The sequence below is a fragment of the Centroberyx affinis genome, unplaced genomic scaffold (genome assembly GCF_046629955.1).
Source record: "Centroberyx affinis isolate AG114_WGS23_722 - 3 ecotype Tasmania unplaced genomic scaffold, CSIRO-AGI_Caff_v1 ptg002581l_1, whole genome shotgun sequence".
Taxonomy (NCBI): Eukaryota; Metazoa; Chordata; class Actinopteri; order Beryciformes; family Berycidae; genus Centroberyx; species Centroberyx affinis.
This window is the reverse complement of record NW_027280787.1, coordinates 37,071-181,249: the sequence shown is the minus strand read 5'-3', so window position 1 is coordinate 181,249 and position 144,179 is coordinate 37,071. Positions and strand designations below refer to the sequence as shown.

The 144,179-nt window shown below is 42.9% G+C and overlaps 5 protein-coding genes and 1 long non-coding RNA gene across 6 annotated transcripts in view; 3 read left to right on the top strand and 3 right to left on the bottom strand.

The window, feature by feature from the left end:
- Nucleotides 1-5,853, bottom strand: part of LOC139656929 (ornithine decarboxylase-like) — a gene marked incomplete at its 3' end in the record, with an annotated part of 6,022 nt that extends 169 nt beyond the window's left edge. The window contains exons 1-4 of the mRNA XM_071534568.1: nt 5,752-5,853; nt 5,451-5,624; nt 5,087-5,259; nt 4,766-4,982 (exon numbers count right to left, since the gene is read on the bottom strand). Of these exons, the coding sequence (XP_071390669.1) occupies nt 4,766-4,982; nt 5,087-5,259; nt 5,451-5,624; nt 5,752-5,853 (666 nt within the window). The remainder of the gene's footprint in view (nt 1-4,765; nt 4,983-5,086; nt 5,260-5,450; nt 5,625-5,751) is intronic.
- Nucleotides 5,854-26,885: 21,032 nt separating this feature from the next.
- Nucleotides 26,886-79,868, top strand: abcc12 (ATP-binding cassette, sub-family C (CFTR/MRP), member 12). Its single transcript, XM_071534567.1, has 29 exons — nt 26,886-26,938; nt 30,628-30,774; nt 32,386-32,533; nt 33,241-33,477; nt 35,904-36,077; nt 38,305-38,452; nt 41,061-41,209; nt 41,417-41,524; nt 42,089-42,256; nt 42,374-42,445; nt 43,162-43,286; nt 45,110-45,182; nt 45,612-45,815; nt 47,596-47,730; nt 64,419-64,509; nt 65,231-65,281; nt 66,252-66,350; nt 66,487-66,590; nt 67,217-67,390; nt 67,703-67,929; nt 68,705-68,842; nt 69,727-69,916; nt 70,060-70,149; nt 74,590-74,779; nt 75,684-75,843; nt 76,613-76,691; nt 78,658-78,771; nt 79,018-79,182; nt 79,269-79,868. The coding sequence occupies exons 1-29, from the start codon at nt 26,886-26,888 to the stop codon at nt 79,359-79,361; spliced, it is 3,906 nt and encodes a 1,301-aa protein (XP_071390668.1). The 3' UTR covers nt 79,362-79,868.
- A 2,488-nt stretch (nt 79,869-82,356) lies between these two features.
- LOC139656927 (WD repeat-containing protein 88-like) lies at nt 82,357-96,658 on the bottom strand. Its single transcript, XM_071534565.1, has 11 exons — nt 96,512-96,658; nt 94,719-94,829; nt 92,765-92,853; nt 91,039-91,102; nt 90,639-90,777; nt 90,186-90,315; nt 87,633-87,817; nt 86,937-87,019; nt 85,355-85,423; nt 84,453-84,551; nt 82,357-82,488 (listed from the first exon to the last, which is right to left on the bottom strand). The coding sequence occupies exons 1-11, from the start codon at nt 96,656-96,658 to the stop codon at nt 82,357-82,359; spliced, it is 1,248 nt and encodes a 415-aa protein (XP_071390666.1).
- A 7,465-nt stretch (nt 96,659-104,123) lies between these two features.
- Nucleotides 104,124-104,933, top strand: LOC139656924 (uncharacterized). Its single transcript, XR_011696163.1, has 3 exons — nt 104,124-104,168; nt 104,603-104,705; nt 104,819-104,933. It is a non-coding gene; the product is annotated as an uncharacterized lncRNA (long non-coding RNA).
- A 394-nt stretch (nt 104,934-105,327) lies between these two features.
- On the top strand, nt 105,328-117,279 carry LOC139656925 (NACHT, LRR and PYD domains-containing protein 12-like). The gene is made up of 13 exons (XM_071534563.1): nt 105,328-105,440; nt 105,726-105,804; nt 105,943-106,168; nt 107,419-109,222; nt 109,339-109,512; nt 109,747-109,920; nt 110,268-110,441; nt 112,580-112,753; nt 113,569-113,739; nt 114,598-114,771; nt 115,232-115,405; nt 115,607-115,653; nt 115,909-117,279. The coding sequence occupies exons 1-13, from the start codon at nt 105,328-105,330 to the stop codon at nt 116,448-116,450; spliced, it is 4,026 nt and encodes a 1,341-aa protein (XP_071390664.1). The 3' UTR covers nt 116,451-117,279.
- An 836-nt stretch (nt 117,280-118,115) lies between these two features.
- gpatch1 (G patch domain containing 1) lies at nt 118,116-140,584 on the bottom strand. The gene is given in 21 exon segments (XM_071534564.1): nt 118,116-118,449; nt 119,091-119,233; nt 119,321-119,433; nt 120,575-120,688; nt 121,538-121,811; nt 123,909-124,117; nt 124,982-125,070; nt 126,068-126,195; nt 127,766-127,944; nt 129,627-129,902; nt 130,173-130,386; nt 130,907-130,986; nt 132,867-133,014; nt 133,625-133,750; nt 133,752-133,871; nt 134,960-135,018; nt 135,602-135,699; nt 136,875-137,035; nt 138,837-138,922; nt 139,580-139,714; nt 140,514-140,584. Coding segments are annotated over 21 exon segments (2,856 nt in total). The 5' UTR covers nt 140,584; the 3' UTR covers nt 118,116-118,415.
- Nucleotides 140,585-144,179: the final 3,595 nt, after the last annotated feature.

Below are 144,179 nucleotides of genomic sequence, written 5' to 3'. Positions count from 1 at the left end.
CATGTCTGCTCTTTATTTTCCTCTGACCTCATATAAAAGAAATGTCATAATTCTAGGGTCTTGTTTAAGAGAATACATTCAGTTATCAAGGCCACCCCTAGTTAGTCTTTTGCGCGATCAAATCCATTTACAGTGTCGGCTTCACGAGGGGGCACCGGGGGGCAGTGGCCCCCCCCACTTCATTCACTGTGCCCTCACTTGTATAAAAGCATGTCAATGTTTTCTCCCATCAGTGTAAGTCTACTGATGACTGAAATCCATTGCAAATGACTGAAAATCTGAAATCCATGGTAAAGCTTTAGCTTTTACAACGCTGTGACCTAACGTTTTACATTTTTACGTTGTCGTTTTACGTTTTAAGTTGAGCAGGAATTCAAGTTTTGAAAACTAAAAGTTTGTCATCGCCGGGGGTAGGCTAAGGTTTAAGTTAGCTAGCTGAATATTTTCATCGCAGCCATGGATTTGAGAAAGTGGTTGACCGGCTCAACAGCAATAAGTTCACAGCCAAGGGTTGACAATGATGTCACTTTTTTTGAGTCGGCGTTATGCGGGAGCTAGCGAGACAAAAGCCAGGTGTGGCAGCTGGATTTCTTTCAGCTGCCACAGAAGCTTTCAGAATCTTAGAACCTGTAGTTTTTAGCTGTATGTGTTAATTTCCACCATTTAAAAAACCCAGTCGAAATATTGAAAAAAACAACATTTTACCTTGTATTTCAGTCAATATTCATCCGTTTAAGATGTAACATGCTGTATGTATCAGCCATAGGTTTCATGGAATTTTGACTTTGCGTCCACTAACACCCTACCAAGTATTTCATGGTTATTTAAACAGACAGCAACAAGTTCAAGTGACGGCAACAAGTGATTTTTTAAGCTAGCAATGGACTCTGCAGCACCCCCAGCAATTGTAACTAATTGTAACTAACCCTAACCCTGTCCCCCAGTTAAAGGGGGGGTGGTGGTGGGGTTCAGACAGTTCACAAAACTTAGTTTAGTTTAAAAAAAAAAGAGAGAGAGAGAGATGAAAAGTACAGTATGAGGATGTGGAAATATATTTCATAATTAATTATATGCCAATATTAAACCAATTTGATGCTTTGCAGGCACAAAAATTGCATTGCCAATGAATATTAGGTTAGAAAATACAACATTTGCCCGATTTAACATGACTTCCTGTATAAACCACGCCCACTTCCGGTCTTCTATCCGAATACAGATACAGAGACAGATAATTTTGTTGGTTGAACAGATACAGATACAGATACAGATAATGACGTCTCTGTACACCTCTACCAAATACTACTACTGATAGAAAGCTTCTCTCCTTTCTCTGCAGACACTGTCGGCACAGCTCCCCCTGGTGTCCTATTCACGACACTGTTGATTCTGCCTGTACTGTAGTATCGTGTTTATGGCGCCAGGGGGAGCCCCACAGACACTGTCAGTCTACTACTACTACTAGTACTACTACTGCTGCTGCTGCTGCTACTGCTACTACCACTAGTGGTACTTATGTTTCTAATACTGATAGTCCAAATACTACTAATACTGCTAATTGTATTACATCTCCTCTGGATATTACAACTACTGCTTTCACTACAACCCACAATACTACAACCTTTAAAGACATTATTAGGCCTACCTATCCTTTCATGTATTGATAACGACAGGACTTTTGGCTTTCAGATAAATTGCATAAGATCCAAATACTCAAAATTTAAAGACATTTAAACTCTTTGTAATGAATTAAACTGTCTTCAACCTTCTTTGCTGAAGCAAGCACACAAATTTTCTTCAGAAAATTTTACCTTTTCTAGTTTTCTCTTGCTGTCTTCTTTTTTTTTATCTAACCTTGTTTCTGTGTCTTGTTTGTCTAGATTGTGAAGCACTTTTGTAAAACAAATCCGGTCTTTCAATAACTTGCACTTGTGCATCCAATATTTAGTGTATCATGATGCACTAACTCGTACACTACACTAACTCTAACGTACACTAACTCTTTTGACATAATGCTAAGCTAGCTGGTACCATACACTAAGAGCCAGGTTTCACATTTTGTGAATTTCTTGAAATTAACACGATATCACAAAAAATATTTTGCTACCAGGAAAGGATTACTTGAAGAGGCACGACTAGAAAAAGGTAGTGGTCTGACATTGTGCCGTGCAAAAGTAATGGTGGTGTGGACAGAGTGGTGTATGGGAGGAGACATTTACCCTCAAGTCCGATGACCCAGGTTCAATTCCCAAGTCTGTATGTTTTCTGCTAAGAGTAAAGTTTTAATTTTTAACGAAAGTGTTTCTTATTTAACCATGATCAAAACCCTAACCTTGAAGCTGTTGTAGGCAGCTTTGGAGAAATTAGTAAGAATTTCAAAGTATACAACTACAACTTCTGCCATTAGTTTTCTCTCTGCAGTCTGCAGGGTGGTCAACAGTGGCGTCACCAGGGTCTTTCTTTACTTAATATTTTGAGATTAGCCCCAGATATTTTGATCAGTTACTATGTAGTCATAGTTAAGTTTTACATTGTTCAAGATTTCTGTCGCCTCTCACCATCCACGCTTCATTGTGAGCCTGTCTACAGAGATCTGCCCGCACAGAGTGTGGGGTAAATTCGAGTTAGTAGTCAGAGTGGGTCGGTTATTTTACATGAGCCAGCTTTGAAGCCCCGCTTTGGGTGCATCGGGGTACATGCCGGGACACAAATCGAACTCACCTGTCGCTGCTTGCTGTGTGTATCTGTTTGCTAGGGGGCTCTGCCAACCTGTCATCGTGTAGTTTGAGTCAAACTAAAGGAATAGGCTACGTTATGGATGATTTTAATCGGTCAGTCCTAGTCTAGGTCAGAGAAGGCAAGGTGGGCTACAGCCAGGAAACACAATGTCAGGAAAAGACAACACAGGTTATATGGATCTTCTTCATGTTTTCAAAAGAGGAAGAAAGGTAAGATATGTTATAGGTTAGTTTAATCAAGTGATTGATGTTCCATATCTGGAAAGACAGCAAAAATCAGCAGCTGTGTGGTGGCGAGTTGACTAACAGGCGGGCAGATGGACACTGGAGTGTTAGCTTGGACTGACACTTGGTTGATAGCTTCATGGTTAGATGCCTACAAGCAGTACTACAGCAGTTTTTTGTTTTTTTTTTAGCTCAACATCTTCAATATAATATTGTATCACTGTAAACAAAATGTTACTATTTCTCTCCAGTCAGCTGGTTAGTCAGTTAGTTACTGAATCCTGCCATTCAGGTCTACTTATGTGGGCTGCAAACATTAAATGCAAAAACTAATTCTCTTCACATGAAACATCTATATTATTTCCAACTTAAGACATTGTTTCCCTTAAATTTGAGAAAATGTTTAAACATGTAATTTTTAAGTTGTGCCTCTGTATATTTTACTATGCTGGTAGACTCCTCCAGCCATTCAGAATGGATTAGGCTTTTCATGGTGATCTTTGATGTGGCATTGAAAATATCAGCTTCCTAACAGAAGGACATCACAGGTTAAATAATTTACTTCTTAAAATGAGTTATGCTTAAAGTTAAGTTTCCATACGTAACAAACAAACCAAAGTATCTGTAAAGAGACAGATGAGGAGTGAGGAGCACATACTGTATATCATATGTATTTAAAGTTTTATATATTCATTGATAACTGTCCCTCTGTTCATTGTTTGCAAAACCGAAATGAACAAGAGAGAGGAGGAGACAGAGACAAAGAGAGATGAGGGGAGGAGACAAATAAGTGTCAAGAGAATAATTCAGGAGGCAGGCCTGAGGAGAGAGACAGACAGACTATATACTGTATCACTGTTGGCCTGTACAGACTGCTGCTCAAACCGTTTGCTATGCTGCTTCATTTACACGCATGTATGTTCATGTCAAATTACACCAGATTGATGCATTTTGCTGTTTAAATTTTAAAAATTTTCTCCCGGGGGAGGATGCCCCTGGACCCCCCTACTACGGTTCTGTGACTTCCTCTGGGCTGAGCCCCGGATGTTCTGAAATCCTAACAACGCCCCTGGTGGTCTACACTGAGCTATGTGTGTGCATGATTGACAGGCAGTAGGGACGCCTCCTCACAAAGAGCTTGCCTGATTGGTTGAGGCCTACCGAGAAAGGTGAGATTTTGGAGACCCTGAAAACAGAGACAAGGACTATCACAGAGGCCTGATCTTCTCTCAGAACATCTGAATTACTGATAGCTGAAAAGGTGCTATGAAATCTTGCCAAATAATACAAAAATAAAGTTGCCTACCCCAGCTTTAACCAAATTGTTTTAGTTGCCTAACCAAACAAAGTTTTAGCTGCTAACCTTAACCCTAATCACAGTTGTTTTAGTCACCTAACCCTTAAACCTAACCCTAAACCTAGGTTATGTTTTTGTTTTACTTGCCTAAACCTTTTAAAGGGACATTTTGTGCTATTGTCACATAATCCAATTTGTGTGGAGAAACAAAATATTCACATAATTTGTGTCCACAACACGTAATCTGCATTTCAGAGTTTGTGCTCATTTCACAAAACTTTATGAGACTGTTGTACACTAAACATACACCATGTGCTAACCTGTCAGCATGTATCATCATAAAAAATACTATAGCATAATAAATACTGGACATGCAAAGGCACTGCTAACTTTTTTGTTACATGACAATAAATTGATTAAAGAACATACTTCTCAAACAGCCTATTTTTTGTAATGTTGATTAATGTATGATTGATTAATGTCAATATTGCTGTCGTGAGACACTTACTGCTATGTCAAAGACACGTCGGGCATCTGCTATGGCCTGCCTGTAAGCCGAGCTGTCGGTGCACTCGCAGCCTACATGGAAGCTGACCCCAACGACCTCCAAGCCCAGCTCTCCAGCTCGCTCCAGCAGCTTACCAACTGTCGCCAAATCGGCCCCAAACTTTGAACTGAGTCTTCTCAGTGATTTGGAGTCATCCACTGCAATGCGAAGCACTAGTCTGGACAGTCATCAGAAGTCTCATATTTAGTTCATGAATGCAGTAGGAAGAACGTACAGTATGATCAGGCTTTGAAGTAAAATGATCAGGATTTGGTCACTTACTTAGCGTTGGCATGACAATGAGCAATTTTTGACAGTTCGTCCTGGTTATCAAAAGTCATCATCCGAACTCCATGAGTGGCGGCATATTTGATATGGTACTCTGGTTTGCATGTATGTGCGTAAATGATTTCATCTGGTGTCACTCCAAGGGACAGGGCCAGCTGAATCTCTGCCTGTATTTGAGCAAAAAGTGTTTCAAATGATTAAATAAACATACTCCCAAAGGAAATGGAGGAAGGGTGCCACACATCTTGGAACTTTTCTTTTTTTCAATGAGAGAGAGAAACACAGAAGGAGAAAGAGGGTGAAAAAGACAAAAGGAGAGTGATCATGATAGATTTCCTTCAAAATACATCATCAGTACCTGGCTGGCACAGTCAAACCCCGTCCCCAGAGCACTCAGCATCCTGATAACTGCTGGAGTGCTGTTGCACTTCACTGCATAGAAAGGCTTGACTCGAGGCAAGTTATTAAGCCAACAGAGGTGCTTCTTCAACAGGATACCTAGATTGGCCACATGGAAAGGTTCTTTGCAGTCCTGATTGAATTAAGCAGAATAACGATTTGTTTTGAAAATGCAGATCTCAAGACTCTTTTTATTATTTCACATACTGCGACACAATTAGGGGGGATAACAGTATTGTGATGATGACTGTGATACTTACCACTAAACTGCGCTCTTTTATTTTACTGTCTATGAAATCACGGATGGTTCTTCCATTTTCTAAAATATCCATGTCATATTGCTCAGGGGAAAAAGCAGCCATGACTGATGATATGTAGAATCTGCTGTTGTTAGTGTGGTGGATCAAAGGATGGCAAGTGGGAAAAAGACATAAGCATAAAATTAGCAATCACTACTAAACTACTGTACCAGTGTAAATTGTGTAATTATCATAATCTTCAAGCTTTACTAAAATGTGTCGATATACAGCTTGAAGATTATGATAATTACACAATTTACACTGGTACAGTAGTACCAAAAACTCAAAAACAGAATATATACAATATATTCTTCTATTCCTCTGAGTTTTTGAATGAGACTGCTGTAATATCTTACATGTAATCAATCACTCTGCAGCCATGAATATTTGGAATATTTTCATATCAGTACAATAATCTCAAACAGCATTTGCGTCAGCACAACTGTAGATAAGTCATTATGTACTCACACAAGTCTAGCAGCTTCACTTCAGTCTTGAAGGCAAAATAAGACAAAGACTGCTATTCTCTGTCATGTCAAACTGTTTTTGTTGGTTCACTCATCTTTTGGCCACACCCACCAAGATTACATATAATAGAGACAATATAATCATAAAGGTGGAGTTTGCATGTTATCCCCGTGTTTGTGTGGGTTTCCGCTGGGTGCTCCGGTTTCCTCCCACCATCAAAGACATGTATGGGTTAATACTGCTGTCAGTGCCCCTGACCAAAAGAACTGGAGTTGGTCCCCGGGTGCTGTACTGCGACTGCCCACTGCTCCTAGAGTGTGTATAGGATGGGTCAAATGCAGAGGACAAATTTCCCCACAGGGATAATAAAGTATACAAATACAAATACAAATGATTTAAATATATACAGTAAGTAGCAGACAATTGTAACTGCTACAAAACATTGAAGAGAGAAAAGGCAAAATATTATTTCCAGTTCTGTTAACGTGCTCTCTGCTAAGTAAAAGTAGAGTGACCTAACCCCTTTCAAAACATGTGCATAAACTTGATCCATGCAATTTTTAATAAATACAAAAAATGCTACTCTCCATATAGCTGTAATTTACTGGTATTTTTTGTCTCTTTATAGTGTTGCAAGTATGTGTTTTGTACTAACAACTACATTAAATAAATCATTAGACAGATATGTCATGAGTAAACAGACAATTATTTTATCACCCTTGACTCATCTTTCATCATTACCTTGCTGACACACCCTTCTAACAAACATGTTTCCCTGATTACTTCTCATCAGACTTATATAAATATTTGCTTTCATGTGACAGTACAGAGAGCGTTTCAAGTTCCAGACACACCCCTTAGTCACAGAAGGTGACTTGTGACCTTAAAGGACTTGTTCACACAAACATGAAAATTTTGTCATCTACTCACCCTCATATGGCAGGATAATAACCCCATACCCCCTCCTGTCAGTTCATACACTGGTGAAGTTTGTATGTTCTATTTCGTATAAGCTTCGCCCTCTAAGAGCTGACGCTATTGGGTTTATCCCTGCGCGCATGCGCAGTCGTGAAGATTTTCTTTCCCGCCACTGTACACTGTACAGTTGCCTCTCTCAGGTCGTCATCTACAGTATATAACACTGTCAGGACCTGAGCTCTGCTCCCAAATTTTCTTCAGTGTCAAGCAGTCAACAAGTGAAGAACAGAAGAGAAGATGAAGAAGTCTCACTGCTCTGAAGCTGTCCGCTTGTGCCCCGCCTGTCAAACCGGCTACATCCTGCCGTCAGATCTTCACCCCCGCTGCGAGGGTTGCCTCGGTGCTGAGCACGCCGAGCTAGCGCGAACTCCGCAGGCCGCCTGTCAGTTCTGTGCACGCCTGCCTGCGGAGGAGCTGCAGCGGCAGGCGGACGCCTTCACGGCGCTCCGGGTGGAGGAAGGCGGTGACGGAAGCTGGGCTGACTGTGGTGGTGTCTCTCCGGAGGACGAGATGGACCAGTTGATCTTCAGCGGCGACTTCCCAGAAATCCCGGAGGAAGACCCCGACGGCGGGCACGAGTCAGATGGCACGGCTCCCTCCATCTCAGGCTCTCCTCCCGATTCTCCCGTCTCCCCGTTGGGAGACCTAGAGCTTGATTACGAGGGTGGGACTCCGCATCTGCAGCTCTCCCCGTCCCCACCGTGGCGAGGAGCTCCGCTGCAGCGGCTCTCTCCTTCTCCGCGTCGGTCTGCCAGCCATATGCCGGCCGCCAAAGGACTTTTCCAGGACTTGCCGGGCATCATCAGGAAGGCAGCAGATCTGAGGGGCATCGCGATGCCGCAATGGCGGAAAACCTGCACCTGCTCATGGCCTCTTAGGTGGGGACGTTTACGACCAGGAGCCGCCGGCCAAACATCCCCCGCTGTGGCCTCGCTTCACGGAGCTCCAGCCCTTCATGGAGGCAGCGTTTTCCGATCCCGGAAAATTGAGAGCGCCAGTGTCCAGGTACAAGCCTTTCACCAGAGTCCACAGGGATACGGAAAAAGGGTTTCCCGCCGCTAAAGCAGAGCCTAGCTTCCATCCTTCTTCCAAAGGCAACCTTCTTCGGCAAGTGCAAGCCATCGCCGCCGACTCCTCGGGATTAAGTTTACGCTCGCCTCTCTGACCGTTCGCACCAGTGTGCCGCTCAGATTGCTGCAGCTCAAAACAACATAGTGCTGCTGTCCTCAGCTGTCTCCGCTATGACCACTAAGCCCGGGGCTTTTAGTTTTAGAGTTAGCCACAGACATCGGGAAGGCTATGACAGCTGTCCTGACTCTCGTCACGGCGACAACGGTGGCTTCATTCAGAATTATGGCATGGCAGACTATGATGCAGAGAAATATCTGGCTGCACATGTCTCAGCTTCCCCCTCTCATCAGACGGGAGCTGCTGGATGGTCCCATATCCCCCGATGGGCTGTTTGGACCACTCCTCCAAAGTGCCACAGCTCACCTGCATGAAGCAGCCGAGGAAGCGGAAAGGGTGAGGAGGCACACTTTCTGGGGCAAAGCTGCACCTCAGCCTCATCAGAAGCGCCGAGAATCTCGCTCCAAAAAGAAGTGCCCGGCAGCCGCTGCTGCGCCTCAGCATGCACCCGCTGCGGCCCCACCACCTCCTCCCCCGCCGAGGTATCCTCCTCCGGCGGCCGCGGCTCAGCAGGCCCCGCGCCGCCCCGGCAAGAACCGGTGGCCAGCGTGCACTTGGTCCAACCCGACCGTCGAGCCACCTCGCAAACAACAGCGTCAGTGGCAATGACGGGGCATGGGGATCGTGTGTCTCAATGCAGCTGAACCAAGGAAACACAACGGCCCTCTTCAGGGCCAACCACTTTTCTCTAAAGTGCAGTTTCCTCTCAGCCAGTCTGCCTATGCTCCCACTGAGCATTTTGCGGCTTCTTTCACACAGACACACGCTCCCCACACAAAACAGAGACTCGCCGCCGCACACACAAATCACAGTGCTGCAGGCGCAGCCCGGTCACTTCTTCACATTTTCATGAGTAATAAATCCTCACTTAAAATGTGCATTACTGACCGTAAAGAATTATCAACCACCTCCCACCCATCGGGGCGAGTTAGTGGTGATATCTCAGCACAGCCTGTTTCAGACTCAGGGTTTGAACACACGGAGCTGAACGCTGACGCTGTCATTCGTTTCCAACACCACGGCCAGCGCCAGCCCTTTTCATTCTGCCCTCCCATGGGCTGTGATGGACGAGCTCTTGTTTCACACAGCAGCAGAGAGGGCTATGAGTTGGCTGCAAACTATGTCAACAGACGCTCCACAGACATGAGCGTCTCTGCCCGCTTACAGAGCACCGCTCAGCGTGGCAAAGTCTGCTACCCATGAATACATGGATGTCAAGGCTAATTTCAAGAGGCTACACGCTCCAGTTCGCCAGTCTAGTTCGATTTTGGACCTGTTTCTGTTCAACAGGTACATTATGAAGCGGCCTTTTCATGTTGACAATCAGACGTGTGTTGGAATGCGTGCGTCCCAGCGATTGGTTCACATCCATCAACCTGAGAGATGCATATTTCCACATCCCTGTCATTCCCAGGCACAGAAAATTCCTGCGCTTCTCCTTCCAAGGAGTACAATACCAGTACAACCGGTTACCATTCGGCTATTCTCTGGCTCTGCGCACTTTCTCCAAGTGTATGGAAACGGCGCTGGAGCCATTAGGCAGGAAAGGGATCAGGGTTTTGTTCTACTTAGACGACCTAATCCTTATGGCCCCCTCCCAGGCGAAAGCTGCACTCCACACAGTGGAAGTCGTACAGCATCTGCAAACACTGGGTTTCGCCATAAACTGGCAAAAGAGCTCTCCGCTCCCCACCCACTCGTTAATTTACCTGGGTGTGGACATGAACTCCGCCACCATGAGAGCAAAACTGTCCCCAGTTAGGCTGGATGCGCTAAACTCTCTGCTGTCACACATCGCGCCCCACAGAGTGGTGACGGCGCTGTCTGTGATGCGTCTGCTGGGCATGATGTCTGCAAGTTACGTGGTGATTCCCCTGGGACTCCCTCCTCACTCCTCACTCCACATGAGGAAAATTCAGAGATGGTTCAGCCGCCTGCTTCTCGACCCAATACGGCAATAAAAGATGCATGCTGACCATCCCTCCCTCACTGCAGTCAGATACTGGAAAACCCCCCGTGTTCTGTCGACGGGGGTCCCCCTTGGGAGAGCGATGTCACACGTATCGGAGAAAGCCAATGCAGGGCCCACAGTCTTTTTCCACCTGGGTCCCTTATGGGTTTTCTGTGGGCTTTCCTATGTGTGGGCAGCCCACAAAAATCCCATACTGGCTATCTGTGATGGTATTATTAAAACTGGCTACGCACAATCTGCATTTTGACAAGACTCAGAGACATTTGAGTTTCTGGATGTAAAGATTTGAAGATGAACACCCAGCCTTTCTTTTTTTTTTTTTTTTTTACCAGCAAGTGGGTTATGGGGGGGTATGTTCTCCCCATGCCTTCGGTGCCTAGTGCCCAGGTGGGCTATCTCGTGAAAAGGGGCCTTTCTGTGTGGAGTTTGCATGTTCTCCCTGTGCTCACATGGGGTTTCCTCCATATAACATCGGCAAGGCAGAAAACATGCAGAAGATCATCGCCTGACCAGCGACGACGACGACTGAACTTGGTCCCTGGGCGCTGTACTGTAAAGTTGCTCCCCGGAGGAAGGACAATGGGTTAAAAGCAGAGACTGAATTTCACCGACCACCGTTGACAGCATGTGTGTGTGGTCGCTGCATGCGAGTTGTTGTGGTGTGTTATGTGACTACAATAAAGACAAGCTTGCTTGTCTGATTTTGTTATGTCTGTTAAAGGTCCCATATTGTGCTCTTTTTAGCTTTAGCTAAAACATTTCAACATTTATGAATTCTGTTGCAACAAAACACACAGAGCCTGTATTTGGATGAGTAACTATACCATATGGTTTGTTTGATTCATATTTAGCCTGATCTTCACCGGTGCCAGTGGTTTGAGGCTGTCTAGTAAGCTTGTCAACACAGTAGGTGTCGGTGGCTTTTTGCTGGCTAATTTGATAGCTGCTTCCGTGAAGTGTCTTACAACTGCAGCAAGGGCTGCTGGCCAGCGATAGGAAACAAATCCACACCAGATACTATGTAGTTATTATGTTCAATTACATCAAATTGATGTGAAGACGCAAAGGCACCCATCTGCAGTGGATACAAATATTGTCAGACACCGGCAAACATATGGTTATGTCCCATGCTATCTACCATTTGGACATATGACTGTCATAATTTATGCCAGTGTTATTCAGCTATAACACTAGCTCAACAGTTTTAGAACTGTAGCTGAAATATTCAAAAACTGCATCTCATGGAGGCCTGCTGGTCATTCCCCCTGTACATAACATCTTACCTCTTTTAGAGTTGACACCTTTATTGTTTATGTCGTATGCTACATTAGTTTGTACAGTACTCACATCTACTCTGCACTGTCTGTGCTAAATGATAAACATATAATATAAACGTCACTGTCAGTGTAATGTTCCTATAAAGCTTGCAAAATTCAATAACAGTTACCCTTTCTCATTCCCTAGGTTACCAGAAGAATGAATCAGCTTCAGGATCCACCTACATGCATGGTGGATCATCCTGGTCTGGAGCCTGTATGTTTGAATGTGTTCTCACTACAGAATGCAATGAACATTTATAAAGCAGACTATGGGCCCTTGCAGCTTAGAGGTATAGAGCAGTAAGTTTCTTTTATGCATTCGGTGCATGAATTGATTTGCCAAATAATGATATGGCCAACATGTGACTTTGGATAATACTGTACATGACAATAAATTTGAGTAAAACTGTGTGTTTATTACACATCCATGTAGAGAAACAACTGAAACAGCCTCTCCTGCCAGCGCTCCCAAATTCTGATTGTGTTGTTTATACTGACATGTTGATTGACACTGTTTGTAATAAACAGACTCACATTATCCTGGAAGTAGCATTTTCCAATGACAATGTAACCAAGTATCTATTTGTCCCTCTTTATATAGAAATAAAGATTTAAATTGTACTGTAACTGGAAATTTATTCTGGGTCTGGTAGTAGTATGCTACCTAAGTCCAAAGAATGAAGTAGTGGACTGGAATGTATCTTCCTTCAAATAAATGTCAAGCTTTTCAGCCAAATGCTTGTCCTTTTGTTTCAAGTACACACAAAAAAAAAAAATCTCTTCTGCTTCAATTTATAAGTTCTGACTTATCCATACAACATAAATGAATAACAAACAGTATAGAGATAGTAGAAATATCAAAAATCAAGTTCTTGTTCAATATCTTTTTTTTCAGTCTTAATGAGTGAAGTGAAATCAGTCCTTTTTTTGAACAATGAACAATTAAACCTCCCAGAAAGGAATGTCTTTATCCTTGACTTGATACTACTGTCATGGAGTATGGAGGTTTACATTTTAGAGCAAGGCATTAAATGGAACAAAGATCAGGCATCGGCAGGGAGACAGTTTCAGTTCAGCCCCGGTGTATGATTGTTAAACCACCACCACGGCCAGAGCTGCGGGCCTTTTCCATGTCCCTATAGCCAGGAGGGCAGACCTCATTAAGCACAGAGTAGTCCAGTGGCGGTTCATTAATGCGGGGCGCTTGGGCGCCGCCCCCCTCCAACTAGAGAAGAAATTCTACTTAAACATGTTAAACATAAATTAATGAGATAATGCAAAATAATTATAAAATAAAAATTGTTTACTCGTACATTGCGCCTGGTAGTCTGTCAGCGCCTGTCAGCATTCATTAAAAATTGGTTCCAAATTGTATCTGTGTGAATACGTATACTTCCTGGGTGAAGGTCGCTGGCCAAATGAGTGTGTATGTAAGTCCTTCAACTTTTGGCAAGCAGGTGACCTGAGGCTGCTCTCTAATTGGCTGCTTCAGATTTTCCACGGGACGCAGCTCACTGCGCCCCAGACACTCCCACTTTTATTCGCAGCGAATTGGTGTTGTTTTTGTTTTTTGATCTAATGTGATTGGACAATTCTCGACGCTATCTTTCATGTTCACACACTCTAACAAATGATGTGCTGGCTCAACGCAAAAAAATTGAGGTAACAATTTCCATGGATTTTTTTAAGTTATTTCAACTTAGCTAGTATTAAGTACATGCCACAAGACTTTTCTAGTTAGGCCAACTCAGTTACTTTAGTTCAATGAACATAATTTGCCTATTCCTCTACAAGCTTATTTAAGTTAAACCAACTTAATTTTAATTGTGTTAAAATTACTCCTTTTAGTTAATCTAACTTATTTATTTTCCTTTCATTCTACTCAGAAATGTCCATGGAAATTGTTACCTCATTTTTTTTATGTTGAGCCAGCACAATTTTTTTTGTACAAGAACTTATTTATCTAAGTCAGAAAATATCGCACATTGAAATTCCACTTTTATGATCTGTTTATTCAAACAGCCAGCATCTCACTTAGATGTGAACATTTGCGCAGTGTGACATTTTAAGTTACAGCCTACATTGCTTTGAACTAGGTGTAAACTCAACAGTACACCTACATGCACAAGGCCTATACACATTGCAAATAATGTAACATGTCCTCTTGCAGAAATTTGAGGATGGCATACATGTCTTAACTCTCAACACTACACATAAAGTACAGTAATTAAACAACACATTGCAAATACTGTAATGCAACATTTCCTCTTAATTTGAGGAGAGCATAAATGTCTAAACTTTCAACACTACACATACTGTAAACAACACACTGCAAATAATGCAATACTTCCTCTTAATTTGAGACTCTAAACTATTGTATAGTTTAGAGTTTAGACTCTAAAACAGTCTCTGAACAGTACAGATACTATACAGTATTTAAACAACACATTGCAAATTACGCAACATTTCCTCTTACTTTGAGGACAACCCAAATGTCTAAACTCTCAACATTAAATACACAATACAATATTAAACAACACACAGTAATCAACCCATTCCAAACAACATTTGCAACCTAAAAAACAAAAAATAGCAATACGGTTAGACCTAAGCTATGATGCCTACAACTTGCAACTTAATAACAATAAATTTGATTTAACTGTTTTTTTCAAGATGGAAAACAAAAGAAAATTCACACAAACTACTGCAACGAAATAGGCAGGGAGAAATACACATGCGCTGTTAACAACAGCAACTCAATATTCGGTTGTACGGCTAGACCGAATTACTAGGAGTTACTGCTAGCTTACACAGTAGGCTAGCACTGCTGACCAAGAAAAATCACCTAGTGTTGTGTAAAACTATTTCTTATACTGACTACTGATTAGCTGCTGTGACTAATATGAGTCAATTTTTACTCACCAGACCGCAAAGTTAGCAGATGTGTGCTGTGCTCACTCGTGTCCTCCACTTCCATCTGGCAATGCCGCATGGTCTGTTCGCGCTCAGCCTTGTACTCAGCTAATTAAGTAACATGGACATGGATTTTTAAGTTGTGCAAACTGAATACACCTACATGTTGAGTTGAGGCAGAAATATCTGTTGAAAATCCATGCATTATTGAGTTAAAACTTTTTTATTTATTTTCAGTTAGACAAACTTATTAAATTAAGTTATCAACTCATTATAATGTCTAAACATAACAAACTTATTTTTTTATACAGAAAAAGCTGTTGATTTTGAGCTGTACCTACTAACTCCATGAATCATTTCTTAGAGTGTGCCTTGACTTCCTGTTCAGTTATGAATCCTCCCCTACAGTCATGACAGTGATCTTGAAGGCTGAAATCAGGTGTGATCAAATGAACCAGACTCTCATTTTCGAGTTCTCCATAATTATCTCGTTATCTCGAGAAATCGGCCTTTTGTTTTCTCGAGATAACGAGATAAATTAACCCGTTATCTCAAGAAAACGAGCTGTGTTATCCCCCCCCCCCCCCCCTTGCTCTATCATTCCCTTCCACTCAAAACTTGTCTGTCTGTCCTCTAACATCAAGGACACTGCCCAGAATTTGGTTGTTATCTTTGATTCCAACCTTTCATTTGACAGTGTCAGTGTCAGTGTCAGAGTCTTAAAGGATAACGCTGGTGTTTTTTAATGCATTTCTACAAATCCAATGAAAATAACAAAATCAACAACATTAAAAAAACACCAGCCTTATCCTTTAAGGTTGTTCAGACATGCTTCTTCCAACTTCAATTTCAACCACTGCTGATCTCGAAAAAGTAATTCATGCTTTTATTTAATCTCGTTTGGACTATTGTAATTCTCCGTATTCAGGGCTGAACCAGAAGACAATCTCCTGCCTCCAATTCATTCATATTTCACCCATCCTCACTTCTCTCCATTGGCTGCCTGTGAGTTTTAGAATTGATTTTAAGATTTTACTGACAACATTTAAGATAAGATAAGATAAGATAGATAAGATGTACTTTTATTGTCCCCTTAGGGAAATTTGTACTCCAATTTGGACTCCATGCTGTACAAACACACAGTACAAACAGTACACAGTACAAATGCAACATGGCATCGCAATAAGAAAGGAAAAACACACACACACACACACACACACACAAGTGACAGAACCAGATTGCTTACCTTATATTGCACATCTCCATGCACAACCCCTATGGCCAACAACCTGTCCTACCTGTTGGCATTGAGAGACTTGATGGACGTAGGCAGGAAAGAATGCTTATAACGGTTTAGGCTGCCAGCATCTTTAATATTTAAGGCTTTACGGGGTCAGGCTCCTAGCTCCATTTTAGATATGCGGGTCCCTCATGGGCCACAACACAGCCTGCCATCTTCAGGCAGGAGTCTCCTAGTCTTTTGCCTCCCCGAGCATCTCAGGCAAGCAGGCACTTTTAAGGCCTTCTCATAGTTTTATTGATTTTTTCTTTTATCTTCTCCCTTTGCCTGTGCTTTATCTTTATTTTTATGGTTTTATTTGTTATTATGGTTTTATTGGTTTGAACTATTATTTGCTTGTTTTATTCTGTATATTTTTGCTTTGCTTCTCCATTGTTTTATTGTAATTGTTACTCTTCTTGTCTCTCATTTTATGTAAACGTGTAACTTTGTTTAGAAAAGTGCTATAAATGAAGTTATTATTATTATTATTATGATTATTATTATTTACAGTATATGTTAAAATTAACTTTACATGATGGACCAGGGGCCCAGAAGGCCCCCTGGCTTTGAGTTCTCTTACTTGGACATCAAAAACAGGCTGTATCTCTGGGCTGGTCAACCTTTGAACCCTGTAAAGTCAGTGACGTAAGAGAGAGCAGCACATTGCTCCAGTACCAGCATTTGGATTGAACAGCCTGCAGTACAGCTTCTCCTCTCCGACACACAGAGGTACTGTTCTGTTTCATCTACCTACATTAGAACAAAAGAGTCTAGTTTAGTTTAATTTAACTTAAGTTTCATTTAGATCAGTTTAGTTTATTTTAATGTAGTTCCGTTTAGTTTAGCTCAGTTATGTCACTTTAGTTTCATTGAGCTCAATTATGTCACTTTATGTTTAGTGTACTCCAGTTATGTCAGTTTAGTTAAATTTACTTTAGTTTTACTTTAGATTTGTTTAGTTTTAGATCATTTTAATTTATTTGAATGTAGTTTAGTTTAGCTCACTTTTGTAGTGTGAGATACAGAATGGAAAGTTCTAGACAGGACAACTAAAATAAGGTCAAAGTTGTACAGTGTCTGTGGTTAGTTTGCTTTACAGTTGGTGGTATGTGTTGTAGTTGGATGAAGCATCAATGAAGTCATGTCTTTTATATGTTACAAACAGGCTGGGAAATGTCCACCAGCCACCAGCTATATATTGTTAAGTCTCTGTATCTGGTAACCTACAGGTAACCAATGATTACCTGTCCTATTCTATACAGCTAGTTTGCGGGTAAAATAGTGAAAGTGGCTGGTAGGTTAGTCTACTCTATACTGTAGGTAACAAACCATCATTCAGAGAGTCCTGTTCTATCCTAATAGTCTAATTTGTCTGGCAAAATAGTGAAAGTGGCCTGTGGATGAAAAGGGTTTCTGCCCTGGGCACAAGACAAAATGAAGACAAGCTCTTCATTGGAGGAGAAGAACGGTATTCAGGGGATCTCTTTTGTGAGTACAGGACAAACAACAGTCTCCACCAGCACAATCCTGTCCTCTTTTCATGTTGCTTTCACTGCCTCAGATCTTTTCCTCTCCTATTGTTTCTCCTGCTTCCGGTGTTTTTCTTGCTGGGGTCCTTGATCTTGTTTTTGTGGCTCTGGCGCAGGAATATTGACAAGAAGAAAGGTTTAATACTGAACGCTACCCGTTTCTCACATTCTCTGTGTTTTGCCTCTTTCATTTTCTCTCTCTCTCTCTCTCTCTCTTGTTTATTCCTTCTCTTTCTCTCTTTCTCAGCACAGGACAGAGGACGGTGCCAGATGGAAGAGTGACTCTACGGCTTTCAGTCCAGAGGGTCTTAGTGATTTGGACTACAGAGAGAAGGACCCCCCTCCTTCATACAGCAAATACTACCAGAGCCTTAAGACCCTCAGACTCTTCCGCTGCTCCTCACAGTCAGTCTCATTAATACAGACTAGCCACCATACTCTGTCTACTATGCCTATTTTACAGTATCTGTACTGTGCTTTACCCATACTGGACCTACCATGGCAATAGTACAGTATCATATTCCTCTAATGCCATGTGGGTGTCACCCTCTTTTTCTGGCATAATGCCACTAATTGGGGTTTCCCCCATTATCGAGGTGAGACATCCATCAAGGGAAGAGGGCTCCAGTGTCCCGTTGCCCCCGCCAGTGGCACTGACACATGATGATGCAGCAATGCACTTACTGGCATCAACCTTTATATCGGACCATTTATTTTTTATTTTCATTTTTCATAATGGGTCCAGCTCTCGTAGCCGGCAGCACGACCTGCTGCTGTGACGTGTTGCCACTCAACAGACTCTTTTTGGTTGGTGATACCTGAACTGAGGCCCCTGGAGAAATTTCTCTTTTTAGTCTTCTTCCGAGTTGGAGAATGGAGTGACAAGCACATTTATATTTACATATCAATATTCATGAAGGGTGTTTCATTAACTATTTATGGCTAATTGTGGGAGTTAAGGGGGCGGAGTATGAGGCTTGTGCATGTGCGTAGGTTTTATCAGCAATTTTGACTATTTCTGGACCAGGAGGGATTTATACAAGACAGACAATCTCCACCTTAATCACAAGGGAACAAGGGTACTTACCTCAAATATCATCATCCACTTGCAAAACCTTTGTACGGAGCCCGGAAGTGGCCATTGGGAGAGAAAAAAAGTTATATCCAGTCCACGATTTACTGTAACGTGCGCACGTTTTGGTTCATTCGTGCGCACGAGATACAATTGCAGTATTGCAGATAGGCCTAGTAAGGATTTGGTATGTTAATATCCATTGTCTGTTTACACTGAAAATATTGCAACATATTTAGCCACTTAACCTTCAGGCCATGTAAACAGTCAGGTCACCCAGGACAGCGCCACATTTAAAGATAATCACCAATATGAGCACTGACTCTTTATAAGCTCGAGAAGAACGCATGTATTATATATCGAGAACACCATATCACTATTTCGAGGACACGTTTTGGCAATTCCTGCGCACGTAAAAAGGAAATCAAGGGAACGAACTGTATCTCGTGCGTGAGAATAAACCAAAACGAAGGCTCATTTTAACCAGATCGAAGGAACAAATTCTATCTCGTGCGCACGAAAAAAGAAAACGAGAGCTCGAATTGCATATCGGGCATACGTTACAGTAAACCGTGGCCACGACATAAAGTATTCTTCTCCCGATGGCCACTCCCGGGCTCCGTACATCTGACCGTCTGGGAGGATAGGACATAACAGTTACCTTTCCATGCCTACATCCGTAATAGAACTCCTATCCTACCCCTTCTCTGTCCCAGTATGTCCCTCTCCTCTGCCACTCCACCTGTCACTTCCTCTGTTAAAATGTGTCTTTTAAATGTCAGGTCTCTGTCTAACAAGTCTTTTATCTGTCAAGATTTTATCATGTCACATAACATAGAATTTTTTTAGGATCACCGAGTCCTGGCTAAGCCTGGAGGACGATGTTCCTCTCATGGAAACCACTCCCCCTAATTTCTCCTATTTTAACCTGCCCAGACCAGCGAGGAGGGGTGGTGGGCTTACCATCTTTTATAAGAATGATCATAAATGTTCTCCCATCTCGTTCAGAAATTGTATCACTTTTGAAGTTTCTAGTTTTTTAATTAACAGTAAGGACCAGTACTTTGTGTTTTAATTTATAGACCCCCAAAACAGAACTGTGGTTTTATTGCTGAATTTTCAGAACTCCTGTCTCTCATCACCCAGCGCTTTGATAACATTATTTTACTCGGAGACTTCAACATTGATGTTTGCGGCCCCTCCCGCTCTCTCTCTGCTGATTTTATGAGTCTTATTGAGTCGTTTGATTTTAGACAGTTTGTGAATGGGGCCAGTCACTGTAAGGGTCACACACTTGATTTAGTGCTTTCGCTGGGTCTAGCTCTCCATAACTTGGGATTAATTGATGTTTGTGTGTCTGACCACAAAGCTGTGGTTTTTAATGCTCCACTTCCCCGTCCTATCCTTAAGTCCTCTGTTCCTATTAGATCCCGTGTTTTTAACTCTGACTCTGCTAGTGCTTTTCGTGATGCCTTTGTAGCCTCTTCTCATCCTTGTCCCTCTGAGCAGTATCTTAACACTGATGACATGATCAACAATTTTAACAGTAAATGCCTGTCTATCCTGTACGTTGGAGGATTAGGGCCACATGTGAAAAATTTATTTGAGTCAGAATTCTGAGAAAAAAGTCAGAATTCTGAGATTAAAGTCAGAACGTTAATCTCAGAATTCTGACATTAAACTCACAATTCTGACTTTATTCTCAGAATTCTGACTTTAATCTCAGATCTCAAATAAATTTTTCATGCCCTAATCCTCTTCCATAAACCTGGACTCCATCGCACCCTTCAAAATTAGAATGCCTAAACATAATGCACAGCATACCCGATCCATCAAGAGACAGTGCAGAAGAGCGGAGCGTAAATGGAAGGCGAATAAATTGCATGCTTCCCTCATTTGTTTAAAGCAACGCGTGGTGAAATACCAGCAGGCTGTTAAAAACACTAAATTTAGTTATTACTCCGACATCATCACCAATAACAGTAACAACTCCAGGACCCTGTTTAAAGTGATTAATTCAGTTATTTCCCCCCCCTCCTATTCTCCATATAGAACCATCCCCTGAAAAATGTGAAGAATTTCAAATTGCAATTCTTCCTTAACAAAGTAGAGAATATTAGGCTCCAGATCACATCAACCCCCCTTGACGTTTCAATTTCACCTAACATTCCAGATTCCAGATTCACTTAGTCAGTTTGAACCCACTACTCTATCAGCTCTCACCCAAACCATATCTCAAATGAAATCCTCGTCCTGCCAATTAGACACTATTCCCACATCTCTCCTAAAGGAGGTACTTGAAACAGTTGGTCCCACCATCCTCTCCATTATAAATAACTCCATAGTCTCTGGTTTGGTTCCCTCCTCATTTAAACATGCCTTAGTCCAGCCCCTTCTAAGACTCGGGTCTCAATTAGCAAGTTCACAGCATGATTTAGAGCCCTTATTCACTTTGGGACACCCATATCAATGTTCACACATATTAACCACCTCACGTAATGTGTCGCCCAGTATAGCATTCAGCCTGGCCCAAATGGATTTTCACACTCAAAACCGATCTCAAATATGGCTCTACGGCCTTTTTCAGGCCAGCTTTACGCGGGTTAAATCATCCCGGGCCACCCAAAACGTTATATACTAAATAGGACATGGACTATGCTGTTTTGAGTCTGGCCCAGTCGTTTTCATGGTCTAGTGGACAGCTGAAAAGCCAGCTTGCTAATTGAGACCCGAGTCTTAGCCGTTATTTTTCTAAGTGTTTAAATGCAAATCTATTTGGGGGACTGAATCCTATATTTCTTGATTCAGTCTATATGGCATACCACTGAATAGATTACAAATTACAAATACATTGTTTTAGATCAATAAACGTGTCACAGTACCAGTGGCAACAAAGTATTCCCAGTTTGTCATAAAAAAAAAACAAAACTATGTTCGAAAGAATCGACTCGTTCCCGGTCGCACATCACTACCCGCGAATCGGGAGCTAACTTCAGCTCCTACTGCAAGGGGCGTGGGCAATTTGCATATTTTCTAAACATTTAGATTTAACATTCGGCGCCCCATTTAGATTTAACATTTAACATTTAGATGTATTTTTAGATTTAACATTTAACATTTAGATGTATTTTTAGATTTAACATTTAACATTATTAAATCTATTTACATTTAGATTTAATATTTAGATTTAACATTTAACATTTAGATTTAACATTTATTATTCTACACATAAACATATTGTTAACATTTACATGTAACATGTTGTTTTACATGAATTTCTGTCTTAAATGTGAGGAAAATGAGCTAAATGTGAGGAAAGTGAGCTAAATATTCAAAATATATCAGCTAGAAAATTGTAATATGTTGTAGACACATTGTCTCTAAAAATGTAGAAAAGAAACTGGTCGGGATCAGAAGAGCTCTTGGGACTGACTCAGATATACTCGCTAACTAGAGAATTTGCTAGTTATCTTGCTAACTAAGAAAATTGCGTCACGTCTTGGCTAATCTGATCTGCCGAGGGCAAATGCACCCTAACTCTGATCATTATTCAAACGTAATGACATGCGAAAACCATCTGTCACTCATGTTTATGTCTTTATGTGCAAGTATTCACCATAAAATTAAATAACCCTTTCTCCCAGCCCTGAGAGCAAGTCACTAAACACACACACAACCTTCGTCATGGTTTAACACTGTGTGAAATTAAATATAACGTAAAAGTCTCGAACACAAGAGATGGAACAAGGAATAACTAGCAACACTATAGGTAACGTGGAAGATAACATGTAACACCAACAACATGACTAACAAACTAACAAGCTAATGCCCCGGGGCATGCTGGGAGGCTTCTCCCCGCACCTGTCCCATGGATGTATTAAACTATGGATGAGGCATTCAAAGATGGCGGCCCATTCATTCCAATGAAAGTTGCTCACCCAGCGCATACGCCGAAAAAGTTTCTACGACTCCTACTTCCGTGGCCGACAGCACCTGCGCAGTAGTGTTTTTCTTGGCCCCGCCTATCCCACATGAACGAGTCAAGCGGCGTTCTCGTAGCGTCCGTAACAACGGCGCGTTCATGTGCAGCTTTCTAGGTTCTAGCTTCTAGCTTCCGATTGACTGTTGCTGCTGCAGACTCGGCTCTTCGGGGAAACCATCGTCCAGGTATGACTCTATCATTTATTCAAGCACAGAACATTTGCTTTATTTGTATAAATCTTACATCTGATGTGAAGTGATTCAGTCTGGATAAAGTTGAGCTAAGCTAACGTTGGTAATAACGGTTAGCATAACGAGACGGAGTCAGCTAACATAACCATGGGTTAACGTCAGGCAAGTTAAACAAACAAACAAAACTCAGTTAAACATAGAAATGTTGGTTAGATCATAGACTAAACTTTGCATTTATGATGTATGCTCCACTCGTGTTGCTCCACTTGTGTTGAACGTTGTCTTGTGTTTCTCACAGCGAGTCAAGTTCATGCCACACATCGCTAGCCAGGTCCATGTCAAGGGTTTACTCGCTTAACCAGGTGAGGAGATTTATTTTGAACTTAATTTAGAGCATTATCGATGTGAGATGGTTCACATCGGTCATAGATAGTAATGACTTGGTAGCTTTTTCACCTCTACTGGAGCCAGTGCTTCACAAATTAAGTACTTTTCACCCTGTGCTGTAATCATCATGATGATGTATGCTAACTGTTACTTACTGCAGTTTCTTCTGTTACAGAAACTCCTGCTCTTCAAGAACCACTGACACTTCTCTGGAAAATGCTCCCAAAGAAATTAACTTATTTATGATGTCTACATGTATTTAACATGTAGAATGGAACGTGTTTTGAAATAAATCTTTACTTTACATATAACAGTTTGTCTTGGATCATCTCTTAAATAAGTCTTAGTTGTCATCACTCTGTAGTCCATTGCCCTCAAATTACTTTTCCATCTCCATCTTACCTTGGTTATTACAATTACGTTATTACACATACAACAGTGTGAGTAATTTCTGACAATATTGACTAAAGCCACACATCTAGACCACATAGTCCAAGTTAACCAACTTGCTGTTGCCTCAGTGTAGAGATAGTATTACTTGTAGCCATTATTATTCTGCTGCATACTGATTTAATCCATGGGACTGAACTACACTGGATCAAAGGTGGGTCACCTCACAACATTTAGTCATGACATAAATATTGGTACTCTTATCAAACAGTCCTATATGAACAGTGTATGAAGATAGGTTTGCATTATGCAACTTAGATGTAAGGTTTGCTAGTGAAAAAAAATCAGTTAAATTATTATCATTGGGAATATTCCAGGTTTGTTGTGTCACACCAAGGTTTATTTGAGTTTGCAAGTGTTACACTATCTAGACTGTCATAGCAAAATTTCTATAAGCTTGATCTTCCTATGCAGTGCCCAGAAACACACCTGGTTGGAAGAAGACTCAATGCCATTTACATAATAGACATTATCAGTAACTCAAGCAGGTTAACTCAAATTGGACATCTAAATATAAATTTACAGACAGTAATAGAAATGAGAACAACCATCAAAGCCCAAATATATTCATAACTTTAATAGGATAAAGAAAAGTACATAGGCATAGTCTGTAAACGGAGAATTTTGAGATGTAAATAAATATACAATAGTAAGTAGGTGCATAGAACTGCATATGCTGGTTAACTACAGCAATGTTATAACGTTATCTAGCTTGCAAGCGACCTATTTAATCAAGAGAGAAACAAAAACAAATTAGAAACCATCCGTTATTGTTCTGAAGTCTTGCCTGTTAAACCTAAGTGTCGGCGGACGTGTAGGTTGAGTTTAATGTGATCTAGTTTGATCACATACAGCTAAAAGCCTCCGCTAACAACCAGCTAGCTGTATAGCTTGTCAACAGTGGAAGTAGAAGCGGTGAATGCGCACGGAGCGTTCCCGTGGCCTGGAGGCGCGTTCACGGAGCTCCAGAAAATACAGCTTTATATGGCTCTTGGTGGCTTCCAAAGAAAAATGGACCCAATGATTTCAAAATTGATAATTCAAAGACTCCATTTTGACTATGTGCTACACCCAGAAAAATTTTCCCGGAGTTTTACAGGTGTTTCTTTCCCCATGTATCTCTATGGGAAAAAGTCTTTTTGGGCCCCATGGCGTCACGTGACTTGCAATACCGGGCTTGGCCACTACGCCAAAATCGCCGCACAGCCCAGAGCTGTTCCTGGGGGCTTGACCTGTCCCCCCTGGGAAACTTGTGCCCTGGGACGCTACATTATTATCCTAGCTTTTTAATGGCTATGACCGGAAGATAACAAGTAGCCTCTTTGATCCACAGTAGATGTGGTGTTCAGAGTCACCTACTGTTAAAGAAATGAACAGCTTCACTAGGTGACTACACTAGCTCTCACACTAGCTCTAAACAAAGCACAGTAATGTCATGAAAGAGCTGTAAAATTATATATTATATAATTATATTGATTCTGCCAGCTTCTCTCGCTTTTGCTGCAATTCATAAAGCCAAATCCTTCGGCTACGTCGTTATTTACTTTAAAATAAAAGCACGGCGGTAAACGTTCAATTTTTTCTCTGAACATTCTGCACCGATGATATTGTTGTAGTGTGAGTGCTTGAGCAAGTGTATCGTTACAGATTGTAGTTATCTTTGTAGCTGTCGTTCTAGGTGTGAATGGGCCTTAATAGTGCAAACAACACAAACAACAATTAATAGACTTAAAGGTCCTATATGTAACTTTTACAAACTTTTTACATGTATAAATCGTTTTTTATTGCCAATGTGTGAACGGGTTGTAACGTAACTTAAAAAATGAGACCTCAGCCGACTTTCTCTGTTGCCTGTAACAGTGTGTAAAGCTACATTCTATGTGAAGGACTCGGGTCGTTTTTTCCGGGAGATTCCAACGGATGTGACGTTATGCGCGCTCCCGTGGCGTCTCTTCAGCTTCACTACTTCTATAGCTTGCTTGCTCGTAACGTAATACTTTCTGAGTGGATATGTTAGTTGGCTAGCTTGCCAAATCACTTCACCAGCTAACGTGATCCATGATACTAAGTTATGTAGCTATTATGACAAATAGTGTTGATTTTAGCCAACAATAAATTATGTAACGTTACAAAGCAAAGGTGTATAACGATTGCCTTCTACTAGCCAAGAGCGATGCAAGGCAGCGGCGCACACGGGACAAGTTTGCCTTCAGGGCTTTCTGGTAGAAAGCCTTAGGGTAACCCTAACCCCTACCTAAACCATAACCATGGATTTCTGTCAGAAAGGCTTTCTGGCAGAAAGCCCTGAAGGCAAACTTCTCCCGTGTGCGGCAGCGGCGGCCAAATAACGTTATAACTGTAAACAAAGCTATGTTAAGGTTAGCCAGCTAGCTGTAACTTAGCTACGCTGCATGGATCTGGCGTTTGTACAGTGAACTACAATGCTGATTTACAGTAACGGTGAAATAAACAATGGTAAGCTGTAATGACACAGCAAGGTGAACTACAGTCATTCAGGAAATGATGAATACATATAACGCTACATATTCCGTGTAGTTCACTAACAGTTAGCGTTATTGCAGATAACAGATAGCGACATTGCTGAGCCTCACGGTGAAACTATTGCTGTTTTCACATATGAAAACTGGCTAGCAAGCTAACGCCGACCTATAATGTTATAAATACAGCCAATGTAACGTTATCACCCGACAAAGTTCACACATAGTCACAGTTCCTCCTCACAAAAACACAGCACTGAAAACATACTTAACCTACATATAACTTCAATTAATAGCCCGAGAGAGAGCGAGAGAGATGGTAGAGCGAGCTAGAGAGAGAGAGAGAGATGGTAGAGCGAGCTAGAGAGAGAGAGAGAGAGATGGTCGAGCGAGCTAGAGAGAGAGAGAGAGATGGTCGAGCGAGCTAGAAAGTGAATGAAGAGAGGGAGCGGTAGTAGCGAGAAAGCCGGTGAATCAGAGAAATAAACGTTATTTTCTGATTGTTTCACAGCGGTTACGTTCTAAAGCACAGAGAGAGAGAGGGAGAGAGAGAGAGAGCCCCGTATCAAAATAACGGTAGCCTACCTTAGAAAAGATCAACAGAGAAATGTCTTGCTGCTGCTTCTCCTGAGTTTTGTTCAGCAAATTTGACAACTGACAGCTTGAATTTCAGGTCGTACTTTTTTCTCTGTGCCGCCATGGCGATCAGCAAATGTGACTGACATTTGAATGCAAGTAAAAAAAAAAAAAAAAAAAGAAACTGCTTCCTCATCTATCAACATGATGCCGCCTGTCCATCACGTTCATATGGTCACTGTTTTGACCGATACACAGGATGCTCGCTCGCGCCTACGGAGTGCGGGCACATGCGCGAGCACGAGCAACAGGATGCTGACTGCAGTTACCTTAACGGCCACAGGTGTCACTAATAACAAGCATTTTCTGAATCTTACAAACAGTACCTTTAATAGGGCTTCAATTAAGTGGTGACGTGTCTGATCTGTACAGGCTGCTGTGTGCCTTGCCTACTTTAATACATCCATGGGTCTTGCAGCCCAAAACAAAGCTGCATTGATCAAGTGAAGAGGTGTCACTCTTACTCTAAATATATTTACTGCAATGTTGAAATAATTCCACTGACGTTTCGGCCCGCAAAGGTCTTCATCAGATTGTAAAGAATATAGGCTAATCATATTCTGATGAAGGCATTCAAGGGCCAAAACGAGAATGGAATGATTTTAATTGTGTAGAACAAATAGGCTAAATACATTTATGTAGTGAGCAGAGTGACGGCTCTTCACTTGATTTGATGGATCAGAGTAGCACAAAGAGTAGCGAAATTCATGGTAATCAAACTGCAAGATACTACTGGTCCCGGGTGCCGACAGAGAGAGAAAAGAAAAAAGAGGCTGTACAAGCACTAATGAAAGGTATGTTATTGCGCCAAGGAGGAATACAATGTATGTAAAAAGTTATGTCGTTTTCTTATATCATGATTGTCAACAACAAAAGGTTAAAAAAAAGACAATAGCCTATAGGCCTATTGACAACGTACCGCCTACGTTTGAAATGACGTGCTGGCGACGAAACTCTGGAATATAACTCAGTAGGTGGCTACCATATGACGTTCCAGCAAGAACTCTGTGTTACTAGGGGCCGGCTATTTGCCTCCGTCTCCTGTAGGCTACCTATTACAGCACTATGTTTTCGTCTGTGTGGATTTTTAAAATGTAGATTAGTTCTTTTGCAGCTAAACTGACTCCAGTCTTATTAACATTGTTCGGTATCTAGATTCAGTAGAGCTTGAAACTAACAGTTCTGGAGGCACAAAAATCCTTTTGGACACAAACCAGCAGATCCTCCTGCCTCCTCCCGCTGACTTTACATTGGCAGTTACCAGCATGACTATGAATATGTAAGGGACGCAGTCAAGTTTGGTGACCATCAGTTCAGCTATGTAGGCTACTGTGGTTACTGCGGGAAGTAATGTTAGATAATTTTGAAAAACTGGATGGCTTGCATCTTGTCTAAAATGTTGTTTTGTATGGCTCATTATTCTACTGTAATCCAACAGGTGCTGTGCTGGCTTTTTGTATGTACTTTATAATGAACATCTTTTCAATCTAAAGCTGGTGTTGTAGCACGGCTTGGAGAAAATACACACTTGGCTCTTAAAAAGGACATGTGCGCCACAAAGAATAAATGACTACAAACACATAATATCAGTGCAGTTAGTTGGAAGAAAAATACAACTACATAAACACTGTAATTCCAAGAGGAAATTATTATTATAGCCTAATTATTATTAATGAGAAACAGGCCAAACTAGATCGATTGGCTGCAGGCCTATGTGACCAACAGGCACATCGGATCAGTCATTTGTTTAGCACCTGAGTCAGTCTTTATTTATTTTCAGATAGCCTTTTTAAAAGTTACTAGAAATGAGTATTGTACGGCTGTTTTTGGAAAAAAAAAATCCCCTGGGGGAGCATGCCCCGGACCCTCCTAGACAAATCTGTCCCCCTCAATGGCCCAACTGCTGCCTACGCCCATGCAGAAAAGGCCCACAAGACACCTGATTTGGTTTGATAAGATTGTGATAACAGGGGAAGAGGGATGATGTGTGGATGCTGGGTTTACAAATTTGAAACTCACACTCTCAGTCGCAGTGTAAACCCTCTGCTACTCACTTGAAACTGTCCGGTTTCTTGTAAATTAATTTCCATGCAATCTACAACTAGCTGCATGCTTGTATAGCCCTTAACAGTTAAGGTTAAGGTTAAGGTTACTTTATTGTCTCCCATGGGAGAAAATTGTCTTGGATTAAGGGAACTGCTGCATTGAACCAGACATTACAATAAAAATGGACTCTATAGTAGCTCTATAAAATATAATAAAAACATAATATTCCTGCAGACACCAAAAACTCAGAGTCTCCGAAGGAAATGGAGGCGCTGATGGATTCTTGCACAGACACAGTTAAAGTCTCAAGCCACATCGAACAGCTATCTTCAATCATGCAGTTGTTCAGTTATTTTTGTGACAAATTTAATGTAGCCCAGTAAATCTTTTTTTTGTCATTCATCTTAAAAACTTGAATGTACATTAAATTATGAAGAATAACATTTTTGTCCAAAATGAATCTCTAAATGGCAGCGCGTTTTTTTTTGGAAAAGCGATGCAACTATGATGGTGCGGTCACAGTTATTGTTCAGACAAGGAAATGTTTGTGTTGTGTCGGCTGTTTATATGTTGGTGTAGATGTATTTAATTTGAAATATGGAGTGAAGTTACCTGTCCTGGATAGCCTAGATGTATTATAACAGGTTGTTTCTGCCACACTTATGCTGTATTTTGTCTGTGATATCGAATCCCGTGTGGGGTCTTTTTTTCCCCTTCCTTTAGGGGAAACATTCAAAATGTGGTGGATGAATGTCACGAGCGCAGCAGCATTAAAGAACTTACAGATCATTGAGGGGTAAAAATTGGCTGCATAACAGCACCCTAGTTAAAAGGTTGTAGGGACTCCACAATCTGATTGGCTCAATGGATTGGTTCCTCTTGATTTGGTTTACTTTCGATATAAAAATCAATTACAAGGTTAGGCTGGAGCCAAGAATTTGCAAGAATTTGTGCTTGGACTGGGTCCTTGACCACAGTCATATGGACACTGGAAAAGGGAGGGGGCTGCCACTAAAACTGAAGCTTGTACCCATTCGCCACTGTAGCCAGCACCCAAGGGTCTGATGTTCTTTTTTACCCAGCTGTCCAAGCGTAGCTGGGAGAGCTTTTCAATGGCGGACCCAGAATTCCATAGTTATAAGATACTAGTCCATACCCGGGGATGCGCGCGCCACAACTCCGCGCAGACTTCCCAAAAATTAGGGCTGAACAATTAATCGAAATTTGATCGAAATCGCAATATGGCCTACTGCAATTTTCAAATCACAGGAGGCGCAGTATTTGTTAAAAGTGAAATGTGTGTCAAAATACCATTTTAAATGAAATATTGTCATCCTGCAGAGATGTCCTGGCCTACACATCATATTCTACAGACTTAAGAAAACATCTTTGTTTGGTACAGATTCCCACAAAAATCACACCATAATAATTTTCGTACGTTTTTCAATGAGAATGAGAATAATGATGTAAAAATGATCATTCCCTTTCGCAAATCATATCGCAATTGCAATATCAGTCAAAATAATCGCAATTAGATATTTTTTCAAAGTCATTCAGTCCTACCAAAAATGTGCATAAACAGCGTAAATTTGGGAAAATGGAAAAATCAGCTTTGTCAGTCCCTGCCTATGCCAATGCTCAATGCCCATGTGCAGTTTCGGATTGATTGGCCAAACCATTGAGGAGCAAAATGGATGCAGACAGACAGACAGACAGACAGAGTTTTCCTCATTTTACATTAGGATTATATTTGATCTGTTCTGATACAGTTAAATTCCATTTGGGGAATGATTTTGAGGTGACTTGCTTACACACAGATACTTTGATAGTCCTGGGGGGAACTTGGGTTAACTTGGTTTAACTATGCTATTGGCTGTATATTATTCCCTTCAAAGAGCTAATATTTGGTAATGTTTCCCTGTCTAGGTCCAACCCTCTGGATAATGCAGGCTTCCTGTCCTTCACCACCTTCGCCTGGATGACTCCTTTGATGTGGGCCATATTTAGGAATAAGATGAACATCAGCTCTCTCAGCCTGTCTCCCCTGGATGGAGCCAGCATCAATGGAAAAAGGTCTGAGACTCTTCCTGCTGATTGATAGGGTGGAATGTACTTTTGAAAACAAACAATATTGGTAGCTTTAGGGGAACATACCTTATAAAGTATGAGGGCATCCCGTGTTGTGCTGTCCTGTCCTGCATCTCCTCTTTTCTGTCCTGTGCTTCCTGTGTCCTGTCTTGTGCCCACTGTCCTGCCTTGTGCCCCCTGTCCTGTCTTGTGCCCCCTGTCCTGTCTTGTGCCCACTGTCCTGTCTTGTGCCCCCTGTGACCTGTCTTGTGCCCGCTGTCCTGCCTTGTGCCCCCTGTCCTGTCTTGTGCCCCCTGTCCTGTCTTGTGCCCACTGTCCTGTCTTGTGCCCCCTGTGACCTGTCTTGTGCCCGCTGTCCTGTCTTGTGCCCCCTGTCCTGTCTTGTGCCCCCTGTCCTGTCTTGTGCCCCCTGTCCTGTCTTGTGCCCACTGTCCTGTCTTGTGCCCCCTGTGACCTGTCTTGTGCCCGCTGTCCTGTCTTGTGCCCCCTGTCCTGTCTTGTGCCCACTGTCCTGTCTTGTGCCCACTGTCCTGTCTTGTGCCCCCTGTGACCTGTCTTGTGCCCGCTGTCCTGTCTTGTGCCCACTGTCCTGTCTTGTGCCCCCTGTGACCTGTCTTGTGCCCCCTGTGACCTGTCTTGTGCCCGCTGTCCTGTCTTGTGCCCACTGTCCTGTCTTGTGCCCCCTGTGACCTGTCTTGTGCCCCCTGTCCTGTCTTGTGCCCCCTGTCCTGTCTTGTGCCCACTGTCCTGTCTTGTGCCCCCTGTGACCTGTCTTGTGCCCGCTGTCCTGTCTTGTGCCCACTGTCCTGTCTTGTGCCCACTGTCCTGTCTTGTGCCAAATTCTATTTAAAAGAAACAGAAAAGACCATGTAGTTGATTATGGAATTAATCAAAGAATATATCCCAGTCAGTTACATGTACATTTTCAAAACGCTGGATATTTTATTACTAGATTATTACTAGATCAATACTAGATTATACTATGAATAATTTCTACTAAATGGCATGATAAATGGTGATCAGAAGGTATTGGATTTCAGACTATTGGTGCATTGTTCTGTCATACTACATGCAAATTTGAAAAGTTAGTTGTAGGCTGTCTCGACAACAGACTGGGCTACATTTACAACCTTGGAAAAAGATGAGAGAGATGCTAATTATCTTCTGAATGTTTAAATAATGGTGTGAAACCAATGAAAGTCTGCTTATGCGAAATGCGTGTAAAGATGTGGGACAATACAAGAGGATAATGGTACAGGGCGCAAATTACACCAGACAAGACACAGCACAAGACTGGACACAAAATGATCTGACCCTCTATCTCACTGAGTGATATAGCTGACAGTCATATTGGACACATTCAATTCAGGTGTGGAAAAGTCTGGGATTATAGAAATGTGAGGGAACCATAAATGAGCATATGACTAAGAACATGTGTATTGCATTTACAAGCTTTACGTGTTTTTGTTTTTTTATTCTCATGCTAAAGTGATAGGTCTGATAGTGTTAAAATAACGATGGGAACTGACTATGGGAACTAAGGGAATAACTGGAGTAAATGAGCGCCATCTGACTGTGTGTGTGTGTGTTACGAAGGCTTCAGAGACTCTGGGAGGAGGAAGTGGCAAAGGTGGGGCTGGAAAAGGCCTCTTTGATTCGAGTGATATTTCGCTTTCAAAGAACCAGGCTGCTGCTGAGTGTCTTTGTTGGTGTCCTCTTCATGTTGGCTGTGTTTGTGGGGCCGGTGAGTCATCATCTCTGCATTTAATTTCATTAGAATTTTTGATTTTATTCTGCTGTTGCACTCATTGGAAGTCATTCTTGATAGTCAGGTATGCCTAAAATTGAATTTTTGTAAATTGTAGATCATTTGTAGATACTAAACAACAACTAAGAGTAGTTGATCAGTTCCTATAGATGATGATGATGACGACGACGATAATGATGATGATGATGATGACGATGATGATGGTTTATTAGTCTGTTAGGAAATAGTTTTTGCATCATGCAGCCCTCTGATAATAAACGACATAATGGAGAATACACAAGGTCCCACAGAAGTAACACACATGACACACATGTCAGAGAAGATACAAACCTGCGTGCCTCCAATATGGAACATAGAAAACAGATAGGTTAGCATTAACATATTGAACTCATACTTTGATCAGTAACTCTTAGAAATTATGTGTTACTTTCAAAACATCCATCTTCTTGTTTGGGACAAGACACATTTGTGCTACTTTTCAACCTAACCGGTGTCAGCAACAACACATAATGACATAACATTATAGTGTAGCCTTTGTGTTTATTCTCCCCGCCCCCCACCCCACACACCGACACCTCCTGTTAGTCATGAAACAGTGTTTAAAGGTATAATTCTGTTTGAATATTTACCCGGTGGTATTTTCAGTGCTGTAGTGTTCCAGGCCTCTCTGCCTCTCCCCCCAGGCTGTCCTGGTCTATGAGATCCTGAGCTACACCGATGACCCTGAAGTGTCCACAGTGACCCACGGCGTCGGTCTGTGTTTGGCTTTATTCTGCTCAGAGCTTAGCAAGGCCTTCCTAATCTCTTTGCTGTGGGCGTTGAACCTGCGCACAGCAGTCAGGGTGAAGGGTGCCTTCTCCACTCTGGGCTTCCAGAAAATCATCTCTCTCCGGGTGCACAGCGGACTGTCTATGGGAGAGGTACAGACTGTATTATATACATTATATTAAAGGTTTAACCATTACTTAACTAAAATGTTACCTTAATTCACCCAGGGATGTTTTGGTGAGAACCATGCCATTGCTATTTTCACATTCATACAATTCCACACAGTCCCACCTGGGCATTACCCAGCACCACCACAGTCTTCTACTGTCAGACATTCTGAACTGACCAGTACAACCACCGTCTTCTACTATTAGCCACTGGGAGCTGCTTAGCCACTGTTAGCCACTAAGCTGGTCCACTGTAGAAGTTAAAGGTGTAATGCTCAGTGCAATGAGAATCCCATTTCCAAATCTCATAGTTTTGTTAAACCACGGAGCAAGAAGGATTTCTGGGGAAATTGAATTACAAGTAGCTGTAAATTCAGTTGTTCTTCTTCAAAATCTAGTTGCATGAGTAACTTTTTAACAACCTATATTGCCTGGGAACAAGCTTTTTTTCACCTTCTGAGTCAAACATTTGGTTCCACATGGGTGGTTGCAACAATGAATGAAGCTGTTGGTGCTATCACTTTAGAGACTCTGTGGAACGCTATTCAACACAGCAAAACAGAAATGATGGTCCATATTGACTCGAATATCCAGGGGCTACAAAATACCTTGGGTGGCATCCAAGGACAGCTTGCAACCCTAGCTAAGCAGGTAAACAAGAAAGAGCCACGCATCAGTGGTAATGAGGACAGCATAGAGAACCTGGTGGCTCGAGTTGCAAAAACTGGAGAAAGATAACACTCACCTGTTTCAAAGAGCTGGAAGCTGTGAGAACTACAGCCTGCGCTTTGTCGGGGTACCTGAGTCCGCCGAGGGCCACGACATCATGGGATTCATGAACGAGCTCATCCTTCACCTCGTCATGCGTGAAAATGTCCCCCTGCCACCGGTGATAGAGAGAGCAAGCTCCCATAGCTGTGCCTTTCCTTTGTTGATACAGTTCTTGGAACAGGAAGACATTGCCCTTCAGAGTCCATTCAGTTCATTTTTGTAGGAACTCAGGCGCATGCTGCCTATTGGATGTTGACTTAGATAGTGAGAAAGTGCATGCAGGCCTTCAATGTGGTCTATGTTCATATATAGGGCTTCTACATGCACTGTAACCAGGTAGCAATTAGTGACATCATCTAAATCAGTGATTCTCAACCTTTTTCATATCAAGGACCCCTAAGTTAGTACACATTAGGGCCATAGTCCCCCATTTGTCTCTCGGACCCAAATCTGAGAATATTTTTATTGTTAGATATGATTTTGTCCAGAATTCTATGACTATCTGTGTTGTAGGCAAAGATAACAGTGAAACTCTGATAGTCATTCTTCTACATTCTGTAACTGTGTTCACTTCTTGTAAATGATATAATGGTGAAGTTGAGAACCACTGATCTAAATTGTCAAGTTTGTTGAGGATATGGGTGGTATCCTGTATAAATGAGGGGAGATAGAACACGGAAGGTTTAATGAAGAAGTCTATATACTTAGAGACGGGTTCTGACAGAGATTCATTCCCAGAAATGATGTGTCTACAAGGGGGATTAAATAGATAAAAGCATGGCAATGTAGGGTTGTAAGAAAACAGAAAATTGTATTCTGCTTTATCAATCCAGGTACTGTCTCTAGCTTCTCTTAATATGTTGTTCAATTCACTTTAATTTTTTTTAAGAAAAATAAGTCAAAATTCTCTGATTCCAGCTTCTTAAATGTGAATATTTTCTGGTTTCTTTACTCCTCTATGACAGTAAACTGAATATCTTTGGGTTGTGGACAAAACATTTGAGGACGTCATCTTGGGCTTTGGGAAACACTGATCCACATTTTTCACCATTTTCTGACATTTTATAGACCAAACAACTAATCGATTAATCAAGAAAATAATCGACAGATTAATCGACAATGAAAATAATTGTTAGTTGCAGCCCTATCCGTTATATCCCGGTAATGACAGTTAACGAGATATAAGAGAAGTTTCCTCTGTATTTTTTTTGTGTTCATTGCCTTGTATAATAGAATTCTTGGAAAAATACAAATGCTGTCTACCAAACAGCTTATATTGGTTTAGTGTCAAGCTTGAGGCATGATTTAGGAACTCTCTTCACTTTTGGCCACCAGCTGTGTTTTCCTCTAAAGTTGATCTCATTTAAGGTAGGAATACATAGAGTTCTATTCAAAATGGACGTTTCAAATGGGTGTAGGAGCTTTTTCAAGCTTTTCAAGACAGAACCGAAGATAAGCAGTGAGATTGCACTTTCTGCACATTTGGTATGGCCCTACCACTTTATTATCAGAATGTCACAATAATCTGACGCTGAGGCATTAGAGACAATATAACAGAGTGTCAAAATACTTCATTGTAAGAAATTTTACTGTAGCATTATTGCTACTCTTTCTCTCTCTGTCTCTCTCCTTCCATCCAGATGATTAATGTTCTGACCAACGATGGCCACAGGATGTTTGAGGCGGTGGTGTTTGGCAGCTTCCTGCTGTGCATCCCTGTGTTGTTCATCGTGTGTATCGTCTACGCCTGCTACATTCTGGGCTACACCGCTCTGACTGGAGTCTTCATCTACCTCGTCTTCATCCCCATTCAGGTCTATACACTGTATCTGTACACCAACAGCAGATAAGTAGATAAATATTCACATGCAAGGTTATAAAAGAGATGGCTTCACAATGGTTTCACAAATTTGGTTCCTTAAAAGTAAAAACACAGTCATTACATACAAATCATTACATATTTTAAGTATATAGTAAACACCAGCAGGGAGTGCTGATGGTAGTGAGTGAAACAGATGATAGTGAGTGAAAGTGATCAGTCCACGGCACAAATGCTGCAGAGATTTCTGCATTCAGAAACACAGGAGCGGGCCGAACCTGTGTTTTGTTGTTTGAAAGCCGTCCTGTGACGGTGTTGTACCCTCCCACGCCTGTGGCGGCCGCTCCCCTAAAAGCCTTGGCTGGCACTCAGCCGGGTTGGGTCTCGGATCCTAGGGTCCGGGTAGACCCGTGAAGACCTCTAGTTCGCATCTCGAGCTATCCCAACATGCAGTGCGCTTAGTGAATTGCATGCAGGTGTGGCTTCACTGTAACGTCTCTGTGCAGCTTCAACGTCAGACCAAGGTCCTTTCAAAAGTCTGGCAACTTGTTTCTGCCATGCTTATCGGCATAAACATTTGTGGAAAATATAACTTGAGACTTTCTCATTAATTGGTAGGCATGTAATCCTCCAAACAGCTCACATTTTAACGCACCAACCCGTATATGGGCCAGGGAAGTGGTATTCCTCATATTCATTACGTTTCATTCATTCTATCTATATACAGCATTTTACGACCCCAATGTTATTGCAACAACGATCGCTTTTGTAACAGGAGAGGACATAAAACAGACACACAAAATTGCAACTCCCCACCTTCAGTATCTTCTAGAAATCCACAGACAACAGGACTGGTATGACCAACGCTGGATGGAGGGTAGAGAGAGAGGGGAGGGGGTGGCAAGTCTTGATTTGTTGTTATAATGACATCACTGAACAATAGATTCAAGATTCAATAATTTATTGCCATGTCAACATAGTTGATCGGAATTTGTCTTGGTTCACTCTCGTACAACAACAATGCAATAGCAGCACACAATATACACACAGTAAAACAGTAAACAGCAATATACAACACACAGAATTTACATTTATGGCACAATACCCAGAAAACAGCACATTATCCAGCACATAGTAAAGTGCATACTGTGTTAAAGTGCTAGGTTAAGTGCATTTAGAAATAATCAGTGCAAGTTCAGATGCCTGATGGCTTTGAGGTAGCTGCTATCCCTGAAGCGAGATGTTCTACACTTAATGCTCCTGTATCTTCTACCTGATGGGAGGAGATTAAAGAGGTAATATGCCGGATGAGAGGGATCTGTGGTGATATTTTTAGCCTTCCTGATTATTCTGGTGGAATAAAGTGATGCAAGCGAGGAAAGACTACAACCAATGATTTTTCAAGCTTAGTCTTGTCCTGAGTGGTTGTGTGGCCGTACTAGACAAGAATGGAAAAAGTGAGCACACTCTCAATTGCAGATCTATAGAAGTGAGTCATGGCTTTCTGACTGACCCCGAACTTCTTCAGCTGCCTCAGGAAGACGCTGATGGAGTCGCTGGTGGGCTTTACTGACTATGAGACTGGTGTTAAGATCCCATGATAGGGATTCGTGGATAGTGGTCCCAAGGAACCGAGAGGAGACCCTCTCTACAACTTGACAATTGATGGAGAGAGGAAGATGGTGGCCTACTTTCTTCCTAAAATCAACAACCAGCTCTTTCGAGGTCATCGTTGAACTAGGAAAATATACATAGTGCGCGGTATTTAAAGGCAGTGCCTAAACAGAAATACATGAAAAGTCTATGGCTGACTTTCCACCATATCAATGGGAAAGACAAAGAAATCAAGATTTTGATTAAACCTGTGTGCAAGCAAAGGCACACCTAGAACCCTCAGTGCACACACACTGAATAGGTCAAGTCTGAATAGGAACAGCTCTACTTTACAGATGTCAGTCTCTGTAACCCCTCCATGGCACCTTTCCATTGATTGTTGAAAAAACAGTAACTAATAAACTAATACTTGTAAAGTGTTACCTGTTAATCTTTCTGTTGTCAGTTTGCCATGACTACTAAAATAATTAAATATATTTATCATGTTAATCTTTTTGCTGTCAGTTTGCTAGTACTATTAACTATATTTTTTAATGTTAATGTCTCTACTATTTGATTTCCATGGCTACTAGTAATATTAACTATAGCTTCATTTTTTCTGCTGGCAGTTTGCCATGGCCAAGCTCATTAACATGTTCAGGTGGAAAGCCATGGTGACAACGGACAGCCGTGTCCGCACCATGACCGAGATTCTCACCTGCATCAAACTTATCAAGATGTACGCCTGGGAGGAATCCTTTGAAAAGAAGATTGCAGGTATGACGCTACACAGCTGGCAAGGTGTTGACTGTGTATTCCAATCAAATAGCTTTATCATTTTATGGGAACATCAAACTGTCTGAATGTTTGTAGCTTATGTGTTTCTAAAGGCTTTCAAGAGAGACATTTTTTTTAATATCCATATTGTAGTTGTTACTGTGTGGTGATTACATTTGAAACAAACTAGTTATTTGCTTCATTATTTTCCCTAAATAGTAACCTGTTACTTTAATAAATTAGTGTAACTCATTAGAGCACTTTCAAGTTACCCACTTAAAATTACCCACTTTTAAAATCAGTCTTATGGTGATGTCCTCACTCTTATAGTACACAATCTACTGTTGTCTAAAGAAAAAACAAGCAAATAGTAAACATGTTGTCCTCCACCAGTGATGTAGTTCCACCCTTGGGTCAGTCAGTGATTGCTGAGTGAACTTGAAATATGAGTGAAATTGTATAAGCATTTTCGTATGGGACAATGAAAGGACAGATTGACCATATATTTCTGTTGCCTACTCTCCTCAGAATTAGGCTTACAAGTTATATCTTGAAATGTAGTAACTGTAATTGTCCTGTTTTTACTCAATACAGTACAAAATATAAGAACTACAATACGCAATGAATACATTCCGTACATTACACAATGTACACTACAATACAATTTATAATTAAGCAATATTACACTCGAGGGTGTGCGTTACCGTCATTATTGGCACGATGGTCAGGACCGAGGCGCTTGCGCCGAGGTCCGTAAGCATCACTGAAGATTATACAACAGTTACCAACAAAATAAAAGATATAAACAAAATGTATTCATATTGTGGGGCAATTCGCTCTCAAAATAAAAAACTTTTTGCTAGTGTTATCTCCGTTTCCCTGGAAATACATGGGGTCTGACTAATAACTGGAAAACAATCAAGTCACGTCAGTAGACTCCTATGTAATGGAACCCAGTTTACTACTCCAGCAAGTAGGCGGAGCCTTAGTAACGACCTGCAACAGAGACGATTTCTAGTCCCTGTTGAGTCGGTTGAGTCAGCCAGCCAACTTGAGCTAGCTAATGCTTTCTAGAGATCGCGGGATTTCCCAAACTGAATAAATACCACACATATAAACACAAAACTGCCTTGCTAGCTCAATCTTGTTGTAACTAAGATATCTGCTGAAAAAAATAATTTTTCCATGGACAGATTTAGCTACTATGTCCGCGAACGTCACATGTATTTTTAAGCTAGTAGCGCCGTGTCACCGACTCACCGGCACAGCTGATGGATGGCAGAGCGTCTGTAACATCAAGGCTGAACAGAGTTAGCGTACCGTTATATTTAAATATATTGTATGATAATATGGCGGAGTAATATTTAGTGATGAGCACGGCTAGTTGTGCTGTCATGCTGATTTGAGCACGTTCTAAATGTCTAGTTGACCAATCAGATTGCTTGGTCGGAACTACCTGTTGTATAATACAATATACAATATAACATACAACACCAGGAGCGTGAGTGTTATGAATAATATAAATGCTAAATGATAAGTGATATATGGTATTGCACAGTAGGTAAGTGGTAATATGATATAAGTAGTCAACACTGAGGCACAGTGGTAGTGCAGTGATGATGCAATAACAGAACAACAGTCCAACAACTGGACAATAACTACAGTGTCTTGTGGTTAGAGGTTTGCCCAAAAATTCTCCATTGACTCTCTCTTCAACACATCAACCCAGTCTGATGTCTCCAAGTGTGTAGTGTGTGTAGACTATTATGTTACCTATGATAACTTTAACTGGATTGCTTTACCGCTGAGTCCCCATTCATTGTCCCCTACATTGTATGATAACTTTAACTGTATGACCTGCTTTACCACTGAGTCCCCATTCATTGTCAATGCCGCCCCCCAGCGGCTCAAAGTCAACATTACAGTGTGACTAACTAACGAACGAATGGAGACCGATCCATAGTCCCCCCTTTGGTGGGGGACAATCAACCGCTTAAAGGCAAGGTAGTTCATTTATTTGGGTACTACTGATAAACGGTAAGCTAGGATCACAGAGGTAGCCTTAACTGATCATATCTGGTCTCAAAATTAACAGCAGATAACGCTCACAACACATTGGCGAGTGCTTTCAATTCCTTGATGCACAACACACAATTTTCTTTGACCAGTTCAAAGTGATGCGAATATTTCCAAGTTCTGAAGCTTATTGTTGTGTCCGTTCTGAAAGCTAGCCCCACGCCAACCGCAGCCTAAAGTTTTTCTTTTTAATATGCACTAATGAAATGCAAATTTGAGAAGGTAACTAATAACTGATTATATTAATTCAAACGCATTCAGTTACTCATTACTACAAAAAAGTAATCTGAGTAACACGTTACCCCAACACTGGTGGTGGTAGCCTAGTGGTTAGAGCGGCAGGCCAGACAGATGAACTGAATGAGTAACACTTTCCCTTCCTCATCAACTACTGTGGAGGTGCTCCTGAGCAAATCACTTTACCCCCAACTGCTCCAGTGGAGCTGCTCAGTGGCCATCAGGAGAAGACTGTGGCGTTACCTGGAGAAAACGACGACGAAAACCTTTCTCCAAATATCTGTCTCTCTCCTAGACATCAGGAAGAATGAGAAGAACGTGTTGGAGAAGGCCGGCTACGTCCAGAATGTCAATTCCACAATCACCAGCATCATCCCCACCATTGCCACTATCTTCACCTTCGTGGTACACACCCTGCTGCGCTTACCGCTCAGCAGCTCTGATGTGAGTACCACAACAAGGAAGAGCATACAACATGCAACATCTCTGCTTTATGACTGAAGTGGATATAACTGGTGAAATCTAAAAGGCATCAGAGTTTCCACCTTTATGGAGACAGCAGATTCTGATGGTTTGTCTAGTCAAGATAACTTGGTCCATGTTGTATGGTGTCAGGTTGTGTTTAGGCCTTACTCAATGTGTTATTACCAGGCCTTTACCACCATCTCCATCTTCAACTCCATGAGGTTCTGCCTGGGTGTACTGCCTCTCTGTGTCAGGGCCCTGGCTGAGGCTGCTGTGTCAGTGGGTCGACTGAAGGTAAATCTTCTTCTGATGTACCCTGCTTAGCAGTTATGACTAGACTGATACAGACGTTCATAAGCTGGGTTAAAATAAGGTTCAAAGGTTTTGATGTTTTCCAACAATGATCTCCATCAGACAGCTATTTTCAATAAAGTGCTATCTTATCTTATTTAGCTGTAACATCCTGTACTCCTGTAAAAGGATAGTGCCACTATTGAAACAAGGCACAAGTAAACATGCTGTCCCCCAAGAATGATTCAAACCCCCTGTGGGCCAATCATTAATAAATACATCACATTGATTTCACCTGTTCCTCTGTGTGTGTGTGTGTGTGTGTGTGTGTGTGTGTGTGTGTGTGTGTGTGTGTGTGTGTGTGCGTGCGTGTGCGTGTGTGTGGTGCGTGTGTGTGGAGGGAAGGGGGGAGGGAGGCACTGCAGCTAAATGAATGTAAAGGAAACACCAGCTTGCATGACACCATTCTCTCTAGAGTAAGTGTCAGACTTTTCAAATGGTGGGGATCTCACTTTGAAATTAAACTCTTCATTTGAAAAAGAACATGAGTTAAGTGTATGGTTTCAGAAAATAATGCTGGTCCAGAATCCAGAGCCTTACCTGATCCAGAAGAACAACAGCGGGTCAGCCATAGTGATGGACAACGCTACTCTGTCTTGGACCAAAACAGCTGACCAGCCAGCGCAGACGGAAGCCTTGCCAACCCTGAGAAACATCTCCTTCACCTTGCCTAAGGTGGCTGCTAAGGGCTTTACCACTGACATAAGACTTTACTACTAACATAAGAGTTAGCAGGGTTAATTGGGTTGGGCTAAAGGCAAACTGATGATCCCTGTGTGTTATTCCCTGTAGGGCAACCTGCTTGGCGTCTGTGGGAATGTGGGCAGTGGGAAAACATCACTGATTTCCAGCATTTTAGAACAGGTTGGTTCCTCCTGTATCTTCTTTGTTCTGTATTCTGTATTCTGTGCTATCATCTCTACAAGCCCTCAGCTTTGGAACGTCCTTCTAAAGCTTCTCAATAACTTCTAACTCGCATTTATACAGAAAACCATTGTTTTCATTAATGTCTGGCATTTTATTGGCTATAATTTATTATTGTTTTATTCTCTGTAAAGCACTTTGCTACTGTGGCTTGAAAAGTGCTATACAGATGAAGCTCCTCATTTATAATTGATCTAGAAACCTGAACTACATGTCTCTATGACTTAACTCAGTGGTTCTCAACATGGGGTCTGGGGACCACCAGGGGTCCTTGACTTCTCAAGGACCCCTGGTGGTCCCCAGACCCCATGTTGGGGGGTCCCGAGCAAAGTGATGAATTGTTAAACTTCAGCATTATTTCATTTACAAGAAGTTAACACAATTAGAGAATGCAGAAGTTGGGTTTTTTTCATAGTTTCACTGTTATCTCTCTACCTACAATACAGATAGTCATGGAATTCTGGACAAAATCATATCTAACAATACATATAATATTCTCAGATTTGGGTCCAAGAAACAAAATCTTATCAAATGGGTCTGTGGCCCTAATGTGGACTAAATTAGGGGTCCTTGATATGAAAAAGGTTGAGAATCACTTATGAACAGATGTTGCTGTGATAGATGGTGTTATTGATGTTTGTCCTTTTGTATCTTAGATGCACCTTCAGCAGGGCTCCATCACAGCCGATGGAACTTTTGCCTACGTTTCCCAGCAGGCTTGGATATTCCATGGAACCGTCCAGGACAACATCCTGATGGGAGAACCTTTTGACCAGACCAAGTAATGGACCGCTTTAATAAACTAACAGACAGGCATTGTCACTCTGAATAAATAAGAAGTAACTGCAGATAAGAACATCAGCTAAATGTAGAAACAACAGCATCAACAATCCTTATTTTGTGGATGACTGTGGATGGTTCTGAGGTATTGTGAGGTATTGCTGAGAGTATGCAGGTTTTCGGTATAACCAAAGACTACACCAGGTGATTTCAACAACTAAACTAAATCCACACCATCCATATCCGTAACTTAGCTCATTATCATTTTTGTAAGAAACAATAGATTAGCAAAGTGTTTTTTTCAAAGCGGTAGAGCGGTTGCCATCGTTTATTACCGGAGAGTTTTCCCTACCTGTAGCTGCTGGACTGCGGTGTCTCATGTTTCACTCTTGAAATGGTTAACCAATCAGAACAGAGGGATCGTTAATATTAATGAGCCTTAAAGACACAGCGACAGAAACAGCCTGTTCTTGGTATGGCTCAGAGAGATGCTGTAAAAATGGATTGAGAGTGGTTTTGGTACGTGACACCACACAAACAGCTTTGAATGGACCTCAAGACATAAAATAAAACACTGGAAAATGTAGAATATGGGACCTTTAATGCATTAGCACTGCCAATCATTACTGCAATGATCACAGATTATGTAACATTAAAACAAAGGATGTGGCAATTTTCCACACTAATCTTTTTAATTGGTCTAACTTATATGGCTATTTCACCTGACACATGTTAAAGCTTTCCCTCAGCTGACTATATAGGATAAAGTTTATCTTATCTCTGTGAGCTAGCATCTGACAAGGCTGCCAAACAGTAAAAGGTAATAGGTTTCTCTTATGCAGCAGGATTGTCATCAGAAAGTCAGCTCAGTCCTGCCAAAGATGGCAAGACGATAGATTGCTGACTCATGGATACTAGGTTTTGATGTGAGCTAAATCTGTGTGGGCTGCACAATAATATGACAAGTCTCCTCATTACACTGGTATTCTCATAAATATTCATGATGGGGGTTGGGCCTGTGACTGGTTGTTATGTCAAGTAAGCTAGACCAAAACACACTAATCATATGCATCAAGTGGACAGGAAAATCTTATGTATCCTGGACCCTGACAGTGACTGCAAACAGAACTACAAAAATCCCCAAGTCTTGTATTTTGTTGACTCTTCCTTGTGTATTGTCTTTGGTTCTGCCAGCGAAATAGGAAGTAGAGAGTCAGTTTGCTCTCATCTGACTTTACAGGAGGCCAAAGAAAAAAAAAATAATGGGAGCAACGGGGAATTAGGGGAGGGTGAAAGGAGATTGTCCTCCCTTGTCCTCCCTCACCATTATCTTAGCATTCTGCTCGGAAGTGCTGTTGAAGAAATGTCATTATTTCTTTCTCAAAAAAACAAAGGGGAGGATCGTCCCCCCTATCCTCTAAGGACCAGCATCCACTGCTCCACATTATGCCTTAGCATGTCTGACAGACCATAGTTACTGTTAGTTGTGCTTCTGTGAGGACTTGCAGCTGGAGGCTGGCGATAATAAAATTAAGGCAAGTAAAGTTGAGAAATAAAAATTGAAAGCATGTTTTATTTGCCTCAATCCAACACGCTTCCACAAATTCAACGTCGCAGGGCTGTTAGACTCTTAGTCTTGTTAGTACCGTACTAGCTTAGTTACTTTCATACTTTTCTCAGGTCTTTTTGAATATTTATTGCATAATAGCATATTTATTTTAATGGAATCAATCAGGTCCTAAAAGTAGCACTACTGAATGGTACAGTATGCTTGGCAGTCCCTTATGGTCAGGCTGCTAACTGTCTTGGGTTGTTCCTCTTCAGGTATGACAGAGTTCTGAGTGCTTGTTGCCTCAGAGCCGACCTGGACATCCTCCCCTATGGTGATCAAACCGAGGTAAGAACTCTCTCCTCAGTCACACTGAATTGTCCAAACATGCCTTTCCAATGCTTTCAAACAATCCTCTTAAAATGGCTGTAGTCCTCCTTTTAAATATTATATCTGTAGAAGACCTTTTCTGAAACAATTGGCATCACACATACCAAGATCGTTTTGAAAATGAAAGACATCCTTGGTAATTCAGAAACCATTACTATCCTTCTCCCAGGCTGGGAAATGACAGCCACCAGCCAAATGCTGCTAAATGTTTGTCTGTGGCTGGTAAGTTAGTGTTCTCTAGCAGCCACTTTGGCAGGTAACCAAAAAAAGAGATCCTATTCTATTCTAAACATCTAGTGGCTGGTAAAATACTCAAAGTGGATTTTGGGATGTACCAGACTATGTGGTCATGGGCGTAACAGTAACTTCTTGCTGTGTTGTCGGCAGATAGGAGAGCGGGGGCTGAATCTGTCGGGGGGGCAGAAGCAGAGGATCAGCTTGGCTAGAGCGGTCTACTCCGACAAGGACATCTTCCTGCTGGACGACCCATTGTCTGCTGTTGACACCCACGTGGGGAAACACATGTTTGAGGAATGCATCAAGAAGGACCTCCAGGGGAAATCCATCATACTGGTTACTCACCAGCTCCAGGTAGGAGAACACACAATCCTGCTGGCATTAGTGCTAAGTCTCAAATCATTCACTATTTCGGTGAGAGCAGTTTCTGTGCTGTGGTTGGCTCTGACACCTGACTGAAACTTCTCCAGAATGTTGTTTTCATTTAAAAAGTTGTTAATATGGTTAGAAACTACTTTTTCAAGGACCTTACTGAAAAAAGAAAGTTTTACATGGATATGGCTAGTTACTTAGGAACCCACAGTCCAAATGTGATATCTTCAACAGCGGTTTCACAACAGTGGTTTCAAAGGCAGGAGAAATCTCAGGTGATGTATTAATGATTTTCAGAGCAGAGTTTGAAAACCCTCTTAAACTGGAAGGGCACTCGGAGAGTGCAGACCTCCGCCAAGGTTCGTGCTATTATTGCTTGTTCGTGAGTCAGATCCGGATCCGCTCCAAAATTTAATGGGTTCTTCCTTGGCCCATGCTACACCCTTCCACGAAGTTTCATGAAAATCAGGCCAGTAGTTTTACCGTAATCCTGCTAACAGATAAACAAACAGACAAACAAACAAACGGCACCGAAAACATAACCTCCTTGGCGGAGGTAAAAATGAAGTAGGGACAGGGTCAAGAGAGCAGGTGGAAGATTTACTCTCTAGGACAATGTTATGCAGAGTTATTGCTTTGCAAAAATTACTGTTAGATCTTAAATTGGTGTTAAACGCAGACAAGACAAAAATGATTTTAATGCTCTTCAGCTCTGCACATTAACTGCCACATGTATTGAACAAGTTCCCCATTATAAATACCTTGGAATTTGGTTGGATGAGAAAAAAATTTTTAAAACACATATTGATACTTTAATTAAACAATTTTGGAGGAAACTTGGCTTTTTGTATCACCCTTTTTTCAGATTATGGGGACATAATATACAGAAATGCATCAGCTACCACGCTTAAGGCATTAGATGCAGCATCACTCAGCTCTTAGATTTATAACAGGTGATAGTTACAGCACCCACCATTGCATCCTCTATAAAAAAAAGTTGGTTGGCCCTCCCTTTGTATCAGGAGAGACCAGCATTGGTATATGTTTATTTACAAAGCCCTCCTTGGGAGATTACTATTTTACCATTTATTTTGGAGCCTACCACACACGCTCCCAGGATTGACTAATGCTCCAGGTTCCATGTGTCTCCACGGACCTCGGAAAGACTGCTTTGCACTCCTCAGACTTGGAATATTTTACAGGGCTTACTGAAATTTGTTCCTTTGTTCCCTTGAGACATTTTCAGTCAAGGATATCAACCATAGGCGGCACCAGAGATGCTATGGGGGGTCTAGATTATTCAGTGACGGTCTACAGCACAATACCATTATTATATATAGCTGTCATGTAGCTGACCTATCACTTGTCCCTTTGATTTGTTTCCCGACTGCGATGCACAGTTTAATTGTTTATTTATTCATTTATTCTTAATTTCTTTTTCCCCCTTTTGTTCCTTGTGTCTCTATTTGTAATCTCTGCACTACTTGAAAAGAGGGTCCCAACCCTCAGTGTCTTCTGAGAACTAAATAAATGTTGAATGAATGAATGTTTAAGGTGTGTTTGGAGATACATTTTATAGATGGTTCATCCTACTGCTATGCTAAATGTGTAGGGTTTGCCACTATGTGTGGCAGAAAGTTTAAACAATCACAGGAAAATATTAAAAAATCAATTTAGAGTACTTTTCTGTGATTGAAAACTATCCAAATATTGTAAACCCCACCCATCTGGTACTGGGAATGTCCCTGCTTGTGTCTTTCAGTACCTGGAGTTCTGTGATGACGTTCTGGTTCTGGAGGATGGTGAGGTCCAGGAGGCGGGAAGCCACCAGGACCTGATGAAGGCCAACGGACGCTATGCCCAGCTCATCACCAGCTACCTGATGGAACAGCCCAAAGTAAGACAATATGTATTTCCAATGCCTATTTCCAACTTGCAGTATCCTATCACCAAGCATAAAGAAGCCAACCATGGCAGTGAAAATAATCTTATAGTGACAGGTGTTTAATTAGTAGGTTAGTAACCTTATTTACACAGGGAAAACATATTGAGAGCAAGCCCTCTTTTACAAATGTGCCCTGTTTACAGAATAGCAATAATACAGTACAATAAGACAATAGGAAAGTAAAGGGAAGGTGGACAACAGATAAACACCCACATGCACACAGATACACACACACACACACATACCTAACCTCTCTGTCATTAACACACAAACATCTCAAACTGCAAAATAGATGTCCTAATGCTACAACAGAATTTTTTTTTTTTTTTTTTTTTTTTTTTTTTTTTTACATATCCCATCATGTTAATAATAAAATAGCTAGGCTAATAGTAATAAGAAAACATTATTACAAGTGATAATAACCACAGCTAGGTTAAGTAATCTTGTGAGCGAAGTTGTTTATTTGTTGACTTGTAATTTAAAAGAGAAGTTAAGTAACGAGGAAGCGTCTTCAAGAGAGCCTTGTAAACAAATAATATACAGTGATGCTCTTGCCTCAAAGAAAGAGATGGCCAGCCCACTTTTTGATAGAGTGTGCGATGATGTGTCCTAAATCTATCACCAGTAATGAAACGAAGGGCGGCATGGTAAATGGGATCTAATTGTTTTAAGGTTGTTGCTGAAGCATGCGTAGAAATCACATCACCATAGTCTAAAATTGGGAGAAATGTTGCCTGTATAATCTTTTTTCTGCTATCTAACGAAAAACATGATTTGTTTCTGTACAAAAACCAAAAATCCAAATCCCAAGGTACTTAAATGTGGTAATTAATAAATTAATAATAAATAATTAAATAATGTGGTACTCTTTCGATCAATGTGCCATCAAGAGTATACAGCTGTAAATTTACTATGTCTAGTTTCTTGGTCTTGGAAAATAGCATATATTTAGTTTTATCTGCATTCAATACCAACCTGAGATCTATAAGTATGGTCTGTAAGGAATTGAATGCAAGCTGTAAATTTTGTAGGGCTTGTTGTACAGAGTCTGCACTAATATACAGCTCTGTGTCATCTGCATAAAGGTGGAATTTACAATCTAAGAGGGATTAATTGCATTAATGAAAATTAATGAAAAACAATACAGGTCCAAGTATTGACCCTTGTGCAACACCTTTAGTTATACCTTGGAAATCCAATTTAATAATGCCAGCCTCGACACACTGAGATCTGTTGGAGAGGTAATTCCTGAACCAATTGCAGGCATTGTGATCCAGCCCAAGAGACGAGAGTCTATCTAATAAAAGCACATGCAGCACGAGAACTGTATCAAATGCTTTTGACAGGTCAACGAAAAGAAGTGCACAGACTGCATTTCATTGAAAATGGAAAACCTACTGAGAAAGTTTTGTGTTTTGAGTTAATTAAGGACTCAAGTATTTTGGCTAGGCAGCACAAGTTGTAATTGTTTAAGTTACTATGACTTCCTCCCTTAGGAAGTGGGAGCACATGTTTGTACCAGAATTGTACCAGTTTGAAGACAGCCTTAGGAAAAAAGGATCTAACCCATCCTCTCCAGCAGAATTTTTTTTACATCAATAGCTGAGAGAGCATCAAATACTTCTGTAAAAGAAAACAAACCGAAGAAGAAGGAAACATCACTGTTACGGGAAGTAACATTGACTGTTTCAGAAGGAGACAATATACTACTACTAGGCTAGAGTGAACAGATGGGCTAGATCAGGAAACACTCTATCAAGTAGATGACCAGCGGCAGTAAAATACTGGTTAAATGCATCACTTATGTCCTTTGGATGAATATCAAACCCAGAGTCTAGATTAACCTGAGCAGGTAGGGGGGAGGACCTTTGCACTGCAAGGAGTTTACTACCTTCCAGAATTTTGGTGGTTCACCATAGGTATTGGTAATGGAATCTAGGAAATACTGACATTTGACATCCCTTACTAGTTTGGTACATCTGTTTCTTAATTGCCTGAATTTATCCCAATCATCTTGGCTGCCTTGAATTAAATTAGTGAGTTCGGGTGTAAACCAGGGGTTGTGCCTGTTCTTAACTCTCAATGTTTATCCATTAGAGAAATAAAGACTGATGAGGAATGATTTAGAGCCCTTTCAGGATCTAGCATACTGAAAATACAGGATGAATTGGAATTGGCAAGATCATTCAGAAATATTTGTTCATCAAAATTTCTTCGGTTTCTCTTTTTGATAAGGAGGGCTGAGGATCTAGAAAGTCTTGTGTCCATGACACAAGCTATGGGGCAGTGGTCACTCGAATCAGGAGGGAAGACCCCACTGAGAGGATACTTATGTGGTCTGGTTGTTAAGATTAGATCTATAAGAGATGATTTTGTTGGATCCTTTACATTCAATCGGGTGGGGTCAGTGATTAGTGACCCAGTTCTATACATACAGATTTAACAGCATCAGATAATGACGATAGCCAGTCCAAGTTAAAGTCACCTAGAATGATCACCTCAGAAGACAGATCGCAGATGGCATTTATGGTGTTTTTAGCAGCAGATGGAAGACGATACACCCCTACCACAAAAAGGTTTAGATTTTTAGAGAGACTCAATTCCACAATCAGCAGTTCAAAATTCCGCTGCACGGAATTACTGAGTGACTTTACAGAATGAAGTGTGTTTTTGACTAAGATGGCCACGCCACCACCTCTTTCGGATCTGTCACATCTGAATAAACTGTAACCATTTATAGCTATGGCGTCACGTCATCAATGATCCTACTGTTTAGCCAGGATTCGGTGCATACTAAAACATCTGTGTCACGAATCCAAACATCCAGCCAATCCTATTTTGGAACAATACTGCGCACATCAATGTAGAAAACCAAGCCCTTTCCTTGATAATAGGTCTGTGGGAGTGCGCAACAATGGGAGTGGGTCATATGAACTCACATATTTATGAAAATCAGGAACTTGGTTGGATCTAGGTATACTAACTAAGTAGTAAGTAATCGTAGTACATATTAACTAAGTTATCCAAATTAGAACACCTATGCCCTATTTTATAGCATGGAGCTGGCCTGCGACTAACAACAGGGAGGATGGGGGAAATATAAGAAGGTTGAGTGACAGAGGTAGGCAAAAAAGCTAATTGTGAACAGGATATTCCATCCCCCATAGGTCGCAAGATATTGGAAACAGAGATTTGACTAGGAAGAGAGATAAAATGTGGGGAGCTTCTATACTATACTATTCTAGTCTACCTAATGTATAATGGTGCTGATAACCCCCATGTACAGCATTTTTTGTAAGAGGAGATGTGGTTTGATGGTATTAAATGCAGAGGAGAAATCAATGAACAAAATGCGGGCATATGAGTGTGGTTTGTCCAGGTGTGGAGAAGGAATATTAAGGCGTCCTCCGTACTGCGCCCTATCTGCCCCTATATGCCTTGTATACAAACTGCAGTGGATCCATCAGATGGTTTGTGTTCCTGAGCAGATGTGACAGAGCAATCTTCTCCAGACTTATTATTAGTAGTGATGTTAGGGCGACTGGGCGGAGGTCATTAAGCACCTTTGGTCTTGAAATTTTGGGGATGGGACTTCTGACTGCTGTTTTCCATAATGATGGGATTTGGTGTAGGTCCATGGATAGATGAAATAGTGCCCTGAAGATATTACTTAGTGCCTGCACTCCTTCAGCACACCATCACAACATCTTTTTCCATGAATGTTATGGGGTCCCCTTGTGGCAGTGATTGAAGCAAGAGGTTGATAGTCCATAGTGTCAAATCGTGCGTAGAACTGATTCTGCCGAGCACTTCGCATATCATTGTCTTCAAATTTGCTCTCAAGTTTTACGTTTGTAGTCCTCTTTGCACTTCCTGGTTAACGCCTGTATATCTTTCTGGATCAGTTTGACTTGCATGTCCCCATTGCAAACGCCCTCTTTTTCTGGTGAAGATAAGAATATGTTTCATTTCTTTGGTCACCCATGGTTTATTGTTGGGATATATTATGATGTCTTTGGTGGGAATGTCTTTATTTATACTGAACTGGATGTAGTCTGTGACCACTTCATTGATTTCTTTTAAGTCTTCACTTGATTCAAGGAAGCACCTGTACAGTCAAACCCAGCCTTAATGTTGTCAATGGTTTAATTGTTCCATATTTTAATGGTTTTGACCACAGGTTTCTCTGTTTTAATTTTTTGTTTAGAAATTGGGACTAAATAAATAGCATTGTGGTCAGACCCCCCAAGTGGTGGTTTAGATGTAAATTTGAAAGCATATGGGATATTTCCACAACAAAGATCCAGGATCTTATCCTTTCTTATTGGTCACCTCACATATTGATGGAAATTCGGCAGTGCTTCTTTCAGAGTGCAGCCACTGAAGTCGCCAATGTATAAACCTCGGTGCCTCTGGTGATATGCTGTCAAGTTTATCAACATGATTATGGATAATATCAGCCACTGTATCATAGTTTGCCTTGACCAAACTCTCTGGGCAGATACAATGGTCTTAAAGGAATAGTTCACCCAAAAATGAAAATTCAGTCATTATCTACTCACTAACCTGACTTGCCAGATGGTTTGTTACACAGAACCATCTGGGAAGTCGTCCTTGGAAACTGTTTGGAAAAGGGCAGGCACTTTCAAAAAATACTTGGCAGGTGATTGGATGAACTATCTGTCTACCACCGTCTATCACGGGCTAACTTCAACCAATCAGATCAACGAACCATATAAACAAACTCTTGCCGAAGCCGGTGTTCCGCGCAGGACTGCCCCCCCGTACATGCGTGCCTCCCCAATGTAAACACACGCGTTGTACAGTCCTGCCTCCCGTACAGCGCTGCCCCCTGTTGTAGTTTCGTATTTCAGCCGCCAGGTGTCATCTGGGCACAAAGACACACCTGCAGGCAGGTGTGCTGTACAAATGTGTTTCCCGTGGACAAGTAGGTATATGTTCAGTGGTAAAAAAATAATATAACCTCATAAAGTATTTTCTGTACACGCTATTTCCAAACGTCAAAAACAAAATTCTAGATCTCTAAATATAAGATGTATTGTAAACATGGGTTAATGTTTATTAGTAATTTAGTTTATTAGTCCTGAATTTCAAATTAAAAAAGTGCTGTCCTATCCTAATAAAAAAAATCTAAACAATTTAAACAATTCATGACTTTACAAATAAGTGGGCCTATATATACGCTATCTGACATAATGGGACAGACATGCAACAAAGCAAATAATGAGCAAGTATTGAACCCATGACCTTCATTTCTGCAGCCTGTACTGTGAAGCAGTTCCTTAGACCACTGAGCCACTGTGACCTTTCTCATATATCTCTTGTAAATCCCATTTGTGTTTCTATCATTGTGTTTTGTTTTTCTAAATTACTCTCTATGACTGGGGAAATTCATGAAACACACCAATCTTTTTTTTTTTTTTAAAGATTTATTTTATGCTTTACTGACAAAGATGGTGCGAGAGAGAGACAGGAAGGTATGGGAGAGAGAGGGGAGGACATGCAGCAAAGATTTCGAACACGGGTCGCTGCGAGAAGGACTGAACCTTATGGTACGCGCTCTACTCAGTGAGCCACCAGGGTGCCCCACCTTGGCTCTAGTCTTGCTGGTTTCTCTTTATATTGGATTAATGACAGTATTTTGCTTTTAGAGTGGCCAATCCACTCCCCTTAGTTATATAAATTATTGACACAATAGGAAAGCTGAGAGGACGGAGTAGGGGAAAACATCAGAGAAGGTTCTGGTGGGACAGAAGCCCAGACCAGCAGGGGAAGACCTGCATGTAGACCCAAAGACAGGCGGACTGCCACTACCTCTGGACATGAAAATGTCTGTCTACCCTAAATGATAAGGCATAAGAGCAATCATTTTATGACTTGGGTTCAATTCACTCTCCAACCAGGAGATTAAGACAAAACAGTAGAAAAGAAGATTGAGGGGAAAAGTACATTAACTTACATTGGAGTTGAACCTTTCAGCAAACTGAGACTCCTTGATTTTCACTAAACTACACAGGGAGGTGAAACATCCGGGGCAAGACAACATATCCATATTATCTGAAGTGTTACAGTGAGTGTTGTCATGTGTAAAATTTGAGGTAATTACTTTTGTACATTTGTGAATGAATGGAAGGCCTATCACACATCTAAAATACTCAAGAGGCTTTGTTGCGGCTTCCAAAAACACACCTTTTTAGCCGCTGAGAGTATGAGGTTGGGTCCTGGGGTTCGCAGATTTGTGACACGCAAGGAGGTTATGATGACAGATACGCTGAGATCCAAATATGCTTTTGGTGTATTTATTGTAAAAAACCAGCACAGAGCTATCACAGCGCAGCAAGAATGAATGAGTAGCGGTCAACAAAAATTACGGCTACTACCCAAGCCTGACTCTCTTCATCTGTGTGACAGGTGAGTGAGCACCTTTACGCACACACTTCCGTACATGCACACGCCTACTCCCACGTGAACCACCACCTCTGCAACACACACACTCAAGCGCACCGTGAACCTCATCTCCACCCTGTATGTCTCCTACACACCAGCCCCTAATTATTAGGTCTCACATAATAATTCACATTCAAAAAATACAACAGGAAACATAATAAATCATCATATCAATTTCAAAAATGCAAAATGTCTAATAAATTGCTAAAGTCCATGAATAAACCATACACTGAATATTCCTTCTTCTGGTCATCTCTGACCGACTAGTGCAAAGTCCAGCTCAAGTCCGGAAAAAACAGAGTCTCTGTAGAGGTCAGCAACGTCCTCATGCTGCCTCCTCTGTCTCCAGCAACAAACAGACCTTGGATATGGGCCTGTCCAAGCAACTGGTTTTAGTCTTAATCCGAATTTGACGAACAAATCCCTTGCGGTCCGGAAAGGTTTGCAAGACACGTCCCATAATCCAGGAATTCCGAGGTGCGGTACTGTCCATAAGCAGAACTAGATCTCCTGCGACAAGGTTTCTCTGGACCCCAGTCCATCTCTGTCGTTCCTGTAACAGAGGCAGGTACTCCTTTGTCCAGCGTTTCCAGAAAAGATCAGATATGTACTGAACTTGTCTCCATCTTCTCTGTGCATATAGGTCTGCGGCTTGGAACTCTCCAGGTGGTAATGAAGGCTGGTTTTTAAGCAGTAAGAGATGGTTCGGTGTCAGTGCTTCCAGGTCGTTAGGATCCATGGAGGCTTTGGTGATGGGCCTGCTGTTGATAATGGCTTCAACTTCACAGAGAACTGTGTGGAGTCCCTCCTCATCCAGGTGTTGCACTTTGAGGGTGGAGTTCAGGACTTTCCTCACAGATCTGATCAGCCTCTCCCACGCTCCTCCATGATGTGACCCAGCAGGGGGGTTGAATGTCCACTTTATGCCCTTTTGGAGTAGCACATCATGCACCTGTGCCTGGTTCCACTGCTCAATTGCTGTTTTTAGCTCACGTTCTGCTCCTACAAAATTCGTCCCATTGTCAGAGCGCAGCTCGCGGACCTGTCCTCTTCTGGATATAAAACGCCTCAGAGCATTGATGAAGGAATCAGTATCCAGAGAAGGTGCCACCTCGATGTGAATAGCTCTCAATGCGAGACAGGTAAATATGACACCATACCTTTTTACTATACTCCTCCTGCTCCTCACTTCGAAGGGTCCAAAATAGTCAACTCCCACACAAGTGAATGGAGGTTCATCAGGCTTGAGTCGATCTGTGGGCAAGTCTGCCATCTGCTGGTAAACTGGAGTGGCGTTAAGTCTTCTGCAGATGGTGCACTTGGACAGGACTCCCCTAATGGCAGTGCTAACTCCCGTCATCCAGTATTTCTCCCTGAGCTTGGACAACATGTGATTGCGGCCGCTGTGTCCTACCTCTTGATGGACTTTTCTCAGCAACAGGGTAGAAATATGAAGATCTTTTGACAGAATGATGGGATGCTTAGACTCCAAAGGCAATGCTGCTTTACTAAGCCGACCTCCCACACGCAAGACTCCATCCTCCAGCCTTGGACACAACTTGTACAGGTGACTACTTTTCTTGATGTTTTGTCCCTTTTCCAGACACGAAAGCTCCTCTGTAAACTTTCTCCTCTGGCAAAATTGAATTATGGCCAGCTCAGCCTTGTCAATGTCCTCCACTGTAAGACCTCCAGGGACGGCTGCGCGTTTAAATGTGCACATTTCCTGCTCCATCATTCTCTGCTGCTGCATGCTCTCTTCACGCTGATTGGCTGTTAGCCTTTTCCTCTTCCTGCTACTGGACCACAACCATTCCTTGTATTTCAGCCACCATGCCACAGCTTTCTTTAATCGGATCCAAGAGGAATAATGATGGATCAGGTGAGTAGTGGGATCCTCCCCAGTTTGCACAGCATTTACAACGGCACTTTTCTTCACCTCTGGATCGTCCTGGGAGAGATGGCTCACAGGCTCAGGGTTCACAGGCCATTCTGTTTCAGGTTGGCAAAGAAACAGAGGTCCCGTTAACCAGAGTCTGTCCTTAAGAAATGCCTCCACTTTGACCCCTCTGGATGCTGCGTCTGCTGGATTTGAAGCTGTATCCACATACCTCCACTGTGCAGGGTGAGATGATGTCAGTATCTCTGAAACACGATTGGCAACAAACACCTTGAATCTCGAGCTTTCATTTTTGATGTATTTCAGCACAGAAGCACTATCAGTCCAAAACACAGATTCCTGAAGACTCATGTGTAGCTCTTTCTTCCACAGGACGTCCATGCGACTGGCCATTGTTGCAGCAATCAGTTCCATTCTTGGAATTGTAACTGTCTTCAGTGGGGCAACACGAGCTTTTCCCATAATGAAAGCACTGTGCATTTGGAGGTGCTCGTTCTTTAACAGCAGGTAAGTGACTGTACCATAGCCTTCCTCACAAGCATCACAGAAATGGTGTAATTGCGCAGTAATAGCATCTCCAAACTCCAGAGGTTTTAAACATCTGCGGAGCTCAAAGTTGTCCAGTAGGTGGAGCCCTTGCATCCACTTAAGCCACTCTTTGGAGACAGTCTCTGGTATGGGCTCATCCCAACCAACTCCTCTTCTGCACAAATCCCTCAAGATCCTCTTTGCCGTCAGAACAAGGGGACTTAGCATACCCAGAGGGTCATAAATAGAGCTGACAGTAGAAAGGATGCCTCTGCGGGTGAGTGGTCTGTCCTTCCATACAATTTTGATTTTAAAGGTGTCTGACTTGATACACCACTCCACACCCAGCACTCTTTCAATGGGCACAAACTCCCGCTCCAGGTCCAACTGCCTCACGCCTTTAGCTCTGTGGGGCTCTGGAATGGCCTTGAGCACTTCAGATCTGTTACTGTGCCACTTAGTCAAACAGAATCCCCCTTTAGCGCACAGAGACATGAGTTCATGACAGAGGGTCAGTGCTTCCTCCTCTGTTGCAACTGACACCAAACAGTCATCCACATAGAAGCAGTGCTGCAGCTTGTCCACCGTCTCCTCCTTGTGCTCATGTCCAAAATCCTCTGCACATTTCCTGAGGGCGTAGTTAGCACAGCTAGGGGAAGATGTAGCTCCGAAAAGGTGCACCTTCATCCTGTGTTCACATGGTGCTTGACTCAGGTCTCCTTGTGGCCACCAGAGGAATCGCAGCAGGTCGGCATCCTCTGGGGGCACTCGCACTTGGTGAAACATAGCTTCTATGTCAGCCATGAAAACCACAGGTTCCCTCCTGAACCTGGTCACAACTCCAATTAGTGAGCTGGTTAGATCGGGGCCTTGCAACAGCTCTTCATTCAGAGATTGTCCTTTGTAACTGGCACCACAATCAAACACAACTCGGAGTTTTCCTTTTGTCGGGTGGTGGACACCATGGTGCGGTATATACCAAACCCTGCCATCACTTCTTTCCAGCTCTGCATCAGGAACTCTTTCAGCATAGCCTTTACCAAGGAGATCATTAATAAAGGTGTTATACTCCTTGTGAAACACTGGATCCCTCTGGAGCCTCCTCTTCAGATGGTATAGGCGCTGTTCCACCACTTTCCTGTTATTTGGCATGCTGATGTTTGGATTTTTCAAAGGCAGGGCGACCTGGTAGTGACCATCGACGTGTTTGGCTGACTTTGTGACCATGTCCATGAACCTCAGGTCTTCTCTGGACAGACCCACTTGCTCCTCCACAGCAGATTCTGGAAAGTCCATCTTAAATTGCTGTTGCCACAGTTCATCCAAATTTACAATGGACACACGATTCACAGTTACTGGCTGCTCACAGTAATTGGCCTCTCCACCATTTCCTGTCAGTGGTCCGTTTACTGTCCAGCCCAGCACCGTCCTTATAGCGTAGGGTCCATTATGCTCACTGCGGATAACTTCAAGCGGTTCCATGGCTCGTGGGACATTTGTTCCGATCAGCAACTCAATTCCAGCCTCAATCTGTGGTAAGGAGAGGTGTTTTAAATATGGCCACCTTGTCAGATCCTTATTTGTGGGTATGTTTGCTTTGTGAACTGGCATTGACAACTGAGTGTAAGCTTTTGGCAACTCAATGAAGGCGTCATCTTCAAGTGCCGCCACCTCCAGCTCTGGCACGATGTAGCTACTGACCACCTTCTCCTGCCCCATGGTCCTGAGAAGAATGTTGGCTCTCTTCCCAGACAAATTGAGCTTCTGCTTCAGACTCTCAGTACAGAACACTGCAGTACTTCCCTGGTCCAAAAAAGCATACGTGAGAATGATCTTATTGCCCTTCTTCGCCTTTACCTGGACCGGCACAATAGGAAGCTTGCAATCCATCTCACCAGCCCCTGTAAGCCCACTGGAAACCAAGGTGCCGTCCACTGTCACCTGGACGCTTCTCTCAGCCGGTTCTGCAGTTGCTACACTGTCCTTATGGAGCACAGTCGGGTGTTTTTGGCCACACTTTGAGCAGGAAATCTTCCTTTGGCAATTTTTGCTGATGTGTCCTATACACAAGCAGCGAAAACAAGCACCATTTTCCTTCAGGAAGTCAATTTTCTCCTTGTGTGCCATTTTTTCCAACCGCGCACACACATCCAATGTGTGTCCTCCAGTGCAGCAGGGACAGATCCTCTTGGCTGGTGGTTTTATATCCTTGGCTTTGTTCACAGGTTGGGCTGTTCTCTCCACACGATTCACTGTGGTAGCGAAGCTCGTTCCTCTGATGCCAGAGCGAGGGTGAGGTTTGTGTTTCATTTGTTTGGTTGATGTAGCAGTGTCCTGGATGTTTCCAAACACAGGGTCTGTCAAGATTTTCACCTGTTTCTCAACAAAGTTTGCAATGTCCATAAACCTTGCTCTTCTGTCGTACCTTTCCTGCAGGCCACATGCGTGGCACCTCCAGCGGTCTCGGAGTTTGTAGGGCAGTTTTTTGATGATTTCCAACATGTTTGTGGGCGTGTCCAGATCATTTAAATACTGCACATCCTCCATAGCGTTGCAGCATCCACACAGAAAGAGGCTGTACTCCTGGAGGGCCCTCACATCCTCCGTTTTAATAGTGGGCCATGACAGAGCTCTTTCCATGTATGCCGCTGCCACCTTTTGCTCATTGCCATAGTGCTCTCTCAATAGAGCCTTCGCCTTCACATATCCTCTGTCCGACTCAATGTGCTGACAGCTCCTCACCAGCTCTTTTGCATGTCCTTTGGTGTACTGTTCAAGGAAGTAGAGTCTGTCACAGTTGTTATTGGTGTTTCGCTCAACTCCATTTTCAAAAGCTTTAATAAATGAATGGTATTTGAGTGGGTTACCATCGAAAATGGGAATTTCCCTTTTTGGGAGTGCTGAGAGGCATTGCTGTTGCATTAGGAGTGTTGTAATTTCATTTTGTTTTCTCATTATGTCCAGCACACTGTCATTTTGTGATGCGTCAGTTTGTGTAACATTGGTCACAGGATCTTCCGGGGCCATTAGGTAACGTTGGAGCATGTAAGAAGGACCTGGGGGCTGTTTTATGTCAGGTAAGTGAGTGACTTTAGGCTTCACAGCTAGCTGTATGGTTTCAATTGCATTAGGTTTTAGTTTGACTGGCAGTGATGGCACAAATTCAGTGACATTGACATTAAATTGTTGTTTTGAGCGTGTTCTTTCATAGTATGAGTTCATCCCATCTGAAACCTTTGACTTTGTTTTACTGCCAACACTGCTTTGTGACTTTATAACACTTAATTTTGCCATTTCCTCAGCAATTTCATTCTCCAGTAAAAATTGTTCTCTTCTTTTGCGTAGCTTTAATTCTTCTTCTTCCCAAGCAAACTGTTCTCTCCTTTTGCGTAACTTTAACTCCTCTTCATCCAATGCGTGTTTTTCCATTAATGCCTTTTGTTTTGCTGCCAAAATTGCTAGATTTGTTTCAGTTTTTAAGCGAGCAGATGAGCGTGAGGAATGATGTGAGCGTGATCTCTTGGTTGCATTTGAGATGCTGTCACAGGGCCGAAGTTCATCCTGGGGATCTTGTACAATGGGAACAGGTACTGGAGGGTCAGCAGCAGGCAAATCCTTGCCTTTCTCGACAGGAGCTTGTTCTACATGGTTTATTTCCTTTGGTGGTTGCTCAGAAGTATTTGTCTGAAATGGTAATTGATTTGAGTTTTCATGTAGATTTTCCTGTATCCATGTTTCCACTTGTTCTTTGAATGCATCACTGTAATCCATAATGCCAGAAAACCACTCGTTTTGTTTCTTAACCTCATCATCAGGAAGTAGTGGCAGTAATTCATTGTGCAGGTCGGTGGCCTTTTTACACAATGCATTCAAGTTGTTCAATTGTGAAGGGATTTCAGTTGCATTTTCCTTTGATTTCATGTGCGCTTTTATTTGTGGAATAAGCGCTTTGATGTTATTGACGGCACTTTTGCGCTCATGCTGGAGCCGTTCGATTTTATTTTCCAAAGCTTTGGCTGTCAGTTTAATTTCTCTTTTTTCATTTTCCATGTTTGAACATTCAGCAACAGCGTTTATTTGACTCATTTCCTTTAGATTGTATTTTGTGTGGAGCAACACAATCACAGTTCAAGAGCGCATTCAAAATCCATCCATTGACATTGCGTTTAAAAGTCATCCAAAAATATTGCATCCGAATTCATCCATACATTGCATTTAAGTTCATTGACAGAGCAGATTCGATCCAAGCAATTCAACAAGCAATAGGCCTTTAGACACCACCAGCCGCCACGTATCTATGCCACAAAGTCCCGACATCATAATCGAATAAAGCACGGAGAAGTTGCGCCACCATCAATGCGCCAATGCAACCAGCGTAACATCCATTCAATACATTGTCCTCATTTGACAAAATGCATTTCAATCCAAGCGGATTCCTTAATCCCCAAACCTAAACAGGTTCAGGCCTACCTGTTCCCAGGTGAATGGATAGCGTGATTTGGCACTTAGCTGTGGCTCCTTTGTTCTCGGGCTGGTCGTTGCGTGATGACTTGGTTCTTTGGCCCTCGTGAGCGGCTTGATGATTTTCATTAAACGCCTTTTTTGTTGACAAAATGTTGCGGCTTCCAAAAACACACCTTTTTAGCCGCTGAGAGTATGAGGTTGGGTCCTGGGGTTCGCAGATTTGTGACACGCAAGGAGGTTATGATGACAGATACGCTGAGATCCAAATATGCTTTTGGTGTATTTATTGTAAAAAACCAGCACAGAGCTATCACAGCGCAGCAAGAATGAATGAGTAGCGGTCAACAAAAATTACGGCTACTACCCAAGCCTGACTCTCTTCATCTGTGTGACAGGTGAGTGAGCACCTTTACGCACACACTTCCGTACATGCACACGCCTACTCCCACGTGAACCACCACCTCTGCAACACACACACTCAAGCGCACCGTGAACCTCATCTCCACCCTGTATGTCTCCTACAGGCTTGTATATATGCCTTCCAATGTGAATGATTCTGTGCCTTAGCTCTGATACACAAGTAATGATAAATCAACCAGGATTGCAATTTACAAACTAAAGACCAATTTGGGTTCAGTTATTACATTTTTGCATTGGATTACCGTACAAAGCGAGAAAGAAAGGCATAATCACAGAGGGTGAATCACCTTATACAGATTCTACAGTTCATATCAAAGTTGTTTTTACCCCACATTTAAGTCTATCAAAACGTGTAGAATCTTTGTACCAAAGAACTGGAGAAATGCCATCAACAAATGAACCAAACCAAATCAGCTGAATGAGCTTTTAAAAATGCAGTGAAGGGTTTGGAGGCCGATTCAATTGGAGTTTGTAAATGCTTCCCTAGCTAGACTCATCTACTCTTTTTAGGTGCAGGATTCTGTGTGTTTTTTATTACTTCTTTTACTGCCTTGTTTTTATTGTATGTCTCTTCATGTTTGTTTTTGTATGCTGCAACACTGTATCGCTGCTGTCTTGGCCAGGGCTCCATCGAAAAAGAGATCTTGTAATCTCAATGAGACTCACATGGTTAAATAAAGGTTAAATAAAATAAATAAATAAAAACCTTAACTACAACCTCAAACCAGATTTTTTCCGTTTACCCCTTTAACCCATTTGTAGAACAGGCTGTCCTTTCCACTTAGAATACATTATACAGATCTAACCAGATCTAACACAGCAAGAACCCAATCAAGCATATTAATGAGCATTTGCTCATAAATATGGTTGTTTGGGTCCAGGGGTGTTGGAGGGTGAACACCTGACTGACTGCTGTTTGAAATTTTATCTCACTGTAGCATACAGCACACCCTCAGTAACAATACACTGCATTGGGTCGGCCTATTTGAAATGGCCTACAACTTTTTGAGAGTTACCACAATGATCATGACAAACTTGTCTTCAATGTATTGCATGTGAGAGGCATGGAGAGAAAATGCAACAGGAAAAGGTGATTAAAATCAACAAGTTTTACCCTCAACAGTAACATGCAATATTTTCAAAGATTTTACTGAATTAGTTCATATAATATCAAATCACTTTATCTAACACTAACCTGTGGATGGCATGTCTGGGGATACAGATATGCAGAAAAGAGAAATAACTTTTTTCCATAGTTGATATGGTAGGCTGATAGTATACCAACAAGCAATATGTGTGTTTTGCCTGAAAATAGCATTTCAACATCTGTACTACCGTCTAAAACCTTTAGCTCGGTGCCTGTTTGGTTTCAGACTGCCTTGTGACTTGCTTTGAACACAGAAGAGGTAAGAAAACAAGAAGCAAGCTTAGCCTGCGTGCATATCAAAATGAAGCTGAGAAGAAATAGCATTTAACTAGTTTATTTAAAAATTGTACTTGACAAAAAAAATCGACAAAACTATTCTGACTGTACAAGTAGCCCAATATTTTATATTATTATTATTTTATTTTATATTTTAAGTAGGCCTTATGTTCGCCTGGCTCTGGGTAAAGAACGGTTAGCAGTCAAATATTCCAATTCAAAGTATTAGGCCTACATTTGCAAGATACACCTTTGTTTGCTCGTCGTACCAAGCTGTCTCCCCCCGCAGCAGACCAGTGCAGACACTACTGAGCAGACTCAAGGTTACCTCAGGAGAGTAAGACGGGCACAGATTCAATTGTGGAGTACATGCGCCGTCTAGTGGAGAACTGCTGTATTACACGGGAGGCAGCGCTGTACGGGAGGCAGGACTGTACGACGCGTGTGTTTACACTGGGGAGGCAGGCATGTACGGGGGGGGCAGTCCTGCGCGGAACACCGGTCGGGAGAAGAGCGAAAACATCTTTTCCATCCAGAAAAGCCTTCAGTGCCGTTCTTTGCTCTTCTTTCAATGAAGAAATACTCTCCAGTTCAGAAATAACTGATGTTATAGCAGCATCCATGCTATCCTCTTTAGGAGCCGCCATTGTTGCGAACGAACAGTCGCTTCTCGCTGTCGCCGCCCCCAGCTGCCCTCACAGGACGCTGATTGGTCCGCACCACGGTGGTTCGGCCACAAACGCATAATTTGAAGCCTGGCTAGATTGATTCTTGCGTGATCGTGATCTCGCGAATCCAGCTGCCTCGCAAGGTAATCTACTCACCCCCATGCCAGCAGAAAATCAGACAAAGTTTGTTAGTCCATACAACAGTCCTGGAGATCCCCGGAAGAAGTACATTGCAGCTTTCTCCAAAACAACTGAAGTTGCTGGAGACCGGTCTTCAGAGTTAAAAAAAAATAACAGAAATGAACCATAAAGTAACCCCGGCCTCGATAGGTAAGACTAGCTCGAATTACCAGAAACAAGACTTCCGGTTTGGCTGTTAGCCTTCAAAATAAAAGCGTGAGATTTTAAAACAGGTAGAAATACTGTTTTAAACTAATTACTTTGTATTTAATCATCAAATTCAATAAGTGAGCACCCTACTTTAGTCTTTGTTCTGCATGTATTCTGCAGTGTAATACATGCAGCGTTAAAGTTAAAAATGGTACATTGTATGGCCTTTTTTATTATTATTATGACAGCAATTATAATCCATATAACAATAAACCATAATAAAATATATATATATATATATCTTGTAAGATTGTAAGACTCTTTCTAAGATTAGGACTTAGGTTAAGGGTTTATATTCAACTTTTAGGTGATGGCTGTCAGTTCTTTTCAGCTTGTCCAGATTGAGCGGTAACACTGTGCTTCTCTTTCCTTTTTACAGACTCAGAAAGAGGAGGTGTCACCACGGGACCCTGCCCAGCTGAAGGAGGCAGAGCTAAGAGACCACACAGACAAAGGGGTAGTGAACCTAGGTAAAACAGGATGTTTATCTGATTATCAAAAAAGAATATATTGGATAATTGCAATATTTTGGTCTTGGATGAAAGTAAAACCATGCAGCTCAAGAAGCATTTTAATTTTCAAGAGGAAACTATCTGACAAAAGTTTCTATGTTGATTAAGAGGCAATGCCAAAGTTGTGGTGTCTACTATTTAGGCTAATAATTACGGCTGATCTGGCTACTGACAGTGTATGAAATACTAGTTACAATTTGTGACAAAGAGTCAACATTAGATGCATTAGAGGAAGCTTGTAGTAGGGCAGGAAGGGGCAAGGTGTGCCAAAGCAGTTTCTCAAGCTAATAAAGGGCAGTAGATGAACTGGATTATATGATTATATTCATTATTGGGGCAACCTATGATGGGCTGCACTAGAGCCTCCTGTTGATCCTTCTGGAGGTGCCATGAGTCTAATTCAACCAATCCTCTGTGATGGGAGGACCCCGCTTGATAACCCCAGTGACATACCTGCTCTCTCCCATCACCATGTTTACACCAACCATAGTTGTGGGAAAGCATTTCTTATATTTTTAATGGATTTTTGTTCTCGTGTTATGCTTTTCATCATTCTAAATGCAGAGATATAGGATCTTATCTTCCATATATCTTAACCTAATATGCCCAGTTCTCCATGCTGTATTGTATGTAATGCATTCCCAGCAATGAGGTGACTGGTATCTGTGCCTCCTCCCAGGATTTGACATGTCAGATGACAGAGACGATGGAACGTTGTCTGACAAGAAATGTAAGTCGAAAAATCTCAATAAGCTACAAATCTGAAGTTGTTGATTTTTACGTTGGTGCAGGGTCAACCAGGAGTCTAAATAGAAGAAATACAGTCTCACGCTGGAAGCCAGGCTCATTAATATCTATTTGTACCATTTTAGTATGGGGACGCAAAAGTTCCCAAACCGTAGTTTGACAAATGCTGCAGTGTTCTATAACATCCACTGTAGCGTTCCAGAGGTCTAGATACAGAGAGTGGCCTGGGTTGCACTGTTTTATAATCCAGAATCCACAGTACCTGTCCCAACATCGTTTCAACATCATTTCTTTTTTTCTTATTTTAATGTAAAGTTTCAATGGTCATTTATGTACTGAGTGAATGTCATGACAATTTGGTCCATAAAACCTGTTGACACTCCTTTATCAAACATACATGGGTGTCGATGAGAAAATAAGCATTCTTCTCTTCATCCCTGACATACGAGGCTGGAGGCGTCTTCCTAGACCACAGTATTCTACTGCACACACCGTTACCTCCATATCTAGCATGTCTTTAGAGCAACAATACAAACATTGTAGCAAAAAAAGATATTTCTCCTCCAGGCTTTATCAGGTCCTGTCTGGTCCAACAGGAATGCAGCAGATCTGAGGCTCAGGCTTCCTTAACATTGTGTCTCTTGTGATCACCTCCTCCTGTAATATATTCATAGTATACAGCTTGTCCTGCTTGCAGTTATTATACAAACTGCCTGCCACCCGTTTCTGTAGTTGTGTGGCTTGGAGACACATAGCATTTACACTTTCTTGCTGATGTACGCAAACGTGTCTGGGGGAGTGTATCTTCAGTGAGTCTTGGGCACATTTACATCTGGATTTATGTGTTTTTGCTCTATGTGAACACAATCCAGTCACTGAGGACACAGGTTTAAGCTGGTGGAAAACATTTTAATATTGGTACGGATCAGTAAAATCCTTCTCCTCCTTTAAAGGTTCTGCAAAGGCTGAGGACCAGCTGGTCAGTCAGGAGAGCGCCAGAGAAGGTGCAGTCAACTGGAGAACCTACAAGTACTATTGCCAGGCAGCTGGAGGTCTGACACAACACATACATACACACACACACACACGCATGGACATATGCCTATGCAGCAATATGCAAGTGAACACACACAATGCACACAATCATAGACAGGTTGTTGAGGTTTTGGTGTGACTCTGTTCCTGCAGGCTATATCGTTACCTTCCTCACCATCATGGTCATCATCCTGCTGGTTGGAACCACGGCCTTTAGCAACTGGTGGCTCAGCTACTGGCTGGAGCAGGGCAACGGGGTGAGGACCACAACACACACATGATGTCCCACCAGCCCTCAGGTGTTCTCAATCAGTCTGTGCAGAGGGGATAGCACAGAACTTCCCACAGTTGGAGCTATTTTAGATCATTCTAAACCAAGTTAGAAGACCCAAGGCAACCTGCTTAGGCTTATAAATGATTTCAGTTTCAGTGGTGGTGAGTCTTGAAGTGTATGACAGCCACATTGAACACCCTCCCCCCAAAAAAAGCATCAACAAACTCACTCTCTACCTCTGTCTCTGTCCCTCTCTCTCTCTGTCTTGCACACACACTCAGACAGCTCCCCTTGAATGTCTCTCCACAGTTATTTCAAGCCTAACTGCCAACAAATAGGAGGATACTACGGAGCGCTGTAAGTTGTGGGAGCAAGATGTACGATTTTAGAGTGACACTGCGTTTTTTTCTTGGAGGTGGCTACATACTCGTGTCTTTATGCTGTGACCGTGAGATATAAACGTTCTTGCTACTCCTACAGCAAAATAGTAATTTTGTACACAGTCTAACCACACCCATCTTTACCTTTTATTATCTCAATATTTGCAAACATCTATACACTTAAACCTGGTCTCCACTGAGATCCTCAGATTGCTCTGTTCTGCCCCAGACATCCAGTGTGGACCAGGGCAACATCTCGGAGAACCCACACCTGCACTTCTACCAAATGATTTATGGCCTGACAGTGGTTGCCATGGTGGCACTTGGCATCATCAAAGGCTACTCCTTCACTAAGGTCACCCTGCATGCCTCCTCCAAGCACCACGACACCATGTTCAAGAAGGTAGGATGGCTGAACCCCAGCCATTTAGATAATTCAAATATGCTCATTAAGAATTTGACTTATAGATGAAAGAAAGCCTTGTCAACCCATCATAACTAGATTAAATTCATGCCTGGTTCCCCCCCATGTTTCATCCCCCAAAATCAAAACAGTCCCTTGAAAAATCACTTATCAAGTTAAAATTACCATCTTAGTATGTGTTTGGTGTTTAGAAAACAGCACTGCTCAGTAGTTTTTAGACTGGGCAGAAGCCACAGTGACAGCTGCCAATGACCGCCTGACAGAGCAGATTACTTTATGTCCCTTTCTCAGATCATAGCAAGTCCCATGAGTTTCTTTGACACTACACCGACAGGCCGCATCGTCAACCGCTTCTCCAAAGATCAGGATGAGGTGGATTCCGTGCTTCCCCCCAACATGGACGCTTTCTTACAGTTCTGTCTGCTTTCCACCTACACCATCATCACCATCTCAGCCATCTTCCCCCCCTTGCTGGTAGCTGTGGCTGTTATGGGAGCTGTGTTCACTCTCATTCTCTTGTGAGTTAACACCAGCAAACTAAAACTACGTTCTACAGGGACCATAAAAAGGAATTCATTCTGCGGTGAAGTTGTCCATAATGACCTATGATGATCCTGGATGACCTATGACTTATGATCAGCCAATGGTGGTAAATTATAATTGGTTGGTAAGTTAGTCAACACTTTGGCACTTTGGCGGACAACCAACCATAATTTGGAGGTCCTTTTCCATTTTAAAATCCTAGTTGACAGGCAAGTGAGAGTAGGTAGTTAATTCTGACTTAGCCACTGTGGTCTGTTAAAAAGCTAGTTTCTTACTAGGGTTATAATTTTAAGTTGACTAAGTTTAAGTCAAATGTCTTTTTATGCTCTTCTATTGACAGTGTCCTATTAGCATGAAATTCCTTCCAAACTTGTCTGCATAACATAGCTGGCGGTTGTGTGAGCCACCAGCACCCTACACTATTTTACTACCCATCTCTGCCAATATGATTTTTGGAAAGAGGGGATGGTTGGTTACCTGCCATAGTGACAAGTACAGAATGTCAATCAACCAATATAGATAATATCTATAAGCATAGTAGTTCCCCATCTTATTGTGCAATGTGAGTTTTTGTATAGCCAGATACTGTAATTCAATTTAAAAGGATTTAAGAACACAAAAGCTGGGCTGGAGTTTAAAGATAGATTCTTACCGTCCATAAATAGAGTATTAAGCATGTTTAGAACCCTGAGTGTCCCTAAACAGAAAGTATTTTAGGTATCCTGGATATCATCTATGGTTTCCCTGCAGTGTGTTCCAGAGGAGCATCCGTCAGATGAAGAGGATGGAGAACATCAGTCGCTCTCCCTGCATCTCCCTCACCACCTGCACCCTACAGGGCCTCAGCACCATCCATGCCTACAACAAGAGAGACAGCTACGTAGAACTGTAAGATATCAGGATACCTTTATTTTTGTTAAAACCGTTAGTAATTGCAAATATTGACTGTTACACATGACGATTTGTTTAGTAGTTTATTGGTTGCCTTAGGTCCTTCCTTTGCTGTAAAACAAAAGGCATGACATGAAATGAACATGATTTCCTTGATGCCATGATGGTATTCCCACTCTGGAACGCAGTAGTTCAGAGATAAGAGAAGAAGAAAAAAAGTCTTCCAAAATAAAATGGTCAGTGCGCATCATTATGCATGAAAAACATGGTGACTGGGCTTTCAATATCTCCAGAAACGTGAATTCAGCTTAAAAAGGGACTTGATTTGGAGGCATATTTGGGGTGCTGTGTATTCATGCCTTGCGACAAGAACATCAGTTTACCATTGGAAGAAGCCAGTCTGGACTCTCCATTACGAAACTGTCAGTACGCCATGGTGGGGAATGCACAGGGATGAGAAGAGCTGATTTGATTGGCCATGATTGATGCCAACCCCAATGACACCTTCTGATAATGTATTTGTCCTAATCCAACCCCTTTCACAACTGTGCCAGTGCCTCTGGTCATGCAATTACCAAAATCTGTTGGACAAGTGAGGTTGGCTTGCGCCGTGCCATGAGCTTGTGGCACTGCTTGGGTCTGCACCTTGATTCACAGAAATAGGGCCCTTAGTGTTTGCAGCACTGAATGGGTGGGGTTTACCACAACAGGACCATTCTCATAGTGTCCCCATTTGACCTTGGTCTGCTAGTTCCTGTTGCAAATACTATTTGGTTGTGGTCTGCATAGATCCTGCATAGATCCTGCAGCTCCAGCTGTCGAGAGTCTAGCTAGTCAGGGTGAGGTGGTGTATTAACAGACTGTCCTTTGTCATGTTGTAGGTTCAAATCCCTGAATGACATCAACTCCAATCACTACTTACTGTTTCACTGTGGGACGCGTTGGCTGTCTTTCTGGCTGGACTTCATGTCTGCAACCATGACTCTGTTGGTGGCGCTGTTTGTAGTGCTCAGCTCTAATGATGTCATCAGTCCAGCCATGAAAGGCCTGGCCCTGTCCTACACCATACAGGTAAACCCCTTCACTGGAGTACAGACAGAATTTACATGTCTGGTTTATTTTTACGAGGACATATTGCAAACCTCTGCAACATGTGTGTTTATATGTGTGTATGTGTGTGTGTGTGTGTGTGCGCGTTTGTGCGTGCTGACCAGCTAACAGGCATGTTGCAGTATGTAGTGAGGCAGTCGACGGAGGTGGAGGCAAGGTTCAACTCGGTGGAGCGGCTGCAGGAATATATCACGGTCAGACTCCAGACTTCCTCTCTTGCTCAGACAGATGATGACTACTTACACACAGGTTGTCTGGACACTAGCATCCACTAGCATCCATCAGTTTTCTTGCCACTCATCCGGGTCAGGGTTGCATTGGCAACAGGGCAAGCAGAGCAGCCCAGACGTCCTTTTCCCCCGCAACGTCTTTCACCTCCTCCTGGAGGATGCCAAAGTTCTCCCAGGACAGCTGGGAGATGTATTAATTCCAACATGTCTGGGGTCTCTTCCCAGTTGGCCATGCCCGGTATAACTCCAAAGAGAGGCACCTGGGGCGCATCCTTACCAGGTGTCTGTGAACCATCTCAACTGGCTCCTCTCAATGTGGAGGAGCAGCGGCTGAGGTCCTCCTGGATTGCTGAGCTCCTCACCATGTCACAGAGAGTGAGCCTAGCCACCTGCCAAGAAACCTAATTTCAGCCGCTTGTGTCCACAATATTATTCCTTTGGCCACTGCGCAGAGCTCATGACCACAGGTGAGAGTTGGAATGAATTGATAAATCGTGAGCTGCACTTTGTGGCTCAGCTTTCTCTTTACCATGATTGACGCCAGCCCCTACCACACCTACTGATAATTAATTCCAACCTCTTTTACAATTGTGCTGCAGGTGCGCCAGTGCTGTAAATGTGCTATATAAATAAACTTGCCTTACCTTTGGTCACACCCAAGTGTGCTAGCACCATTACCTTGATTCATGAAAATAGGGCCCAAGGTCTGACAAATACGGAATACCCTGTAGGGCAGAATACTTATTCCCTCTGTATGTTTTTAAATGTTATCTATGTATGTACAGTATGTATCTATCTATCTATCTATCTATCTATCTATCTATCTATCTATCTATCTATCTATCCATTCATTCCAGATTATGTAGTTCACAACAGAGACCACGCCACTATGAGATGTATTTAGATGGTTTATTGAGGGAAAGAGGGGTCGAGAATGGAGGGATGAATCAGGGGTTGAGATGAAGGGATGAATCGAGGGGGGCGAATGAGTTGGGGTTGATTGTTAGCTCGAGGAACCAGGGAATTGAGACTCAGGGTGGGGGCACTGTCTCGCTGATGGGGAGTCTTCTTGGCTCCATCATTTCCCCCTGTGGTTCCTGTACTGAGAGAGAAGAACAAGGGGTTAGGGGGGAGGGATGAGAGAACTGAGACATACGAGAGAGAGAAAAGGTCATGTTTAGGCGTGTTTAAATAGGGTGGAGTAGGAAATTGAATGTGTGCTTGAGGCATGGTCTTGTGCCCAAACTTTAGTTATAATAACAATAATAATAACTTCATTTCACTAACGAAGACCACACCACTATGAGATTTATTTAGATGGTTTATTGAGGGACAGAGGGGTCGAGAATGGAGGGATGAAACAAGGGTCGAGGGTGCAGGGATGAATCAGGGGTCGAGATGAAGGGATGAATTGAGGGGGTCGAATGAGTTGGGGTCGATGGTTAGCTCGAGGAACCAGGGAATTGAGACTCAGGGTGGGGGCACTGTCTCGCTGATGAAGTCTTCTTGGCTCCATCATATACCCCAAAGAGAGCTTCATACGCAGAGATGAGCATGGGCTTTTCGAACGTCACTGAGATTGCTGCAAATGTAGCTGTGGTAGGCTTGAGATGACCAACGGCCGAGAATTTTGATCGTATGGTCAAGAATTCCTTGCCTAGAAGCAGTGGAAGCAGCTCCGATACGAAATGAGTGGCCGGAGTGTACTTCAGGGGATATTCCTGATTTTGATAGGACTCGGCGGAGATGTTGGTGGAACCAGAAGCGTGTTGGATCCCTCCGGGAAGAGGGTCTCGGGGTGAAGCGTGGCGAGCTAGTCTGGAATTTATGTAGTTGTATAAAGGTTCGAATGGACTTAAGTATGAATCTAGGCGAAACAGCATGATGGGATGTGACACCAAGTTGGCCGGTCTTGCTAAATTTGAGGTTGAAGACAAGGGAGTCGGGAGCGTGGACAGAGAGGTCAGAAAGACTTGCATGGCGAGACGGATCGTAGATGGAGGTGGTGGAGGTGAAGTCTGAACAGCACAGAAACCCAAAGAAGGCCAAGGGTTTGGATGCAACGTGTGAGGAGGTCTGAAGTGAGGGGTAACCGTTTCGATGGGAGTTGCGGCTCAGCCTTTCGAAGACCTTTTTTTAGCATGCTGATGTGGGAGTGAGAGACAGAAGGGCATGGGGCACCGGTGAGTAATTTGACGAAGAAGTTGATGCTACTGATGTAGACGTGGATGGTTGAAGTTCTGCCATGGAGGGTTGAATGGGCGTAGGTGATGAAATTAGTTAAGGTTAAAACATCTAAGGAAGGAAACAGCAGATTGTGGCATGTGTGAAAGGCCTTGAAGCAGTTCCATCCTGTAAGTGTGAATCCATCCTGTAATATGATGACAGTGTTCGGGGAGCAAGGCTATTGAGGATGGCTTCTTGGGATGCTGAGGCCAGGTGTTGGAGCTGTGGGGTTAGTTGAAGGTGGTGTCTGAAAACGGTGGAACTGGAGTGGGATTTCTGGAATGAGAAGCGAGACAGGGAGTCAGCGATGGTATTCTTGTAAGCGGGAATGTGATTGGCGTGGATGATGAATTGGTGCTGAGCTGAGACCAGAGTAAGCCTGAGCATAAACTGCATGATGTCCAGTGAGTGAGACCGCCCTTTATTAATTATGTCGACGACTGCTGTGTTGTCTGTATGCATTAGAATGGCCTTCTTGGACCACTCGTGCCCCCAAAGGAGTGCTGCTACCGCAGGAGGAAGGAGAGAGGGAAGAAAATTCAGACGGCCATTCGGACGAGAACAACCTTCCTCCGTAATAGCCGCCGAATCCGATAGAGGGAGCTGCATCGGTGTACAGCTGGATGTCCTCGGGCTGGGTGATGTGGTCTTCGTAAAAGAAGGTTATGCCATTCCAGGAGGAGAGGAAGTGTTGCCATAGCCTTAGTTCCATCTTGCATGCATCGTCTAGGACGATGTGGGCATGCAGAGAAGGTACGGCAGCGGCTATGGACAGGAGATGAGAGAGAAAAGATCGACCTGAAGGGATTATGCGTATGGCATAATTGAGATGGCCCAGCAGAGCGAGTAGCTGGCATTTGATGCATGTGTGAGTAAGGAGGTAGTTCAAAAGAAACAGGGAGTCAAGTGTGATGCCTGTTTTCTCTGAGGAGAGAGGGACACCGAGTTCGGAGAAAGCAGATGTCAGAGTCGTGAGACCATATGATGGGGGTGTGGATGGTGGTGTACTGATGAGGAAGTCGTCTAGCAGGTGGACGACATATGGGAGTTTATGGTTGTTGGTGATGATCCAGCAGAGTGCTTCGGAGAGGGAATCAAATATTTTGGGGCTGCTCTTGCACCCAAAGGTAAGACGGACGGAGAAATAATAAGCACCCTTCCAGAGGATGCCGAAAAAACGCCAGTAGTCGGGGTGTGTAGGGAGGACTTTGAAGGCACTGGTGATGTCTGCTTTGGCTAACCAAGCACCTTGGCCTACAAGACGGATGAGTGAAATGGCGTGATTAACGGTTGCGTACTGCATGGAAAAATCTGGACCTGCCATGTTAGGTGGCGTGATGACGTCATCGGGGTTAGTCCCGACGGCAGCGACGTTGGTTTGAGTACCCGAAAGCACGGGAGTGTTTGTTGATGTTGTCGCTGGAGGAGGATTAGTGCGGAGAGAATTTGTGTAAAGCTGAAAAAGTTTTGCTTTGTTGTCGTTGCAGTGGAAGGAGATTTTCTTTTCTTTAAGGACATGCTGCAAGCGGGCGACTGTCCAGTCAGATATGTCGGTGGCACAACGATGTTTGGGGTGAATCCGGAGTTGTTTGTTGGCCTCGCCTGGGAATAGATCGCCTTGATCTTGAACGGTTGTAGAGATGATGAGTGGAAGAGGGGAAGTCTCCCCTCGAACGACGATGGCGACTTCTACCTCTGTAGGAACGCGGAGGTGAGGGGGGAATCTCGTTGGAACTGCTGGATGAAGAGTAATGGACGATTGGCTGTTGAGGAACCTGGATCACCGAGCGTAACCGGGATGGCTGAGAACTTTGAACCGGTGCTTGAGGCTGATCAACGGACAGGGGAGACTCCGAGACCGCAGATCTTGGTGGATCTTGGTCAAACAGGTCACTGTCCAAGATGAAAAGCTGGAGCTCGTGATCCATGACGAGATCAGGTAAGGGATCGATTAAGTATAAGTTTTTATCAAAGCTGGGTCTGTCTGAGAACGTACGCAAAATGAGAGAACTGAGATATACGAGAGAGAGAAAAGGTCATGGTTAGGCACATTTAAATAGGGTGGAGCAGGAAATTGAATGTGTGCTTGAGGCGTGGTCTCGTTCCCGAACTTTCGTTATAACAATAATAATAATAATAATAATAATAATAACTTCATTTACTATTTGTTATATGCAGACCTGTGTGTCTGAGGCCCCCAGGCAAATGAAGGGGGGGCAGATCCCAGAAGACTGGCCCCAGGAAGGAGCCATCACCTTCCTGGACTATAAGATGAGGTACAGGGAGAATACACCCATTGTCCTCAACGGGCTCAAGCTGCACATCAGAGCTGGGGAGAAGCTTGGCATCGTGGGAAGGACAGGCTCTGGTAAGGACCTGGGTCCAAAGGCAGTTACCCTTAACTCTTGGTGTTTGTTTAATCCTTGTTTGTTTTAGCCTTGGTAGATCCTGCATTTTGTCTGGCCCAATCCTACCCCATGGACATGGACAACTTTGATACTCTCTGGAAAGATGCTTTCAGAAAGATGTATATGTATATGTATAGGTATATGTATATGTATATATATGTATATATATATATATATATATATATGTACATAAGCCTAATAGTTGACAATAGTGCAAAGATGCTGGAATAAATATGGAGTAGTTGGTGTAACAGGTTACATTACATACATGCGTTATTATACATTATACACACATTATATACACAATCAGATATTGTACAGATGATGATGATGGGGGAGGAGGAGCAGGAGGAAATCCTTGGTCTGGGCCTTTCACTCTAGAACAGGTTGTGTCCAGGGTGTGATGGGTCTGCAGTGATCTTTCCTGCCCGTTTCCTGACTCTGGAGATGGTGAAGTCCTGAATGGAGGGCAGGTTGGCACCAATGATTTTTTCTGCAGTCCTGACTGTCCTTTGTAGTCTTACTGTCCTGTTTGGTGGCCAATCCAAACCAGACAGTGATGGATGTGCAGAGAACAGACTGGATTATTGCAGAGTAGAACTGGATCAGCAGCTCCTGAGGCAGGTTGAACTTCCTGAGCTGGCGAAGGAAGTACATCCTCTGCTGGGCCTTTTTGATGAGTGTGTCTATGTTGGACGCCCACTTTAGGTCCTGGGAGATTGTGGATCCCAGAAACCAGTGAATCAGTGAAAATCAGTGAAAATAAACATATGAATGGTTGAATTTTAGATTCGTTAGGATTTCCAATCAAAGCAGGGTGTTCTCTTGTTCTTCAAAGTCCTGCTCTGTCCTGTGTGTCTGTAGGGAAGTCCTCTCTGGGCGTGGCTCTGTTCAGGCTGGTGGAGCCGGCTGCTGGGACCATCTTGATAGACGGAGCAGACATCACAGCCATCGGCTTGCAGGACTTGCGCAGTAAATTGTCCATCATTCCCCAGGACCCCATGTTATTCATTGGCACTATCAGGTAACCTCGGAGCCACGCCTCTCTCCACACTTTCACTCTCTCTCTCTGGATTTCACACTGCATTCATGTCACATGGGAAAGATTGTAGGTACGGGCTTCCTACATGAAAATACCATTAATGGCAGCTTTCAGGTGTTAAATGCTACTAGAAAATACCATTCGCCTCACCCTTCAGGGGGGGAATTACTACTTGGGGACTCATGGTTTGGTGATGGACCCCGATTTCTCCAACATTGCAGAATGTCTTCAAGGAAATATCTGCAGTCAATGTAGGGAATGTCAAATAGAACAAAGTGAACAATTTCCATCACATAAGTTATTTTGTAATCATAGCCCTAAATGCCATGGCAGGACACAACTACTTGTTAGATTTTTCATTTCTTGTTACATTGCAATGGCAAAGCATTTAAATCACTCACAAAGTGCATCATGTGTTAAGTGTGAAAAAGCTAATCAGGGGCAAAGAAAGTACAGAAAACTTCAGTCATGGTGTTTGACAGCTTCAGATGTGGAATTGTACTTACACTGTGGTCTTGTGGTTGCTGCTACAAGGCCATTCAGCTTGTGTCAATTGTTACATCAGCTATCAGGCATATGGAGACATGCAGGAGCCATGTGTTGTCATTTTATCATGTACATAATTGACCGCTATATAGATCACAGGCCTCGCTTTTCGTTGACACACAGACACACACAGTTCACACTGCTCCCTCAGGTGGGCTCAGTCCTTGGTTACCAACTGTGTTCCGGTGTATGTGTTTGCCTACAGGTACAACCTGGACCCCTTTAACAACTACAGTGACGAGGAAATTTGGGCGTCGCTGGAGAAGACCTACATGAAGGACTCAGTACGTTACCCAGTACAGCTTGGAACTCAGTAGATTTATAGACCGTTTCAGTGTGTGGTTGCTAAGGTAATGACAGCCTTTGTCCTAGCTAACACAGAGCTGATAATAAGCTGACAGAACGTCCGAAATATTAGGAAACAACCATCACACATAGTTATATTGATTACACACATCCATACTCAACTTTTAACAACAAGCTTCGCCCTGACACCCACCTAGTTTTTTCCTCATTTTTTTGTTTGTTTTCCATCCCTTTAATGTTAATTCTGACTGTTATATTTTTAAATCAGTTTTGCCATACCGCATAGAAAACAACTCCGGACACTTCTAATTCAGTTGTTAAAGGTTATCCATCACTGTAAATGAGGAGCCTATAATTGTGTTTGCAAAGTTGCATCAGAACGCTAATATCTGTTATAAATCAGTTAAAAATCAGTTAAAAACACATTGCTATGTATACTAAAACACATTACCTACCTATTTAAAACTTCAAAATAATGTATTTGACATTTATTTAATACACGATCACTTGAGACTTGAGTCGGACTCAAGTCTCAAATGATCATGTCAGAGTCCAAGTCCTTGTCATTGCCATCCAAGTCCAAGTCCAGGAATCTCTGGCCTATAGATTCATAACTTCTGTAAACCAACTCTCAATCTTCATCAGTTACGTCCATTACAAATCAACAGCACAAAAAACTATTGCTGTCTGTTTAACTTCACTCACTTTCTGTGTAAACAAAGTAAGTTACACTGAAAGTCTCACAGGAAGAGATATTCATATTTAAAGTGCATTCTTAGAAATGCAAAAAAAAGAAAAGAAAAAAAAATGCATTCTTTTTGTTGAATTATGCATGTGCACCAGACAGAGCTATCTACTGGAGACACAGAGATGATTTTGGTACCAATGCAAGTAGTCCTTTAACTTTACCATTTAAAAAATGGTAAAGTGCTTGTTTATCTTTTTAAACTAGAATTCATTAATATAGGTCCTGAAAACATACTTTGACCGTTCCTCATTGTCTTTGTTATTATTTTAATTGTGTAATATACATAACATATAAACAATAATACACATATCCTGAATCATGGTAGTATCTGAAAATATCATGATATATATTTTGTCCATATCACCCACCGCTAAGTAGGAGTAGTAGAAGTGGTGTAGTAGTGGTAGTAGCGGTTGTCATAGTGATGGTGGAATTGTTGGTAATCCTTACCTTAACCCTTGTAGTAACAGTAGTAGTATTAGTAACAGTAGTGTTAGTTGTGAGAGTAGTGGAATTGGCATTATTATTAGTAGTAATATTTGTGCCAGCAGTAGTAGTAGCACAATGACATAATTTTGTATAGCACTTTTAAAAAAAAATAGTTTACAGATTTTGAGAATGACAAGATACAAAATATTTGCAGGTTAAAACAATACTAAAAATAATGGGATTATATCACATAAAAAAAGAAAGGTTTTCAGAAGTGATTTAAAGCAGATACTCATTCTGCTACCCTAAACTCCTCAGACAGGTTGTTCCAAAGCCAAAACCTCTAAACCAAGGTTAGACTGCAAAACTGAATTCTTCCTGACGGGGGCAGTACAGGCTAAACAGTCTTGGTCTGCTGTCTGGCAGCTGTTCACACCAGCCAGCGGGGCAAAGATGGGGCATCACATACTATCCCATTCTGTTATTCAAACAACATTTTCCCCTTTGTCCAGAACAGGTCACAGTAAACACAGTTACAAAATAGGTGTCCTATCGTTTCTTCCTCCATTGTACAGAAGCTACAGAGTACATTTACATTACAAACAAATAATACTATTTCCGATTTGTTGTACTAGTAGTAATAGTATTGATAGCATTAGTAATAACAGTAGTTATATATGGAGTCGTAGTAGTAGTAATAGTAGTAGTAGTAGCACTAGTATTAATATAAGTAGTAGTAGTGTTAATAGTCCTGTGTTTCTCCTCAGATCTCCAGGCTGGAAGGGAAGCTACAGGCGGAGGTGATGGAGAACGGAGAGAACTTCTCTGTGGGGGAGAGACAGTTGATGTGTATGGCTAGAGCACTGCTCCGCAACTCCAAGGTCTGTCGCCCCGTCTACATATCTGTCTGTCTCTATGTCTGACTGTCTCTCTTATTCTTCTGTATGACAACCTCATTTCCCCACAGGGATCATTAAAGTTTCATCTGAACCAGTCCGATCCCAGCCTCGTCCCACCCCCACCACCCCACCCCACCCCCACCACCCCACCTCACCCCATCCTAACTCTCCTCCTGTCCCGACACATCCGTCTTTCCGTCCTCACCGTCCCTCCTGTCATCCGAACAGATCGTCCTGCTGGACGAGGCGACGGCGTCCATCGACGCAGAGACGGACGCTCTGATCCAGCACACCGTCCGAGACGCCTTCCAGGACTGCACCGTGCTCACCATCGCCCACCGCATCAACACCGTGCTGCAGGCGGACCGCATCCTGGTCATGGACAACGGAGAGGTAATACACAAGCACGCACATCGATAAAGACCTTGTGTGCTCCCGATCCTAGTCTGACGTTGATGATGATGCGTTGTGTCCGGCAGGCGGTTGAGTTCGACCGTCCGGAGGTGCTGAAGCGAAGACCGCACTCGCTGTTCGCCGCACTCCTGGCCGCTGCTCAGACCGTCGGCACCTGAACCACGACACCACAACACACCGTGACACCTGGAAAACACCACGACAACACAAAACACTGCGATACCAAAGCACCACCACATAATAATCACTGGAATATAATTATATTAAGACACTTACATGAGCCATACAATATTATCACAGTGTTCTCATATTGTAATCTGGACCGGTGTGCATCTAAAGGTATCCATTGTTACTCTATTGGGCTAGACAGACTGATTGTACAATGTAAATCAACAGCAGAGATGGGCTTCACTAATGAAGAAAATGAGTCTAGAGGCGATTCCAAGCAACAGAAGCCATACAGCACCAGTTTTTTCATCTGTCAAACTAATATCTCTAAATAGTGGTGTATTTGTCTGTTGTGCACAGTGTAAATCTTTGTATGCTGTCTCATAGATCGTTTAAACATATATCCTACATGTGAAATGTTCTAGACCTTTTCACATAAATGAACGATGCAGACATTACTGTATTTATTGATTTTCTATGTCTTTTTATGCAACCTTTTCAGAACGTGCTAAATGTGAATTTCAAACCTGCTGAACGAAGGGCATGATGAATATGTGTATAATAAAATTTTGTAACTGAACCATGGGTGTGTTTGTGAAAGCTGAGTTCAGAGCAGTGATGTGCTGGAAAAAGTTAAAGTGGTTAAACTATGACCGCCAGTCAGTGGTTATTATAAGTCAAACAGCCACCAATCCGAATATAAAACAGTCAGTAAAACATCAATTTATGCTTTTTTAGCCTTTACCCTCAGCTTGATACCTCTTAATATGATTTACACCATGAATTTACATCATAAAGATTCATGTCAGACTAAATGGAGGGGAAACTAAAGTTTGACAAAAAAAAATCTGACCAGTAAACACTTCGATGACCAAATGCATTTAAAAAAAAAACATTCAAAGTGCATGTACATTTCCTTTTCTCCTGATGTTTTTCTCCCACGTAAGTTACGTGTGAATTCTTAGAACAGAGAAGTAGGCTGTGTCACTCGTCATGTGACTGGGAGGATACCAGGCGCCCTTAGACGAATGCACCCACAATGGTGACATCCCCCACCCACCCACCCGCCCACCTCACTACACCCCCCCACCACACTACACCCCCGCCTCCCAACCGCAGCACCTGCAGTACAACCTCCAATAAAAAGCCTCCTCACTGCTCCACGGGAACAATCAGAGGGGCTGATCAATAGGGAAGCGATGACATGCTTATCTCACGATACGATGTAATAAATAAAAGCTCAGTGACAACAAAGTCTGACTTTCTGTTTATTTCTGAGCCACAGATCTTTCTAGCGATGCCATTGGCTGCTAGAATGTAAACAACAATTTAAAAATGTTGTTACAAAGTGACAATAATATAATTTGGATGGAGAGCTTGTGAAGCTGTGATGGTCAAGAGTCTCATTGGTGATTACTACAGCAGAATAACATGGAGCTGATATCGCCCCACGATACGTATTGTCACATTTTTCATCCCATTCCTATTGATCAATGAACATGAGGATCAGAGATAGGCCAGATAGACCGGGAGGAGGTGGGAGGATTGAAATGGGAGGAGACGCGAGAAGATAGGAGGAGGTGGGAGAAGGTCAGAGGAGCCGGGGTGACTGAGGAGAGGAAGGAGTGGAAGAGGTGAGAGGAGACTGGGAAGATGGAGGGATAGAGGAGGTGGGAGGAGGTTGGAGGAAGTGAGAGGAGCCTGGGGGACTGGGAGGAGGCGAGGGTGGAGGAGACAGGAGAAGGTGGGAGGAGGAATGAAGAGGAGGGAGGAGATGGGTAGAGGAGGAAAGAGGAGAAGGGAGGAGGAGATAGTAGATGGTGGGAGGAGGAGAGAGGAGCAGGGAGGAGGCGAGGATGGAGGAGACAAACGGGAGGTGGGAGGAGGAATGAGGAGGTGAGGATGGAGGAGACAGTAAGAGGTGGGAGGAGGAATGAGGAGGAGGTGAGGAGGTGAGGATGGAGGAGACAAGAGGAGACGGGAGGAGGAATGAGGAGGAGGGAAGAGAGGGGGAGGGGAGAGGAGATGGTGGGAGGAGGAATGAGGAGCAGGGAGGAGGCGAGGATGGAGGAGACAAGAGGAGGTGGGAGAAGGAATGAGGAGGAGGGAAGAGAGGGGGAGGGGAGAGGAGATGGTGGGAGGAGGAATGAGGAGGAGACAGGAGATGGTTGGAGGAGGAGAGAAGAGGTTGGAGGGGACTGGGAGATGGTGGGAGGAGCTCGGGGTACTGGGAGGAGGAATGAGGAGGCGAGGATGGAGGAGACAGGAGGAGGAATGAGGAGGAGGGAGGAGGTAAGGATGGAGGAGATAAGAGGAGATGGGAGGAGGAATGAGGAGGAGGGGAGAAGAGATGGTTGGAGGTGGAGAGAAGAGGTTGGAGGGGACTGGGAGGAGGTGGGAGGAGCCCGGGATACTGGGAGGAGGAAAGGAGACAGGAGGAGGTGGGAGGAGGAATGAGGAGGCAAGGATGGAGGAGACAGGAGGAGGGGAAAGGAGGACTGAGGAGGAGGGAGGAGATAAGAGGAGATGGGAGGAGGGGAGAGGAGGAGGAGGAGAGAGCAGATTAGGCGTTCTTCTCCTTTTACTGTCTGAGAAAAACAAATCCATAGTTTTGCAAAGTAGAGTTTGACTGGTATGGGATTTTGAAGGTCGATACTGATGTTTGTATTGAATCTGCCAATATCAGATATTTTGTGCCGATATTGTCTTTAAATGTCATTAAATTTGACCATTTTCAAGCCACACAATTCCCAAAAATTACAAGTATTCAGTGTTTCCCTCAGAATGTTCTTCTTGTCAGGGTGGAAAAGCCTCTGAAGCAGCATTCAGAGCATCATGGGACACTAAAACTCTCCACTGAAACCAGACTGATGAAATTCTTTTAGGGTTAGCAGCTCTTCAAGGCAGTGAGACACACCACACCTATTCAGTGGAGGAGGAGCAGAGCAGAGGGGGGAGGGGGGGTGGAGGTGGAGGTGGGGGGCGTCACAGGGACATGAGAGGAGGCGGCTGCGGTCGGTATCTGGTCGGTGATTTCAGCCGACAGAAAACACACTTGGTCAGCAGCTCTGAAGTCTCCAGCCTGGACACTGAGAACGGCTTTCCACACTCTTCACACTGAAACCAGACACAGGTTTAAGTTTCTAGCTGTACTGTAGTCAGTTAGCTACGGAGCCCCTGAAGTGACATGGTGCGTTTGTTTTTTTCAAATGTGTTTCTGGTGCGCACGATAATTTCTGGTGTGACCCGCCCAAGCATGTGCATATGTGGGAATCTTATCCAGAATGGCAGCGGAGGAAGATTTGTTCACCTTCCTCAGAACACTGCAATTTCAAGATTCAAGATTCAATACTTTATTGCCATACAACCTTGTTGTAAGGAATTTGTCTCTAACAGAACATTAAAGGATAAGGCTGGTGTTTTTAAATACATTTCTTACTGTCAACAAATCCTATGAAAATAACAAAATCAACAATGCGTTTGCTCTCCTCCCGTTACTTTCTGACTTCCCTCGTACCGTTTTTAGCCGTCAACCCGGAAGTCATTGGCTCCAACTGTAAGCTAAAAACCTTTAAATTCAGCTCACAAAGACATAGTTTACATTTTAAAAATCGCTAACTGTTACCATGAAAAGTCAGTTTGTTGTAGTTATTACCAAATCAAATTCAAACAGGAACAAATTCTTCATTATGCCGTCTTTTTTCGTTGTTTGAGGAAAAAGTGGTCCGGCCCGGTGCATGGTGATGATGAAATATGCTGCAGATCAGCAGCATGGCTCTGTGACGGGTTTTTAATGTTTTTTAATACAGTGGAGTTCTATGGCTGCTGGGACATGGCTGCACTGGGCACCGGCTACATGGACGAGATTTGTTGGCAAAACAAATTCATTGTTGATTTTGTTATTTTCATAGGATTTGTTGACGGTAAGAAATGCATTAAAGAACACGGCCTTATCCTTTAACAACAGGGACCACAAGCATAATATAACATAAAAAACATGACAAAAGCACATAAGGCACATGATAAAATACATGATAAAAGCCCCGCCCCATAATTAGAAAGGTGCATACATCCATGGATGTAAGACTTAAAGCAAGAAAAGTACAAGAGTTGTGTCCAAGTGGCAGATGACCTTAGAGGTATAATAAAGATCTGGGGTAAAGTGCATTAAAAAGACTATTTCCTCACTGCATTGTCAACTGATATGAGATGCTGCTGTGAGCTTGGGGAGCCGCTCAGTAGCTGGGTGGTCCTACAGTAAGTGCTGTTGAGGAAGCGGAGGATTCCCTCTTGAACTAACCTATCTTCTTACCCTTCTTTAAATTAAAAAAACAAAACAAATGCTACTTATTCCTATTAAAAGGCTTAGCTGATGAAGACTGTGGTGCACAGTTGGTTTCACTACTGCTGACAAAATGCACTTTGTAAGTCGCTTTGGACAAAAGCCTCTGCTGAATGACATAATGTAATGTAATGTAATGTAATGGAGGATTTCTTTATATTTAAGTCCAAGTTGAAAAGTTGACTCTACCAACTGATGTATTATCATCCCTAAAGTTTAAACACTGAAATAGCAGAGAAATAAAACCACTGGCCTATCGCAAAACAACTAGAAATAATTTTGGTGCACCAGATAGTTTCTCCTAAAAGAAGAAGCACCATGTCCCTTCAGGGGCTCCGTAGTTAGCTGATGCTCTAATTCAGGCAGGGATCTGGTGGTGAATAAAACCATGACCTCCAGTAGATCAGTTTAATACTATTAACTCTGATGTGCACTGTGATGTCATAAAGATTCACATCAGCTTTAAAAGGAGGGTAAAGTCAGTTAAGGTGAGTTTACTCTCCACTGCATCACTCTATCTCGTGCTACAGACGGAGCAACAGTAGAATAAACTTCAATTCCCAGATCACCAACACAAGCAACCGACAGTAAAGAGGTCAAGGGTCAGATTCACCATCAGCACCCAATGATATCAACACATGATGCACAAATAACTGATTAGGTAAGCAGGATCATAAATGACAAACCAGACAAAGCATAAAGAGATTTTCAGCGATTTGAAGGAATTTCACACTCCAACCTTGACGATGTGAATTCCCGCTCCGTGGCTCCTCCTCTTCTCCATCACCTCAGGGGTTTCCTCCAAGTTCTCTATGTCCCATAACCTGAGAGTGCCATCCTGCAGAGAGAGAACTTCACTCTCTTCATCATCATCATCATCATCATCATCATCATCATCATCATCACCAACAATGTGACCAGTTTCATCCATCATCTGAGGAGTGAATTTAGTCTTATGGCTCACTGTGCTGAATATCGTCCTTTTCCTGGATCATAACTTGTGAAACTTAACGGCAGCTCAGCATGTTGTTACTGTGTTGTGTTTCTACAGGTGGGGATACTGGGACACTGGAAATTATGCTTGTAACCACTGGACAACATTCCCAGAGGTGGGAGTCGGGTTGGGGTGTTGGGAATCATATTTGCAACTAAGGTTCGACCGAAACTGATATTTTTTGGACTGAAGCTGCCAACAGCTGATATTTTGCACCAATACTCAGTATCTTATCTAAGTTTGACCATTTTTATGCCAGAAAAAATAATAAAAAATCTATTAAAAATCTATAAAAGTATTCAGTGTTTCCTCCTGAACTTAATCCATGTCAGGATGGAGAAGTCTCTGTAACAGCACTTAGACCATCATGGGACACTAAAACTCTCCACTACTACTGCTACTTCTTATAATAATAATAACAGTAATAAAACATTCACACATACTGGTGTGGAATCCAATCAATCATTCAATCAATTCAGGTTAAGGGCGTCCCCCAGATAACCAGTGTAGTATTCACCAATCATAAATATGTAATCAAAGTGCATCATATCCATCTGATCAGAGCTGGACACTGGCTCACTGGGAATCGTGTGTGTAACTTCTCTAACACTCCCAGTGCTGGGAGTCTGGGCGGAGTGGACTGGTACCTTGGAGGCGGAGGCCACCCACTTCTTGTCAGCGCTGATTGACACGTCTGTCACCCAATCACTGTGGCCCTACGACAAAGTCAGAGAAGCAGAATATGAGCCGAGCATCCGAAATCATAAACAGATTATATGATGGCTTTCGTTCCAAAATTCTGCATATATCCATTTTGAGAAAAAAATTGCTTCTTGAAATTTGTCTCTCAGCAGATCAAAATTATAGATCCATAAATCCATCCTAAAAAACTTTGTGTTTTATAATATTTTTGTTTCATAGGAGAAAAACTGGGCTCCAATAACAAGAGCAGAGGAGCAAACTCAAGAAGGTCTGTAAGTAGGAAATAGAAGGGTGACACACTCTCTTCATTTAAAGAAGTGTTTAAGGAAATATCCCCCCTCTGAGAGTCACCGCTTTATTGAAAGCTGTCTCTCTGCTGCAGTGCATTCTGGTCTCTCTCCTGCTCCTGTGGGTGGAGAAACTGGTCTCTCTCCTCTTCTACGATGGATCTCTCCCTGTGTGATTGTTGAACGTCTCTCGGTGCAAAATGGCGGCTCTAGAAAGAAGCCCTCGCTCTTTGATTCTGAGGGACTGACACCAAAACCTGACGTTTACCGCTGAGGTTTTACATCCTGAAACATTTTCAGTGAAATACACCAAACTACTTTTTTTAGCGCTGACCTCGGCCCCCTCTCATCGCCGCATGCCGCCTCTCCTTCTTTTTGTCTCTCTCTGTTTTCTCCTGTCGTTATTGTTGCCCATGACTCTGTCAATGTTTTGCCCAGCACCTATTGCACACTAAGCCGTCCTGGGGGGGGGGGGATCCCTCTCTGCCTCAGCCCACCCAAGGTTTCTTCCAAGTTTTCCTACTAAGGTTTCTCTTGGGAGTTTTTCCTTGTGTGCATTAGGGTCTAAGGCTGGGGGTGCCGGGTAGGTTAGGCTGTAGAATAGGAAGATTGTTTGTCTTGCTAAATCTGCTCTTGCCTCCCTTGTGTTTTTCGCTATGCTTGTCCTATATAATTTTGTTCACCATTGATTGTGTTTAGTTAGATCTAGCTAGACACATTCTCTTTAAAGTCCTCTGAGACATGCTTGTGATAAAGGGCTATATAAATAAACTTGACTTGACTTGACTAAATGGACACAGAAACGCAAAGTACATCACCAATAGCTGATTTTAAAGTGCTAAGCTAGATTTTTCCTTTAACTAGAGAAGAAAGAAACATGACATTTTGGCCTTCATAGGACGAAATGTCATGTTTTTAGTATTTAGTATTTTAGTATTTAGCATATAAAATCAGCTTCAGCGAATGTCCCGATGAAGGCCAAAATGTCATGTTTCTTTCTTCTCTAGTTAAAATAAATATTTCTTTTAACAGAGAGTGTGCAGCGCCCATCCATTTTGCAAATTTTACTGTCATGTCAGCGATCATTTTGAAAGAATGATGTTTTATGGATTTTTCATGGAGTTTTTAAACAAATAGCTCGTTTTGGATCCAAGCTCCTCCTACGGCGAGTTCAGCTGTGAACTGCACACAGCATGAGGTCTGACAGAGCAGAGGGGCCCAGCAGGCCGTGGAGAGTCACCTTCAGGATGAGAGTATGGCACAGGGTGGACATGTCCCAGACTGCAACAGTCCTGTCATAGGAGCTGGACACCAGGAGATTTGCTGAGGAAACATAACAGGATGCATTTCATCAGACGAACAATATGAAGGAGTGCAGGAAAGACTAAATTCGCTGAATCTGAATCTTTCAGGTGGAGAAATACAATAACAAAGAAAAAAAACAACTTCCCAACCCATCTTGTGTTTTTACTCCTTCTTGGTAGACACTGTGTCTAATGCCGCGTTCATGTCATATCAGATTTACCATGGTGTTTGGTGATTACAAGTAGGATGTGGGAATTTTTTGCAGGCTTCGATTTCTCCCACTCTGCGTCATGAATTGTGGAAGTGTGTCAACACAGGCAGCAAACACCAGCCATCCACCCATGGCGGCAATCCAAGATAATAAAAATCAAAAACCTAAGTTATATTCATAGCAATATAATCAAGTCTACTCACAAAAATGTCTGCTGCGGTTAATTTTTGGTTGATTTTTTTTTGGATATGTTCCATTGAGTTAAACACGTTGCAACGAAATATAATCCCGATCTCCCACTTCTTCCGATGCGACATGAACGCAGCACGAAGCTCCTCAGCACCGTGAGAGTGAACAGGTTTGGTCTGGGAACTGAACCCTCGACCCCGGCAGTGCCGCTGCCTTGCTCTTGGGTCTCACCGTCAGCAGAGAAGCTGCAGGAGCTGACGCTTCCGTCGTGTCCTGTCCGGAGCGACGCCCCGCCGCGGGACCGGAACCCCCCCGTCTGCAGGTCCCAGAGCTGCAGGGTTTTATCCCATGATGCCGTGCACAGGAAGCGCCCGTTGTTGGTGAAGCAGCAGTTGGAGACGACGTTGCTATGGTTACTGAGAGTAAGACAGGAAAACAGAAAAAAGAAGAAATTATCAATAATATTTATGTAGTGTTTATTTAGCTGCACATAGAGAGGCGGGGCTAAGCAGCTAAATAATAACAATCATCAACCCAAGGAGTAAAAAACAAACAAACAAAAAACAGTTAAAATTGCCAGCAAACACAATGAAAGCAACATAAGAAAATCTAAAATCAAGGCAAGAAACATTAGAGCTGCAACGATTAATCGATTAATCGATTAGTTGTCAACTATTAAATTAATCGCCAACTATTTTGATAATCAATTATTCGGTTTGAGTAATTTTTTAAGAAAAATAAGTCAAAATTCTCTGATTCCAGCTTCTTAAATGTGAATATTTTCTGGTTTCTTTCCTCCTCTATGACAGTAAACTGAATATCTTTGGGTTGTGGACAAAACAAGACATTTGAGGACGTCATCTTGGGCTTTGGGAAACACTGATCCACATTTTTCACCATTTTCTGACATTTTATAGACCAAACAACTAATCGATTAATTGAGAAAATAATCAACAGATTAATCGACAATGAAAATAATCGTTAGTTGCAGCCCTAAGAAACATAAAAGTAAAGTAAGTAAAGTAAAGTAGGTACAAAACAATGATAAAACATCATTACATAAGTATATAAAAGGTGATTTTAAAGATGACACAGATTTAGCAGCCTGATCCAACGTCTAGAAGCCTTGATGGAAAAGGACCAATCACCTGTTGTTGAAACTTTGGAACAGCCAATAAGAAGCTGGTTCTGGCTCACATGGGGTTGAAAGGTCAGTGATACAGGTTGGTACCAGACCCATCCCTGCCTTCATTTAACTTCCCTTGTATTTGTAGAGTTTTATTCCAAACTGCCGTCCATTTCATTCAGTCTGTAAAGGTTGTTCTCATTTAGTCAAGCATCCAACTCCTTACTGTCCTTTAAAGAGTGCTACAATTTGTTTTAAGGTGGTAATCCTACAGATCCTTGTTTTTATTTAGTCTCCATCTTTGTCCCTCAGCCTCACTGTGGTGTTTCTGCACTGCTCTTCCCACAGATCACCTGTCAATCAAACAGTGTGGGCGGAGCTTGGATTTTCTGTCGATGCAGTTTGAGTTTCTCTTCTCTCTGTCTGCTCAGCCACGGTGGCTATCGCTGCTCATGCTAACTACCCAGTTCTTCTTCTTCTGTTTATTCCAAACAAACCGGAAATGTGAAACGCATCACTTCCTGTACGGCAGAGGATTTTTCCCGGGAAAGAGCGACCAGACACCGGCTGTTTAGAACAGACAGAGGAGAAGCTTTATGAACTGGAGATAGGTTGAGTTGCTGTTGTGTTGGAGCAGTCAGATAGAGAGGAACAGAACTGACATTTATTTATATAATACTTGGATTAATTTAAATGTTGTGCTGTCAGTTAGGGCTGGACCCGAATATTCGACTATTCGGATATTCGTTCGTTGGGTAGGTATTCGGTTTTCAATTTTGGGATTCGGATATTCGTTTTTTTTTTAAATGTAATGTAAATGTAAATGTAATCCGTAAACCGGTTGCCATTGACGCTGCGAAGCAGTTTCTTTTTTTTTTACTTGCATTCAAATGTCAGTCACATTTGCTGATCGCCATGGTGACACAGAGAAAAAAGTACGACCTGAAATTCAAGCTGTCAGTTGTCAAATTTGCTGAACAAAACTCAGGAGAAGCAGCAGCAAGACATTTCTCTGTTGATCTTTTTTTTTAAATCTTTTTTCTAAGGTAGGCTACTGGTATTTTGATACGGGGCTCTCTCTCTCTCTCTCTCTCTCTCTCTGCTCTCTCTCTCTCTCTCTCTCTCTCTCTCTCTCTCTCTGCTCTCTCTCTCTCTCTCTCTCTCTCTGTGCTTTAGAACGTAACCGCTGTGAAACAATCAGAAAATAATCTTTGTATTCTCTGATTCACCGGCTTTCTCGCTACTACCGCTCCCTCTCTTCATTCACTTTCTAGCTCGCTCGACCATCTCTCTCTCTAGCTTGCTCGACCATCTCTCTCTCTCTCTCTCTCTCTCTCTCTCTCTCTCTCTCGGGCTATTAATTGAAGTTATATGTAGGTTAAGTATGTTTTCAGCGCTGTGTTTTTGTGAGGAGGAACTGTGACGATGTGTGAACTTTGTCGGGTGAACTGTTACCCGTGTATGGAAAGCCAAGCAGTGTGAAGGTGCGTGACTCTTAACCCCCCCCCCCCCCCCCACTGCGGCCGAAGCTTTGACTACTACCGAAGCTCCGAAGCCCAAAAAACGGTATTCGGGACAGCCCTACTGTCAATCATTTATCCAGTGCAGGTGATGCTGTTTGGTGCGGATCAGTCTGTGATCTTCTGTCCGTTCCTCACCTGTCGATGGACACGGTGGTTTTTTGGGCCACCAGGTCCCACAGTTTGATGGTCCTGTCTGCAGACACTGTGGCTATACGCTGGCTCTGGGGGTCAAACCTGCACCGCGTGATGGTGGACCGGTGAAGATCTGGGATAGAAAACAACCCCACCTTAAAGATAGTAATAATAATAATACTATACACAGACATAAGGCAGCAAGACTGAACATGATTTTCACAGACTTTTCCAGGATTTTTGTCAAAATCCCAAACTTTTCAAGACCTGGAAATGATCTAATCCATTTGAAATACTCTTAAATAAAATTGAATATTTAGTTAAAGGTCCCATATTTTAATCTTCTTTAGCAATTTCACATAGATAAGGTCTTTATAAAACATTTTTGAGGTGTATTAGCTAAAATAAAACAGCTAAATCCAGCTTGTGCAGTGTGTGGCGGAGCTGCTGGTTTACCGGAGACGTGGTGGAGCGTCTGGCCGCTGGCCGCGTCGCTGACGTACACGCCGCTCTGCAGATCTGCTGCACAAACTACCAGCCGCCCGTCACATGACACGCTGCAGGAGGTCAGCAGGCCGGCCAGGCTGGACGTCCACTGCACACACACACACACACACACACACACATACACACACACACACACACACATACACACACACACATATAAGCTACACACACACAGAAACACTTATAAACACTACACAGGTGAAAAGGAGTTATGTCTGCTCGGTGGCAGGTGAGGATGAGAGGAGGGAGGAGAGGAGAGGAGAGGAGGAGGAGAGGAGGAGGAGAGGAGGAGGTGAGGAGGAGGAGAGGAGAGAAGGAGGAGGAGGAGGAGGAGGAGGACAGGAGTTACCAGGGTCTGTCCTGTCTCCAGGTCCCACGCAATCATCTTCTTATCCCAAGAGACTGTAACCATCCTGAGGGAGAGAGAGAGAGAGAGAGAGAGAGAGAGAGAGAGAGAGAGAGAGAGAGAGAGAGAGAGAGAGAGACCTTTATTAGACAATGTACGAACATCCAACCCCTCAGTCAGCAAAACAAAAACAAAGCAAACAAGACATTCACAAACCAAAAACACCGACACAATGTTATCCGCTCCTCATCTCAACTCCCTGGTAAAAACTAGCTCTCCTCCTCCAGACTGCACACAGCTTCCTCCAGACACCACTTGCTATGAAACACTCCTAAAGCCTGCATTCTTTTGTAGTATTCATAATCTATTGATACTCTTGCCCTAACTAAAGCCTTGTACAAGTCTAAAACTTCTACTGTTGCCCCAGAAAGAGAGAGAGAGAGAGAGAGAGAGAGAGACAGAGAGAGAGAATCTATTCAACACTGACTCCTATTCTACTCACTTGTTCTGTCAAGCAAATTTTAAGTGAACTTTTGAAATGTCACAAAAAATGTTTCCATCAGCTGGGTGGAAGAGAAGAAATCGGCTTCCTGGTCATCAGAAAACATCTTTCAGAATCAGAGTTTGATAATCAGCACTAGTATGTGCAAAGAAATTAGGGGTTTGCAACTATATAGTGAATGACATGATGTTAAATTGAACGTAATTTTCTGATGTTTGTCTGATGATTATATTGTAAGAAAGTTTCTCTCTGCTTCTAATGGATTTATAATCTGCTTGTAACGCATCTACACACTTCATGTAGCGTGTTAGCAAGTTCTGTGACACTGACATTTTATCAAAACTTGCAATTCCCATCTTTAAATTCATTAAGGATGCTGAAACCTTCAGTGATGAAGGAGAGGAGACACAGAGACACGGACAGAAGAAGGGGAGGTCACTCAGTATGTGGGCTGTGATCCTGATGTCTAGACCCAGGACAGGATGACACACTGACGCTGTACAGCAACACAACACTTCTGTCACGCAAAAACCACACATCTGCAAGAAGTCAGTGTTTCAGGGATGAAGAAGAGGAGGATTGTCTCCTTGCTGCCCAGGCCTTTTGGAAAACGAACAATTGAGGTTTTAACAGGTTCCAGGAAACTCACTGAACATATAAATGACAATGGAAACTTGCAGTTACATGTTTTTTTTTTCACAACAACAGCTATAAGCGGTATACTGACTGTTAGAGCTGCAACGATTACTCGATTAATCGATTAGTTGTCAACTATTAAATTAATCACAACTATTTTGATAATCGATTAATCGGTTTGAGTAATTTTTTAAGAAAAATAAGTCAAAATTCTCTGATTCCAGCTTCTTAAATGTGAATATTTTCTGGTCTCTTTCCTCCTCTATGACAGTAAACTGAATATCTTTGGGTTGTGGACAAAACAAGACATTTGAGGACGTCATCTTGGGCTTTGGGAAACACTGATCCACATTTTTCACCATTTTCTGACATTTTATAGACCAAACAACTAATCGATTAACCGAGAAAATAATCAACAGATTAATCGACACTGAAAATAATCGTTAGTTGCAGCCCTACTGACTGTCCACACACACCACACATACACACACACAATGCAGTTGCCCGGTAACCCTGGCAGACGAAAACATACAGTATAGTGTGTGTGTGTGTGTGTGTGTGTGTGCTGTAACAGCTTTTTTCTAAACTCACCTGTTCCTGTCTGGGATCACAGCACATTCACTGATGGCAGCTCCATGACCTCCATCAAACACCCTCAGCGGGACGCAGCGCTCGGCGTCCTGGAGAGGTCAAAGGTCAACACGACGTACTTCAGCTCCTTGTCAGCATCGCAGCTATTAACAACATTACCATGGGTGTGTTTGTGAAAGCTGAGTTCAGAGCAGTGATGTGCTGGAAAAAGTTAAAGTGGTTAAACTATGACCGCCAGTCAGTGGTTATTATAAGTCAAACAGCCACCAATCTGAATATAAAACAGTCAGTAAAACATCAATTTATGCTTTTTTACCCTTTACCCTCAGCTTGATACCTCTTAATATGATTTACACCATGAATTTACATCATAAAGATTCATGTCAGGCTAAATGGAGGGGAAACTGTGAAGTTTGACAAAAAAAAGTCTGATCAGTAAACACTTCGATGACCAAATGCATTTAAAAAAAAACATTCAAAGTGCATGTACATTTCCTTTTCTCTTGATGTTTTTCTCCCAGGAGCTCATAATAAAGCCATGTAGATATTCCTGATGTAAGTTATGTGTGAATTCTTAGAACAGAGAAGTAGGCTGTGTCACTCGTCATGTGACTGGGAGGATACCAGGCGCCCTTAGACGAATGCACCCACAATGGTGACATCCCCCACCCACCCACCCACCCACCACACTACACCCACCCACCCACCACACTACACCCACCCACCACACTACACCCACCACACTACACCCACCCACCACACTACACCCCCGCCTCCCAACCACAGCACCTGCAGTACAACCTCCAATAAAAAGCCTCCTCACTGCTCCACGGGAACAATCAGAGGGGCTGATCAATAGGGAAGCGATGACATGCTTATCTCACGATACGATGTAGTAAATAAAAGTTCAGTGACAACAAAGTCTGACTTTCTGTTTATTTCTGAGCCACAAATCTTTCTAGCGATGCCATTGGCTGCTAGAATGTAAACAACAATTTAAAAATGTCATTACAAAGTGACAATAATATAATTTGGATGGAGAGCTTGTGAAACTGTGATGGTCAAGAGTCTCATTGGTGATTACTACAGCAGAATAAAATTTAGCCCCACGATACGTATTGTCACATTTTTCATCCCATTCCTATTGATCAATGAACAGGATCAGAGATAGGCCAGATAGACCGGGAGGAGGTGGGAGGATTGAAATGGGAGGAGACGCGAGGACATAGGAGGAGGTGGGAGAAGGTCAGAGGAGCCGGGGTGACTGAGGAGAGGAAGGAGTGGAAGAGGTGAGAGGAGACTGGGAAGATGGAGGGATAGAGGAGGAATGAAGAGGAGGGAGGAGATGGGTGGAGGAGGGAGGAGAAGGGAGGAGGAGATAGTAGATGGTGGGAGGAGGAGAGAGGAGGTTGGAGAAGCCTGGGAGAAAGGAAAAGAGACCGGAGGAGGAGGGAAGAGGCAGGGATGGAGGAGACAAGAGGAGGTGGGAGGAGGAACGAGGAGCAAGGAGGAGGCGAGGATGGAGGAGACAGGATGAGGTGGGAGGGGGAATGAGGAGGAGGGAGGAGGCAGGGATGGAGGAGACAAGAGGAGGTGGGAGAAGGAATGAGGAGGAAACAGGAGATGGTTGGAGGAGGAGATAAGAGGTTGGAGGGGACCGGGGTACTGGGAGGAGGAGGTGGGAGGAGGAATGAGGAGGCGAGGATGGAGGAGACAGGAGGAGGGGAGAGGAGGACTGAGGGGGAGGGAGGAGGCAAGGATGGAGGAGATAAAAGGAGGTGGGAGGAGGAGCGAGGAGCCTGGAGGAGGAGGAGGAGGAGAGAGCAAATTATAAATTGTGTAAATTATAAATCACCCCTCTCCTCTCACATCCAGTCAGGTTTCAGCCTGGACCGGCGGCCTAGCTTCTAACAGCAGCAGGGGAAGTGACATCACTGGTGGAGGAGGAGTTTACCCAGAGGACGGCGGTGGAGTCGGAGGAGCTGCTGAGGAGGCGGCTGTCCTGGAAGCAGAAGTGTGCGGCGGTGAGGCCGGCGCCGTGAGCTCTCAGCACCGTCACCGGGACCTGCAGAGGCAAAACAGGCACAAACCGACACAGAGGATCCGGATCTGTGACCCGCCGTGTGAAACCACCTCAGCTGAACCCGCCGTGTGAAACCACCTCAGCTGAACCCGCCGTGTGAAACCACCTCAGCTGAACCCGCCGTGTGAAACCACCTCAGCTGAACCCGCCGTGTGAAACCACCTCAGCTGAACCCGCCGTGTGAAACCACCTCAGCTGAACACGACTGCTGACAGGAGCCGCGCTTTTACTGCACTTTTCTTGTTGCGGCGCTCTCGGTTTTCACGGCGCCGTGTTCACACTGGAGGAACGCTCACTTATTTTACTGCTGCGAGTCACTCTGGAAAGGAGCGTCTGCTAAATGCCGAAAGTGTAAACTGATTTGCAAATATGTAAAAACATTTGTAAACAAAAGCTTTTCGATTTTCATTTGTACATAAACGATAACATTACAGTACAGTATATTTCAATATTTTCACACAAACACGTCCATTTGCATAGCTTAATTTTATTCACATTCACATTTTTTTTATTTTTTTTTTTATTTTTTTATTTCATTTTATTTTATTTTATTTCATGTATTTTTTTGCCCCCTTTTCCCTTTACCCTTCGAGAGGTCCTTTTGTCCTCTCGCTAGGACCTTGACCTGCCTGCTTAAATAAAAGTTAAATAAAAAATTCACAGCCTATTTGTTTGGATTATTTTGAGATTGTTCTAGCCTGTAAATCACCAAGGAATCCACAAATGCTAGTGAAAAGCATTTATCGACAAATAAATATTACAAACCAGTTTCCACTGCTTCAGATGGTGGGTTACAGACACAAATCACTCTGCATTTATATGTGTGTGTGCTGTCTGATAGATATTTGTTCATCATGTGACATTTGTTTTTGCCTCCTTATGATGTTTCATATTGTGCAGTTTCTCTAGGGCTGGGCGATATGTTGAAATCAATATCATGATAATCATAAGGATTTTTCTCGATATCAATATATATCACAACATGGTTCATGTATGCAGAATCACGTTAAATAATCAAATGAATCTTCATCTCATTGAACCGAATGGTAATGTTAGGTGTAATATTCCTACCATACCTCATTTTATCAGAGTTTTTAAGTAAAATTTGCTTATCATCATCAATTTAGACAGCAGAAATGTGTGTCACGATATTAAAATATCTTCATATCATCACAATATGATTCCACTGAAAGACGATAAAACGATAATATTGAATTATCGCCCAGCCCTAAGTTTCTCCATACTGCATCAGAAACTGTCCGGTCGTAATCATGTTTAATTAATTGTGTTGATTCATACTTTACTTTGTTCATTAATTTTTGTTGTTGTTGTTGTTTTTTTCAATTAACAGAACCTGGTTTGGGAAAGGTCATACTAGTACGTTTTAAATGAGCTAAGCTACCTTTTGCTTTTGAGTTTTACTCCAGTAACGTTACTGAATTAAAATGTCAGCAAAGCACTTCTGACTGAGTGTTTGGTAGTCTTTTCTCTCCTGCTTGCCAATGTAACGTTAGATGTTTCGAATGGGCGCCACAGACAGACATTTAGCGGTGTTTAACTACCTGGTTCTGCTGGTTATTTCCACGTTTGAATGTTTCTGCCAGACAGAGCTGGAGGAGTTCTGGACTGTTTCTCCGCTAGCTAACTGCTAATGTTACTTTTACCTGAGACTCACGCTCCCATACTCCTTCCTCCTCTTTCTTCTTCTCCTCACTTTTCTTCTTCTCCTCCTCTCCCTCCTCCTCTCCCTCCTCCTCTCCCCCCTCTGTGGGATCATCCAGTGATAAAGGGTCGATGTATTTCAAAGCCATTTTTTCCAGACTTGTAGAAAGTTCGTTTTGAAGAAGCTAGGTTAGCTTAGCTTAGCTCTCTGCTGTTAGCAGCCGATGCTGACAGTTACCATAGCAACAGTCCGAAAGGTGTGTGATGCTGCGTTCAGGTGCTGTGGGAAATAACCAAAAATATAACACATAACATAACATACATGATAATTCCAATTATTTTCGACCTTGACCATTTAAATTCTAGTTTACATGCACATGATTTTATTCATCCTTTATTTAAGCAGAGTAGTCACGTTGAGATTTGCATCTCTTTTTCAAGTGGGCCCTGGTTGAGAAAAGTGGCATACAGAGAGCTTCATATAACACAATACAACATTATATAAAAAATAGTAAAGAAAAAAAAAACAGTGATAAAAACACATGAGAAAATAAAGATGCAATAATAAGCTTCAGATAAAAGAGTTTAGTTTCAGATCTTTTTGTAACAGATTCCAAGAAAAAGGAGCAGCATAGCTGAAGGCATGTTTTCCAAATTCAGTTCTTTATATTGGGAACATGATATGAAATATAGTTTTGTGATCTCAGATTGTAATGTCCTCCTCTTGGTTGCTTATGTAAGATGGCAGCTGCCCCAGAATGTCTTTGTCCACAAACAGATACCAGAGTAATTGTCTTCTAATACCTAGGGAAGGCTGACCTGCCAATTTATACAACTCACAGTGATGTGTAAGAGGTGTGCTGTTTGATATAATGTGTCCGGTACACCAAGATATGACCCTGAGACATTCATGAATGAAACATCACCACAATTTAATAAAGAAAAAAGAAAAAAAATAATTTAAAAAGTAGCCACAAGCTTCTCCTTTGGTTTTAAACTAAAGCTTGCATTGTTTGATGCCAGTTTATCTTTAAGCTTTGTTGCCTGTAGGCAGCCTGGCCTTTGAAGAATGAAACCACTTCTGTTGCCCTGTTTTGCAACGTTGTTATTCTAGAAAAAGTAGAACACTACATTTTGGATTTAGAAAAAAACAAAACATGAACTTAGTTTTATCTACATGAAGAACAACTTATGAAGTAACAGCTGTAGTAGTGGTGTCTTAGAAGACACTAATATAGGGGTGAGGGCAGGTAAATTGGGCCATCAGGTAAAATGGGCCAGATAAGGTTGGAGCTTCATAGCACTTCAAGATTTAATAGCTAATCGCAGCAAATAATTTCAAACTGTTGCCAAAACAGGACTTGACATATAGTGATTTATTTTATTGGTCTGAGGTTGCCAGGGTGGGCGGGGCAATGCCTTATATGGAGACTGGTGAAGAAAATCGCATCGTGACTGTCCGTACATGCTAACTTTTATGTTTCAATGAGGTTAATATATTTTTAAGAAACCAATGAAATCTAGAATTAATGTTTCATGATTAATAGTTTGATGGCCTCTATCAGAAAAATGCTGAAATTTGCTAAATAACTTAAATAACTTGAATGAAAAAGCATTTTTAGTTGCTGGCCCATTTTAGCTTAACGTAAAATGAGCTATTAGGTTCAACATACGGCAGTCCATAGTGGAGCTACATAAAAAAAAATCTCTTTTATGTCGAGATAATGACTTTATTTGTCATGGTTCGGCCATGACCTGCCTGTGTGTTTCTTTCTGTGTTCCCTGCCTCCCTTGTGTCTCCGCCTCCTGGTTTGTCTGTCAGTGTGTAGTGTGGGTGTGGCTCCCTCTCTCCCCCAGCTCCTGCTCCCACACACCTGTACCTCATTTGTAATCACCCCATGTGTATATTAGTCTTGTTTCCCCAGTCAGTCTTTGTCGGTTCATTGTTCTGTATTGTGTTATGTTTGTGTCAGTTTGTGTAGAGCTCGTGTTTTTGGATTTCCTGTGTCACCTGCTATCTGTTCAATTAAACACCCAGTCCTGGGGTTTGATCACAACCTGCCTCGCTGTCCTGCGTTTGGGTCCTCACCACACCTCCCCGTGACAGAATGAACCGACCAAGACTGGACCCAGCGGACAGCACCCAGCTACCACACAGCCTGCCTTCACCTGGTGAGCCCTGCTTGTCTGTTTGACCTGCGCTCTCAACCCTACCCTCTCGTCCCGGCAGTGGAAGAAAGCTCCGGGGGGTTTCAGCCCCTTTCCCTGCCAGTTTGTCTGGATCCCCAGCGCTCTCAAGCCTACCCTCTCGTCCCGGCAGTGGAAGAAAGCTCCGGGGGGTTTCAGCCCCTTTCCCTGCCTGCTTCTGTCTTCCCAGTGTTCTCAAACCTACCCCATAACAGTACGAACTAGCCAACATGGACCCAGCAGACAGGTCTCCTCCCTCTGCAACTGGCATTGAGATGATCTCCCTGTTCACATATTTTGCCCGGCAAGCAGCCTTGTCAGCTAGCCAGCAGCCTAGCTACCAGCCCAAGCCTAGGCCGCAGCAGCCTAGCTACCAGCCCAAGCCTAGGCCGCAGCAGCAGCCTAGCTACCAGTCCAAGCTCCAGCAGCAGCCTAGCTACCAGCCCAAGCCCCAGCAGCAGCCGAGCTACCAGCCCAAGCCTAGGCCGCAGCAGCAGCCTAGCTACCAGTCCAAGCTCCAGCAGCAGCCGAGCTACCAGCCCAAGCCTTGGCCGCAGCAGCAGCCTAGCTACCAGTCCAAGCTCCAGCAGCAGCCGAGCTACCAGCCCAAGTCCCAGTTTGCTAGCCTCCAGTCTGCTAGCTTTGGGCCTGCTAGCTACCAGCCAGCACTCCAGTCGGTTAGGCTCGGGGTTTTGAGCCTAAAACCTGCCTGTCCTGACCCGGCTTTCCCAGAACCCCTGGTTTCTACCAAGGATCATCTGGGGAGCCGCCCTGATGCCCAGCGGTCATCCTTTGAGGGGACTCGTCTTGCCTTTTTCACGGGGACCCGTGGAGGCACCAAGAGGCGGCGAGGTCCCCGTGGCTCCCGACGCCACTGGCTCACTCAGCAGTCCTGCGCTACAGAGTCTCCGCTACCCAGCGCCACTACTGGGGTCCAGTCAGTCCCTGTTCCCGAGCCGCGGCAATCCCCTGTTCCTGTCGGGCCGCGGCAATCCCCAGTTCCTGTTCCTGTCGGGCCGCGGCAATCTCCAGTTCCTGTTCCTGTCGGGCCGCGGCAATCTCCAGTTCCTGTTCCTGTCGGGCCATGGCGGTCTCCTGTTCGTGCTGGGTCACAGCACTCTCAGCTTCCTGCGCCGCGGAAGCTCCCTGTCGCCGAGCTGCGGCAGTCACCCGTTCCTGCGCCGCGGAAGCTCCCCGTAGCCGAACCGTGGTGGTCTCCTGTTCCTGTACTGCGGCAATCTCCCGTACCTGTCGGGCCGCGGCAATCCCAGCTTCCTGCGCCACAGAAGCTTCCTGTCGCCGAGCTGCGACAGTCACCTGTTCCTGCACCTCGTCTGGTCCCTGTTCCTGCGCCTCAGCTGGTCCCTGTTCCTGCGCCACAAAAGCGCCCTGTCGCCGAGCTGCGGCAGTTACCTGTTCCTGCGCCGCGGAAGCTCCCTGTTCCCGCTGAGCCGTGGCAATCTCTTATTCCTGTTGGGCCGCAGCAATCTCTTGTTCCTGTTGGGCTGCAAAAGCCTTCTGTTCCTGTTGGGCTGCAAGAGCCTTCTGTTCCCGTTGGGCTGCAAGAGCCTTCTGTTCCCGTTGGGCTGCAAAAGCCTTCTGTTCCCGTTGGGCTGCAAGAGCCTTCTGTTCCCGTTGGGCTGCAAGAGCCTTCTGTTCCCGTTGGGCTGCAAGAGCCTTCTGTTCCCGTTGGGCTGCAAAAGCCTTCTGTTCCCGCTGGGCTGCAAGAGCCTTCTGTTCCCGTTGGGCTGCAAAAGCCTTCTGTTCCCGCTGGGCTGCAAGAGCCTTCTGTTCCTGTGCGGCTGCAAGAGCCTTCTGTTCCTGTGCTGCAAGAGCCTTCTGTTCCTGGGCTGCAGCTGTCTTCTGTTCCTGTCTCGCAGCAATCCGCTGAGCCAGAGGTGCAGCAAGTTTTTGGTTCTGTTCTGCTGCAGTCAGCTCTGGCTGTGTGTCAGCAAACCCCTGTTTCCCTACCTTCACCGGCTCGCCTGCCGGGCTCCCAGCTGACACAGCCTGCACTGCAGCCAGATTCCCAGTCGTCGGCCGCATCTGTCGACGCCCTGCCATTCCCCGTCGGCCATCTCAGACAGCCGTCTCCGGCCTCCGGTCCTGCACTCCAGCCGTCTCCGGCCTCCGGTCCTGCACTCCAGCCGTCTCCGGCCTCCGGTCCTGCACTCCAGCCGTTTCTGGCCTCCGGTCCTGCTTTCCTGTCCCCGGCTTCCGGTCCAGCATTCCAGTTTCCGGCCTCCGATCCTGTACTCCAGTCTCCGGCTTCCGGTCCTGCTTTCCTGTCCCCAGCTTCCGGTCCAGCATTCCTGTCTCCGGCCTCTGGTCCCGCACTCCCGCTGCCAGACTCCAGTCCTGTACTCCTGAAACAAGAAGCTGACCTCGCAGCCTGCCCCGACCCGCAGCCGAATCTTCTGGTGTCGGCTGCATTCCCTGACCTCCAGCTGCGTCGTCGACCTGAGCGGTCCCGCCTTCGTCGTCGACCTCCTGAGCGGTCCCGCCTTCGTCGCCGTCCTCCAGAGCTGCTCCGCCACTCTGGTCGTCCTCCTGCCCGTCCTCCAGAGCTGTTCCGCCACTCTGGTCGTCCTCCTGCCCGTCCTCCAGAGCTGTTCCGCCACTCTGGTCGTCCTCCTGCCCGTCCTCCAGAGCTGCTGCACCTACGTGTCCAGCCTCCAGGCCGTCCGCCTGAGGTTTCCTGCTCGGCCTCCGTCCAGCCTCCAGGCCGTCCGCCTGAGGTTTCCTGCTCGGCCTCTGTCCAGCCTCCAGGCCGTCCGCCTGAGGTTTCCTGCTCCATCCTTCTGTTCCCAGGCCACTTGTCCCTGAATCCCTCCTCCGGACCCCCTCCACCCACCCTGCTCGGTGTTCCTGGCCAGCCTGGTGGGACGTCTGGTAGCCGTCCCTTAAGGGGGGGGTACTGTCATGGTTCGGCCATGACCTGCCTGTGTGTTTCTTTCTGTGTTCCCTGCCTCCCTTGTGTCTCCGCCTCCTGGTTTGTCTGTCAGTGTGTAGTGTGGGTGTGGCTCCCTCTCTCCCCCAGCTCCTGCTCCCACACACCTGTACCTCATTTGTAATCACCCCATGTGTATATTAGTCTTGTTTCCCCAGTCAGTCTTTGTCGGTTCATTGTTCTGTATTGTGTTATGTTTGTGTCAGTTTGTGTAGAGCTCGTGTTTTTGGATTTCCTGTGTCACCTGCTATCTGTTCAATTAAACACCCAGTCCTGGGGTTTGATCACAACCTGCCTCGCTGTCCTGCGTTTGGGTCCTCACCACACCTCCCCGTGACATTATCTCATTATCAGGACAAAACGAAAACCATTTTCTCGTCATAACAAGTTATTTTTTCCTAACTTGACTGTACCAGCACTACCAAAAATACTAAAACTAAAACTGAAACAAAATGAAAACTGAACTAAAACACACAGAAAACTAACTAAAGCTGAACTGAAATTGAAATAAAAACTGAAAGCTGTATAAAAAATAAACACTTATGAAAAATCCCAAACTCTAATAACCCTGCTGCCAAGACTAATTTTCACTGGATAAAATTATGAATACACATTTTTAGATGCAAAGCACCTCATGGATCCAGAAAGTAACTCACTCACATATTCATTCATTCATTCATTCATTCACTCACTGTTAGATGTTCTGCCCCCTGGTGGCCGTTAGGGGGCATAAGAGTGATGCGGTCATTTAGAGATATGTGTGTTTTCTTCTATAAGCAGTAGAAGGAAGCATTTCATTGAACACAACAGTACATTATTCATACCTATGGGCATCTGAGAGTCTCCAGTCCAGCTGCATGTCTGTGGACTGTGGAGGAAACCCAGGCGAACACGGGGAGAACATGCAAACTGCACACAGAAAGACACGGGAGTCGAACCCGGGACATTTTTGCTGTGAGGCGACCACTCACCCGCTCTATATATAGCCTATGTGTGTGTAACGATTCTCATAACGATTTGCTGTGAAACACTTTTAAAAACCCACTTTTGCTAATGATTACCCTATTTTGGAACTTCCTTGACAGATCCTTATGGAAACATATTCAGAGCAGTATTAAAATTAAACTTTAAATAATTTCATTTTCAGTGATGTACTGCAAAACTCATGACATAATTCAAATTAAAATGCAAAAGCCCAGTTTGCATTTTCATTTTCAAGTTTAGTTATGCACAACGTCTGCCAATATTAAAAAGCCAAAGTCCATTTCACGTTTCATTTTCTCACCCTCAATGATCCACGACAAAATGGAAATGATAATTAAAGGCAGAAAAGTCATAGGCCAACTTAAAGCCAGATGAGAGGAGGAATGGTGCACATCAACACCTTGTAAACACACTAAGAATTCCTTTATGTAAACCTTAAAAGTCTGGGCATGGTGAGTCAGTCCTACTGAGGCTTCCCTACTGAAGAGGGAAACATGCTAAAGAGACAGCTGGACTCTGTCACTTGGTATCTCTGCTTCCACCTGGTGGTCTGTCCCACTGCTGCCACAGTAACTTCATGCAGTCAGTCTACGTATTACACCTTCATGTGAACTATAGCCTCTCTACAGCATAATGACAACAGCAACATGTAGCAACAGCCACAGATAGCCAGCAAATTAGGATTTGCACATAATATTATATAAAGAGAAATTCTACTCATGATTTGATCACATCATATCATATACTGTATATGGAAGTGTTTATAGTGGCTATTTTTTCCCATCATACCCTGCATATCAAATTGCAGGAAAACCATTAATAAAATCTGCAGAAGGGCCCCAAACCTCGTTTCCCATTATGTATATACAGTACAGTACAAATCATGCTCCGGTCCAGCCTCTCTCCTGAGGAAAACAACTGATGTCTTGCCTGTGATTGGAGGAAACATTTGAACAGTGAGGAATGTTATTGGAGGAGGAGAGGGGCACGTCATGACTGTGAGGTTTGTGATTGGAGGAGACACCGGAGGAGGAAGGCTGATAAAATAACCTCTGATTTCATCCAAGTTCCATTTTGTGTTAGTGCTGAACAGCCTGTCTGTCCGGTGACACTCCTGGACTGATTACCTGTCTGTGTTTCTACACACCTGGACTGATTACCTGATTACCGTCTGACTTGTCTCCAATCTCAGCACATTTCATTTGTGGAAAAATGCAGGAAGTCTCAGAACTGGTCTGACAGCTTGGATCAGCTTGACTGAGGTGCATTTTATCCACTGTTAATACTCCAAGTGTGCAAATCCCAACCATCAGACCAGTGTGTTTCTGTATTATTTCTGTAATTAATTTAAAGAAGTATATGAAGGCAAAGTTTCAGATCCCCTCTCTTTCTCTCCCTCTCTCTGTCTCTGTCTGTCTGTGCCTGTCTCTCTCTCTCTCTCTCTCTCTCTCTCTCTCTCTCTCTCTCTCTCTCTCTCTCTGAAGCTGTTACTTTCACTTTCACTTTTCGGCGTGACGCAGATTATTTGACAACAAAAGGTATTGTAAGCAACATTTAATTTGACAATTTACACTGTATTATACTTTAAACACTCAGCATATCTTTTATCATACTATTACCGCATGCGATTAGTTTATTTAGCCTGTAACAAGAGGAAAGTGTGTCTGTCTGAAAAGCCGCAGTTTAGGTTCAAAACGCAACTCAACACTTCCAACGGTTTCCCAACATATTAGTGTTTGAGTGTTAATGAAGTCATCTGATAACAGCAGAAGTAGTAGCAGTAATTTGACGTGTTGCTTTCTGAACCTGTTTAATCAGGACACAGCCTGCAGGTTTGAGGTTTGTACACTCAGTGTATATGTGACATGTTACACAGAGTGATCACAGCCCTTTAAGTAATATATCCTGTAAAGGAAACTTTATTCTAATGAATCAGTCCATCTAACAGCATGTTGGGTGTGTTTGTGTAAAGGTGTTCGCTCCACTATGAGTCTGTCTGAGGAGAGAGAGGAGGGGCTCCCTCCCTCTAAAACCACTCTGTCTGGGGAACATGACAGCCAGACCAAAGCTAAGAGGTAAGATGAGGATCTCTAACTGTCCATGACTGTTCTCCATCTCAGAGCTCAGCAGTGACATCATTAACCCATCATTATTCAGAGTAAGAGCTCTTTTTTCTGTTGTGTTGAAGCCCAGTCCAGCAGGAGAGACCAGACTCCCCTGTACCCAGCTGTGTGTCCATGAAGAGTGACCAGTCCAAGGATTTCTTAATTGAGTTTAAAGAACAGCATTTATCTGACAAAAAGTAAGTTATTAGCATTAAAACATGTAAAATTGTATTCTTATTTTTACCATTACTGTATTTATCCAGGAAGGGTTTTACTTCACATAGCCTACATGCTCTTTTGCAGCATTGCTCTGCTTCACATCCATACAGTTATAGATATTCATACCAGAGCTGCTCAGTAGAACCACAGTCTTCTGCTGTTGGTCACTGAGCAGCTCTACCAGAACAATCTGGGGGTTGAGTTCCTTGCTCAAGGTGTAATTGGTGGTAGTTGCACAGGGTGGAGAAAGAGTTACTTATTCACTCTGATTTTCAAAGTTGGTACAGGGATTCAAACTGGCAACCTGCTGGTCAAAACTCTGCTTCTCTAACATTCTTACTGCCACCACCCTGTTTTATCAAACCTGAGTAGGATGCAGCAGGAGAGAGCAGAGTCCCCTGTACCCAGCTGTGTGTCCATGAAGAGTGATGAGTTTATGGATCATCCTCTTCTGTTTAAAGATGGACAGCACTCTACTGAGCAAAGGTAATATAAATAATATTTGAAAACAGATGAGTTTGTTATTATTTGATTCTACTGAACAGAGGAAAGAAGAAGTCATGACACTCTGTTGATTTAGTTTCTTCTCTCAAAGCATCACATCCAATAATCAGAGCTGCATTTACAGTGGAGTTCACATTGTGTTTCTACTAGGATCCATCATGACAGAACAGTCACACACACACAGGCGGTTAAACCGCCTGTGTGTGTGTGTGTGTGTGTGTGTGTGTGTGTGACATTATATGCCCTAATACTTCATGTTTTCTCCAGAGTCCACCAGGAGAGGTCAGAGGTTGCCAGTGGCCAGTCTGTCCAGGAGCATCAAACAGACCTGAACTCCATATTTATGGTGTGTAAATGTACAACAACACATTTTACCTCAGCTACAAATGAAATACAAAACAACCACTCTGGTCATAATAGTCTCCAAGCTTTCAGTGTATGCCAGATAGATCTGATGTTTAATTCAAATATTATTCTGTTTCAGCTTCTTGAAGAGAACATTGTCACTTTTGTGAAGAACGAGCTGAAAAGGTTCCAGAGGGTTCTGAGTCTAGATTACCCAGAATGCTTAGAGAGGCAGAGGGAGGACGAGGAGGATATGGACAGTGAGGATGAAGAGCAGAGGAGCAGCAGAGAGGCTTTTCTGCAGATCACACTGCACTTCCTGAGGAGAATGAAGCAGGAGGAGCTGGCTGACTCTCTGCAGAGCAGTAAGAGGCTTTTAACAGGTTTAACATGATGGAGAGGGGAAATGGTGGGAAAATTGGAGACGTTTACATTTACAACTCTGCTTTAAAGATAGACATTTCTCAAGATCCATTCAATTCCAGATTGGAAGGTAAATGACCACAATCCCCATGAATCATCTGCTAAAATAGTTGATTTGTTCATGTGGGTTAAAATGCTGAACACAGTATTGTTAATTAAAAAAGAAAACACCACCACAGTTGCCTTTCACATTTGGCTGCACACACAGTCAGGACCTGTTTGTCCACCAGTGATGAGGAGCAGAATAGATGCTATGGTGTTGAGATAAGAATGCATTAACCGAGAAATGTTTACACTTACAGTGGCTATAAAAAGTATTCACCCCCTTGGACTTTTTCACATTTTATTGTGTTAAATCATGGGATCAAAATTGATTTAATTAGGTTCTTTGTCATTGATAAAGTACACAAAGTATTGATAAACACAAAGTACTGGACTGTCCACCAGAATACTTCAACACAGTTTGGGGATATATGGTTCATTTATGGATGACATTAGAGTTCCAGTTTTTGAGGTTTCAGGGAAAATATAGATAATCCCTTTCCAGTCACTGTAATTGAAAATCCAGAAGGTACAGTTTCAGTGGGGTTTTCCAGTCCAGTTTTTTTTACTATGGAAGTCAATGGAGAGGAAAAACTAAATAAATAATAAAATAATAAAATAAATATTTCAAATGCTGTCTTTTCTCAAACTGTGATGGTAGGGTGAATATTTATATTTTCTCTGAAACATCCATAAATGAACCATATATCCCAAACTGTGTTGAAGTATTCTGGTGGAGTCCCATTAAGGGAGCTGGTCTCAGCTTTGATAGCAAGAACGACAAATTTAAAAAAAGTTGAAAAAGGAAAACATTGTTCAGAACCACTAAATACAATCTAAATATGACATCTGAGATGATAAGAAATGTTAAGCAAATTTTCGCTAGTTTGGCAATAGAGCTCAAACGAAGCAAAGGGGGAGAATACGTAAACAATTACTTATGTTCTGCGTTTATTTGTAATTAATTTAGATAAATATGTTAATTACTTTGTACTTTGTGTTTATCAATGACAAAAGAACAAAGTAAGTCCATTTTGATCCCATGTTTTAACACAATAAAATGTGAAAAAGTCCAAGGGGGGTGAATACTTTTTATAGACACTGTATATTTGTCACAACATTCAATCATTGATTGTATTTGTTCATTCAGAAACTCTTGCTCCTTGGTGCCAATGTGAACTGAAATCTAATCTGAAGGAGAAGTTTCAGTGTGTGTTTGAGGGGATTGCTAAAGCAGGAAACCCAACACTTCTGAATCAGATCTACACAGAGCTCTACATCACAGAGGGAGGGAGTGGAGAGGTCAATGATGAACATGAGGTCAGACAGATTGAAACAGCATCCAGGAAACCAGCGAGACCAGAATCAACAATCAAATGTGAAGACATCTTTAAACCCTTACCTGGAAGAGATAAACCAACCAGAACATTAATGACAAAGGGAGTGGCTGGCATTGGGAAAACAGTCTTAACACAGAAGTTCACTCTGGACTGGGCTGAAGACAAAGCCAACCAGGATATACAGTTCACATTTCCATTCACTTTCCGAGAGCTGAATCTGCTGAAAGGGAAAAAGTGCAGCTTGGTGGAACTTCTTCATCACTTCTTCATTGAGACCAAAGAAGCAGGAATCTGCAGGTTTGAAAAGTTCCAGGTTGTGTTCATCTTTGACGGTCTGGATGAGTGTCGACTTCCTCTGGACTTCCAGAACAACGAGATCCTGACTGATGTTACAGAGTCAACCTCAGTGGATGTGCTGCTGACAAACCTCATCAAGGGGAAACTGCTTCCCTCTGCTCGCCTCTGGATAACCACACGACCTGCAGCAGCCAATCAGATCCCTCCTGAGTGTGTTGACATGGTGACAGAGGTGAGAGGCTTCACTGACCCACAGAAGGAGAAGTACTTCAGGAAGAGATTCAGAGATGAGGAGCAGGCCAGCAGAATCATCTCCCACATCAAGACTTCACGAAGCCTCCACATCATGTGCCACATCCCAGTCTTCTGCTGGATCACTGCTACAGTTCTGGACCATGTGTTGAGAACCAGTAAGAGAGGAGACCTGCCCAATACCCTGACTGAGATGTACATCCACTTCCTGGTTGTTCAGTCCATACAGGGGAACATCAAGTATCATGGGAGAGCTGAGACAGATCCACACTGGGATACAGAGAGCAGGAAGATGATTCTCTCTCTGGGAAAACTGGCTTTTGAGCAGCTGGAGAAAGGCAACCTGATCTTCTATGAAGCCGACCTGACAGAGTGTGGCATTGATATCAGAGCAGCCTCAGTGTACTCAGGAGTGTTCACACAGATCTTTAAAGAGGAGCGTGGGCTGAACCAGGACAAGGTGTTCTGCTTTGTCCATCTGAGCATTCAGGAGTTTCTGGCTGCTGTCTATGTCTTTCTGTCATTCATCGACACTGGTGTCAATAAACTGTCACAAACTCAATCAACATCCTGGTGGTCTACACTATTCAGAGACAAATCTAACTTCAAACACCTCCACGAGAGTGCTGTGGACAAGGCCTTACAGAGTCCAAATGGACACCTGGACTTGTTCCTCCGCTTCCTACTGGGCCTTTCACTGCAGAGCAATCAGACTCTCCTACAAGGCCTGCTGACACAGACAGGAAGTGGCTCACAGACCAATCAGGAAACAGTCAAGTTCATCAAGGAGAAAATCAGGGAGAATCCCTCTCCAGAGAGAAGCATCAATCTGTTCCACTGTCTGAATGAGCTGAATGACCATTCTCTAGTGGAGGAGATCCAACAGTACCTGACATCAGGAAGTCTCTCCACAGACACACTCTCCCCTGCTCAGTGGTCGGCTCTGGTCTTCATCTTACTGTCATCAGAAGAAGAGCTGGACGTGTTTGACCTGAAAAAATACTCTGCTTCAGAGGAGGCTCTTCTGAGGCTGCTGCCAGTGGTCAGAGCCTCCAATATAGCTCTGTAGGTGCATACATAACTGGATAGATTCAATATATTAAATGTAATATTTATACAGAAGAGAAAAAAATATATATTTTCAATCTTGTTGTATCTCTTTATCACTAATTATCCTTCAGGCTGAGTGTGTGTAAGCTGTCAGAGAGAAGCTGTGGAGCTCTGGCCTCAGTTCTCAGCTCCCAGTCCTCTAGTCTGAGAGAGCTGGACCTGAGTAACAACGACCTGCATGATTCAGGAGTGAAGCTACTCTTTGCTGGACTCGAGAGTCCACACTGTAGACTGGAGACTCTCAGGTCAGTATTCCTCAACCTGTAAAGGGTGAGGCTACAAGTTTAACACTGGGATTCAAGAGCCATTTTACTGTAGTAATGTTTAATTTAATTGGAAAAGAAATCTTGAAAAATGTCAATATCAGTATTCTCATCCAGCTTTACATACACAGCCATAATAGCAGTGTCTAAAAAAACACAGATATCAATCATATTAATAAGAGAGTAACATTTTCATATCTGTACATCTCCATTGAGGCTGAGTGTGTGTAAGCTGTCAGACAGAAGTTGTGAAGCTCTGGCCTCAGTTCTCAGCTCCCAGTCCTCTTGTCTGAGAGAGCTGGACCTTAGTAACAACGAACTGCAGGATTCAGGAGTGAAGCTGCTCTCTGCTGGACTGGAGAGTCCACACTGTAGACTGGAGACTCTCAGGTAAGATCAGGTTATGATGCTTTTGTCTAACAATAGGATGTAACTATAATATTGCATGCTGTTTCTTGACATGTTCATAATTTTTCTGCATTTGTCAAACAAAATCATTTAGTTTGGCATGAATTCTGTATAATAAAATGTACTGTTGTTTTCCTCTTCTTTTCTACTGTGTTCCTTTAATTGTATTAAAGGGCTGGACAGGGTTAGAGCATCAACTCTGAAACACCGTTCTCTGTCCAAGTGTGCTTGAGTAAGAGACTGAACCCCTCCCGCTGACTGACAGCGAGTCACTCTGGAAAGCTAAATATCTAAAATATAAAGGAAAAAATGTCTATCTATTTTGTCAGGTTGAATCAAAACGAGCTCACAGAGAAATGCTGTAAGAAGTTGTCATCAGTTCTCAGCTCCCAGTCCTCTAGTCTGAGAGAGCTGGACCTGAGTAACAACGACCTGCGGGATTCAGGAGTGAAGCTGCTCTCTGCTGGACTGGAGAGTCCACACTGTAGACTGGAAACTCTCAGGTCAGTATTCCTGAACAGGGGTGGAACTTAAGGATTTTGGGTACTAGCCCACCAGGTTAGTGGGCTGAGATTTCTACTAGCCTGGAGAAATTATTTCTAGCCCAGTACAGATAATGTAATATTCAAATTTATTGAGACAGATAATTTTATAAAGTTACACACTTAACTTAATCAAAATCACAAGTTTGTGTTCTTTTGTATATCATATTTTATTGATGCTAGATCAGTATAAGTAATGTAATGTTCAAGTTTAACAAGGTAAACTACAAGGCACTCAGCAGAGTGCCAACTTGCAAATCTGCAGCCATAATGGTTTATGTTTATTTATCATTTGTCTTCTGGGTTTGAGTGATCTTTGTATCTGACTCGCCTGAGATGAAAAATACTCACCGCTGGCGAGCGGGCGAGTGTTATTTCCAGCTCTGTTCCTGAACCTGTTGAAGGTTGAGCCTGCAAGTTTAACATTGAGATTTAAGAGCCATTTTACTCAAGTAATGTTCAATTGAAGGAAAAGTCAGTATTCTTCTCATCCAGCTTTTCATACACAGGCATAATAGCAGTGACTAACAAAACACAGAAATCAATTATATTAAATAAAAGCGAGTAACATTTTCATATCTGTACATCTCCATTGAGGCTGAGTGTGTGTAAGCTGTCAGAGAGAAGCTGTGAAGCTCTGGCCTCAGTTCTCAGCTCCCAGTCCTCTAGTCTGAGAGAGCTGGACCTGAGTAACAACGAACTGCAGGATTCAGGAGTGACGCTGCTCTCTGCTAGCCTGGTATCCAGTCCCTATGAATCGCAGTTTTCAGCACTCTTCGAATTTGCATGGCGATTCATAAGGGTCTGGACGCAAGGCTATCCACTGGCAGTTATTTCGGACAGATACTGTCCGAGATACCTGATTGGCTGGTCGATGTAGGCAGGACTAATCTACTGATGACGCCATTACAGAGTGCCGCAACCATAGCAACAACAGCAACAACCAACATGGCAGCAGCACCGGAAAAGGAATTGGATGATAGCAGCCTAGATTTAGCGATTTTGTCAGTCCTTAAAAAACGTAATGGCATTGATGAATTAAAACAGGAACAATCCGTGTGTTTAAAAGCCTTTTTAAGAAGTCAGGATGTATTCGCGGTGCTTCCCACCGGCTTTGGTAAGAGCTTAATTTACCTGCTCGCTCCTCTGCTGGCTACAGAAATGGGACTGCCAAATCCTCTTGTTATTGTCAATTGTCCATTGGTCGCTCTTATGGAAGATCAAGTGAAAAAGGCCGCAAAATTTGGTATTTCTGCCTTGCGACTTGGAGTGGACTCCGCAAAGGACAGAGAGGAAGAACGAGGGATGATCCAGTAGTTCAGGGGCCTGGGAGCTCGATGACAAGCGGCAACAAATGACGACAAATGATATGGTCACCGACGGTTAAGGATCGGTTGCTTTGAATTGTCGTTGACAAGGTCCATCGCACTAAAAAATTGTATGTAGCCTACAACAATAACACACTGTTCTCTTCACTGGGAAGTGAACGCCGCCATGATTGTTATTGCTATGGGGCACCTCCAGATTACATCAATCTGGTTTGCTACTGTGATTTGTCAAAGAGTTTGACCATTGAGAACTAACAGCAACCAATCAGTTGGGGCAAGAAATTACATCACCGAATCAGTGGTGCAACCATGCAAATTCGGAGAGTGCTGAAAACTGCGATTCATAGGGGCTGGACACCAGGCTAGCTCTCTGCTGGACTGGAGAGTCCACACTGTAGACTGGAGACTCTCAGGTAAGATCAGGTTATTAGGCTTTTGTCTAACAATAGGATGTAACTATAATATTGCATGCTGTTTCTTGACATGTTCATAATTTTTCTGCATTTGTCAAACAAAATCATTTAGTTTGGCATGAACTCTGTATAATAAAATGTATTGTGTTGTTTTCCTCTTCTTTTCTACTCTGTTCCTTTAATTGTATTAAAGGGCTGGACAGGGTTAGAGCATCACATGTTTGATCTCTGAAACACTGTTCTCTGTTCAAGTGTGCTTGAGTAAGAGACTGAACCCCTTCCTGCTCACTGACAGCGAGTCACTCTGGAAAGCTAAATATCTAAAATATAAAGGAAAAAATGTCTATCTTTTTGTCAGGTTGAATCAAAACGAGCTCACAGAGAAATGCTGTAAGAAGTTGTCATCAGTTCTCAGCTCCCAGTCCTCTAGTCTGAGAGAGCTGGACCTGAGTAACAATGACCTGCAGGATTCAGGAGTGAAGCTGCTCTCTGCTGGACTGGAGAGTCCACACTGTAGACTGGAGACTCTCAGGTAAGATCGGGTTATGATGCTTTTGTAACTATAATATTGCATGCTATTTTTGATGGATTTGTGTTTTCTTCGTTTTTTTGTGGTTATATTTTTTCTGCATTAAACAAAATCATTTTGTATGGTATAAACTGTATGATAAAAATGTATTTTGTTGTGTTCTTCTTCTTCTCCTTTAATTCTATTTTCAAGAGGCTGGACAACATTCAAATGAGTGACAGGACAACAGAGCAGAGTAGCAGGGATTTTAATGGATGTTTGCAAAAGGGGAGGAGTTGGGTGAGGAGGGTCAGAAGACTGTGGATATTTGGCTCAGAGTCTGACGAGGACACAATTTGCAACCATCCTGAGAATAGAGATAGAAGAGGTGGGGAGGGGAGGAGGAGGAGGAGGGGTGCAAAGCAATTGCTGTCGAACAAGGCATGTTGGTTAGGAGAGCTTTCACACTGGGTAGATGATCAAGGTAATTGAGAACAGGTGAGCTGCCAAGCTGCCGAGAGAGAGAGAAGCAGCCTGTTCTAAATCAATAAGTAGTAGATGTTCTCTCTAGTAGAATAATTAAAGCAAATAGTAGTTATATTATACCATGGTCACTTGCCAAAGAAAAAAAAATTAAGACCCATTAATTTATATTTTCATGCGTTTGGTAATCAAAATCTAAAGTTTTTCACAAGCCATAATTCAGTTTCCCTGGTAACACCTGAGGGTTTGACTAATAATGGAGTAAAACACTGAACCCCTTCCTGCTGAATGACAGAGTCACTCTGGAAAGCTAATTATCTAAAATATAAAGGAAAATGTTCTGTCTATTTTGTCAGGTTGAATCAAAACAAGCTCACAGAGAAATGCTGTAAGAAGTTGTCATCAGTTCTCTGCTCCCAGTCCTCTAGTCTGAGAGAGCTGGACCTGAGTAACAACCACCTGCAGGATTCAGGAGTGAAGCTCTCTGCTGGACTGGAGAGTCCACACTGTAGACTGGAAAGTCTCAGGTCAGTATTCTTCAAACTGTAAAGGTTGAATAAAGGGCGATAAGACTGGAGAGCTTCTTGAAACTATCAACTGTATCAGACAAGAAGGCGCTCTTTGGCAGAGGATATACGTATATACACATAGACATAAACAGCTATATTGTGGAAGACCTTATAGGAAATGAGTCAGATCTAAATCTTCCTTTAAACCAGGGTAATGGGTAGCTCCAAGCCTCAAAATCCAAAAACTTTCTCGTTGGTTAAGTTGTTTGATCCTATTACCTCTACGTATAGACTCTGGGATGTGATCAATGCCAATAGCTTTCAGAATAGAAGGATTACTATTGTGCTTCTCTTTGAAGTGTTTGGCCATAGGGTTTTCAATATTCGTCCTTATGGCATATTTATGTTCTGAGAGTCTATCTTGGAGCCTGTGTTTAGTTCTCCCAACATAAAACACGTTGCAAAGGGGGCATTCCAATTTATAAATAACAAACTTCTTACAATTTATGAAATGTCTTATTTTATAAATATTATTTGTATGATTATCTTGGAAGCTCTTGCATTGTTGTACAATAGAACAGTGGTTACAGTGACCACATTGAAAGCAAAGAGAAATGTAGAGAAATAGATTCTCTCAGGTATATGACGGAATGACATAGATATAAATCATATTAATAAGAGAGTGACATTTTCATATCTGTACATCTCCATTGAGGCTGAGTGTGTGTAAGCTGTCAGAGAGAAGCTCCAATATAGCTCTGTAGGTGCATACATAACTGGATAGATTCAATATATTACATGTAATATTTATACAAAAGAGAAAAAAAAATATATTTTCAATCTTGTTGTATCTCTTTATCACTAATTATCCTTCAGGCTGAGTGTGTGTAAGCTGTCAGAGAGAAGCTGTGGAGCTCTGGCCTCAGTTCTCAGCTCCCAGTCCTCTAGTCTGAGAGAGCTGGACCTGAGTAACAACGACCTGCAGGATTCAGGAGTGAAGCTGCTCTCTGCTGGACTGGCGAGTCCACACTGTAGACTGGAAACTCTCAGGTCAGTATTCCTCAACCTGTTCAACAGATGAACATTTAAATCCTGCTTTACATGCAGATTACTATAAACACCTGTAAATAAACACCTAACCTGTGGAGGATTTTCTCTATTTATGGTAATTTTAAAACTGATTGTGATTCCAACATTTAGCACTTCCTAGCCTCTGTGAATTATTTTCCATGAGGAAATTTCATTCTTTCCTCTTTTTGCTGCCTCACTTGTTGAAACCTAAAATACCAGAAAGGACTTCTGATATTCAGTCACAAAGTGAGTGGAGAACTCTCAAACTGGACCAAATGAAACCACAAAGCTGATCATCTAGTCAACTGTTTGTATTTGAGGCAGTTACACTTTTGCTAGCATTTGACCTCATTATCACAACTAATTTCACAATACTAATAAAATCTAACATGTGGCTTCTTTTCTGCGCGTGTGTGTGTGTGTGCGTGTGTGTGTGCAGGCTGTCAGGCTGTCTGCTCACAGAGGAAGGCTGTGCTTCTCTGGCCTCAGCTCTGAGCTCCAACCCCTCCCATCTGAGAGAGCTGGACCTGAGCTACAATCATCCAGGAGCCTCAGGAGTGAAGCTGCTCTCTGCTGGACTGGAGAATCCACACTGGAGACTGGACTCTCTCAGGTATGGAGAGGCAACGTCTGCTAGAAGGCTGAGAGCTGGCACACATTTTTTCTGTCATGCTGAGAAGCTGAGGAATATTGTTTGATGTTTAATGGTGGATATGAGTGATGCTGTATGGAAAACCATTCATCAGGAAGGTTATTTAATGCCCATGTTTCCATTATCAAAGAGAATGTGCTGGACTGACTTTTTCCCCCACAGTGTGGACCATGGTGGAGTCCAGTGGTTGAAACCAGGTCTGAGGAAGTGTAAGTGTGTATTTAGTTTGATTCATGAAAACAAGCAGCAAACATTCAACTACTTACATGGAAAGTCCCTCTACACAGCAGCATGTGACATCTATTCATTCAAGTCCTACTGAGAATGAAGATGATGGCTGATATAATGTGTCATCATGAAACTTTGAAGAAATTAAAGGTCAAGGTGTTAATAAATCAACAAATAATAAACAGATCTATTGGGTTAAAAATAGTTTCTGTATTGTGTCTTGTTCTCTCCATCAGATGCCTGTGAACTCACTCTGGACCCAAACACAGCACACAGAAACCTCTTCCTGTCTGAAGACAACAGAAAGGTAACAGCAGTGAGAGAGGAGCAGCCATATCCTGATCACCCAGAGAGATTTGACTACAGGAAACAGCTGCTGTGTAGAAATGGTCTGACTGGTCGCTGTTACTGGGAGGTTGAGTGGAAAGGAGTGGTTTATATAGGAGTGACTTACAGAGGAATCAGTAGGAGAGGAGAGGGTGCTGACTGCTGGATTGGAGGGAATGAAAAGTCCTGGAGTCTGGAATGCTATGATGATCGGTACTTTGCCTGGCACAATAACACAGTAGTATCAACAGTAATCCTCCCCTCCTCCTCCTCCTCTAACAGAGTAGCAGTGTATCTGGACTGGCCTGCTGGCTCTCTGTCCTTCTACAGAGTTTCCTCTGACACACTGATCCACATCCACACCTTCCACTCCACATTCACTGAACCAATCTATCCTGTGTTTAGGTTTGGGTTTGGGTCGTTTGGTTCCTCAGTGTCTCTTGTCAGATAGAGGAGGGAGAGAGAAACACACACTGCTGACCAAACACAGAAATGATATGTTTCTGATTCTGCTGAAATGATAGTTCACTGTGTACAGGATCACACACACACACACACACACACACACACACACACACATTTAGCTTTGATACTCATTCCACTGTAAATAAACATGACTCATCAATCACTGTAAATAGAGTGGATTCTCTGTGTAACTGAACATGGTTTTAACATCACACACGTACAAGAAAACAGACATTTTATTTGGAAAATGAAATGAGATATTTAACCAGACAGAATCGTTATTGTTGTTCACCTGAGAGTCTGTTGTTGATGATTGACAGGTTAATATATCTTTCCTATGAACCTTTGTTTTATTTGGTATTTTATTAATGTCACACCAAGCTAAACATCTATCATGTTTCCAACAATTTAAGTTAAAATTAACATGTTCAATTCAAACATTTTGATACTTTTTATTGTTCACATTTTTTTTAACTTCATATGTGATTATAATTTTGCTAAAATCAACCAATATCTTGTTCCATAGTTGTATAAATGAGGAGATGAGTGTGTGCATAAAAGTATCGACATTTGACATTAAACAAATCTTATCCATACTGGTTATTTCACTATTATTTAATACTAACACTGTAAGGTGTAAGGGGAAATGTGAGATGAGTGTGTGCGTAAAAGCACAACGATTGAAATCTGTCATGTTTTAAATATCTTAGACTTTGTTGCTGTTTTGTACTTTTGGTGAAGTGTGTGTCCATGTTATATCATCAGGTGCGTCTCCATTTCCCCCCTGAATATATTGTCATATTTCATTCATAAATACAGACACTGATTTGGTTGTTGTTTCTAATCCAAACACACAGTTTTGCAGCATGATGTATTTCCTTTGTACATCAGGTTGTTAGATTGCTGTGGATGCAGATCAGCTGTCAGGCTGCGATCTGTTGGCTGAAGGCTTCAGAAGTCCAGATCTGAAACCTTGATGCACCGAGCGTTACCTTCATTTCATCCACAAAATGCTTTCCACGTGTTTCACTAAATAGATTTCAGGCTATGAAATAAAGTTTGATAATGTTAATAGAATTGCATAAATCTACACAATTTAATTTAAATATAAGATCATTTCGTACATGAAATTAAAATATTGTCTTCATTTTCGTCCAGGAAATCAAAACACATCAAGACACAAATTCAATTTTGTGCATGAAATGAAGCGTTTTTGGATTTTGTGGACGAATTCAAGTATGATAAAAGTCTGGATTACAGCATTAAGAGATTTAAAATAGCAGCAGTAGATCTTAGTGAGGCATGAGGAAAAAAACAATGAAAAGTATCAGGACTTTATGAGTATACCAAAAAGTTTGAGAAAGTGTACAGTATGAAAAAGGTGAAAAATGATAAAACTGGTTAACATGACTGCAGCATCAGAGAAAAGTCCTAAAACCCTCAGCCAGCTCTGATTGGTCGATCATGTGTCGCTCATCCTGGAAGTAAGATTTTCTGGTTTGATTCTGTACATGTCATATAAATCTGTGATTTTAATATATTTATTAAGGACAATAGGCAGCTGTGTATGTTTAATGCCCCATTTGCTCTGTTCTTATTTATATTCTATTTTTCTTGCTGTATCTTGTTACCATCTGCTGCTTCAAAGACCCACAAGGAGTAAAAGTTCATTTTTAATACATTTTTTTGTCACCAGTATATTAAAAAAATATTTTCCTAGATTTGTTGAAGAATGTGAAACAAGATATACTAGATTTAACTAGATTTGTCTGTGTGTTTATCAACCACTGTGCAGTTATCAGCAGTAACAAACACACCAACACCATGTGATTAACATTTTATTTTTTAAAAAAGAACAACAACTAGTCGGTTATCTAAAATGAAAGCAGCAGTTTGTGTACAGAGTGTTTTCACGCTGGTCGTCCTCACAGAGGACCCAGAACCTCCTGTTTCACCACAGCTGCTTCGATCGCACGCTCTTCAGCCTGGAAGGAAAGGACAGACAGTGAGACACGATGCAGCAGACCTGACAAGTCTCTTCTGCCCGGCTTCATGTCTTTCCTCTGCACTTCTCTACCATCCATGGTCATTCTGGGGTCACAGGAACATTTCACTGTTGTCATGTGGAAAGCTCGCAACTCCAATTTCTGTAATTTTCATGTTTTATCTTCAACTGAAGGATTACATGTTCCTCTAACATCCTGCGAGCCTTGGGTTTCTGAAACCTTTTCAAAACAAACTGGACAGACTCAGAAGTGCACGTTCATCTGCTAAAGACAAAGCTGCTGCTTAGTTCATGAAAAGTTGACATTTTGGACATTTGGACATATTTTCACCCGACAGAAGAGATTTGTTCCATCTATTGTCAGGGTGCTGTGACCTCTGACCCTTGACCTCTTTACTGTTGGTTGCATGTAAATCTGGTAATCCAGGAATTGAAGCTGATTCTACTGTTGACCTTTTGAATTCACTCAGATAATGTATGCTGAATGTATTCCTCCATATTGAACTGTGATGCTCTTTAACAGCTGACACTACATTATTTCTCAGTGATTTCCATGCTGTTGCTCTGTGTGTTCTGACTGCTGGACGGTTATAATAACCCAGGACCTCCGTGACCTCTGACCTTTTCAGCAGCTCCTCTGTCGACGCCTGTCCGGCCTCGCCGTCTTCGTCTCCCTCGCCGTCCTCCGAGCTGCTGTCCGACGCCTCCTTCTTACTCTTCTTCTGCTGCTTCCCTTTGTGTTTGTGCTTCTTGTGCTTCTTCTTCTGGGGAGAAATAACAGGAAGTCAGAGGGGAGGAAGCAGACCGGAGGTTTTATTTGACACAGAACGTCTTTGGCTTTTCTCCTCTACCTTTTTCTCCTTCTTGTGTTTGTGCTGCTTCTTGGCCTTGTGCTTCTCCTTGCTCCTCCTGCTGGGTTTCTCCTCCTTGGTGGGGGAGCAGAGGGAGGAGGCGCCTCCTGTGGCTGAACGGAGGAACAACACACAGTTTGGTCAAGTGCAACCTCTACCAGGTTTCATACACAGAGAAAAACCTGTTAAATATCCCGACCTGTTTCACACAAAAGCAAAAGGAAAGGAATGACCAATCAGAATCGAGCAAAGAAGGTTTTCCTGCAGCCTGTTAGCAACATGCTAACACATCTAACTGTAAACAGCTTCTGTAAAGCTTCATCTCTGTAACATGATGTTAGCACAAGCTGAGGCAGAGAGATGTGTGTCTCTGTGACTGATGTCACTGATTGACATTCTGTGTAGCCAATGAAAATACGAGCACAGGAGCCTCACGGTCAACCAGGAAGCACTGACTGAGAGAAAGGGGAAGGAGTTCCCCAGACCTAAAACATGATTTGGGTAAAATGGTGGATTTGGGTCTGGACTGTCGAGACTAGGTCAAGCCTCTGTACTTCTGGAAATAATCTCTAGACCGCCACCTACAGGAGTGAAGGTCAAAACCTGCTGCTCTGTAGATCTGTTGAACTGATATCAGGATTTGCAGAATCAATTCTGAATTACAGCTGAACAATTAATCGAAAAAAATAAATAAATCGCAATATGAACCTCTGCAATTTCCAAATCACAGACGCTGAAATTAATTACTTAAGAGAGAGTTTGGTCCAGGATGGATTTGTGAACAGTGTTTTAGAGCTGCAGGTAATCTTTGGTTCATGAATCAAGTTCAGTATTGGTGAAAACCTTTCATCAGACTAAGTCAGTAAATCCTGCACACTGACATCTATATTTTTTTAACAAAATCACTTTTAAACAATTTTGAAGTTTTAACAAATTTATGATGACAAAAACTTGTGATGATATGAATCACAGTTTAAATCTCAATTACAATATTCTGTAAAATAATCGCAATTCGATTTTTTGTCAATATCATTCAGCCCTAATCTAAATGTGAAAAAATCAAACTGCAATGTATCTGTGTATCGTGTTTTTTTCAGCCAGCCCAATTTCCATTCCAACCAAACAGAACAGATTCCTGCTGTCTGGTTGAAGGAGTGATAATCAGCTGCTGTAGAGTCTGGTTGGAGTAAAACCTGCAGACTCTCAGCCTCCATGGAGCAGGACGGTTTATACTGAGACTTCTGTCTGACTCACTGAGGGCAGATGAAGGAGGCGGGAGCTTTGGACCAAACTCCTCCTCTTCCTGTGTGGCGTTCTGACAGGAGGGAACTGGTCCAGGATCAGCCTGCTCTGTAGAGGACACCGCCGCTTTAAAAGGAACAGAGAGGGAAAATATAATGTTACGAATAAGAATAATACTCTCCTTCTCCTCTGTCAAGAATAACAATACACTTTATTAATATGGCACTTTTCAACTCAGCGTTACAAAGTGCTTTAAACCTGCAATAAGTGATATCAGACCTTCTAACCAATCCTGAACCTAATGTGTGCTATGTGGAGATTTCATTGAGACATTTTGATATAAACCAATATCCACACAGCAGCAGCTGTGTTGCTGTTTTCACCTCTTTTCTAAAGCTTGTTGTCAAATTCTGCTCCTGAAAGAAGCTCCTCTTGATCCATTCAGTCACTTTTACTTTTTTTTTTTTTTAAACTAGCTTGGCTCCTCCCTCGCTGTGTAAAAGCGGTGCTCACCACCTCCCATCCCTGAAAACATTTCTCAGGATAAAGATCTGTCAAAGTGAGACTTCTCTGTAGGTACGGTTAGCTTAGCTGTTAGCCTTTATACATGGTGCTTTGCAATGTTTGTCCTTAGTAGGCCTCCGTAGTGCAGTAACTTTGCTGTGTGTTATTCACAAATGTGTTGCAGTTTCTGTCGCCCTCTAGTGGTCAGAAACCTTTGCTTATTGCAGCTTTAAGAAGCAACAAAATCATAAATAAATCTCAGTAAGATAAATAAGACTGTCCAACATGATAAGAACAGAGTCAAAGAAGAATAAAGCAGGTATATTCAACAGGGGAAAAAAAGGTAAAAACTAAAAGCCTGTCTGTAAAAATGTGTTTTAAGAGGTGACATCACACAGTGCTGATGGACTTTGTGCTCATTTCTAACAACCTGTCTGAAGGAGTAGAGTCTGAAGTTTGGACTGTAGTTACCTGTCTGCTGGCCGGAGGTGGAGGAGGTGAGGGAGGAGGTGAGGGAGGAGGTGAGGGAGGTGGAGGTGATGTTGAAGAGGTTTGGCGGCTGCAGGTCGGCCTTGCCCTGTCCCTCCTCTTCATCCTTTTCATCCTCCTCATCCTCACTCTCTCCCTCCGATGAAGAGGAAGACTTGTCATCGGAGGAGCTGGCGAAGATGGCCTTGAACAGATCCATGGGAGGCCTGCTCTCCTCCTCTTCCTCCTCCTCTTCCTCACCCTCACTCTTCTTTGTCTGCAGGAGGGAACATCGTTTTGTTTTTAGATTTGTTTAACCAGGAAGTTCCTCTGAGATCAAAACTCATTTTCCAGATCTGGCGCAGACAGCAGCATCAAGACAAACAGCATGTGACACGGACATGAGCAAATATACAATTAAATCACATTAAAAGGTAAGAAAAGTCAGACTTCACTATATGAGCGTTCAGTAGTCAGCAGTCTGTACTGGACTGAGAGAACCATTCTATCTAGAAATATGCAGTGAAGGTACATGTGTTATTACGGCTGCATGATTATGGTAAAAATTATAATCAGATTATTTTGCTAAATATTGTGATCATGATTATTAATCACTTTGGTAACACTTTATAATAACCATCATTAATAAATGGTAAATTGATAGTTAATTAAACTTTAGTTAATAGTTATTTTACTGTTAACAAACAATGAAATGATCATTAATAATGTTTACTAATTATTAGTAATGCTATAATTTATGTTATTTTATCATTCGTTTGTGTAATATAAAATCATTTGTTTATAAATGATATATTGTATCATAGCTTTTTACCCTTTTTACCGTCTCTTATCAGCTATGATACAATATATAATTTATAAACAAATGATTTTATATTACACAAACGAATGATAAAATAACATAAATTATAGCATTACTAATAATTAGTAAACATTATTAAAGATCATTTCATTGTTTGTTAACAGTAAAATAACTATTAACTAAAGTTTAATTAACTATCAATTTACCATTTATTAATGATGGTTATTATAAAGTGTTACCATCACTTTTTTTCAGTCCAGTATTTCTCAAAGTAGCAGCAGCTAGGAAGTCATTGTTTTCATTCTTACTTACTTTTATTATGTCCGTATTTACTACATTCAAAAAATAACTAATTCCTACTTTATTCAGCTTTATTCAACTGAACCGTTGAATTAAAGCTACAACCTGAAGACAAACTGTCCAGAATCTGTTCTTGTTTGTCATCTAGTTTCAAACCAAAGAGTCTCCAGATGAGACGATGATCCACTTTTCACACCTAAAAAGTTTTCAGGGTTTTCCTCTCTATCGTCAGGTCGATCCCTTCTTTTCCACAGATTCTCTCTGTAAAGTTTCTCTGCTGCTTCGCCAGCTGAACTTTGGTTTTGGTCACATGATGCAGGTTGAGCATTCAGAGGCTGTGATTGGTCAGGAGGGACACCAGGAATTTCAGGGGAATTTAAAATATATCACACACTTCAGTATCGCTGAATTACATGATTATTAATCATGGAAACAAAAAAATGCGATATATTATTATCTATGATTAATTGTGCAGCTCTATGTGTTACTCTGAGAAAAGTAAAGTAAACCTGGAGTCTCCTCCTACAGGAAACATCCAACAGTCTATTAGTGTTTCTGTAACTTGGTGAAAACTAATCTGCTAGTTTGCTCTCCAATGTCATCCAACAACATAAATAAGGTTTTCTGGTTACTTAACCATTTCACAGATTGTTAGTTTTTACTTAGTTTTTAAGCCAAAAAAAAATAAAAAAAATAGAGGAAATACAAAATGTACAGCCGACAACAAAGCAACCCCAAGAAGCTTTGCAGCAGCTGATAATCTAATAACTGCCACAAAATATAATAACTTGTCAAACTGTCCCTCTAAAATTTCCCTCTGAGTCAAAAATGTAATAAAACCTGTTAATGTAATAAACTGCCAGATAATGTAATAACATCTTACAACTGATACTGTAATAATAAAAAAAGTTACACCCTTTAAAATGTTGATAACTGCCAGTTAATGTAATAATGTATTCTGTTATCAGAAAAACCATTGCATTAGCAGGTTTTAATACATTTGGACGTAATTTGGAGGGATATTTCTTTACATTTTGTAAAGTTATGAAATTATCTGTCAGTTACTACATTATCAGTTGTCTTGGGCCTCTGCATTTAGCTAACAAGGAAAAGTAAGTAGTTTTAATGATTGATTTTACGATTGATTAAATAATTGATTTTAATGATGTCTCCAGGCAGCGCTGGGTCTCCAGACTGGGTTTAGAAATACACAGGTGACCCAGCGGGTTTCGTTGCATACGGCAGAAACACTACCTCAGTCTTGGGGTCTGGGGTGGCGGTGCTGGTTCCGGTTCCGGTGCTGGTGGGTAAGGCGGGTACAGCAGCTGGTTCTGGTTGGGATCCAGACGCCTGGTTTCGAGCCACGCTGAGGAACTCGCTCAGCGGATCCTTCTTCTTCTCCTCCGTCTGGCCTGGAACATCCCACCTAGACCTCCTACCAGGCTCTGGAGGCTTTGGAGGAGCTGAGGAGGAGGAGGAGGAGGAGGAAGAGGAGGGAGGAGAGAGGGAAGACAAGGAGGAGGAAGAGGAGGAAGAGCAGGAGGAAGAGGAGGAGGAGAAGAAGGAAGATGAAGAGGAAGAGGAGGGAGGAGAAGGAGGAGGAGGAGGAAGAGGAGGAGAAGGAGAGAGGGAAGAGGAGGAGGAAGACAAGGAGAGAGGGAAGATGAGGAGGAAGAGGAGAAGGAAAAACAAGGAAGAGGAGAAGAAAGAGGACGAGGAGAGAGGGAAGACAAGGAGGAGGAAGAGGAGGAGAAGGAGGAAGATGAGGAGAAAGAGGAGGGAGGAGGAGAAGGAGGAGGGAGGAGGAGGAGGAGGAAGAGGAGGAGGAGGAGAGAGGGAAGGAAAAGGAGGACAACAATGACGAGGAGAGAGGGAAGAGGAAGAGAAGAAGGAAAAACAAGGAGGACGAGGAGAGAGGGAAGACAAGGAGGAGAAGGAGAAGGAAGAGAAGGAAGAGGAGAAAGGAGAAAGAGGAAGAGGAGGAGAAGGAGGACGAAGAGGAGAAGGAAGAGGAGGAGAAGGAAAAGCAGGAGAAGGAGGAGAAGAAAAGAAGGAGGAAGAGGAGGAGGAGGAAAGATATAGTTGAAGAGCATAAGTGAAGAAGGATTATATCGCTGTTGTCAGACACAGAAACACAAATCTGAAACAAGGTTTTCAGTACAAGCTTCAGAACAAGCTGATGTGCCAAAGCTTCGTCTTTAGCAGGTTCTGGATCAGTTTTGCTATAATTTAAGTTATTTTTAACTTGTAAAAACACGCTAAGCTCTCCCGCCGCGCCTCCTGTCTGCTGAAAATAAGACGTGAATGAGAGCAGGGAGGAGCTGTACCTGCAGTCTCCGGTTTCTCTGCTACAGTCAGGAAGTTGAAGACTGAGAACTTGTCTCTCTTCACCTTGGGCAAACCCACCACACCTGACCTGCAGGACCAATCACATTCAGTTCAGTTACAGGTGAAAGTGGGCGGAGCTCTTTCCATTAGTCCAGGCAAAATGAGCATGAAGAGTTCAGATTTTCAGAAAAGCAGCAAAATTGGCAGAAATGAAAATGTTTGATGCCCTGGACATTTTCAGAGCTACTGGAAAAATGGTACAAATAGACTGTGAACACCAACAAATTAGATCACTGTCAAGTTTAAGAAAGTTTCTACGAGAGCTAGGTTTATTAATTACTAGCTTAATTTTCAGTAATCTCAGAAAAAATATTAAAAGTCCCAAAAGGGCAGCTGTAATTCTTGGATTTGTGTGTTTGACAGTCATAGAGAGTAACAATCAGGGACAGTGTGTGTGTGTGTGTGTGTGTGTGTGTGTGTGTGTCGTACCCGGGTTAGGGGTCTGGGACAGTGTGTGTGTGTGTGTGTGTGTGTGTGTGTCGTACCCGGGGTAGGGGTCTGGGACAGTGTGTGTGTGTGTGTGTGTGTGTCGTACCCGGGTTAGGGGTCAGGGACAGTGTGTGTGTGTGTGTGTGTGTGTGTCGTACCCGGGTTAGGGGTCAGGGACAGTGTGTGTGTGTGTGTGTGTGTGTGTGTGTCGTACCCGGGTTAGGGGTCAGGGACAGTGTGTGTGTGTGTGTGTGTGTGTGTGTGTGTCGTACCCGGGTTAGGGGTCAGGGACAGTGTGTGTGTGTGTGTGTGTGTGTGTCGTACCCGGGTTAGGGGTCTGGGACAGTGTGTGTGTGTGTGTGTGTGTGTGTGTGTGTGTGTGTGTTGTACCCGGGGTAGGGGTCTGGGACAGTGTGTGTGTGTGTGTGTGTGTGTGTGTGTGTGTCGTACCCGGGGTAGGGGTCTGGGACAGTGTGTGTGTGTGTGTGTCGTACCCGGGGTAGGGGTCTGGGACAGTGTGTGTGTGTGTGTGTGTGTGTGTGTCGTACCCGGGGTAGGGGTCTGGGACAGTGTGTGTGTGTGTGTGTGTGTCGTACCCGGGGTAGGGGTCTGGCACGTTGAACCTCTTACACAGCAGTTTGTCAGGATGCCACTGCAGAGTGTCTCTGGTCAGTTTCCCAAACATCTTCATCCTGACTGCAGCCTGCTGGTCGTCCACATCGTCCTGAGGGGGAAACACCAAGACATCAACACACACACACACACACACACTCTAACCTCTAAAACACACACTCCTCACCTCTTACACACACACTCTAACCTCTAAAACACACTCCTCTAACCTCTTACACACACTCTAACCTCTAACACACACTCCTCACCTCTATCTTCCTCTAACACACACTCCTCACCTCTAAACTCTTACACACACTCCTCACCTCTATCCTCCTCTAACACACACTCCTCTGAGCTCCTCTAACACACACTCGTCTAACCTCCTCTAACACACACTCCTCTAACACACACTCCTCACCTCTAACCTCCTCTAACACACACTCCTCTAACCTCCTCTTACACACACTCTACCCTCCTCTAACACACACTCCTCTAACACACACTCCTCTAACCTCCTCTAACACACACTCTACCCTCCTCTTACACACACTCCTCTAACACACACTCCTCTAACCTCCTCTTACACACACTCTACCCTCCTCTAACACACACTCCTCTAACACACACTCCTCTGACCTCCTCTAACACACTCCTCTTACACACACTCCCCTAACCTCCTCTAACACACACTCCTCTAACCTCCTCTAACACACACTCCTCTAACACACACTCCTCTAACACACTCTCCTCTAACCTCCTCTAACACACACTCCTCTAACCTCCTCTAACACACACTCCTCTAACACACACTCCTCTAACACACTCTCCTCTAACCTCCTCTAACACACACTCCTCTAACACACACTCCTCTAACACACTCTCCTCTAACCTCCTCTAACACACACTCCTCTAACACACACTCCTCTAACCTCCTCTAACACACACTGCTCTAACACACTCTCCTCTAACCTACTCTAACACACACTCTACCCTCCTCTAACACACACTCCTCTAACACACTCTCCTCTAACCTACTCTAACACACACTCCTCTACCCTCCTCTAACACACACTCCTCTACCCTCCTCTAACACACACTCTACCCTCCTCTAACACACACTCCTCTACCCTCCTCTAACACACACTCTACCCTCCTCTAACACACACTCCTCTAAACTTCATTATGGGACAGTATGTAATAGCACGTTTTTTTATGTTCCAGTATGTTATGGTATGGTTCATTATGATGCAGTATGTTATGGTATGGTTCATTATGGTTCAGTATGTTATGGTATGGTTCATTATGATGCAGTATGTTATGGTATGGTTCATTATGTTCCAGTATGTTATGGTATGGTTCATTATGGTACAGTATGTTATGGTATGGTTCATTATGGTACAGTATGTTATGGTATGGTTCATTATGGTTCAGTATGTTATGGTATGGTTCATTATGGTTCAGTATGTTATGGTATGGTTCATTATGGTACAGTATGTTATGGTATGGTTCATTATGGTTCAGTATGTTATGGTATGGTTCATTATGGTTCAGTATGTTATGGTATGGTTCATTATGATGCAGTATGTTATGGTATGGTTCATTATGGTTCAGTATGTTATGGTATGGTTCATTATGGTTCAGTATGTTATGGTATGGTTCATTATGGCACAGTGTCTCACCTCCTGGTCTCGGCTGACCTCCACCGTGTCGTCGTCCTCCTCGTCTTTGCCTCTGGTGAAGCGGGAGGAGAGGAAGGAGGAGCTGGGCCGGTACAGGACAGAGGACCGGACAAACTCCTCCCTCTCCCTGCTCCGCTCCCACTCCGTCATACTGGGATCCAGAATGGCCTCCAGGGCGTCTACACACAGACAGAGAGACAGACAGACAGGCAGAGAGACAGAGAGACAGATAGAGAGACAGAGAGACAGACAGGCAGAGAGACAGACAGGCAGACAGACAGACAGGCAGAGGGACAGACAGACAGGCAGAGGGACAGACAGGCAGACAGACAGAGGGACAGACAGACAGACAGACAGACAGAGGGACAGACAGACAGACAGAGAGACAGACAGAGAGACAGACAGAGAGACAGACAGGCAGACAGACAGACAGAGGGACAGACAGACAGACAGAGAGACAGACAAAGAGACAGACAGACAGACAGACAGACAGAGGGACAGGCAGACGGACAGACAGACAGACAGACAGACAGACAGACAGACAGAGAGACAGAGAGACAGACAGGCAGACAGACAGACAAGCAGACAGAGGGACAGACGGACAGACAGACAGACAGGGTTCAACACAGAGACAGATTAATGTTAAGGTTGCAGTTTCTGTATTTCACACAAAACTTGCCTTTCTGCTTTTTAACATAATGCTCCACTCACACAACACTGGCCACACCGTTAAATTCCACTGTTGTGATTTCTCTGAAATTATGTTTAACCTTTACACCAGAGTCACTGCAGTTTGAAAACTTTATCAGTAGCAGGTTTAACCAGCTGCTAGTGTTAGCTAGCAGACACAGCCAGCATAAACAATTTGACTGTCAAAGAAACACAACTAAATAAATGAAAATATTATGTTAAGGATGATCAGTCCGGCTGCTGTATTCTGTGTTCTGGTACTTCTCCAGCTCTGTTCATCTCTCCACCATATCCAAGGATAAGAGTTGAAGTATTTTTTAAATGTTTTGTCCAAGGACTGATTGAGTTTGACTCTGTTTCTCTATGCTTCTTCTAGATCAAACATGGCCGCCATGTGAATAAAGCAAATACTGTCAAGTCTTATACTAGCAGCCACTGACAGGGTTCCTACACACTTTAAATAAAAAAATTCCATACTTTGTTACGACCCTGGCTCGGAGGGAGGTAACATAAAGGGACAAGATGCAAAATACATAATACTGTCATACATAACAACTTTTTCCAGAGCTTGATTTGTTTTGAAGATTTTGTCTCGTGTTCAATATGATTTACGCAGATAGACATCTTGCCCCTGCTAACTAGGTCATATCACTGTATAGATGAAGATTGTTCTTCACAGAGACAAATATCAGAATATGTGAGATGATTGGCAGGGTTCCTACACGGTTTACATTTTAAAATTCCATATTTTTCCCAGACCCTATGTTCTTGACCGGATTTGATTTTGGTGGGTATTTGATATAATGCATGCTGACAGCGGCTGGGTAATAAGAGCGTCCCTCTATCTGAACATTATTCTTCACATCAACAAAACCTGTGGACTCAAAGTGGCTCTACAACAACATAAAAGCTAGAATCATGTGTGTATCGGACCTGAACCGCAACATTTTCCATACTTTTCCAGACATTTTTTCAGATTCCCAAACTCCCCAAAGACCTGGAAATGATCAAATTCATTTTTAATACTTTTCCAGACTTCCCAGACCTGCGTAGGAACCCTGCACTGAAGAAATTAATACATTTTAAACAAAAAACTTTCCTGTGTGGGGTGGAGCCACAGCGCAGCAGTAGTTCAGGGATAGCACCATCTCCCTGTAACGGAGCCTCCTACCTTTGTCTCCCTGCCTCAGCCGGCTGAGGTAGAGGTCGTAGCGAGCCTGCTTGCTGGGGTTCTTCTCGAACGGTCTGAAGGTCTGGGACCCCTGGGTGCCCCTCCAGGCCGCCAGGGCCTCCTGCTGCTGGGACCTGGGGGCCAAGGAGCCCTGAGCCGACGCCCCCGCAGACAGCAAGGCATCGTGGGAGTCCGGGGTGGGGTTGGAGGAGTTGCGGAGGTTGGCCAGTCTCTCCCTGTCCGCCGAGCTCAGCAGGTCCATGACTGAACTGGGTCCTGAGCAGGAGGGACAGTCAGAGCAGAAGCAGTTACATCACCTCCGATCATTTTTATATGCGTGCCGTATCTAATTCGGTATTTCAACGTTTTCTTGTCTCCACTAATAATTCTTCCCAAAATAAAAAAATCATAGATGTGACAATAATGTTTGTAAGGTGACGTAGTAAAGAGGGACTATTTTCTGGCGGACACAAAACGATGAAACAGACATTTAGCGTATCACAAATGCTCATGTGACTCGATGTGACTTTATCATCATCGTTATACCTGGCAGGACCGTCTCCCCCAGCAGCGCCCCCCTCTGGCCAGAGTCCAGCTGGTGGCGTCCTCCGCGTTGGGCCCCGGCCTCGGCTTGGACCAGCCGGCCCCTGGAGGCCCGCAGAGCCTCGGCCAGCACCGGACTAACACCGGAAACATCAACCACCGGGCGGAAATAATGAACTGGACGATAGTCTCTGGGCAGGGAGGGGGGAGGGAAGATCTACAGAGAGAGAGAGAGAGAGAGAGAGAGAGAGAGAGAGAGAGAGAGAGAGAGAGAGAGAGAGAGAGACACAGAGAGAAAGAGAGAGAGCGAGAGAGAGAGAGAGAGAGAGACAGAGAGAGAGCGAGAGACAGAGAGAGAAAGCGAGAGAGAGAGAAAGCGGTAGAGAGAGAGAGAGAGACAGAGAGAGAGTGGTAGAGAGAGAGAGAGAGCAAGAGAGCGAGACAGAGAGAGCGAGAGAGAGAGAGGGAGAGTGAGAGAGCGAGTGAGCGAGCGAGAGAGGGAGAGAGAGAGACAGAGAGCGAGAGATACAGAGAGAGAGCGAGAGAGAGCGAGATACAGAGAGAGCGAGAGAGAGAGACAGAGAGAAAGAGAGAGAGAGAGATGAAGGAGAGAGATGAAGGAGAGGGGAAATGGTAAGAGCTATTAATGACGCAGTTTGTTCAGATCGTGGATGATAGAGTCTGATTGGATTATAGATCATTATAGATTATTGATAGTTTAGAGTTCAGCTTCTTACTGTTTTCTCGTCAGCTGATATCGACGCCAGCGTGAATCCCTCCAGGATTTTGCCCAGGTACGAGGAATCTTTGCTCCGGTCTGAAACCAGAACAAAGAATCAATAAAGCTACAGCTACAATAAAGATTGAAGACCAATTTCAAATGAAGCTGTAGAGGAAGATGAGATGAAACGTTGCAGCAGAAAATAATACAAGGATACGGCAAAGATGAGTAGAATATAAATAAGAATAGAAAAGATGGGGGATATTAAACACAACAAAACTGGCAATGTCAACAGTAGAACTTATTAAAGTTTTATGTGAAAGCAGTTTAACTCACATCAACTTACTGAGACAAACAAGACTGAATGCAAAACCACCTTTAACCTTCTTTAAAAATACACTTAAACTGTATAATTAAATAAATAAATTATGAACAACTGTACTTCATGAGAGGGATTCCTGCTGATTCCAGAGTATCTGCAGGTCTGGAAAGTCTTAAAGCGTCTTCATTTCATTGTCTTTATTTCAGCCAAGGCCTTATGATGTCTCAGATACACTGCAGCCTTTCACATGTTCATTACAGTAGTAAAGAGGCTGAAAACAAACTATTTTTCTAGCAAGAAATCATCCTAATTATGCAGACCTGCAGAATATTCAGACAGGTCTAGTGATTTTTTTTTTTTAACTTGTTTTGTTTCCATCTATTTCATACTGCATCTACACACTGCATATATGGCCTTCAAAAGAACTGTTAATGTGAATATGAGGCACATTTTTTTCTATTTTAGGCATATTTTATATACTGCACATATTCTTCTTACCTAATTCTTATTCTTTATTCATCCTCTGAATGCTGTAATCCATATTGTTTTCATACATTTCTACTTAATATGTTCTAGTGCTGAAGTTGTCAACTGTGTGTGTTTATATAACTCCCATTTACTCTATTCTCATTTAATGGATATTCTACTTTTATTTGCTTTTTCCTGCTGCAATTTCCCCACAGGGGGATCAATAAAGTTTAATCTAAACTGTAGTACTGTAGTGTACTATATAGTATTGTGGGATACTGTACTAACTATACAAGGCCAGTTGCATAAAGATAGACCTGGTCTTAGACGTAAATGTGACCTTAAGTCAAACTTGCTATAGACATTTATATTTACCTGTTCCTACTACTTCTTGGTTGTTGTAGATCTCTAACAGGTTGTTTCTGTCTCTAAAGACTCTCTCTCTTCTTCAGGCTCTTTCCAAAAACCAAAGATTTGCCGTCTTTTATGAAACAGCTTCAGTATTTAAACGTCCCGCTCTGACAGTTAGGCCGACTCGTTGCCATAACAACAAAATTCTTAACTCAAGATTAGCCAGGGGGAAGGTGGCTAACTTTCCTAACTCAAAGTAAGTCAGTCGTAATATTTAAGTAACAGTCTTAATTAGCCTATTCAAACCTGAGAATGTAAGACCAGTCTAAGGCTTAGACTAGCTTTATGCAACTGGCAGGGTTCCCACACTCACTCACAGGTCTTTCAAGGACTCAAAATTGGTATGTTTTGGGTTAAGACATGAGATTGGTCAGAATCAGATTTTGGTCTTCCTGAAATCTGCTTTTGTCATGTGTCATGTGTCTTGTGCTCTTCCTGATGTTTGTCCTATATCATTCTGTTCTATGATTGATTGTTGATCAATTAGATCTAGTTAGGCTCATTCTCTGTAAAGTCCTTTGAGACGTGCCGTGATAAAAAAGGCTACAGAAAAAAAAACAAAAAAAACAAAACATCGTAGAGCCTCACAGCCTTCATGTTAAACCTGCAGATCTCTGACAGGGTTTTCCTCACAGAGCTGAGGCACACTGACCAACTTGACTGATATATTTTACTTTCAAGGCCATCCATTCATTTTCAAAAATACAACTTTTAGGGCCTCGTTTTATTTTTCTCTATTTCACAAACTTTGCAGCCTGCGGCCCGGCGGAGCTACCTCTCTTCTTGGTGTACTGCTGCGGGGCGGTCCAGCCGTACAGGCCGTCGCCCGGCTCCTCCCCCCCCAGCACCGTGTCGTAGTTGGACATGGCGTCTCTCTGGTAGACATCTTCATCGTCATCCTCCAGCGCCCCCACCCCGAACGCCTGCGGGTCAAAGGTCACCAGCAGCGTCAGAATCAGAATCAGAATCAGAGGCTTCCTTCAATTAAAAAAAGCTCAAATCGTACAAAAAAACAGCAGCAGCTCAGGAAAACACACACACATTCAAATACACACAAATACACATTACACACACACACACACATGTATAAGTGCATACATGTGAACAAAGACACACTCTCACACACACACACACACACACACACATAAATGAATACATATTAACACACATACAAGACTAAATACACAAAAACATATAAAGCCACACACACAAAAACACAAACATTCACACAAGTAAGTACACATTAACACACACAAACACACACACACAAGTAAATACACATTAACACACACACAAAGACACACAGCAACACACAAACACACAGAAGTATATGCACATGAACACACACAAAGACAAAAGATACATATACACATAAATACACATTAACACAAACACAAATACACACACTCTCTCTCTCTCTCTCTCTCTCTCTCTCTCACACACTCACACTCACACACACACACACACACACACACTCTCTCTCTCTCTCTCTCTCTCTCTCTCTCACACACACACACACACACACTCACACACCTGTCCGGCCACCCCTCCTCTGTGTGTGTGTTGCGGTGCGTCTCCAAACAGCTGGCTGGTTCTGTCAGACTGCAGGTTGAACAGGTCGAAGTGTTGCGGTGCAGAGCGGCCCGGCAGCGCCCCGGCCCGGGTCCAGACCCCGGTACCCCAAACCCTGCACCCCCACCTTGGGGCTGAAATCCAGGGGCGTCACGTCTTTGGGGGCAAAGGTCACGTTCTCCGGGGCGAACTCCTCGTCGGCGTCGTCCTGCCAGGCGGAGAGAGGAGTGAGGAAATACCAAAGGAATTATCCTGCTTCCAGACTCCTGAATCTCAATCGAGCCAATCAGAGCCTTTGTGGCGGGACTAAAGTTTGAACCGTTTGTGGCGTTTCGGCAGAATAATTATTGAAATCACCCTCTTAAAAAGGTGTAATATGTAACATTTCCGCATTAAAATATCTAAAAATGACTAGACCTATATTATATATTTTTTTGAGTTGTGTTCTTACATTATCCCAAATGTTTCCAACAATGTTCAAACCCAGAGAAATACGTAATCTTCTTCAAGGTAACGGTGCGTTTCATTTGGTCTCCTGTCATGGCGTTATATCCCCTTTACCCCCTAACTTCCTGTCATGATGTCATATCCCCTTTACCCCCTAACTTCCTGTCGTGGCGTCATATCCCCTTTACCCCCTAACTTCCTGTCATGATGTCATATCCCCTTTACCCCTAACTTCTGGGGAAACACGGGAAACACCAGATGATCCGTCAGATCTCACTGTGACAGTTATCGCTCACTGTGATGGATCAGATTATTCATTCCCGTTTGCTGCGTTCTGTTGCCGAAGCTGTCCCCGTAAAAAAAAACTCCCATGATCCCACGCTACTTCATGACATCATCAAACTACGTCTTTTGTTATTGTTTTGATTGAGTTCAGCATCAGTGAGACTGAAAATAACTTCAGATTGGTTCAGGGAAAATCAACCCCCTCCCCACACAGAACATGGCTAATGAGGAGGAAAAAGGAGTGGGAACCAAATAGACATTCAGTCTGAATATCAGGCTATAAAGGAATACTAAAATGTCAAAATTTGTTTTGTCATCAGCTGTCAGTTTCTTTTGGTTGCAAACTTTGCCAGTGAGGCTTTCAATATTTCTATTTACCTATCCTTTATCCAATTTAGAACAAATACTTGTTTAAAAATTGTTTAGAAAAATGGTTGTATCTGGTCATAGGAACTGAACAGACGTTCCAGAGACTGGCCGTCTGTGTCTAGGTCTGCACAGACCGGAGCAGACTGGTTTCTGGAGTTGCTGCTGGTGCGAACTGGTTTCAGTGGTTCCACGTACCTCTGAGTCCTCCGAGCCAGCAGGGGGCAGCACACAGCCGTAAACCCTGGCTCCGCCCTCTATCAGGAGGAGGAAGACGAGTTTATGAAAACTTCCAAAAAAATAACTTTCTTGACTGCTCTTTATCATTTATAACAGCATGGTACAAATATTAGCATAATATTCCAATTATATGGTAAAATCACAATTAGTTTTCACAACATAAAAAACACAGGGGATCAAATCAGAAGATCTACTTTAAATTAATACACAGACAAGGAAAGGAAAAAACAGAACAAAAGATATAAAGTTTGGATTAAATAAATTACAGTGTCATCTTTACAGTTTATCTCTATCCTCAATATGTTTAACAATCTTTTTAGATTGAATTAGATTAGAATTAGGGATGTTTTTACTGCATTCTTATTATTAGTTAATTCAATTAGTGAGTCAAAAAAACATTTCATTTCATTGCAAACAAGTGATAATTAGTTTTGGAGTACAGCCGATTTGCTCAAAAGTCACAAAACCTCAACTGTACTATCAGTGAAGAAACAGCATCATGTCTTTATGCTCATTAATTTATTGTAATCTATATAAATGAGCGATGTTTCTCCACCCAACAAGCAGCTGTTCCAACACTTTGCTCAAAGTGAAACTTACCTGTTTTCTGCCTGCCGGCTTTCCTCTTGACACGAGGCCCGACGCCCTGGCCCTCCTTCCATCCCATCATCCTCAGCAGCTCCACCCCGATGGACGACCTGACACACAAAACCAACAGAGCCGAAGTAGAGTCCGCACACTTATTTTACAATTCAATTCCAAAACTTTTCCGTAACCAACCCTAACGTGAAATTTTGTTTTACTGTGGAGTATAACTTCAAGAATGACATCTTCCTATTTAAGAAGCTAAGTGAAGCTTCTCTGGATGAATCAGCTAAGAAACGCATGAAGTTCGTATACGGATTCCTCACTCTCCGTTCTTTGTCCGACTGGAATGTGAAACAGAGGCTTGGCGTTTTTGAAAAAAAGTGGGTGGATGATCTTGGATCTTGGGTGGATGGATCTTGACAAGAGAAAGCTCCTTGCTGTTGCCGTTCTCGTTCACAGACAAAAGAAAACGTTCCAGGCTGTGGCTGCATCATGCAACTCTGAAACTCTGAGTCAAATTAGTTGCTTTTTCTGAAAATCGAGAGAAAAGGTGAGCTCCACGTTTACCGACTCTGAACAGTTAATGGATAATTAGGTATTGTAAAAAAGTTCAAAACAGTTTACATTTTTCAACTTTTGATGTATGGAAAAATACAGACAATGCTGCAGAAAAAAGACGATCAGCCTCATAGAGAAACACATGGGTTCAGTCTGTTTTTGACAGAGACAAAATCTCCGTCTGGCCGCTCTCTAAAGGCCACTGGGCCTCTAAGAGAAGACAGTCAGTTGAAAGGAGGTAAATATAATAGGAATGGGACGATATATCAAGTCAATATATCACAGAACAAAAATGTGACAGTATCGTGGAACAGAAAAATGAATGGTGATATCAGCTCCATGTTATTCTGCTGTAGTAATCACTAATGAGACTCTTGACCATCACAGTTTCACAAGCTCTCCATCCAAATTATATTATTGTCACTTTGTAATGACATTTTTAAATTGTTGTTTACATTCTAGCAGCCAATGGCATCGCTAGAAAGATTTGTGCCTCAGAAATAAACAGAATTCTGCACAGTCAGAATTGTTGTCTCTGAACTTTTATTTATCACATCGTATCCTGGTTGTATTGAATTGTGAACCTCATATTGTGTATTGAATCGTATCGTGAGATAAACAGATCGTCCCATCCCTAAAATTTAATTCTAAATACTATTTCCATGCATGATTTTGAAAAACCAACAACATTGGTAATAAAGGATGTTATTGATCCGGTGGTTGTTACCTGGCGGGGGCGATCAGCTCCTCCAGCAGGGTGTCTCCGGGGATGGGAGCTGACAGGGAGCTGACGGCCCGGGCCTTCTCCCTGGCCGGGTCCGTCCTGCTGGAGGAGAACTCCCGGCTGGTGGTGATCTCTCTGGGGGCGATGCCGTGTTCGCCCAAGTCCTGACGGGGACAACAAGACCGGGATCAATACTAATCACTGTAAAACTTCAATTAACAGCCCAGGCTTTTATTTGCTTCAAACACTGAACTCAACCGGCCTATATTTGGGACAGGCGTCTATATGGGACAGGCCTTTCATTCCTTTCACACAAAACTCTTGCTCAGCAAAGATGGGAAATGCTATCAAATTGTTTATTTAAACCAGTATGAATATTACTCGTATAAAAATTAGGCTATCGAATAACATATCAATTACGAATCATTCATTTGATCTCGCTCCGAGAGACAGCGCATCAAGCTCATGCACAGAGAGAGAGAGAGAGAGAGAGAGAGAGAGAGAGAGAGAGAGAGAGAGAGAGAGAGAGAGAGAGAGACAGAGAGAGAGAGAGAGAGACCCGTATCAAATTTGACATCTGACAGCTTGAATTTCAGATCGTACTTTTTTCTGTGTGCTGCCATGGCGACCAGCAAATGTGACTGACGTTTGAATGCAAGTAAAAAAAAAAATAAACTGCTTTGCAGCGTCAATGGCAACCGGCTTCTAATTGAGACCGGCCTTTATTTGTCAAAACGTGGAGCCACACCCGGCCAGTAGAAGGGACTCTGCGTTTAATTGAAGTTTTACGGCAACTCTCTCTCATCATTTTTCTGGTGGATGTGTTGACATTTTACACTGATTCACTTCAACCCAGCTGAGGGAAACACACTTGATTCGTGTTTCATTCTTTGAGACATTTCAAAAATTTGTGTAAAAATTTGCTTGACAGTTGGATGGAAACAGAGCGGTAGTGTTTGTGTTTCTTACAACATCCTTACTGAGACTTTACCATTGACATCAAATCAAATCAATTGAGTTAAAACACATTCCCACTTAAACTTCATCTTACTAAATCATAAGACTCTCAGCAGCACAGAGCAGAATAATAAATGTTCATCCGACTTTAAACTCTACAGCAGGTGGAGGACTGATCCGTCTTCTCCTGACAGGAACAACACAGTCTGTCTACTGCTGCAGCGCCCCCTGCTGGGTGGAAACTTTAAACGCAGAAGGTCTCTGTCGACTGATGAGGAGCCGGAACTGAACTGGAATCATCAGCACCGGAAAATAATATTTCAGTCACTGAATTAAAACGCCAACATTTTGTCAAACGCGCCAAAAGGCCCTGACAAACACATGATTTTTCAAATGTTGGTATCTTAGTTTTTTTAACTGTTTGCATCAAGGCTTTGGGTGTGTGGTGACTGCTTTTTTTACTTGGCAGTTTGGAAAATAAACAAGTAACACCACGCCTGTATCAGAGGACAGTGCTGTTAGACTTGTTCAATATGCTGCTGAGCTAGTTGTAGGACCTCTAATTGCCTTTTCTAGTATTCCTCTATTTTTTCTACTTTGGTGTACCATTTCTTTCTCATTTTTCTTTTCTTTTTGTTACTTTTTCTTACTTCACATCGGACGTTCTCATGTTGTCACTGTCAGTTGTGTTTAATACAAATTTGTTCCATTCTTAGACGGATTTTATTTTTTGTCTTTCCTGCATCCTGCCACTATTTGCTGCTGCAACAATCAAATTTCCCCACAGCGAATATACTGTAGTTTCAAGTTATCCATCATGTACGTCCAGACTCTGCTCCCTCTGTCTGAATCAGCTGCATCACCTGGGTGAAGAGTCTGTTTTGGGTGGTAATAGATGATGCAGTCATTGAGAACAACATCCATCTATCTATCTATCTATCTATCTATCTATCTATCTATCTATCTATCTATCTATCTATCTATCTATCGATCGAAGGATGGCAGTACCTCCTCATCCATGAAATCCTCCGGCCTGACATGTTGTTTCTCAGCTTTCAGTTGCCGTGACGATACAAAGCTGGACGGGGTCCAACCTGAGAGGACGACAACACAGGATCAGCGATCAAATTGTTCATTTTTGAAATAAGTTTTGCTTGGTGAGCGAATCCAACGCTTCAGGAAAAGCTTCCATACAAACAGAGGGTGGAACAGCAGAACAGTTATATGCAAAATTTTGAATGAACGATCAAACTTTTATGTTTGTGACGTGCCACAGATAACCAGTCCCACAGGAGTATTTGACTTATTCAGTGTTTCCTGTCCAGTGTTTTGAAGAAGTGCTGGGTAATGCCGCTTCTGAGACCCAGGTCCACTCCTGGAGCCTTCCAGGATCAGTTTAACAACGGCTCTCATTCAGATGTTAACATCAGGACATATGGACAGCTGTGTTAAAATTGCAAATGTAATTTTTTGTAGCACGTTGAGCAGTAAGGCTACATAAGGAATTTTCCTTGTATCTGCATTTTACTACCTGTGTGTGAGTGATGGAAGGGGGAGCCGCTAAGTCAGTAAAAGTAACACTGGACACATTATTTTGTAGTTAAACCTCAAGCTGAGCAGCAGGTCAGGCCTGATCAGGTCCTGGACAACCAGTTAGCCCTCCACTCCCAAACCCAACAGCCACACAGTGACAGTAGGAGCAGGTAAGCCAGGTACAGTGAGACTTGGTGTTTGGAGGCAGAACCACCGACCTTCCTTGGAGCCCACGGTGTTGAAGTAACCAGCAGAAAAGCCTCCAGTAAAAGCTCCGTGGAACCTCTGGAAGCGTCCCTTCTCATCCTTCACCGTCTGCTCATGGAGAGGGACCGGCTTCCTCAACGGCTCATCTGGAGCGAACACACAAGTTACATGTAAATAACCACATACTCAACATATTCAATATATCACACAGCGCGACTAGTCTCACATAGTTTCATGAATAAGAGCGTGTATAGCGTGATGACGAAGTGATAGGCCCGATACCTGTCTTTCTCTCGCATGGGAGACGACATGACACCAAACTTCATTAAAAAACATAGCAAATTAATGTTCCCTTGTTTGTCCGCAAAAGTACACAGCTGGTAGAATCTGACTTTAGACCTTTTATGAATAGTAAGGGACCACTCTTAAATTCGGCATACATGCAAAACACCAAGCAGCATTTCTTTCAATAGAACTTCAACTTCTGTAACTGGGTCGCCTGCTTTCCCGCTATCTTCTTCCCTTAAAATAACGTTCACTTACAGCTTGGCGGTGCCGTAGCGAGCAGTGTGAACCAACTTAACAAAAATTGAGGTTTTATTTAAATTAAGCGCTGCTGGGTGAATCACTTGTATGCCGAATTTACCAGTAGACGCTAGCAATTCGTAAAAGGTCAAGTGATGTTCTATGAAGTATGTTAGTTTGCCAACATGTAAGGTAATATTAAACTGCCAAAATTTTGAATAGAGTTTGGTGTACGATATCGGGGCTAGGCTAGCGAGTGAGAAAAGCTAACATAACATTGCCTTGGTATTAGCATGCTCGTTAGCAATGCATGTTAAGATAACTGTTGGAGACATCTCAGCTCAATTATTCCCATTCATTACTATTGGCAAAAGGTTAACCTGCAAACGGGCAGCTTGTGGAGTTATTAAAACGTCCTACCTTCTTCTAGAGGCTCCAAAGGGGTGCCATAAGTTACAAAATCCTCATCGCTGTCACTGTCCGACGCCATGTTTACTACAACTACGGCACTCACAGAGAGACAAAAATGGTGGCGAAAAGGGTAGTCTATAATAAATTGAGAAAGGGCGACATCTTGTGGCTACATAAAGACTATCACACACTAAACTCTCCAGAGGTATGTTGAAACATTGGACTCACACACACACACACGCACACACGCACACACACAGACACAGACACACACACACACACACACACACACACACACACACACACACACACACACACACACAGCTCTCTAACTGTCTGTCTGCATTTCTTTCTCTTTCTTTTTCTGTCCATCTGCAGTAGGTCTAGTTCTTTTTCCTTGCGGTTGTAAATAGATACACAGATACCAAAATTACCAGAGAGACAGAGACAGAGACAGGAACAGAAACAGAAACAGAAAAGACTGAGGAGTTTGGATGTTTCTTTATTGAGGAACCATATAATTTCCTCCAGCTGCCTCCAAGGAGCAGAGCGGTGGCTATCGAGTGTTCGTCCAAAGCCCACAACACTTTGTCATTTGTTTTCTTTGAGCTTGAAATCACTTACACCCCCCGCGGCGATGTAAAAACTCCCGCTGCTCGACACAAGACAAAACCCTGGCTCAGCAAAAGGCCCCGTCCAGATCCCGGCCTCCAAGCGGGCCCCCTCGACACGGAATAAAATATTACCCTCCCTGCTCTTTGTAATGCGAGCGGCCGGCTAAACTCCCCGTCTTTAGGGGGGTAAACTAACTAAAAGGCTCGGCTCGGTGGTGTAATCCGCGGCTCTGGAGCCCGGACAGCGCTCGCTCTCCACAGGGAGGAGGCTGCAGGCGTCAACTGGAGATGAACCTCGGGAAAACGCGACCCTGGCCTGCAGAGGTCTTGGCTCGGACCGGAGGCGTACGGCCTGACTTCGCGAGCTGTTGCGAAACCTTCCTCCCCGCTCGACGAGGCTGGACAGACCAGAGCACGCCGCTGTCGGCTACGTCGTTAATCTTCGGGCGTAATCTTTGCATAATCGTTAATTGGGAGAGCCTTTGCCTGTTGCAAGATAGGGGGAAACAGATCATGTTGTAGGAAATGTCAAAGTCACTGCACACTGGCTCCCGGTCAGCTCCAGAATCAGTTTAAACTGCTGGTGTTGGTTTTGAAATCTCTTAACAGTCTGGCACCTGGGTATTAATCAGATATTGCCACTGACCAGTGAAAACCTTTTATCTCCCAAATGTCAGCTTTTGAGGAACTAAGTAAAACAGCCTTGTTTTCAGCTTGACCACCATGCAGTTTTGAATCTGTCCAACAGGTTTTCAAAGGGTTTTTACAACATCAAGAGTGGCAGAAATTCATCAACCCATAGAAGAGCGTGAAATCCTTCAATTGAAGTTAAAACATGAAAATAACCAAGATTGGCATGATGAGGTTTTCACCTGAGAACAGAAATTATGCTTGTTCTATATGAACCAAATAAATGTAGCCTTGCGGCAGCTGATAATGTAAAAACTGTTTGATAATGTTATTACTAGTCAAAATAAAACATGCCTCTAAATGGACTGAAATTGTAATAAAAATTTTAATGTAATAAATTCCCAACTAATATAATAGCATCATATTATTACATAAACCAGCAACTATGACTTCATAAGGCGTGTAACATATTTTGCACTGATGATGTAATAAGAAAACTTCGACTAATGAGGTAATAATATGTAAGTGGAATATAAAAACAAAAGTTTTTAAAAGATTTGTCAATGTTATTATTACCTCATAAATTAAAATTATGCTACACGCCTTATGAAGTAATAATCACCACTTAATTTAATTATGTGAAGTTATTACATCATCTGAGCCTGAACCTCAACTGGCTCCTCTCAATGTGGAGGAGCAGCAACTCAACTCTAAGGTCCTCGTCATCCTGTCACTCGGAGGACAAACCTCATTTCACACTGAAGAGAAACCTCATTTCACTCTGAAGAGAAACCTCATTTCACCCTGAGGAGAAACCTCATGTCACCCTGGGGAAAAACCTCATTTCACCCTGAGGAGAAACCTCATTTCACCCGGAGGACAAACCTCATTTCACCCGGAGGACAAACCTCATTTCACCCGGAGGACAAACCTCATTTCACTCTGAAGAGAAACCTCATGTCACCCTGAGGAGAAACCTCATTTCAACCTGAGGAGAAACGTCATTTCAACCTGAGGAGAAACCTCATTTCACCTGGAGGACAAACCTCATTTCACCCAGAGGACAAACCTCATTTCACTCAGAAGAGAAACCTCATGTCACCCTGAGGAGAAACCTCATATCACCCTGAGGAGAAACCTCATTTCAACCTGAGGAGAAACCTCATTTCACCCGGAGGACAAACCTCATTTCACCCGGAGGACAAACCTCATTTCACTCTGAAGAGAAAACTAATTTCACCCTGAGGAGAAACCTCATTTTGTATCTCAACTTGTATCCACGATCTCTTTCTTTCAGTCTCTACCCAGAGCTTGTGATCACAACTGAGGGTCAAAACGAAGATCGATGTTAAATCCGGAGCTTTGCTGTGTGGCTCAGCTGCACCTGACCGCTCAGTCTCATCATCCTTCTCACCCTGACAGGAGAATCAGACTGCTCCACCCGGCCAGCGGCTTCCCTCACCTGGATGGGACAGGCCTCCTTTTTCTGGGAGGGAACCACAGCCTCAGACTTTGCGGTGCTGATCCTCATCCCGACTGCGTCACACTCGCGCTCTTAAGGGGTTTTATCACATTGTCAACCCATTTAGAGGGAAGTTTTCTTACACTTTGACAAATCATTGTATTATCCAACAGTTGTTTTATCAGTTGCTCCAGGCTTAGCAACTTAGCCTGTTGCTATTTATACTTTAAACTTTTTAATATTTGTTTAGTTATATTAGTAAAGTGCTTTGGGTTGCATCACTGGATGAAATAAATTTGATTTAATGTACGACACATTGGGACTCGGGGTCTGAAGAAACCCTCTGCTCTCCGCCCACCAGGGCTGCTCAGCATGAATCAAACGCACCCTGACGTCAGTCAGTCAGTCAGAACTGCACTTTACACTCCTGCTGTGCTGCAACAGCAAACCTGCACACAGTGCAAACAAATGCACACACACACACACTTGTAGGCACACATGCACACATACTGTGCAAACACACATGCACACACACGTGATATGAGATCATGCACACATGCATCTGCACATACACACAACACACAGAGATGCATGACTGCACCCACATGACATGCATATACACACATGTGCACACACACACACAAACACACACGTGCATTAACACATGTACACACATGCATGTATGCACACACACACATGCACACACACACATCAAATCATGTATTTATAAAGCACATTTCATACAATGATGTAACTCAAAGTGCTGCACAAACATGATTTAAGAAAACATCCAAAAGAGACATAAAAACAGTTGAAAGTATAAGTACACACACACACACACCCCCCCACACACACACACACACTCACACACACACCCACACACACACACACACACATCAGGCCTGCTGTGTCGTGTGGTGCTGATCTTGATAAAAGCAAAATTTAATCTCATTTTTCTGACAGATAAAA

What these genes read in the sequence shown, in the direction of transcription:
- abcc12 (XM_071534567.1), top strand. Translation starts at nt 26,886, where the DNA reads ATGCGCGAGCACGAGCAACAGGATGCTGACTGCAGTTACCTTAACGGC. An exon ending in ACCTGATGGAACAGCCCAAA is followed by an intron (nt 47,731 to 64,418) that starts GTAAGACAATAT and finishes TCCTTTTTACAG; the next exon opens with ACTCAGAAAGAGGAGGTGTC. An exon ending in CGTGGGAAGGACAGGCTCTG is followed by an intron (nt 74,780 to 75,683) that starts GTAAGGACCTGG and finishes GTGTGTCTGTAG; the next exon opens with GGAAGTCCTCTCTGGGCGTG.
- LOC139656927 (XM_071534565.1), bottom strand. Translation starts at nt 96,658, where the DNA reads ATGGCTTTGAAATACATCGACCCTTTATCACTGGATGATCCCACAGAG. An exon ending in TATGGGAGCGTGAGTCTCAG is followed by an intron (nt 94,830 to 96,511) that starts GTAAAAGTAACA and finishes TTGCCTCTGCAG; the next exon opens with GTCCCGGTGACGGTGCTGAG. An exon ending in GCCATACTCTCATCCTGAAG is followed by an intron (nt 85,424 to 86,936) that starts GTGACTCTCCAC and finishes ACTTTGTCGTAG; the next exon opens with GGCCACAGTGATTGGGTGAC.
- LOC139656925 (XM_071534563.1), top strand. Translation starts at nt 105,328, where the DNA reads ATGCAGCAGGAGAGAGCAGAGTCCCCTGTACCCAGCTGTGTGTCCATG. An exon ending in TGTAGACTGGAAACTCTCAG is followed by an intron (nt 110,442 to 112,579) that starts GTCAGTATTCCT and finishes TCTTTTTGTCAG; the next exon opens with GTTGAATCAAAACGAGCTCA. An exon ending in TGTAGACTGGAAAGTCTCAG is followed by an intron (nt 113,740 to 114,597) that starts GTCAGTATTCTT and finishes ATTATCCTTCAG; the next exon opens with GCTGAGTGTGTGTAAGCTGT.